General features: G+C 39.2%; 3 protein-coding genes across 3 annotated transcripts; 1 reads left to right on the forward strand and 2 right to left on the reverse strand.

Annotated features, from left to right (window-relative positions):
• Positions 1-2,257: 2,257 nt before the first annotated feature.
• On the reverse strand, positions 2,258-13,283 carry MAP3K19 (mitogen-activated protein kinase kinase kinase 19; the record flags this gene model as incomplete). The annotated part of the gene is given in 18 exon segments (XM_082284829.1): positions 2,258-2,324; positions 3,298-3,541; positions 3,544-3,685; positions 3,689-3,697; positions 3,701-3,970; positions 4,182-4,331; positions 6,463-6,515; positions 6,518-6,998; positions 7,000-7,074; positions 7,078-7,086; positions 7,090-7,224; positions 7,228-8,195; positions 8,198-8,534; positions 8,538-8,861; positions 10,968-11,011; positions 11,628-11,860; positions 12,668-12,752; positions 13,244-13,283. Coding segments are annotated over 18 exon segments (3,666 nt in total).
• A 2,062-nt stretch (positions 13,284-15,345) lies between these two features.
• Positions 15,346-37,955, forward strand: RAB3GAP1 (RAB3 GTPase activating protein catalytic subunit 1). The gene is made up of 24 exons (XM_082285448.1): positions 15,346-15,374; positions 15,475-15,530; positions 16,383-16,458; positions 17,676-17,808; positions 18,040-18,118; positions 18,776-18,895; positions 20,136-20,301; positions 20,402-20,501; positions 22,892-22,973; positions 23,456-23,524; positions 24,288-24,361; positions 25,069-25,161; positions 26,618-26,787; positions 27,111-27,209; positions 27,520-27,692; positions 28,617-28,671; positions 28,966-29,331; positions 30,366-30,503; positions 31,740-31,967; positions 32,431-32,527; positions 32,613-32,716; positions 32,826-32,941; positions 33,878-33,980; positions 36,810-37,955. Exons 1-24 carry the CDS (start codon positions 15,357-15,359, stop codon positions 37,044-37,046), a joined length of 2,952 nt encoding a protein of 983 aa, XP_082141574.1. The 5' UTR covers positions 15,346-15,356; the 3' UTR covers positions 37,047-37,955.
• Positions 37,956-39,533: 1,578 nt separating this feature from the next.
• ZRANB3 (zinc finger RANBP2-type containing 3) lies at positions 39,534-77,246 on the reverse strand (the record flags this gene model as incomplete). The annotated part of the gene is given in 22 exon segments (XM_082284798.1): positions 39,534-39,632; positions 39,954-40,085; positions 40,509-40,902; positions 41,724-41,858; positions 42,703-42,845; positions 43,698-43,799; positions 45,156-45,238; positions 45,717-45,920; positions 46,892-47,360; positions 47,977-48,129; positions 49,640-49,819; positions 50,333-50,452; positions 51,170-51,289; positions 52,129-52,257; positions 52,645-52,816; positions 54,781-54,866; positions 56,603-56,834; positions 59,231-59,409; positions 62,090-62,108; positions 75,538-75,690; positions 77,184-77,221; positions 77,223-77,246. Coding segments are annotated over 22 exon segments (3,366 nt in total).
• Positions 77,247-109,222: the final 31,976 nt, after the last annotated feature.

Here is a 109,222-nt window from a genome sequence, read left to right on the forward strand (position 1 = left end):
GCTCCCCAGACTAACACAAGGCTTGGTTTAGCTGGGCTGGGCCCTGGGCTGGGCTGCAGGCACAGCTCTGATTAAGCTGAAATACCTTTATTGCAAGTGCTGGCCTTAAGCTGCCACCTCATTCTTGAAGTCTGGTTGAACAAAAGCAAAAATGTGCTTTCACATTTTGATTAAAAACTCAGGTTCAACTTTTACAAACCTCTAATGACTACTTTCAGTGTAATTAACTGGATTAAATATGACAAATTGCAAATAACTGGTAACTTTAATATTGGAGAACTCTAACAAGAGGTGTTAGTTTTGCTTATAAGATGTGCATAAGAAGGGAGGTGTGTAATGCTGACCTTTCTTTAATTAATTATATATTCTAGAGCATTCCCATTATTTCCCTGCTTATGACTCTCATCTCAGTTTCATTTCATGCTAAATAAACCCTCATATTTACTTTGCAGCTTTGTTGAAGACTCTACCTTAATCTGGGAAGAATTAGTACACATCATGGAATTATGTACATCCCACTTGAGCTCACATGCCAGGGCTCCTGCCTTTATTCTGCAAGGTACTTTAACATGAAGATACTTTAACATGATGTTGCCATGGATGTCTGGCATGAGCACCAACTGGTATTCCTCAAAAAAGGACTGTTAACTGCTTGAACTTTGAATATTACTGTGATGTTAGGATTTCTCTTATTCTGGCATAATGTTCTGTCATTGTTATGTGACATTATACCTACAGAAACTATTAATAAAGGATTTTGCTAGAAGTACTGATTTCTCTTTGCTTTTATAAAGTTTAGACTTAACTCTGAAGTCAGGCTATGGGAATAAAATAAAGTTTGAAAGCTATTTAAGTAACTGTTTAGTACTCTGAGGAAAGTTGGTTTTATATAAAACTTAGAACTTCCTTCTTTCCTGTTTGTAAAACACTGATGTTCATGTTAATGCTGGCACTGAAGTCAGTGTCTTGAACTCTTGAGAGCTCAGCTCTAAACAGTTGTAGGGCTAAGTTTTACTGCCTCTCTTCCTGAAGCCTGGGTGCTCACAAAGGCTAAATGTTTACCCCATTCTGAGAGAAAGAAGCCTTATCAGAAAAAGGACATGCTAAATACTAATACCTGGGGCTTTTTGCTTTGTTTTATTAATACTTAATAATGCTTTTTAGATTTTATTTCACTTCGTGCAGTTAGTAGTAGCTAGTTCTACTCAGTCTAACAATGACTTCTGCAGTGCAGAGGGGCACTGTTCCGTATCACCCAATCACAGCTAGAGCTCACTCAAGTGATCTGAGAAACACTTCAGGTTTTCAATGAGTATCAGCACCCCATGGGGACAGTAAGGAAGACAGAGCCAGACAGGACAAGGGACAATAGGACAACTTCACCTATAAGACAGTCTTCAAACATAAAATCACTTTTACCATGAGGCAGGTTAAAGACTGGAGCATGTTGCCTGGAGTGGCTGTGGAGTCTCCATCCATAGTAATACTCAAAGCCAGTGGTACAATGGCCTGAGCAACCTGCTTCAGTCAGCTCTGCTCTGAGCAGTGGGGCTGGACCAGAGCATCTCCAGAGGCTCTGGTCCAGCCCCAACCTTCTGGGACCTGAAAGTGTCCCTAAAATGCACTGTTCCATTTAAAAGAGGCAGTCCCATGGTTTAGATTCGTTATGTCTTGTAATTATCACCACGGTATCTTGCAGAGATACAGGGCCTCAGGAACACAGGACTGATCTATGCATGTAAAAAATTTATTCACCAGCTAAAAACTGAAGTGCCCATCCAGCTAAATAAAAGAGCCCACCTGACTGAATAAAAGCTTCAGTACATTTTATGTTAGTAGATGGTCTGAGATTCCTGTGGGATCATCACATTCATTACTCATCACTCATCTCCAAGTTGGAGTTACCTGCAGAGCTCTCTGCCCATAGCTTGTTTTCCATAGGATTTTACAGACATTCCAGCTTACCTGGCCTGTTGCATGCCAGTGGTGGTGACTTTATTTTCCCTTTAAGACTCTCCAAATACAACACAACGTGGCCTTGTGCTCCCAGTGAAGGAGTGCCCACTCCAGTGAGCACAGACATTGCAGAACAGGGACTCTTTAATCATTGCTGCCTAATAACAGACTCCTTGTACACAACTGCTCTCCAGTGTTTCTCCTGTCACCTTAAAGTCCAGTTCCTTCTGGTCTGTTTTTTCACAAGGGAAAATCTTTTCCATGGAAAATGTATACTTATATGGCAAGAGTTTTGAAAAATTCACTGTCTTCCTTTCACAAAGGGATGGTCCAGCAACTGCAGAGCAGAAGGCCGTTCGTGTTGATCTCTGCATTGAAGGTTTCACAGATCAGTACATAAAACAAATATCTATGTCTGTGATGAAATTGCAAAATCTAATTGCAAAATTAGCCTTTCATTATTATCATTTGTCCATTCACTACTAATTTTTGGGGTTTTTTGGCAAAGCTGATCAAAAGGAAGGGAGGCTTGAAGGGAAAAGACTGTTGGAATTTATGAATTATAAAACTGAAATATTTTATTATTAAAGAAACCATGACTTACTCTCCTAAATTCCTTGCAAATCTTTGAATAATTTTGCTAATTTGGCTATTTCAGGTGCACCAAAAATGTATTTAAGAAGGGTGATAATTATCTGTTCAAGCCTCTGTCAATCAGGTTGTTCTGTCACCTCCAGACAATGTCATGCGTTTTAAGGAGCCCATGGCTTTGTTTAAAACAAAACAAAAACCACAAAAATCATTGTTATAATGGATGTATGCTAGTGGTTTGGGGTTTTATAGGGAGAACTTCATGTTTCTAATAAGTATTATGTTTCAAATAAATATGTATGTCCTGTATATCCTGGCAGTGATAATAGATTTTTCCACTGCAGAAGACAAGAACTAAGTGAAAGCTCTTCCATTTAGAATACTGTCCTTAACACTTGTCTGACATAGGCCAAACTCAAACAATACTGGAACAGCAAAGTACAGCAAAGAAATTTATCCAACATTATGTTCAAAACTCAATGGTACCATGTTTCTGCATGAAAATTACAGTGAAAGTAAATTATGAGCATAAGGCCTACAAAAAGAGAATCTGTGAGGGCTTTTTTATAGCTTTATAGAGAATAAAGCTCTTTTATATATACTTTTATCTCAAGGCTTTCCTGAAGTGCTGAAAAGCCTATGCATTTACAATAAAGTCATATGTACCATAAGCTAAGCTCCCATGGACCATCTCTAGAATACAGACTACCAGCATTTTTCCTTTCATTCTCCAGTTCAAAGCCTCCATACCTGGTTAAGCAGGCATGCACAAACTCCACTGCAGCACTGGAGAAGTGCTCGGGCAGGGCAGGCATCAGCCCCCTGTGGGCCCCGATGTAGAGCATGGCTGCCACCCTGTCCATGGAAGCCAGTGGTGGTTTGCCTGTTGCCGTCTCAAACACGGTGCAGCCAACACTCCAGATGTCTGATTTCCTGCCATAGCCAGACTCATTTATTACCTCTGGAGCCCTCCAGTAGGGAGTGCCATGCACAGCTCGCTGCGGGTGCCACTGAGGCGCCTGGCACAGCCAAAGTCAATCAGCTTTATCACCCCGTTGGGCATGAGCATCACGTTATTGCCTTTGAGGTCGCTGTGGACCACACAGCTGTCATGTAAATATGCAACCCCTTGTAGAATTTACTTGGTGTATTAACACAGGACAACTTCTGGGAACGGACCGAAGCGATTCAGAATACTGGAAATGGAGCCACCAGGAATAAACTCCATGAAAATGCTTAAAACGTTGTCTTCCAGGCAAGTTCCTACATAAGTTACAATATTGACATGCTTCAATGTCTTCAAAAGATCAACTTCCTCATGGAACTTCTGATACTCCTTTTCTGTAGTGAGTTGATCTGATGTATCCAAAACCACCTGTTTTACAGCTATTAACTGCCCCTGGCTTGTCAGACCACAGTACACCTACAGTGAAACCAGCACTTATTAAGCAGGACACGAGATAAAACTTGAGTATTTACTTATTTTAAATAGTGTCCTTGTGTTTGTATTGTTTCATGTCTCACTGTATAATGCAAAATATTTAACCATTTGTTAAGACAACAGTGATTTTTTAGATAAGGTGTAGCTCAATGACAACCAGCACATCTCTTAACACATTCAGACATTAACTTACGGCGCCATAGGCTCCCTTTCCAAAAACTTCTCCTCTTGTCAGCATAATAGGATCTTTGTTACCTAAACTGCTTCCTGGTAATTTAGTAGATTCATCAAAGTTTAGAAGACCACTTTCATCATTTGAAGCCAAAAAGGCTTTACTGAAACTCTGCTGGAAAAGATGATGGTCAGAGTAGCGAGAAAGTAGAGAGGAAAAGACAAACTTCATTAGGACCTTACATCTTCTCCTCGGTCTCCATTGAGATGCAGTTTCAGAGGAGCTCCGAGGAAATGGTGTTTTGGGGAGAGCAGAGTGGCTGGAACAGAGGACGAGGAGCAGTGTCCTGGAGCAAGCCCTTGTGTCTCAGGGAGCGGGATGGGCTCGCTCCTAACACACCTGGTGACTCGCAGAGCGGGGGATGGAAATGCAGCCCCGGTCCGAAAGAAGCCCTGCCCGGGAATGCGGGCTGGGATTGTGAGCTGGCGGGGGGAGCTCGCTGTTAAAGGCGATCTTTGGGCTGTAAAGGTGCGCCTTTGTCTCTCTGCCGGAGCAGCCGGCCGTAGCGGCCTTTTTGCTGCTGTGTCGTGATTTTCTTAAACTTTGATGAAACTGTCCCTTTTCTTTAACTTTCTTTCAAATTGTAGAGTGAAGCGCGTTTTGGCAGGTGCGCGTGCGCAGATGGGTGGGGGTGCGGCGCTGAGTGCGCATGCGGGGACGCATCACCGGTGATCCCTCCGCGGGCAGGACCGCATCACAAATAGTCCCGGCTGGCGGATCACTCCGCGGGCGGGCCGTATCACCGATAATCCCTCCGCGGGCAGGACCTCATCACAAATAGTCCCTCCTGGCGGATCACTCCGCCCGCGCATGGACCCCTCCGCGGGCGGGCCGCATCACCGCTGATCCGTCTGTTCTGAACGGTATCGTGATGTTGGCTTTTTGCATGTTCCATCATCGTTAGGAATGGATTGTGATGTTGGTTTTTTTTCATGTTCCTTAATGTTAGAAAAGCTTTGCCGAGGTTCTGTAATGTAATGGTGTAGAATGTCTGCAGTTCGGGTGACAGTTTGGGAAGGACGGGGGGTGGTTCTTCACATTCCTGGAAAAGGAGTGGACTAGAACATCTGAGCCTGGTGATACCAAGGTGACTCTTAAGAGGGAACTGGCGGTTAATGCGCTGAGAAAACCCAAATGATCCAAGAGTGCCGCTTCTCTGGAGTAATTTTTCCTGACATGGCTTTGCCTTATAGATTTATATATATATATATATATATTTCCCTGGTCATTGATACAACTGATACAGTAGGTAAAAATGTATAAATATTTTCAAGTATACATCACAACAGTGCATAACCAGAAGATTACAGCATGACATCTTCTTCCATAGACACCAGGACAGAAGGGGCACTTAAAAGAGCAGGATGTAATCATTTTTTTGGTCTCATAGGTACAGTTTGCTAAGCTGAAGTGTGAATAAGGCTATCATCATGCTCTAAGTAACACATGTAACACAGGTCTGATGAAAATAACAGGGCCATGACTTCCCAGGAAGAAGAGACTGCTTCAGAAAGATGGCAATAATTACCCCATCTTGCCGTGGATCTCCCTTGGGAAAGTGATAATGGAGCTGTAATTGGCACCTCTGTCTGCAGAAGCACAAGGGAGTGTATCAATACATAGTGAAAGAAATTTCATTATAGATTTGTAATTTAAATAGACACAGAGCTAACAGGACCAAGGAGAAGCAGTTCTGGTAGAGAAAGACCTTAGTATGTGAGGGCATTTAGCTGACTTGGGGGCCAAAATGTGAGCCTTCTGAGCTCCAAGTTTTGATTAAGCATTAATTAAACAGGGTAAGTCTGATAAACCAATACTTGTAGTTCATACCTATAAAAGTATCTGGTTGCACTCAGAGATTGAAAATAATTGCCCCTTTTAGATAGACAGGGACTAATTGTAGTGTCTTGTCATATCCCCTAGCTGTCCAGATCTCCAGCTCTTGCCTTACCTGAAACCTTTTTATACAAACTCTTCAATTAAAATAGCCTATTCCCTTTATTCACTACAATTTCTCAATTCATATAAGCTTTGACCGCTATTCTTGTCATGCCTTAGTACCTTCTGGCTTGCAGCCTCTAACACAGATATATTCAACAGAACACTGGAAGAATCAGTGGGCAGCTGGCCCAAGGGAAAGAGACTTGATAAATCTCTTTAATAAGCACGTATTTCCCATCTTTCATCCAAACTTGTGTGAAGCACAACTCAAAGGCAAGTTACAAGAAGAAATTACTTTTACCTTCTCTAGAGCACTATTTATTATTGCTCCATCTCCATTCCTCGTATTTTCCATTCTTCACTCTGTGTGTTTTGCATTTTAGGACACGTATGTTTTGGTCCTGAAGAGTCGATGTCTTTTTCTTCAAGCATTAGCAATTCTTTGGCCAGACAACAAAGCAACTCATCAGTCACATCCCTAGTATCTGACCAGGAGAAAATGTTTTGACTTGTCTGGAAACTGGGGCTTTTGGCACTTTTTGTCCAAATCACTAAAGATTGAGTCAATTCATTTACCAAACCACTGTTTAGAGGTGTGTTTGCCCAACTGTGATCTAGTATTTTTATGGGGGATTGGCATTCCAGTCTATCTGAAAAGGGCAATTCACATTTATTGACAGACTTGGAGTCCTGGTCTGATTCCAGGCGTTTGCCACCATCCATATCCCCCCTGCACTGGCACACACAGATGTTCTGTTCTGCTGGTACCAGACTGCCACTTGGAGCAACACATCCTCTGCAGTCTTTATCACTGAACTGAAGGAGATAATGGCTGCAAGGCAGCAGCTCTCTGATGGCTGGATTTATCCTGGTTGTCTAATGACTGCTCTGAAGAAACTTCTTTAATAGTTGATCAGTTTGAACTTTAAAAAATTTCGTTTTGCTTAGTTGTCTGCGAAAGCTCTTCTAAAAATGTGAGCTGATGATCCGTGTCTCCGTGAAACAATGTTGTGCTACTCAAGGCATTTGTTTGAAAATCCAAGCCAGAAGTTGTTACATTATCTCACTCTGTGTTGCTGTCACTCAACTTGGTCCTTCTGTCCATTGTGATTAAGCCTTTCTGCTTTTGTTTAGTGCCAGGTATGGTCTTCTTTGGCTTGGAATGTGTTTTCTTTTGTGTGTTTCTGACTCTGCTGCTCTCTCCCCCTTTACTGCAGGCAGATCTACAGGTGCATCTCCCTGACGGAGCAGAATAAACACCTTTATAAAACCTGCCCTCGTGTTGATCAAGGTCACACATGCGGGAATGGACAGGAGTTCCAAACATTTTGTAAATACCTGGGCCTTGGTCATCTGAATTTATTATTTTGAACATGTCAGTGTATTTCAGATCTACAAAATCTGAAGCAGAGGGTGCACGTGGCAGACAAAGTGGAGTAACATGTTTCTTTAAGACAGCTGAATTTTTGCAACTGCAGGAGCAACTTTGCTTTTTAATTTTCTGAGCACTCTGAGCAACATGGCCTTTGTCTCCTTGAGTGGTTTTTTTATGACACTTCATGGAAGTCTCAGCTTTCACTTTTGTCCGTTCCAAAGATGGAAAAATCTGACTCTTGGCATTATATTTTGTGGTAGCCTCATCAGAAGCAATTAAGTCTTCAGATACTTTAACCTTGTTATTAATTTTAGATTTTGATGAATATTTATTCCTATTCATCTTTATTTTATTTTTGTCATTTTCTTTGTGAGCAAGAACATTGAGGCTCTGAGTAATATGAGGAGGCAGGGTACAGACACCACCCTTTTTTGTGGCAGGTTGTTCAGCAGTGTGTGGTTCCCTGGCTGGCTCTTGTTCAGAAACTGTAACATGAACAACAGCTACAAGCTTGTTTTGGTCTTCTGAAGTTGCTTCTGACATTGCTTCTTTTTCTTTTTCAGATTCAGAGATACAGACTTGATTTTCTGACTGTTTTCCAGAGGGATCTTTAACTTCTACTCTGGGAATTACTGAATTATCTTCTAAGCCTTGGTATGATTGTAAAGCACAAAGTTGGCACTCTCAGCATCTTCATGTGGTTTATAATCCAGTATCCTCTCTGTAGCATTTCCTTTTTCCAGACCAGTGCTACAGCAATTCTCTGCTCTGTTTTGTTTTTTGCCAGCTCTTGAGGCATCGCTGTTGCTTGACACTGTAAATGTTGTCTGAGCTGTAAATATGCCACAGTTCACCAGCGCATTCCTTGAGCTCAGCTGGGGATGACTCTCATCACAGAACCTGGCTTGGGTCAGAAGATCGATGTTCTCACAAACCACTGACCACCAGAATTTCACCAGGTCCTTATTCTCAGTGTGGATTGCTACATCAGCTTCCCTCTATTTTAAATGGCTTTGGATTTCTTCCTTGTTCTTGTTGGGGTACTTACCACAGTTGCTCATGCTAAAGTAGTACAGGTCTTTCACTGGCATGAGTGTATCAGAAATTGTGGCCATGATCAATTTTGATGACTTTTCACCGTGCCTTTTTAATAGGTTGTCTAACTGATACTGATAAAATTTAGTAACTGGTTTTACAGGCTGAGGAATAGAGTTCATAATATTTAAAATATTTCTGATGTTGCTGCTTTCATTGACAATATCATCTTCTAGAGGAGCAAGATGAATTGTTCTTACAGGCTGACATGTCAGTGGTGGCAAATGAAACTGTAATTTCCATAAAAAAACAATAATGTGCTACACCACAGATACAGGTAAAATCGAATCAATAAGAACCAAGTAGACTAAGAAAAAAAAATAGAAAACTATTATTCTTTTATATATTCCTATATTAAATCTATTATGAAGTGTAATGTCAAACTCCTGAGAAAACACATGATTTTTCTCACAGTAATTACATTAATTTTCTCACATCCAGAACTATTTCTAAGTATTTTGTAGTACAGAAAGTGGGGCCTTTTGCTTTAAGGCACAAGTCATTCTCCATGATTTAAAACCAGTTTTGTCCACATATACAAATCCTCTTGTCAGTTATTAACTCTGTCTTATGGCACTTCACATGTTTGCTACAGGAATTCAAAGTCAGTGCCTTCATGTGCTGGAGATTCTCATTCACAATGCACGCTCTCCCTGAACAATAGCACCACTCTAATGCTGGCATTTAAAGTCTTTTTATGTAACCCTCAATGTGTGCTGACACCATTAATTATATTCCCAATGGAACTAGAACTCATGTAAGCAATTTTTCAAAAGGAAAACTAGACCATTATAACAAAATGCCACTGCATCCCTGGAGAAAACAATTCTAACAAATTATTTATAGACTTTAGGATACATTATATTAAATCTAAACATATAGATCTATAAACCATGCTAAATGACCACAGATTTAGCTCAGTTTTAGGTACATTGGAAGACAGCACAGTCTGCACTCGAGTTTCAGTGAAGTGAAATGGATAAAACCAAAGGCAGCTGACACAGAAATCTGTTGGGTCAGGGATGTGTTTTATTATTCCTCCCTTCTTCCTTCTCTTCCCATCACATTAGTTGAAAGGTACCACGTCCATATGAAGAAGTACAGATCAGAGAAAACTGAATACTTTGTTTTGACTATTCAGATGAACAGTGAGAATAATTTTCTGACAAAAGTATTTCTGTTCTTTATTTTACAGGAAATGAATATTTTTATGCAAATGAATGCAATAGAAATAGAAATGCAATAGAAATAATCACACAGTCTGAGTGCTCATTTGCATGTCTATATTCAACATCAGTTTGCAACCTGCAGGAAATTTTTGTTTGCATTCCAAGGGCAAATCGAGGTTTGAACATGCCAGGAAAAGCAATGTGTTGGTTTAAAATTCACAGTTCTGAAGGCTTTGTCTAGCCTCCATGGCATTAATATGAATGCTCAGTTTATCCCAAAGGATACACCTCCAGAAACCACCAGAGCCCAAGACATGAAAATGAAGCTGTATAAAAACCACACTGAGGTCAGCTAAATTATTTTTCTTAAATATTTTCCTCCATTTGAAATGTTTTTTTTCCATAACCCTTTTTGTAATCCTTTGTCAGAACTCTTGCTCCTACTTCTGTACTTCATTTTTTTCCTGTGAACAGTTGTATTCTGTGATGCGGTCACTAAAGTTTACATCTGATTCAATGAGTTGAGTCTTTTGTACAAAATGCTATTAATTAAAATACATAAAGGCCAAATTCTCTTTTTTCTAAATACAGTATATTTGAAATGCTGTGAAGCATTGAGATGTAAAATTGTGAGCTTGTTTCAAAGTACAAAAGTTTGGTCTAATCCTATTTACACTTTACACAAAATCTCGTGTCAAATATGTTTAATCCTAAGAGATTATTTTTTATTTGATAACACAGTAAATTTCATCAATCATCTAATATCAAAACTATTTTAGAATTCAGCTTCAATTTTAAATTACCATTTAAAAGAAGTGTTGGGGTTTTTGGCAAAACTAGACATCTAATTTGTTTAACATATAGGATGCACATTTTAATTAATTTATATATTTCTATTTTAAAGGGTTTTATACATTTTTGAACTTTTCTCTCCAAAAATCCCTGATGTAACATCTTAGTGGCAAATTGTAGATATACATCTGAAGATTTGCTGACACACAAATAAATGTAAAATATGAAATAAATGTAAAAATACTTCACATTCTTTAAAAAAACCCACCTGAGACTAAGCAAACTACCTCCACCACTTCTGTATTTCTATTTTTAAGATTTTGAAAGGATATAATACTTTTGTCAGTGATCATTTTATACATAATGTCCTCTTACCTCAGATCTCTTGTTCCTGGTTTTTAGCATTGTTACATTTAACCCTTAAAAATCAAAACAAATGAAATATTAATTTGATGTTCTTAAACAGACTACAATTCACATTTATAAATTAATTTCAAATTGTAGTGTTCAGGGGATCGAGGATCTGTCTGTGGTTGCATGACTGTACTATAGATCTGCAGAGCAGAAAAAAGTTGTAGGTTGAAATTTAATTATGATACTGAACTTCACGATTCCATTTTCTATAGAAAATTATAAAATACTGTCATTGTAAAATATTTTGACACTGATAATCTAAAGAAATACTTTTCAATTGTAGATGTTTGCTAACTACAGTATTGCCAGTATGAGGGAGAAAGTGCAAGAGATGTCATCACTCCAGGAACAGAGAATTACACTCCACATTTGTGGGCTCAGTTTCATAACACAGAGTACCAGGAATGGTTTGTCATTGCTTCTCTTTATCTCTTTCATTCTGCCAACACACATACAAACATATAATTAAAAAAGAGGATTGACATGGCTGAAGTCTCTGTGAAAAAGGCAAAAGACATAAAGGCAACTTTAAAGGAAAAGGACTTCTAAGACTTTGCCCTCTAACATGATAACCAATATATAACTTCATATAAAATTTGTGACTTTTAAATTTAAACTTACTTTGTGCTTTTATTATCTGGAAGGTATCTAACTCCATAAATGATGTTGAAATGTTAGACTCTGGGCATGAGGTCTGTAGCAGAAAGCTGAAGTCAAAGACACATCCCATGTTCTCTTTCTTTGAGAAGAAAGGTAAAGAAGTGTGATGTCTCCTGGGTAATGCTATCTGATTTTTACTTGGAAAACATGCCACTTGTTGGTCTGGCCATGCCCTGGATGTTGATGCTATTTGGCTAAAAGGCAAAACAAGAAAACCCAAAATAGAGAGCAAAAATAACTGGAAGGAGCCAGTGCAAACAATCATATGACTGGTGAATAATGTGACCAAGAGGTTTGTAAGATCCCAGAATGCCAAAGTATCTTTCCTTTATTTATCTGTGAAGTTGTGACTCCCTCACCCTCCCTGGAAATATCTGACTTCAATGCAGAGATTGACTACACGTGAGAACAAATGACAAAAAACGTTAACCAAGCAACAACAGGAATGGGAAAACAAATCGTTCACCTTCCCCTTTTTGACAAGAATTGATTGCTTCCAGTGTGTAGCTTTATGAATCATCAGGAGAGTGTGTCAGAAGAATTCTGAAGATCCGATGTGCCTTTGCTACTTACAGAATAAGCTATGGCCTGCCTGAAAAAACAGAGGCTGTGTGGACAAGCCTCAGATTTCTGCCACCTGTTTTCTGAAGAATGAGAAACATGGAAAAGATAAATACTGTGACAGAAAAGAGGTACAAAAGTACAGTCTAAGTCAATCTTAAAGGTGTATGCAAGATAATTGTCTGGGTTTAATAAGTCAAATAACCATATACCATATTTTTTTTATTGTACCAAATAATTTATTCACCTAATGAAGTATCCTGCCGCCAGCAGTGGCCAATAATTGACATTGGGAAGAGATAAACACTGCACAACACATAGAGCTGTATGTATTGTCTAGAACATATTGTCTAAGGAAATATTTTTCTTATTCAGACCACTACCTTCTTTGTTCCCATTTGTGCATATCCAAGTGCAAATTAAATACTGATACTTCTTACCTGGTTTTTCCTAGAGCTTTGTCTGACTGATGAATTTCTCCCATTATATTGTCTGCATTCTGAAAAGCAACAACACTTCCACAACCTGCAGCAATACATCAATATTTGCATAAAAGCAGTTTAATTCAGTGACCAGGAACACATTGCAAATGCAGTTATTTTGCGGCATTAAAATATTATTATAAAGAAGTACCGGGAATAACTATCAGGAAAAGAAACACGAGCAAGTTACACTTGACTAATTTTTAAAATTTCTTGAATTCTTTTTATTTCTTTGGTAAGTTTATTAATTCAATGCACTATAAAAACAAAGAATATCTAAAAACAAATCTCAGGGGAAGAGAAATAGAAGACAAATATTGACAGAAGCACTACAGAAGTAGAGCATTTAAAAATGTGAAACCAAAACAAATCTCAGGCCTTTACAAAGGTGGAAAGTAACTCTGAATTCGATTTCGTATTTTGTTATGGTTGCTAGGTTTTGACAAATAGCCAGATTTCAAGTTGTTACTGTAGTTTTTCCAGCTTCAGATCTGCATTTTACACTTTAAACACATAAGTTTTGGGTTAGACTGCCTTTTTTGTTTCTCCTCTTATTTTGTTGGTTGTCAGACATACTGTCCTTAAAAGTATTAAGGCCCAGAAACCTGAAAAGAATATTTTGTTAGTTGATTTCCAATTCATGTATACAACACATTAATTTATAGTTCATTATTTAAGACACAAAAGTAAGACAAAAACATTTTTGAAGTACTTAAAATTATTAAAAGTACTGTGATTTAGTATCTAATGTCCTTTCCTGTGAATGCACAGAACCAAAGAGTTCAGAACGTTTTTAGAGCTAAAACCACAACATATGCTATGTTGAATTTGACTTGAAAGGGTTTTACTCTTAATTAGAAGATTTAAACGTATCTTTCCCATGACTAATCAGCAATAACTATGGGAAAGGAGCTGGCTGTCACCCTCCTGGTCAGTACAGCTGTGTGTGGGTAATGCTGACCCTTGCTTACAGTCAGTCCTGTTCTCGGCTGTGGTGAGTGTGCTGGGAGCTGCTTCATAATTATAAAAAACATTAACCCTCTTTTCCAAGATTAAACTCCAACTCTAGCAATACCGTAAGATGACAGTGGCATAAAAAACACAGAACAATTCCAAAGTGCAGACTCATAAAGAAGAAACATGAGAGGGTTAAGTCAAAGGATTGCGAGTTTTGAAATTCCAGAAAGCTAATTCTTAAAAGAAAATTAATCCCAGTTAATAGTTTTGATCTATTTGGGAGTCCTCCTGAAAAACATAGTGAACTTCAATTTTTCAAGTGACAAGAATACAAATTAAGACAGTGGAATTAGCTATAGAAGTAGCTATAGCAGCCAGCTCTCTCGATGTCTCATGCTAAAGGCCAGATAATCCATTACAATGTTATCCCATTAGGTTCGCCTGTTAAGAGTCAGATGGTGAACTTCTACAAACTTTCCATTTTTTTTTGGATACACAAAAAACCCCTTCAAAATAGTAACAGGCGCTGCTCTGTAAAAAGGCATAAATAAATCTTAACCTGGTTCTTCAGCAGCGAAGAGTGAAAGAGGCACAGCAACCCAAAGGGAAGTTACAGAGCATTTACTGCTCGCAGCTACCTTCCTTTGCTGGGCAGCGAGGAATTCGACAGCAATTACACACACTTTGATTTTATTTTCGGCTGTTTCCCAGAGTGCGGAGCACACTGAAGTCATTCCAGAGGCAGTCGCCTCTGCAGGCAGCTCCGGGTACGCGGGGCTGTTGAGTTTACACGATGTCGCCCAGATAACTCCCTCACCCCGGGGGGAATTTGGTTTGCAGGAGTTTAATTCAAAGAGCAGCAGTGACCTTTGAAAACAAACACAGCCGAGCTAAACGGCAGCACTTTAAACTCCAATCGCAAGTTCTCTCAGCACACAAACCAAACCCTATTTCTATCTTCTGTTTGCCTCCATTTATACTTTTAGTAGCTAATATGTTTCCACGTCATTTTAACTTCGCACTCAGTTCCCTCATTTCAACGCTCTCACGAGTATTTGTAATCTCCTTTCTAGCCACAGATTTTAAGGCTATTTCCTCTTCTCTTTTAAGTAATAGAGTGTGCTAAAGGACGAGACGGGATAGAGGTAGAGTGGGACTCAAGCTGAGTTAAAAGGGTGTTTAAGGGAGCTGCTTTGCTGGATGCCAGAGGGATTTGTCGCCGTCCCCCGCGTGATACAAGCGAGGGGGAAGGCTTTGGATTAGGCGGGACACCAGTCCTGGGGGAGACCTCAGCCCCCGGCTGGCTGACAAGGGCTGTGTTACTCGTACATCTGAGGGAGCCCGTCTCGGCTGATCCTGATGGAGCCGGAGAATCTGTGGGAGCAGCCCGCGCCTCAGCTTCGCGCCGTTTTGAAGCGACTGCGCCCGTGAGCGTCTCCGTGAGGGGCTGCAGCCAGCCGGGAAGGAGGGATGCGGGGCAGGGAGCCCGGGGAGGAGGGAGCTGGGCTGTGCGTGAGCCCCGCCGGGACGGGCCATGAGGGGAACCCAAGCGGCGCGGAGGAGCCGGACTGTGAGGGAGCCGAGGAGGAACGGGCTGTGAGGGAGGTCCAGGCTTTGAGGAGGCACCGCCCTCCACCACGTTCCCGGCAGCCTCCGCCGCTGGGGGGGGGGGGGCCGGCAGGAGCGCAAGATGGCGGCGGACAGTGAAGTGAGTGCCCCGCTCCTCTCTTTCTTTCCCTGTTCCCCGACTGTCCCGCTCTCTCCTCCTGCTCTCTCCGCTCACCGCCTCTCCCCCTCTCTCCCCGTAGCCCGAGTCGGAGGTGTTTGAGATCACGGACTTCACCACCGCCTCCGAGTGGGAGAGGTAGGTGTTGGCGCGCCCCTCGCTGAGCGCGGGGTGACGCGGGGGCTCCGCCGAGCCCGGCCCGGCCGCTCCTGCCGGGGACAGCCGGACCGTGCGGCACGGCCGGTGCCTCCAGCCGGGAGCACCCGGAGCCTTTTCCCGGCTGCGCCGCCTTAGGCTCAGGCTGCGGCCGAGGAGCGGGTTAAGAGGCTCTAGTCGAGCTGTTCCTGAACTTAGTGAAAGGTCTGGTTTAATACCTGTTTGGAAGGGATTAGACTATACATTCAGAAGGCTTACGTGTTTTCTAAGTAGCTGTCTGATTATTAAGACAGCCATCTCGTAGCTGAAGCCTTTAAAAGTTGGCAGAACAATGTACAAAGGAATTTAAGGTGAAGAACGCTCTTGCATTGTGAATGTATTATTTTCTAAGTGCTTTTTCCAGTGGTGGTGTTTATGACAGGAGACAAGAAATTTAAAGTGCTGCGCTTTAAATCTGAACTTCGTGTATAATTTTGTCGCAAATGCTTATTTATCTGTGAACAGTGAAACAGGAGTTAAATGTTATATGCTGAAATACCAGAAAAATAAAAAGGTGAGATTCTTAAAACAGTCAAAAGATGCTCATAGTAGTTGCTAAAAGTTAACTGTCATATGAAGTTTCAGCATAGGAGGTCTGTTTTATTTGTACAAGGAAGCAATTGTTCTGGCTTTATTGTGATACTTGTTGTGGGGTTTTTTTGTTTGATTGTTCTTTAGGGTTTTTAAGGGATTCCACAGTGCAGTAGGAAAACATATTGCCTGCTTTTATGTAACTGAATTATAATACAAGTTTAATGTTTAGCAAATATTAATGCCTTTCTCCCTCCCTAACAGATTTATTTCAAAAATAGAAGAAGTATTGAATGACTGGAAACTTATTGGGGTTTCTTCAGGCAGGCCTCTAGAGAAGGTCAGTTACTGCTTCTGAATTTTCCTGTAGCATTATAATTTCTAATTAGTAATACAATAATGCTCACATGTATTTCATCTATTACTGTTTTCTTAGGTGTGGCAGATAATGACTTTATTGGGGAATTTCACCTGTCGAAGTGTCAATTTGACACAGTTGCTGTAAATTCTTTGGTGGCCCATCTGCCAAACAGGCTGTTTCCTTGACAAAGGTGCATCTTCACACAGGGCTGATGTTTTTTATTTTCAGTTTCAATCTGGAAACGTGCTTGAAGCTGCTCTAAATACTTAAGGAATCTTTTTGTCCTGTCTTGTGCCTTTGTTGCACCTCTCCTACAGGCTGAGGTTTGCACAGTGCTACTTGTGACTCAGAGTGTCTCATAGATGGGAGAGATTTTTTTCAGAGTCTAATTAGAGCCTTTGTGATGCTTTCTCAGTCCTGTGAAATGCAGAGGAAATTGCTGAGCTCTTCTGCATAGTAATGCAGATAAATTCAGCTGGTTTGTATGGAATGGCGGCTGTGTTTCCAGAGGAATTTTATTGCTTTTCATTCTAGTCAGGTAGAGAGTATTTAGAATAAAAACTCATGTTATCTAATGAACTGTAAGTTAGCTGTCCCTGTATTCCTACATGTTTTCTTTTCTAGACCAGAGCTCTCTTCTTAACACCCTTTAAGATCAAAGGGTTGACCAAGTTGCTTTGCTTTAGTAAGAGCAGTGATGCTGATTTTCTTAGATGTTCCCATGCTGTATTTTTGTTAAAACATTAATTATCCTTACAGATGTTTTGTAAGTTATAGATAAAAATAATCATTTGTTAGTGAAAGTAAATATCAAGGTAATATTTGCACAGAATGGTTTAGATACAGATGAAATCCTGGGTGGGAAACTGCTGTCTCTGGGCAAAGCTGAGGGTGCATATGCTTCAGATGTGTAGTTGCAAATGGGAGGATGCAAATCTTTACTACCATACAGTTCTGAAGACTGCAAGATGATATTTGCTCTTTGGAATGAACACGATTATTGGCAACATGGATTTTAGCATCCAGGTACCTTTATAATGAAGAGCTTTGAGAATTGCTTTTGAAATTAAATCATGCTTAGCTATTAGGCAGTAGAAATACATGAATAAACATTATTGATCATGTAGGCAATATACTTTTAAAGACTAATGAATGTTAACCTAAATTTATGGGATAATTTCTTTTTTCATATGCAGGGTGTATTCACCACAGGAACATGGGAAGAGAAATCGGATGAAATTTCATTTGCAGACTTCAAATTCTCGGTAACCCATCATTACCTTGTACAAGAACTCAGTGACAAAGATGGGAAAGAAGAGTTGGGAGAAGGTACCTGATATTTTCCTTCCACAGCTGTAAGGATAATGACAAAAGACAGTGTCAGAATGTGGAGTCCACAGAGTGCTGATTTGTGTCTGTGTGAGAGTTTCTGAGGTCTGATGAGTGTGATCTGACATTTCTGCTTTTAGCTTGCTTTGCATTCACACAGTGCTAATACAAGCCAGTTGTAAGTGAGCTGGATGTGGTGGTACATTGATTATGTATCAATTTTTGTCACAGATGCCCTTCCTCTGCCAATGCAGGACTTGCTGTGCATGAACAATGACTTTCCTCCTCGAGCCCACTGTCTGGTGAGATGGTATGTGTGTTCCTTTCATCTCTACTGCAAATGAGCATAACAATTGGAAAATCTGGCACAGTCAGTTACATATTTCTTTTTCAATTCGAAGTTAAAACTTAAGTAAAATGATTCTTTGTACTGGACACAAGAAAAGAGTGCAAAAAAAGCCTACCATAGCGGGCCTGTCCTTACTTGGGTAAACGACTTGTCTCAACTTCATATTTAAGCTTTTATATGTGTAATATTTAGGTGCATTCTTAAAAGGAAAAGCTGCACCACCTTAAGAAACAGCAACTACATTCTTAGTAATGCAAATTTTGAGCACATAATAGCATTGGTTCTAGAGAGATTGGTTTTGTGTATAAACATTTTCAGTCATTATTAATATAAACTGGAAAAACTCAGGACTGCTAGACCTGGAAGTCCTCCCAGTCAAACACATTACAGTGTTGGAATGCTGTTAAGCTCAGGTAGTTTGTGATTTCAGGATCTGCAGCGTTCCATGCCCACTCAGTTCTTGACCTCTCTAAAAAAAGGGGTACTCGGATCAAATTAACAGATTCCACAATCTGTTGGTGATGATAAGGTTCTCCAGGTCACAATATTTTTTAAAAATCGTATTTCAGCTGGCATGCCAGAGACTAGAAATGTGCTTTTTTCTCTTTGTCTCTCAAGGTATGGCTTACGTGAGTTTGTGGTTATTGCTCCGGCTGCAAATAACGATGCCGTTGTTAGTGAATCCAAGTGTAACCTTTTGCTGAGTTCCATTTCCATTGCACTGGGCAACACTGGCTGGTAGGTGAAAGCATAAACCTATTTACATGTCCCAGTAAAACTCTAGCATACTGCATTTGTGAGGAAAAAGTATTAAACTGTTAGCAAGACACATTGTGCCAGTTTGGGCAAATTTGGAAATACATCCTGTGAGAGAAGGCAGGTTACAACCACCCCTCCCCCCACCAGGTTAAGGAAAAAAGAAATTTTTCTCGAAGGAAAGTGAAAGAGAGAAAAACTATTTATTTAACAAACACACCAGAAGAGGATAATAATGCTAAATAATAAAACCTCTCACTCTGCTGAGAGAAACCTGGGGAAATTTCAGAGTCCTTCCATAGGCAGCCTCTCTCCTCCCTCCTCGGAGCTGGGACAGGGTGGGCCCACCTCCGGGCCTTGGTGGAGAACTCTCCAGATGTGTTCTGATGTTGAAACAGCCCAAAAAAAGAAGAAGGGAAAAAAACCCCAAAGTCCCAGGAAAGCAAAGTTCAACTCTGTCTCTCTCTGGAGAAAAAGGGCCCGAAAGCCAGCTGAGAAAGAAAGCAAGCCGGGTGCTTCCTCCCGCTCCCACCGCTGCTGTTAGAAGCAAGAGGAGTCTGTACCTCTGTGTCCTTGAAACATGAAAACAAACTGCAAACTGCTTTGAAGAGTTTGCTCGGTTTTTTCTCTCCCCCCTCTCAGGCTCAGTTTAAAGGCATAGAAAGGCACGAAATTAATTTCTGGGCATAGGGCAGCAATATGGGATACATATCATAAAGTCACCCCAAGACACACATTCAGAGTTTTTTTGAATTTGCACTGTAATACTGTTAGAGAAGGATTGAAAAAAATCCCCAGGTATAAAGATTGAATCAATGTTTTGTTTATTTTCATTATTGTTTAAAAACCTTACAGGCCTTTAAAGCTGCTAGAAGTTGTTGGAATAATTGGTAATTGATAAAACACCACTTTTGCAAGAGGGTTTTTTCCCTATGTGTAGTAACAATAGCTTCTTAATCTTCCTCAAAAATTATGTAGACTACAAATGAGGTAAGTGAAGTCTTGGATAGGGTTGTGACTGACTTGAAAATTTGTTAGGCATGCTGTTTAATGATGACATTAACAGTATTTTTCTTTGATACCTATTAAGTGTTCTAAAGTGTGTTCCTCTAAGAGAAAGTATGTTCTAAAGGGTGAAATTATGTTGAAATTATGCTAGGATGTTCAGCTAGTTTTAGAGACTACAAAACAGCAGGACATTTTAAGTACTCCTGTTTTATAGTCAGGTGCCACTGTTTGTGCAAATCCATCAGAAGTGGCGCCGGATGTACGTGGGGGAGTGCCAGGGCCCAGGCGTTCGCACCGACTTCGAGATGGTTCATCTGCGCAAGGTGCCGAGCCAGTACACCCATTTATCGGGGCTGCTGGACATCTTCAAAACCAAGATTGTAAGTGTAAAACTGGTGTTATATAGAATTTATGTTCGAGCCCTAGAGTGTTTGAGAGGATTTACTCTTTACACTGAATTTGTTCTCTGATATTTTGAAGGGCTGCCCTTTAACACCCCTGCCTCCGGTTAGCATGGCTATTCGCCTTACGTATGTGCTTCAGGACTGGCAGCAGTACTTCTGGCCACAGCAGCCACCAGGTAGGAGACTTGTGTCCTCAGAATAACTTGTTTTCAGATAAACAGTCAGTGCTAAAGAAAGTGTTTGTGTGTCTTGCCAGAAGAATTAAAATATCTTCTGCATTACTAGGGAAGTAATGTCAGTCCAATACCACTCTGTATGATGGGTGAGCCAGCTTAAAGCTGCTCTCAAGTTGTCTGTGGCTCATGGCTGGGACAGGTGTTTTGGGGAGGCGTGTGCCTGGAAACATGAGGGTTAGTCAACATTTAGAAATACAGTGATGTTTCTAAAATGGTGGTATCTATTTGGAGTGAGAAGGTTGACTGAGTATGAATCTGAGAACTCTGCCCTGAATTTCTTAGGGAAATGTTTGGATTCAGGTTCTAGTAGACGCTAATACTTTGTGGGAGTATTTGTCAATTATTTCCATGAACTACCTTATTTTGATACTTCACTATTTAAATGTATTAACAGTGGAAAAAGCAGAAAATATTATATGGACCTCACTTGAGGTAAAGGTTTGGATTTTTATTGTTGCTGACACAGTACTAAATTTAATGCAGGAAGAATTTCTGAACAAGTCTTTTGTTCTAGTAGCCTTGCATGAAAGAGAAAAGGGTGGGAAATAATATGTAGTCTTAAATTTAAAGTATTTAGAACAGACTTGATAAGTTTATGCCATAGCAATGCTGTTTAGGAAAAACGAGTAGTTACTCATTTGGTACTCTCAAAATGATCTCTCATATTGTTGCTTGATAGTGACACTGTCCTCCTTGAGGACAAATCAAAATCAAGGATTTGTTTTTAACAGACCTATTTCTATACAAGTAGTAGCAGAAAATAAATGATAAACTTATCAAAGGTAAACAAACCCATAGGAAAAAGGTAGATATTAGTTCCTCCTTAACATCCATTTTATTAATGATGTGATGTTTTAGGTGGAGGAACAGGTAAAATGCCCAAGTTATTTTCTTGACTTGGTAGTAGTTTTACATAACAAGCTTGAAGTATTTAGGGTACATTTGGAGACACAGAACTTATGTGGCCTTGGTCTGGTTATCTAATTGTTTGGCTTTCCTTTGCTTAAAAAAAAAAGTACACTAATCAAAATCCTACGTTTTGAAGAAGTGTGCAGTGAGGTTGAGTCTGTGTGCTCTGTAGCTAAGGAATGTATGTTGAACATATATTTAAAGAGAGTCCTGCTTTTTAGAGAAAGAAAATCAGTGCTGTTTTAAATGATAGTTCCTCTTTTACCTAAAGAACTTGGGAAATGAATTCCACAGATTTCACCTTTTTATTTTTTCTGCAGACACACAATCTGTTTTCTGTAGTCTCTCTCTGCCTTGCCGTAGTTATTCACTAAGTCAGGATCCCTGGTTTGTCATGGATGAATTATATCACTCTGGTCATATTTCTTGATTTGAGCAGTTTGAATAACTTCTACTCCTTTAGAGCATTCTGGTTAAGGGAGCCAGTGTCAAAGGGTGTTGCAGAAACTGTAAATGGACAGTATCAGTTTTACTGCTGTTGCTACATGCAATTGTGGATTTATGTTCCCTGGGAAGAACTAGGCCCGTAACTTATATACCATCACTCAATTAGCTCTTCTCAAAGAAAACCAAACAATTTAAATGTCTTTTTTCTTCTCTGAAGAAGCAATTGTGTAGTTAAGTTATCCAGATACTTTATCTGTGCTAATACCTCACTTGTTTTGTTTGTAAATGGTTTGCCAGATGCAGTTAAAATTGCAGATCAGATGCTATAACAGCATTATTATAATGGCATTACAATACATTATTATTATTATCCACTTCAATTTTTGTTCAGTGGAGGCTGTCTGGTTTTGATTTATGTATTTGAAGGATATGACATGGGAAGTTCCTCAGGATGCTGGGAGGCGTCTTTATAAGTATCTGGGATTACATGGAATCTCCAAGATCTTTTGATTAAGTCCTCTTTTGATAAAATTGTAAACCTTTTAAAAATAGTTATTTTTTCACTCTGCAGAGTTGCTCTGCCAGAGTCTTCCTTTTCTGCTTAGAACTGATTTCCCGCCAAAGTATTTTTGTGGCACTTTAGTGTCTGTTCTTGTATCAACCTTGAATCTTTAGGGCTGTCTTCATAGCTATCATCATTGCCTGTATGAAGGGAATAACCTTCCCTCAACATGAATTGCAATAATTTTATCTGTCCCTCTGAATGTCCTGTTTCATGATTACTTCCCAGTTTCTCTTGGAAGCAATTACTTTGACTTTATGTTAGGATTGTGTTTTCCTGGCTCAATTACCTAAACTGCTCAGCTATTGTCTGGTCATCCTACATGTTACAGTCTTTGCTGTGAAATGAAGATGATATGCTGCTTCAAATGTTCCATAAATTCTAGATGGAAAACATGTTGATTTTTCTCCAGATATAGATGCTCTAGTTGGGGGAGAAGTTGGGGGCCTGGAATTTGGGAAGTTACCATTTGGTGCCTGTGAAGATCCTATTAGGTAAGAGAAGAGTTCAGGAAACTGTTTTATAACTTCCTTAATGGAGGACTTAAAGGTGTGTTATTTCAATCTTAGCTTTGCCTACCTACTACTTAGCATGTCCAACAGATTTTTAATTATTCAAGTACAGCAGAAACATCTGTGAAGGGTAATGGTTTAATAGCAAATAAGACCATTTGCAAAATTGTCTAATGATATTCATAGTTCAAGCTCTTATGTCTTTTACTGTAAACTTCTGCAGTACCCCATTCATCTCTGAAATTATTATGTTTAAATATACCTCAAGATAAACCTTAAAAACAATGTGCTTTTGTTCGAGGGTTGGACTTGCTCTCATGTATGCAGTGAGAAAACTTACTGGAGAGCAAAATACATAGAGGGAATCAAATAGGAGCTATCACAAATACCTTTTAAAATATGAACTGTGATGGAGAGAACACTTTCTGCTAGCACTGAAAGACTGAAATCTTGTTTTGTTTCAGTGAGTTGCATTTAGCTACAACATGGCCTCACCTTGCAGAAGGGATAATTGTTGACAATGATGTTTATTCGTAAGTATCTTGTCTGAGTTGCAAATATCTACAAATGTGCTTTTTTTGTTCACTACTGCATTTTAGTGTCATCTCAAACACTGTGTGGCTTTGCATGTGAAAAAGAACCCATTCTGAGGAATGTTAATGTCAGCTGATAGAACATCTCATTTGGAAAAAACTTTCTGAAATGCATTTCTGTGTGAGAAAATATTACTGTGTTGTAATCTCAGCAGAACACGAACCCCTGTTTTTGAGCATATTCTCATGTCAGACTTGAAAATTTTGTGTATCTCATATTTCTTGGTAAAGATGATAGTGGAGGATGTAAGGTAAAAAGAATTCACTGCTTGACATCCCTCTCCCAAAAACTATCATCCAGGTTGTCTGCTAAAGAGGAGGAAGTGTGTACTGATACTTTAAACAATAAACCCCATTGTTTTTTTTCCTTCTTTCTTAATGCAGAAATGAGTTTTCAAGATTAATACACTTTAAAGGAAGACAGGTCTAACTGAATTCTCATGTGTTTCTTGTTCATGTCATGCACATACATGAGAACAGGGACTCTTACTTGCATTTCAGTGTTTGTCATGTTCACCTGTTTAATGTGGTGCCCATTGTGGCTTCCATGATCTCACTGGTTATGACATGACATTTATTGAGAGTTTGATACTCATCTTTTGAATACTTATACTGGCATTTGGTTTTCTTTTTTTTTTTTTCCCTTGTAATTTTTTCTTTTCTTTTTTTCTTTTTCTCTTTTTAAAATTTTTTTTCCCCCAAGTGACCTGGATCCTCTTCAAGCACCCCAGTGGTCTGTGAGAGTCAGAAAAGCAGATAACCCTCAGTGTCTGTTGGGTAAGAGATCAGAATTTCCTGTCTTCTCTTGCAGCTTTTAAACAAAAATTACTAAGTCACGAAATTCGAGTTTAATTGTTGATTACCTGATGGCCTCTGTTTCCTCACTCCCCTTATTTTTTTGAGTGGACAGTATTTTGGGCTTCTTTTTCAAGAACACAAGCTTTGCAAATACTTAAGTTTCTGTTGTAGTTTACTCTGTGTCTGTGTACCGTGAAATTCATTGCTGTTGTTATTTCACCAGGTTCCAGAGATGAAGAATTTTCTCTGTGTTCTAAGAAACTTTAGATTTACTAGAATCTTCCCATTTTATTGTGTTCTGCATGTATCCATCTCCTTAGTTCAATCAACCTGTCTGACAGGGAGGATTAGTACTTCTGGAGAGCTGTGCTCTCTTGTCTGTCCCTGCCTTTAAGCCTGTGGGGAAGAGGGCTTTAGAACTTTCCAAGTTTCATCTGCTTTGGGTGAAGAAGTGGATTAAACTGCAGACAGAGCTGTGCTCTGGAGAGATGGCCCAGAGCTGCCTGGGTGTGCATTCACCTGAACTTTAATTGTGTGGTTTAAGATATTTGTGCTTCAGAACAAATTACCAGATGTTCTTTCAGATGAAAAGATAAAAATTACTGTCCTTAGGGCATAATTTGGAGTGTTGGCTCATTGTTCAGTGAGATTTTTGGCTGAGTTCAGAAGCTTTGTTCCTCTTACAGGTGACTTCCTTACTGAATTCTTCAAGCTTTGCCGTCGGAAGGAGTCAACTGATGAGATACTTGGAAGGCCTGCATTTGAGGAGGAAGGAAGAGGTAAAACTAAAATCCAGTTGACTTTTGTTATTTGTATTTAATTGATTTGTGTTATTTTACCTTCCCTGTACCCTTATCTTGACTTCAGACTGGTGTTTATAACTCTTGCACATTCTCTGTAATACTCCTGGGAATTTTCTGGCCAGGGCTATGTGGTGAAATTTCTCGTGAAGTCTAGACAAGTTTAGCATCCAGAGGGGCAATTGCCTCTGTTATAGGTGGGGCTGTTTCTTTTTACAGGAATATAAAAGCTTAAAATTTTACTAGAATGTACAAGAGTTGGTTTTGAGGACGCATCAGATCTATCTGTATAGCTTTATGTGTTTTTGGTTTTTTCGATTTTTTTCTCCTTTTTGATGTACTCTCTAGTACATATTTAACAACCAGTTTAGAGAGCCTTTAATCTGTTTGAAAGGCTTTGCTCTTATCTTCTCCATTTTAAGGAAAAAAACAATGAAAACTCCCCAAATTATCTGGCCAACAAGTCAGACTTTATCCCAACCATATAAATACTGCCATCTTTTTGATGTCTCTGTCCCTCTCTTTTGCTTTTCTTGCTGTATATAGTGAACCTTCCCCTCCTTGCTGCTGCTTGTCACCTCTTCTTCCCTCCAAATATAGCCTGTATCAATGTATTTTCCTTGGTTATACTTGATCTTAGTTTTGAAGGAGCTTGCCAGAGAGCTTAAAAAGGTGTTAGACTGAGGAGTGTGTGTGTATTACTCATAGTGCTTGACATGCAGTTTCTTTAGCCATTCTTAGGTCTAATTTTCCTGAAGTGTTTGCCAGGATGAGCTTTTTCAGGCTGCTGCTAATTATTCACTTATATCTAATGATTCACTTATAGTTGTCTGCTCTCCTTATAACAGTATTAATTCAGTTTATTGTAAGAGACAATCTAAAGTTCACCAGCAGCAACTCTGAAAAAACCCCAGTCTTTTGATTTGAGAAATTTCCCTGAGGACTCTAAAACAGAATTGTGCTTACACTACATGAGGTCGGTGATTAATACAGGATTTATTTAAGATTTATCTAAAGCTTTAGCATATGCTTGAGCAGTCTTTGTTACCTGCAGTGTGTTTATTTATATGATGTAAGAACAAGGTTTAAACACTGAGTCTTCAGCAGGCTTTTGGGATACTCTGTTGATAATTCCATAGTAGCAGTGCTACTACAGCAGGTAGCAGGCACTGTCTGCAGCCAGCTCAGTCTACACTTTATTTGGTGAATTAAATCAAGGACAGTCTGTGACTCATTTGTGACCTCCTTTTGCTGCTTGTATTTGCCAAGAACCGTGAATGTCAGGAATGGTACCTGTCAGATGAGGTGTAGCTCTGGTTCACAAGGGTTAAAGTTCAATACAAGGTACATAGGCTGTGAATAAGACAGGTGAACTTTTAAAGAGACATGGTCTAGCGTTTGATTTTGTTCTGATTGCTTTTATTTCATTTGCTAGAGGTTGCTGATATCACCCACGCGCTGTCGAAGCTCACAGAGCCAGCACCAGTCCCAATCCCCAAATTATCAGTGACAAACATGGTTCACAGTGCCAAGAAAAAGATCCGCAAGCACAGAGGTGTGGATGAGTCTCCTTTGAACAATGACGTGCTGAACACCATTCTCCTGGTGAGTGAGCTGTCCATGCACATGGGGTTCTTCAGAGAGCACATGGACTTCATGCTGCCACTGATGCATTTGGTTTATAGCCTGTGGCAGATTTAAGGATATCTGATGTCAGTTCCAGTATTTGAACTGCATTTATCAGCTTCTTGAGACAGCCCAAGTTGTTACAAGTCTGTGTACTGTAAGTGAGCTAAAACTGATCTCTGAACTCTGCCAACAGTTTTAATTATAGGGACTGCTGGTATGAAGCCAGCAGTAGGTTTATGGAGAAAGTGGGAAAAGCAGGAAAACCATACTGATGGAAGGTTAATGTTTTTTTCTTCAAGTTCTTATTTCCTGATGCTGCTGACAAACTCGCAGATGGGTTTGAAAACAGAGCCAGCACTTCAGCAGGAAACAATCCTCCTCCAGAGAATGAAGATTATGTAAGTTTTGCTGAGTGACACAAGAGAAAGCAATTTTGAGAATGTGTTCATAAAGACTTTGCTATGCTTGCCCTACATCCTGTAATATGTAACTTTTTGAAAGAGGAATTTATCTTTGTGGAATCTCTAGGCAGAAATAGTGATGATTTTCATTTCCTTGTAATTCCTTTTTTCTTCCAAAGACTGTAGTTTTTGGTATCTTTTAAGCTTAAAATGTTGCTTCCACTGGCAAACAGGAAAGAGATCACATGATTTTGGAAAAAAATGCCATTGTTTCTGTATTTCTTGCTTTCTTTTATTTCTTCGCTAGAATCTCTTCAGTCAGTTTAAGTCTGCTCCATCTGACAGTCTGACATACAAATTAGCTTTATGCCTTTGTATGATAAACTTCTACCATGGAGGAGTCAAAGGAGTGGCACATCTTTGGCAAGAGTTTGTGCTGGAAATGCGTTACAGATGGGAGAACAACTACCTTATTCCAGGGTAAGATTTGTTGTTCTTGTTGCTCCTTTGTCAAAGAAAATGTTCTTTGTTCCAGGAACTGAGTGAGGTCACTGTGACTTTGAAACAGACAGTTTTGGAGGGTTTTTAATTGCAAATGCTGTCTCTGTTTTTATTAGCCTGCTTCCTTAAGGCAAAAAAGGGCAGGGAGTGGGGAAAAGCATCTGTGCCCTCCTTTGAAAACTACAAGATGCCTGGGGAAGCTCAGTTTGGAGATTCACTCCACTGTGTGAGTGAGGGTGGGGGAAAAAAGTTAGTGTGGTGTAGTTTCACCTTTCTTCTAAGGACGCTTTTCCAAGTTCCTGCTGGTGCAATGGCCTTTGCAGATATTCCAGCCCTTCCAGGTTATGACTGCTGCAGCAGAGTTTGTGGCAGACCAAACCAAGGGCTCTCTCAAGATGAGGTAGAGCAGTAAGATACCCTACTTTTAGGGTTGCAGTATTTTGGTTGGGGCTTGGGGTTTTCTGTTAATGTGACAGACTGGTCATTTAATCACTAGTTTGTACTTCAAAATGGTTACACTAGCAGATAAAATAGAAGCTGAAATATATAGCAGTCACTCCACTGTATCATTGCAGTTTTAAAAGTACAGTCAAAGATGCTTAATTCATGTTTGAAAGCAGTTACTTTTTCAACTTCCAGTTGGAAAACTGACCAGGAAATGCAGGGTGTTTCACACTAGTGTGAGTGATCTCTGAGCTCCTGAAATGACCCCTGGGAAATACATGTCATTTAAATTCTGGGCTTGTTTACTGAGACAATAGAAGAGCAGTATAGTTGAAATGGTGGGAGTGGGTTCAGTGTGGGTATTTGTCACTCTTTTAGATTTCATGTGATTTAAGACCACATGTGTGTGAAAGATTTAACTTTATAATTGATAATGGTTACACTTCTACCTTTTGTTAGATTAGCTAATGGCTCTCCAGATCTGAGATGTTGTTTACTGCATCAGAAACTTCAGGTAAATATCCCAAATTTAAGAATGATTTTTCTCCTAAGGAAACTGTCAAAATTACAGCAATTATTAGCTAAATATATTGTTGTTGTAGATTTATTTGTGCTTGTATTTTTTGGGTGTGGAATTAATTTTTGAGAAAATTTTTGTTATGGCAACAAGTTCAGTGGAATTGTTATCTTTTAGAATTGTAAGACCTTTTCTGTGACTCTGCAAGTTTTTCTGTATATTTCTATATGTATTTCTCCATAAGGGAAATAATTGCTAAACAATTTTTTTTCTGTTCCTTTAACTTGTTAGATGTTAAATTGTTGCATTGAAAGGAAGAAAGCAAGAGATGAGGGGAAAAGGGGGAGCATGTCTGATCGTTCACCTGGTGGTGCTTCTGGTGATGGTGCAAAAGGAGGAGACCACTCTGGAGATAACCCTGACAAGGAAAAAGAATTTGGCAAGTCTTGGGAATCGTGGAGTGACAGTGAAGAGGAATATTTTGAATGTCTCAGTGACACAGAAGATCTTAAAGGAAATGGACAGGAAAATGGCAAGAAAGGAGCAAAAGAAGGCAGCAAAGAGGCTGTAAACTTAAAACCAGAAGGTCGTCTACATCCACATGGAAAACTGATGCTGCTACATCCAGGAGAGCCTCTCTACGTTCCGATAACACAGGTGAGGGAGCAGGAGCCGAGCCAGATGTGCAATAGAATACACAGAATGTGGCTCATACCTAGGATTGTGAAACTGCCAATAGCTTGCAGGTTACAGCCTTGTCTGTTGCTAAAATTGCTGAGTGTCCTTGACCTAAGACCTCGTTTTTAATTTTTAAAACTTAACGAGGCTACTAATTTCACATGGTCTTTGTTTTACTTGAGAGTTTGTTTGAGTTTGGGGTTCCTTTTATTTCCAGTTCTTGAGGCATCTTCCATCCCCTCCTTACTTTCTTTCCTATAAAATAGGAACTGCTGTGGTCCTTCCACCACAGAGATTTCTGCCTGACTTTTCACAGTATTGGATCAGTTTTGCTGCTGTATTTGTTTTTTTATAATTTCTCAGCTTGCATCTAAAAGGCCATAGTAATCAGTTTTGGTGCCATTTTCTAAAGCAGGTTTATCATCAAACAACTAGAAATGTTACCTGACATCAACAGGCTTTCCTCCAGAGTGACTAGGGATGAAATAGGAAGTGGTGCTGTCACAGAAAGTAGTTTGAAATCAGCTATGCACAAAGAATGCAGTGGTTTTCATTCTCCTGAGAGAAATTATTTCTAATTAATGTTGCTTTGCTTGGGTAAAATATACGAGCAGAGAGTAGTCAGGCAAAGTGTTCTCAATTAATTGTGTGCTGATAGTATCAACAGCAAAAATTCTGCATTGCTTTGGGTAGATTTTCATCCATCTCAGCAAAATTGTACCAGTCAAACACCTCCTGTATTTTGCTTGGATTTTGGCATTTTAACAACATATCCTTATATTGTTACTTCATTCTCAGGTTATTTTCTGTTTAGTTTCTCTTTGTTAGTGTTCTCTTCAGATGCACAACTTGAGGCTGAACTGCTAAAGCAGTAAAAAGTTGAGATAATTTCCTTTGAGTACAAATGAAGCAGAATGAACTTGTGGTGAGAGGGAGCTTCCTGCTCCTTCTCCCTTGCTAAGGGCTGAGTCCAGGAGAGGCTGTTTGTAACCTTGTGTGTTCCCATGTCACAGGAGCCAGCCCCCATGACTGAGGACCTGCTGGAGGAGCAGTCGGAGGTGCTGGCAAAGCTGGGGACGTCCGCAGAGGGCGCTCACCTGCGGGCACGCATGCAGAGCGCCTGCCTGCTCTCAGACATGGAGTCCTTCAAGGTAGCACTGCTTGGACACTTCTGGGAGATTAGATTGCTTTCTTCTTAAGTAAACCATCTCTCTTGCTTGTGTTGGACACTTCTGAAGGTTTCTAAGTTGGTTTTTTTTTTTCCACAAAACAGCTTCCAATTAGTTTCAAGTTGAAAATAAAAATGTACTGGTAAAACTCTCAGCACATTTCAAAATCTATGACGATGTGGTCTGTTATGCTGTAACATCCCAGTAAGCTTACACAATGTCTGTGGGAAGGGAAAAAACACATCAAACATACAGTTGATCAGTTGTGAATTAAAGCAGCTCTTCCAGGTTGGGACTGGATTAGCTGTGGTTTTTGGTAATTTGTTCCATTTCTTGTCTGAGCTCTGCAGAGGGAGCTAAGAGCACATCCACTGCTGTCATCACAGGAGCTCAACACTAAAAAGATTGGAGATTCTGTAATAGCTATAAGTATCTTTTTGATTATTGCAGTGTTTATAGTAAAAGGATATAATGTGCTGTACAGTTAGAGTTATTTATAATGGTAATCAGTTTATTAACAGTGACTCATGGCATATGAGGTATATGTAGAAGTTTTATTTATATGGTGCAAGAAATCTAAAATCTCAAAGGAAAACTACAGAACCATAATTTGAAGCACAAGTATACTCTTCGTAGGTACCTCAGATGGAAAACTGGGATTCCTTTTATGTTCTGGACCTATGGATGTAGTTAATTGTGGTGATATTGCATCTACAAAAAATGAAGTTATTTTTGTTTGGGGAAGATTTTTAAAGTTCCTTTTTAAAAGAGGAAGAAAAGGGGAATTTTATCACTGGAGTGTTAAAAGATGGAAAGTCAGTGCTGAAAACATACTTAGGCAGCCCAGTGATTCTTTCAGTCTTTAATGGGATAAGCTTAGTGAAAATTCCTATTTATTGCATGTGTCAGGCGCCAGGTAGAATCTTAACAGCCTAATTTAGAGCTTGCCTGAAATAACTGGTGAATGTGTATTTTGTAGGTGATGAGAAGGTATTTTTTTTTTGTTGCTGATGATGTGGGTTTTACCCCTTGCCACTGTCTTGGTTTATGCGTTATTCCCTCTGTCCTGCTGTACAGTTTGGTGACTGTGGACAGAAGAATTCCCTGAGTTTTCTTATTCTGTGCTCTACCCACTAAACCATATTGCCCTCCTACCCAGGCTGTCATGTGTCCATAGGATTTTCCAGGAACAATTTTTCTGTCCTCTCCTCCCTGTAGGCAGCTAATCCTGGCTGTTGTCTGGAGGATTTTGTGAGGTGGTACTCGCCTCGGGACTACATCGAGGAGGAGGTGGTTGATGAGAAGGGGAATAAAGTCATTAAGGGCGAGCTGAGTGCCCGGATGAAGATTCCCAGCAACATGTGGGTGGAGGCCTGGGAGACGGCAAAGCCAGTCCCGGCACGGAGGCAGAAGAGGCTCTTCGATGACACCAGGGAGGCTGAGAAGGTGAAAGCTCTGGGCTGGTGCCAGTCTGGGCTGTGGTGCTCCCTGCAGCCCTTCCTTCTTCCCCTTGCAGCATTTAAACACTGACAGATCCTTGTGCTGCGTTTTTGGAGTTACTGAACTGTTTCGTGCATGGCTTAGGGTTGACTGGAAATTCTTGCTGCTGTACAGGAGGGTGTTTGAAGTACCTAAAAGTACCGAATGTTACTTAGGTATTTCTTCGAATTATTCAAATTATTCTTCGAATAAACCAGATTTTTACCTGCATATGTGCTAGGAACATTTTTGTTTCCTAATACAGTTATTTTTAGTTTCATTCTAACCTGTTGGGAGGATTAATGTAAAACTGCCTCTCAAGTCCTGTCTTACAGTGGTGTTCCATTCTTGTGAATTAATCTTTCCTAGTTAATCTTATCTTTGGGAAGTAGTTTTGATCACTAAAATACTAAATTTTCTAATGTTGCAGGTGCTTCATTACCTCGCAGTTCAGAAACCAGCTGACCTTGCAAGGCATCTTCTGCCTTGCATCATCCATGCAGCTGTACTCAAGGTAAAGGATGAAGGTAAATAATGTTTAATGAATTACTAAGATCTGTAAGGGGGAACAGTGCTGCAGTAATTACAACTTTGTTTCTTTCCTTACAATAGAAGCACTAGAAGATATATCTTCAGTTAAGAAGATTATAAAGCAGATAATATCCCATTCCAGCAAAGTGCTACGTTTCCCCAGTCCAGAGGACAAGAAGTTGGAAGTAAGGTTTTTGGAGTGGCTGTGGCTGAAAACCTGATAGACTTTGGCACTGTTCATGGGAATGTTAAAAGGACAACTTTTTAATTTTCTCTTTTATTAAACTCTTGCAGGAAATCATTGCTCAGATTATGAGTGTGGAAGCCATCATTGCCAGGGCAAGATCTCTCAAAGCAAAATTTGGGGTAGAGAAATGTGAAAATGAAGAGGAGAAAGAAGATCTACAAAGGTGACTGGTTTTTTTTCAGTTCTTATTTTTCACTGTGTGGTTTTGTTTTTCCTCTGATGCTCTTGTTTGTGCTTTCAAAACTTAGGACTGATAGAAATGGTGACAATAAAGAAAGTACTTAGGAATCATATTTGGGTATCCCTGTCACTGGACTATCTAGAGATGATGTGTGTGGGTACCCTCAGTGCTCCTCCAGTTAAGCATCTCTTTGGAAACATTTGATCCACGTTTTTTTTAATAGAATTTGGTTTTATCTTGACAGTACTGGGGACTTTTTTTTTTGTGTGTGTATATAAAAAGTATATTTGATGAACTCTGTTACCATAGCAGTAAAATCAGGACTAGAAATTTAGTATTTTCTATAAATATTATGGAATGAAATAGCCCCTTCCACGGTTGTTTTCTTGTCTCCTTACTGATGTGAAACATATCACTGAGGAGCTCTGAATGGGAAGTGACAAGGCATGCTCCCTTGCATCACTACCTGCTGTCAGATTATTTACTTGCTGCTCAAGGTGACTAATATGTTATAAAACCCAAGTTAACTTCTTGCTGCTGTGCTGGGAGGGAGAGATGACATTCGTGCAGTACATGTTGGGAGTTCAGAGATGTGGTGTCTGACCAAAGCAATGTCTTTGTGCTAAAGAAAATTGTCACATTGTGAATACTTCTGCATGGCCAACACCATGGAGGCTTTCATGCTGATTTTATGCATCTGCTTTAGGAGCCTGGGTTCCATTCTTAGGTAATTGAGAGGAGAATTTTTTCCGTAAACTTTCAGAATAGCGAACCAAGAGAATCTGCCAGTTCTCACCCCAAGCAAATGATCCTTGGTGAAGGCCTTGGCACAGGGAGCAGCTCTAGGTTTAGATCAGCACACTTGATCTGGCTGAGGTTTAAACATCCCTTTTCCTTTTCAATCATTTGTTCCATCAGATTTGTAAACAGTCTCCTGGAGCAGCCAGAAGTGTCAGTTGTTGGTGCAGGAAGAGGACCTGCTGGCAGCATCATTCACAAGCTCTTTGTGAATGCTCAGAGGGTAAGAGGGAGCTCTGGGTCGCTCTGCAGACACTTCTGATTTAACCAGAATGAGGCAATGAGTTATCATATGGTGCCAGTGTATTTTGTCTGCATATCTGCATGTATTGTCATAAGTGTGCTTGAGGTGTTTTCTGTGATGTTCAACATGATTTTGGCAATAACAGAACCTTGCAAGACCAAAGAAGAGTGAGTGAGCTGGGATGTTAAGCAGTTGAAGCCAGCTGGGTAGATGGAGGTGTCAGTAATGCTTGATGTACTTGAAATGGTAACGTCAGTAATGCTGTTATGGCACAAATTTCTGCCTTATCTCAGCAAGATCAAGTGTTGATTGTTTGACATAGAAATGTAGAGAAACTGGTCATAATATTACCTGTTATGGAGTAACTTCTTAAACTGAGGCTTATGCTTGGAATACTTGAGATTTCTACTGTGGAAACCAGCATGCTTAGGAAGTTTCAGTTCTTTTTCAGTGGGACTCTACATTCAGTTTACCTATTGCCAGTGTTGCATCTGTTTTCTGGAGACCCTTCCCTTCCTGATACTGATGTAAATGTTGCCTTTTTCTCTTAAGCACTTTTTGGAATAATTAGCCTGAAAGTACTGATTTCCAAACCTCATGGACTGCAGTCAGCCTTCAGTTTCTATCAGAATTACACCTGTTCATAGCATCAGATTTTCTAACTCAAATTTAACTACAGTGTTAATAATGAGGTAGCAGCCTGAAATCCCATTTGGAAATAATTACTGGAAAAATGTTGTGATTGGGTGTTAAACACTTTAAAGGGATCGATGCTTTTGTAATAATCTTTATTTTGCAACTCAGCATAAAAAGGACCATTCTGAAAACAGACCATGGTTATTCTGAGGAATGAAAATTGGGCCATTTCTTATATTCTTCCAGTCTCTAGGGAAAATGTGGTTGCAAATCTGAACCTGCCAACCAGCCACCCTCACAGACTCCCCTGTAAAGCCCAAGACTGTGCTGCATCTGCACATATATGCACTTGCCTCTTTAGACAGAGGCAGTGTTTCCAAAACTGAGTAAGTTTCTAGCCCTAGGGTATGTGCAAATTTCTAGGGTTTTGTTTGTTTGAAACACCAGTAACTAAAGCAGGATTACAGGTATTCCCCACTAGTAGATGGTCAGTGTTAATTAAGATTCTTAGTAGGACAGGAACCAACTTGCTACAAATCCCCCTTTCTGTTTAACCTGCCATGAGTTATTTCAGTAGAGATAACTCATGTTTGGTAAATAGAAGTGGAATGAATTCCTTGTTCATTACCTTGTCAACCTGGACTCCTCTGTGAGCTATGTATAATGTGTTCTGTTCTCGAGTTTTGTCAGGAAAATTCTGATAGCCAGTGCATGTTCTTGCAAGTTGAGTGCATGATGTCTCTTAAACCTACAGTCTCCTCCTAACCTCTTGTAAGTCACCTCTGACTTGCCTTTGTTTCTGTCTTTCATCACTGGTTCTTTTCTCATCCCTTTCCAAGCTGACTGAATCTCCTGATGAGGTAACCAACTTTGTCCCTCCTTTCCCTCTCATCTTCTCTGCATAGAGCTGAACCTTCTGGTAGATAGAGTGCAGCAGCCAGATTTAGTCTGTACTGGTGTTCACATGTTGAGCATAAAAATAACTTTGTGTTTCCAGAATGGTTTTTCTGCATTCACACTTTATTTTTAGAGCCTAATAACATGTAGTGAAAAGAGAGAGAAATGTTTAATTAAAAAAAAAAAACCAACAAACTAAAACAGCCCTCTCAAAACTAAAAAACCCAACCAAAAAAAAAAATTTCTTCAAAGGAGTATTGATGTTTTCTGATGCTGAAATATCTGGCCATGCCTTTATATTCTTCTCTGTTGCCACCACTTGTTTGTTTTTTGGGGGGAAAGTAGTGATGGACAATTAGCTGGATGCTGCATCCCCAACACTAGTACTTCCTGAAGATATGGAACTTTTTGGACACAGATATTTGGGAAAGAAGCAGGGTAACTGTGTAAAGTGTAGCACAGGGAACATTCTCTGTTGGTTTCCTCGAGCTGTTCTTGTGGGAACACGTGGCACTTGTCCCTGGTGGGTTCTGTGGCACAGCATGCAGATCCAAGCGGGGCTGGGTCCTCCTGCTCCTGGGAGAGGGTTGGGAGCAGAGGGGCAGCAGCGAGGGGCAGCCAGTGGCTTCTGCCACAGCTCAGTGACATTGCCAATGTGGAGTTGTACATGCTTGAATTAGGAAGGACCCTGTTAGGGTTTTGGTAGGGGTGTGTGTTTCCATAGGTATATGTAATTGAGGGAATGTTTATTTGGGCATGCCAACCCTTCTTCCAGTATCCAGGCATCAGCGTTGCTCCTGCCTAGCTCTGAGGCAATGAGCAGCCATGGGGCTTGTGCAGCGTCTCACTCGCTCTGCAGTGTGATTTCAGCAAGGCTCTCTGGCCATGAAAAGCCCATCCTGCAGCAGTGCTGGAGTCTGAAAAGGCAGGTGACTGTCAGGACTGCAGGAGTGGCACTGATGATTTTGAAAGGGAGGCTGCCTTGGCCTCCTGTAGCCAGAGGGAGCTGAGAAGGGGCCGTTCCCTTCAGTCACAACCCTTGCTTCACACTGCCAAAACATCTAGGCAGAGCTTCACCATCCACACGAGGGTTCTTCCATCTGGTTACGTTCGCTTTATTTCCTAGCATCCCATTAATGCTTTGCTTTGTGTACACATAAAGCCTCTTGATGTGTTCCCCATTTATAATCTTCCTCTGTGCCTCTTGAGAAGTTTTCTGAGTGCCAGTGTTAGGCAGCAGCCCGCCCTGTCACTGTCGCTGTGCTCTTGCCGCAGGTCCCCGCCGTGCCGCCGCTGGAGGAGGAGCTGCGGCGCTCGGGCTCGCAGGAGGAGCGCAGGCAGGGGGTGCAGTCGGAGTTCCCCCCGCCCACGGGCCGGGAGGTGATCCTGCGCACCTCCGTGCCCCGGCCCGCCCCCTACTCCAAGGCGCTGCCGCAGCGCATGTACAGCGTGCTGACCCGCGAGGATTTCCGGCTGGCGGGAGCCTTCTCGGCGGACACCACCTTCTTCTGACACGGCCCGCTCCTGCCGGGCCCTCCCGAGCGGCGGGGGACTCATCATTGCCGCGGGCAGGGAGCGCTGCAGAGGGACTGGCGTGCACTGCAGAGGGAGCGCTGCTGCCCCAGGACTTGGATTGGCCGCCGTGAGGGGTGGCTGTAGCAGCTCATCTCGGAGGTTTGGAATGGCTTCAGGAATGGTTTCAAACTCTCTGTCCAAAGGGAGCATATTTTCCTTTTTTTGCATTAGCTTAATTATGGACCTGAATGGGCTGTGTGCAAATATTCATGTTTCTGAAATTCATGCAGAATGTGCTGCTTTACACTTCAGGATCAGACTTTATCGAGTGACATTAGTCTACTTAAATTGCTATATATAAACATTAAGTAATTTATATTTATTACTAATCATAATCACAGAGCCCAGTATTTTTTGGTTAATCACTGTTTCAAGTACTTCTAAAATATCCTTATTTTTATTTAAAGTGTACAGTTGACTCTCTAGTTCATGCTAAGCTCTCCTGGCATTGGTTGTCCAAACAGATCTCATCACTTCTCCCAGACAGAACTAAGTGGACAGTGAGCCTGAGTGACAGCTGGCAGTGGATCACTGAGGGGTGGGGATACTTTATACCCTTCCCTGTGTGCAAGGGCCAAAGCTGTATGGAAATGACACCTGGGGCTGTTTCACTGTGAGCAACTCAGTGGTGTTCACAGAGGCCATTTGCCTGCACTCCCTGTCAGCGATGGGAGAGGAGGGGACAGCTCTGTCACCTCTGGCCCCTCACCCCACATGTGCCAATGTTGCTTTACAGTGACCTTCACCTGTTTGAATGAGAATCAGCAGAAGATCAGCGTTACTTTACAAATGTACAAACAGCTACAGTATTGTGGACATTACTCAATAAATATGAACTTGCTGTTGGCTCTCAGTATTCCTGTGCTTTTCCACACCCTCCTTGCATGCTTTGAACCAGGAAGGACATTGTGACTACAGTGTGACTACAGTGAGTACAGAGTTGAGTTTTACTATTAGTAGTAGGAGCCCAGGTGTTACTCTAAAACTTCTTTGAGGGGACAGGGATCAGACTCTTTTCCTCACATAAAGTTCTATGAAGTAGAAACACGTTTTTCAGGATGAAGAAGAGTTAACTTTCTTCAGGGAAAATCTTGTCATTTGATTTCCAGGCTTTTTGTGTGTTACCTCACACAAATCTCTCTGGCAATGGGTAAGTAAGATAAAGACGCATGTAGCTGCTGTTTAACTGTGTGGCTTCTTTAAAAGGAATTATACCAGGCAATTCCTGATGAAGTAAAATTTAGGTTAAGCTTCTTCCCCAATACTCTTGGTTTCCTCCTCTAATGAAATCTTACACTGCAGTGTGGACTCCTGTAAAGGCTGTATAAATTTGAAAGTCCCTCTCACTTGATTATCAGGCTATTCCTACCTGGTCATTTAAACTGCTGGAGAGATAATTCCTTTATCCTACTCAGACACCACAAACATCATTAACACAGCTAAAGTCCTCTTAGTCTGACTGTAGAAAATGGTGCACTTATGCAACAACCTTGTCTTAAACAGTCTTTTTCTCTGTTCAAGAGTTGTAACTTTAAGATTTTTCTCAGAAGGATAACTCAGAAAGCTTTTCACCTTATTTTAACTAGCTGTAGTTGAAACTGCAGCCCTGCACTGTGATGGTGACGTGCTGTGTACAGCTCTGCTTTATGAGCTTACAACTGCCTTGCAGCATTCAAGGGGTGAGGAGAGACAGAGCATTAAAAAGAAATCACCAGGAGAAAGAACTGTATTTATTTAACTGTAAAGCAAGCCAGGTAAGCAGTACAAAATTACCAGCATCTCTGCAATCTCGTTAAGGAGAATTTGACTGTAGCATTTCCCAGGAACTGCCTTTGAGGACATAATTGCTAATATTTAATGTTTCCTATTCTGAGTAACATTTTAATACAAGCTGATTTAAGTAAAAACAGAATTCAACTGACATCAGTTCTAAATGCCAAAGTCCTGTAAGTCAGGTCCATGGCAAGAGTCCGCCTTCAGTGGGTGAGCAGAATTAGAGGAGACAAATCACTCACTCCTGCTAGTTTTTTTCATAATTGCTGTATTTTATTCTGTGGTTTTGGTGTGTAAACAACAAAAAGAATTAAAACTAAGACATCATCTTGGTCCATGATGTTCCCAATACAATTGAACCCTGTAACACCACCAGCAGTTTCAACAGAACTTCCTTAAATTCTTGCAGGCCTATCTACCCTGCAAGAGAAACCATAATTCTTCAAAATGGCATTAAAGTTATGCACAGAAATTCAGCTTTAAAGCAGGGCCATAAAAAAACATGATGATAAGTACTTTGGATGCACTCTGACAATCACTGTTGCAAATGGTTTCTTCGGTTTAATTCCTTGATAGATTTCTGTTAAATCAGTGCAAAACTGTAACTATATTGGTTTCAGAGTTACAATGTACCTGAATGTATTGTGCATTTTACTTCTTCACCAAAAATTTGGTGATATCACAGCCATACTTTGTAGCTAAAGACTTTCTCTTCAGCTGGCTTCTTTCCTTGGCCTGTTTTGCAGTTCTCTGCAAAAGAGAGAGACAGGTCTGTTAATATTGATACTTGGCAACAGAAAGCATTAGCTCACAGTTAAGCTCCAGTCTAACTTTACAGTAGATAGCGTAATAATAAACATTTGCATTTTAAGGCAACATTTTCCCAAATCTAAAGGAAACTGTCATATCAATAGTTTAATGCTGCCTTTCCACCTTGGCTGTATGGGAGGGAGAGGCTGTGAGCACCAGGGTTCTGCAGCAGGAGGGAACAGGGCTGAGGAGGAGCCTAAGTGCAGCTTCCCTCTGGTGTTGCCTGCGAGAGGCCTGGGATTCCCAGCTCCACACACTGACCTCCCTGTGGCAGGCTGTGCACAGGGTCTGAAGGTTCTCCAGGGAGCACTGTCCTCCTCCACTGTACACGGGCTGGATGTGGTCCACCTGCCAGAACTGCCCTTCCGCCGGGCTCCGGATCATCTCATTCAGCTGCAGCACACAAAGGACACGGCAGGGGTGAGACACTCCTCAACTACGTGGACATCCTACTGGAGGAACAAGGAAATTCTGGGAAGTAGCTAGCTATAGTTTTCATCAAGATAAAGAAAGCCAGCCTTGGCATTTTTTAGTTACTCCCACTGCACAAAGTAACAGCTGTAAGTAGCTGACATACTTTCACCCAGCCCTGGCTGTACATGTACCCCTGCAGAATCAGAGCTCTCATGCCTGTGCCCATTAGTTAGAAGACAATGGGATTTAGTTAATTTGATTGTTCTTAGGGACTTGTTTTGTCTTGTTCTGTTGTTGGTGCTAGGTTACCTTTCTATCTTAAATCTGTAAGAACATTTTTGGCTGTCTTTGAACTCTCTGTACACAGACCAGATGTTACTGCTGAAACTCCAGAACCATCACCTGCCCAAGGGGAAGGTGAGACATCCAAGAAGTCTCCAGAAGCTGCTTCCTCTGGCTCCTGGGTGCATCCCTGATGCTGAGATAAAGCTCCTGGGCGTTGTGCTGGCAGCACTGGCACACCCCGTGCTCGATCTGGAACACCTTGGAGCGGAGGTAGCTCTGGCTGGAGCGGATGGAGAAGTCCTCCTGGCAGGCGTGGCAGCAGAAGCGCGTGTCCCAGGCGTGGGCCGGGCAGCCGGGCTGGGGCTGCGCTGTTGGCTGCTGGCAGCTGAGACACAGCGGGGTCCCCTGGCTGTCCAGGGCCTGCAGATACCCTTTGGACAGGGAGGAGCCTCCGGGGTCAGTCTGCCCTGGAGGAAGGGCTGAGGGATCATTTCTAGTTTCTGAAAGCAACCTGTTGGCAGAATGAAGTACAGCTGTGGGTAAAGTAGGTATTCAGCAGCCCAGTTCAAGAGGGGGCTTATGCACTGTGTATTTCCATTAGATATCTTTTATGTTCTGAAAAATCACTGTAGTTGTAATAATACCTTGCTCAGATTGACACCTGCATAGTGCAAATCCTTTACTTGGTTTACATTTCCATTTAAACAAAATTTGACAATATTACAAGGCAGATTTTTCTTCTGCACGTATTACTACACTCAATTATTAGCTGAAATAATGCTGTATTCATAAAGAAATGGCCACAGGCATGTACACATACAAAACTAAAATGTTTCAGCCCCCTCTTTAACAGAAGTAATAAAGGAAAGATCCTGGTTTCTCTACAATTTCCATGGCTGCCTGTCAATTTCCTACCCCAAACAAAGTAGGATACACAGTGCTTGTTTAAGAAAAATTTTTCAAAGGGCAATTTCTGTTTGGAATTTTCACTTCATTGCTCCCTTTTTTAAAATTCTGAGGCAAAATAGAAGCAAATTTTGTGTCCCCAATTTGATGTTGACCTCACAGGAGGGCTGAGCTAACATTCTTTTCTCTGAATCATGTAACTATTCTCTTGTTTTGCTTTAGCCAGACTCAGTTAATTAGCAGCTCTGTCAGCAGACAACAGATGAAATCTAAATTGTTGTAAGAATAAAACAGAGCTCATTAGCACTACAGCAAGTTTCTTATCTAACTACTGTACTTCAGCAAAGCAGACACAGCAAGTAATTTTAGTACCATAAAAAAAAGTGGCAAAAGAACTTAATGCAGTAGGATGATTAATAAACCTACTTCGTGGATGGTTCAGGAGCAGCACCTCCTTTGTCCAGAGAAGCCCCCATCTCTTTGGAGATGAGGCGAACGCTGCCCCCGCTGCTGCTGGCCTTGGAGAGCGAGGCTGCTGCCACATCCTCCCTGGTCACATACCTGAGAGTGACAAATCCTGTCAGCAAAGGGAACAATCTCCCTCCAACAACATCCACTCTGCGGTACAGCAAGATTGGGACAGCATATTCTCTTCAAACATTCCTCATTTTCTGGATGAGAAGTGAATAAAATTTGGGAAAATGTACTTTCATATACTTTCATACTAAATGAAGTGTCTTTCTAAAACCAAATTCTTAACCAGCAAACACGTAACTTGGTTTGTGTTTAACAATTAAAAAATGACAGCAATTTGAAACTGCCTGACAGTGAAACCTGAAAGGCATTTTGTTTCAGTTAGGTGAAGTCTCAGTGACACTCTGGATAATCCAGGAAACTTTACAAGCTCTGGAGGACTCCTTGCTCCATTAGTTATGTTTGATCTCCCTTCTTTATTTTCATGTGAAACCCTGTAAAACACAACTGCTTTTAGGTAAAAAACTTAAAATTGGTTCATAGAAACCACTATTCAGACAACTTCTCCTGAGTACATCTCTCTGTACTGAACACCTGCCAAACCCTACACACAACCTTACCTACCTGCTGTAAGTCCTGGTAGGTTTTCTATACACTTTATGGTAGGACACAATCAGGCAAGAGGTTAACAAACACTTATTACCCTTCTGCTTATATTACTGGACTTGCAAACTATTTATTTACTTAATTCTTACCTACAGCCAAAATAGTCACCCTCAGGAACTTAACAGTAGGGACTGAGGGGAATAAGAAGGTTTTAGAAGGTTTGAATGACGTGTTTTGTGCACAGCAGTGACAACACTAAGGAATGATGCAAAATTGAACTTTCTGCAGTAATTAGTAGGAGGAATTAAAACCAAACCCCACATACCTCTTTGTGCTGCTGCCCACTGACTGCTTTTTAGACAACTCCTCTGCAGCATGAATGGGACTACAGAATATTTGACCACTTTTTCTGACTATCTTCTGTTTCATTGCTGTGAGGTGAGTCCATTCTTTCACAAACCTCAGGATCTGGCAGAGAACATGACTGTCAGCACCAGGACAGACTTTGCACAGAGCTAATTACAGCAGAACAGTGCCATGGATTAGTGCATTCTACACTGGCTGGAAACAGCTCCTACAATCAGAGATGTGCCTTCAGGTAACTCTTCAAACCCTCACCCCTCCATCTGTGGAACCCATTCAGTAGCTGCTTCACACAACAGCTGGTTGAATCAGTCAGGCATCTCTCCTACAAATTTAAGTTCCAGCCTTCTTGAATCAGTTTTGTTCCCACCTGATGGATTTTAGTTTGGAAAATCAGATTTTAACTTAAGCAGATAATATTTCCCATCCAGTTTAAATCTGGATTTCCTTACTTGAGTACTTGGGTTTGCAGTGTTCTTCTCAAACCCCATTATGAATGGGATCTTTATTCCTAAATTAACTGAATGTCTGCGTAGAGCTGTGCCTGACACTACTTTGAAAACTCTTAGTAGACCAAAGGGAGAGTGAGAGTGGAGGCCTGCTCAGACCTGCAGCTCTGACACGACCTAGAACATTCTTATTTAGAGTGTGCACCATTTAATTCATAACCTTTAAGAAGTTATTTTGTTGACTTATGAAAGTTAGGAACTAATTCTGTAAATGAGAAATGAAATGATGCCTGGTTGATTCCTTCTACTGCAATGTGAAGAGGAGGCACAATAATTTGCCAGAGTAACAGACAGCATAATTCATGTTCACATCAACATCTATAAGATTGCTCTGATGAAACTGTGCCTATATCCCAAGGCCTGGAAGTATTCTGCATTTATTTTTTTTAAAAGACAATTTCCTCTGCACTTAATATTATATTGCTGTGCCAGTAGAACTTGTTCTTACCAGTGCACGATTTTTTTTATTCTGGAAAGTCTCTGGTAAGTCTTCCCAGTTATCCAGCTGTATGTCCAATGGAATGAAATTATGATTCAGTGGTTCACCATCCTAGATGAAACAAGCAAAGTTTTGTTTACAGATGCAGTGTAGCACAATGTAGAAAAAGTAATCTGTTTCAAGTGAATTCTCCTCCCTTCCTACTAAATTTAGTCCCTCAAGGTCAAATTTTTCCAGAACCAACAATAAGGCACAGAGATAACAGCACGAATGCAAGAAAGATGATTCATATTAATCTACCTAAAAGTAACAAGGCAGAACATTTTACCTTTTAATAGATCAGATATTTTTCTTTGCAAATAGTTCAGACACACCTTATATTAAACTGAAATTACAATCCTCTTGACTGAATTCTAAGGGAAATGAATGATTGTAGGTAGGAGAATGTCACTTCATTACAATATAAAGTAAGAATTCTTGAACATTATTTATCATACTTCTTTTTAATGTCTGAAGAAGTTCTCCACTTAATTTTTAAAGGAATAAGTTGTCCCAGTGGGTACATCTGGTCAAGGAACTTATTGATGATTCACAAACATTTGAGAGAAGGAGTCAAAGCAGAATTCTCCAATGTCTCACCATTCAGCAGATCTTGTGCAGTATCTGGCAAAATGAAACTAATCCCATAGTACAATGTACATACATTGTAAGTACATTTAACAAGTTTTCAGATACAAGAGGACTTTTTGACTCTTTCTGACTTTTTCCCAGCTGCATCAGCCTAATAAAAATGTCTCATCCCAAAGACTTAACCTTCAGTTATCCGTGCTGCTTTAGTGGCACCTGAATACACTGATTCACTCAGTAATTTGAAGAAATCTTCCCAGTGAACTTTCCTATCACTTGAAAGAGGAAACTGGCAAGTCCTGACATCCTCTTGAATGACTGGGAAAATTCCCAACTACTGCTTTCTGTACCCCATCACCACTGCAGATTAACAACAATGTGCTTTATTCAGGCTGTTACTGACTTACACACAGCACTAATGTTGATCTTTCTGAAAATGTGGTGGCAATAGTTTATTTACTTAGTGTGTCAGGATTTACTGTCATTTTTTATTTGAATTTTGAATGTTATTCTATTCAAGTTATTTTGTGATAAGACACTGTAATAATAAAAAGGAATTTTAAACGACTGTTACTGGCATTTGTAACAGATGATTTCATGTATTAGCCCAATTTTGTAAGCCAAGAGAAGTGCTGAAAGTTATGTATCTAAGGAATTACTACTTAATTTCATTGAGAGAAAACTAGAGTGATAAACTACCTAATTTTTGTATTTCAGCTAATACAAAAATATTGATGCTTTTACATAAAGCATAACAAATGAAAACATACAGAAACATTTCAGAGGGCATTTTCCTTTCTTATTTTAAAATGACAATAACCATGCATACTTCAGGTTTACCTTTGTATAGAGGTGGATTCTATCAGTATTCCTGCTTGCACAAAACATAAGCCCATCATATATTTGGAATGTGTCTGATTTATCTACAACAGAAAAAATGGTAGCATTAAAGATTTTTCTTCATTCATTCTACTCTGACATTAGAAATAATATTAAACATGTATCTAATTCCAGAACGACCTAAGATGCAGAGCTCAAGCAGCAAACTATTAAGGTATTTGTGTATTTCATTTTTCTGTTTCTCCTGAATGACCCATCAACTGTTTTGCCTGTGTCTGTCCTCAGTTCCAGTAAAACCATCCAGATTCCCAGCTGCTGGTTTGACACAGTCCTGAAGTCAGTCAGCTCTGGTTTGCACCAGGACCTGTGTGGAAAGGCTGGGCTTATCCAGCATCAAAACTCAACAAATGGCTCAGGCTAGAATGATAAAGTCCCGTGCTGGTGCTTGTACTTCTGTGTTTCAAAGATGTAGGTTTTTATTTAAAAGCTGTTTTTCATGCCAGAGGCATTTAATTCAGTTTCACAATGGGATAGAACTGTTCTTTCAGAGTCCCACTTTACCTTCTCCACACTCTTTTTCGCTTTCTTCCTTTTCAGTCCCCAGAGTTTCCTGTTCTCTGATTTCAAAAGATTGCTGTGCCCCCATTTCCCCCAAATGTCCTCTTCTGTCTTCAGCACTGCCCTCTGCTCTGTCTTCATCTCTCCTGGGCTCCTCTGACACTCCTTCCTCACTCTGGCTCCTGAGAGCTTCACCATTTCTCTCACCTACATACAGAGAAACAAGTAAAGCGATGATTTGTGTTACCTGGCAGGTACCTAATAACACATCTGAGACAGGACCATGGCACTGAAATACAAAGAAATGGCATTTTGTTCTCTAATATTATTATGGTGCAACCACTTAGGAAGCTAGAGCTAACTTTAATATTAAGAGAACAAACACATGGAACAAAGCTTTTCATTTACGTAATCCTGTGCACCCGGATTAATGTCAAAATATTTATGTAATAAATAATGCAGCTAGCAATTCTATATTATATACAGTTATTGTATACCATAAACACACAAAGTAGCTTTCCAGGCATTGATTTATAGCTGTGAAACTCAGAAGTTGTCCTTACTTGAGCATGCATAGAGATTTAAATAAATAAATAAATAAGCAAGTAAAAAGAGCCTTTGCAACTGAAATGACAAATATGGGCATAGATTTATAAAAATGTTTCATTAATTTTCCAGATAGCTTAAATAAATTTAGTAAAAGAAATCTATTGTGAACTGTTGGAGCAAGAAAAGCCATATTTTCCAGATAATGTCTCTCATGACAAATATGCAATGCTCAAGTTAATAAAACACCAATACCACATTGATTAGTTTTGAAAGGTAAAGAAAAATTTTGCTGTTTAATTGTATTCAGAATAACCATAAACCTCAAGGAAGAGGAGAGGAAAATTTGCTGCAAAGCAAACAGAGGATATATTCATCCTTACGGAATTTATATCCTGTTAACTTTTTATGGGAATTTTTCACTTGTTTCAAGTTAGATTCATGTAAAAGATCCTTGGGGAAAGCAAGACTAAGGAGGATCACTTGAGGGGTATTTGTTCATGTAAAGACACAATTCTTCATATTTTCCTGGACCTCTGTGTAGTCATAGGTTCAAAAAGATTGTATTTTCTGAGCCTGATCACAACTGAAATGAAAAATGCATCTTTTTCTCTGCAGCACCCCTTACTCACCATCCCTGCTCTGGGGGCAATGGCACATTTCACAGTAAGGCAGCAGATCATTGTTAATGTAAGTGCAAGCACTGCAGTGCCAAACTTTATTTAAAGCTGTACTTTCACTTGAATTATTTAAGCCACAAGGATGGAGTTCATTGTTTTTTTCTGAAAACAAAGAGGGCTTTTTTCCAGTCAAAGATGTTTTCTTTTTATTGCTGGAGTTGACTGGGGTAGATCCACTTATGCTCCTTGCTCTTTTGGCTTCATGTTCACAAGTATCTTCATGACAAATTGTATCCACCTCACTTATCCTTATGGAATCCAGGTTTTCATCACTCTTCTCTGCATCCTCTTCTTTTGTGACAGCAGAAGATTCTGAATCATTATGTAACAATTCATCACCAGAAAATCTTTTGCGTTTCTTCTCCGTGGAGGATTTGGGGGAAAAAAAGGAACGTATGTCATGCTGTTTGTCCTTTTCAAACTAGGGAAGAGGAAAGGAACACAGAATCACAGAAACATTTAGGCTGGAAAAGGCCTCTAAACCCCACTTATGACTGCATCAGAAACTGTTAACAAAAGATATCTTTAACAAAAGATAACTTTAAGAACAAACAGTGAACAGAAAAAGCAATTCAACATTGCTCTCCTGATTTTAGAAAAGTATTTTCAATATTCTCCTGAAAATTCTGAAATGGCACTACCAGAAGGCAGAGACATAGAACTGGTAAGCTATGTGCCTTTTTTGAAGATGCCCATTACAAGGAAAGGCTTTCAAACACTGTTTTAAATATTAGTCAAATTAATTCAGCACAGTTAATGAAGACATCATTTGAACAGAAATTACTTGGTCTTATCTGACTCTGAGGATGGCTCAGTCATCTGAACATGAGGACCCAGCAGAAGATGTAGATGACATTTATACCCAGCAGATCACTTTTCCCAGCTTCACATAAGTTTTAAAATGGAATTTAGTTTTTCCTACTTGTTTGGTGTTTCTCTGTTAGTAAACTCTGAACTGCACAAAAAGCTGAAGCAAATGACTGTTACAATTTTTTTTAAATGAAAGAAAACAGAAAAGACAAAGGTTCAAGTCTTACATGTGTAAATAAAAGTTCATTTTGGGGACCTTCTAGAATTTCATTTGGGGTCCAGGTCTCAGCAAAACTGAGAAAGTCCCATTTGTCCTTATCACCTTCTTCAGCCTGCATTTTCTCTTTCTTGCCATTCAAAGTGCTGCCTGTGACTTTGGCCTGCAGGAAGACAATAATGGTGAGTGCTGTATTTAGCACACTACAACCAGTGAACCAGTGACACAAAATGTCAGTATTTATTGAAGATAAAAGAGAATATATACACTGTGTACATCTCTAGCAGTCTTAACATGTTTTGCTTGGCATGTGGAGACAAACAAAGGCAGAACTCTTTAGTGACCTGTAAGGTAAACTGTTGTTGAATTACTAAGCCCCATCCATGCCATGTTTAAGGAGATTTATAATGCACCAGACTGACAGATTCTTTCAGAGGTGCCTACAGGACGTTGAATACAGAATTTCCTTCCCCAACTGAACGTCAAACACAGTTTGCAGTTCCCAGATTATTTAAGCAGTGACTATTTTTCAGCAGGAGAGTAAATATACTGGCAAACAAATGGTCACCAGTTCGTCACTACAGTAACTTATGGACCCCGCCCAACTGAACCACGACAATACAGGACCAGCCAAATGCAAGAACTACAGCTATTAGGCTGGCACTGGCATCAGGATAAACCCTGTGTAATCACAGTCTCAAATGGCTCTGGCACCTGGTGTTTGAAAGGCAGTTCCTTCTGCATTGACACTGCTGGCAACACCAGAAAGCAAGAGCTGCCAGAACACCAACACACCTCAGTTATCAACACACGACACTAATGAATGGGCACAAAGGCTACAAAGGGGTCACTGAAGCAAAACAGCCAAATGATTTTTCTCAGTTCTGTGAACTCTCAAAGATTCTCCAAGTAAGGAAAAAAAGCAGACTGGAACTACTCCTAGCTTTAAAGTGACAGAGAGCAGGTTTAGATTTGATATTAGGAAGAAATTCTACCCTGTGAAAGTGGTGAGGCTTTGGCACAGGTTGCCCTAAGAAGCTGTGGTTACCCCAACACTAGAAGTGTCCAAGGCCAGGTTGCACAGGGCTTGAAGCAACGTGGGATAGTGGAAGGTGTCCCTGCCCATGCCAGGATGAGCTTTAAGGACCCTTCCAACCTAAACCATTCTATGATTCAATGACTGCTAACAACAGTTGGGTGATACTTGTGGAAAATGGCAACAAAAGAAAAGATTTGTATAATCTTGGATCTACCAAAAAAGAATGCCTCTGCCTCTCAAAAAGGAAGCTTAGTTTAGGCACAACATTCATTCAATTAAGAAAAAACAACCCACAACAAATTCTAGCTGTTATGAGTGAGCAGAATGCCTGAATGCCTTAAAATTGAACCACAACAGCAATAAAAAGCCAGAAGATAAAACAACCGTCTCCTGTGGGTATGAACCATCCCATGCACCTTGGCAAAGACTCATTATCGTTGCATCTTGAATGAAGAGCAAAAACCTAGAAAAGACTAAGTCAGAACAAACATGGACATTTTGATGATTAGTAATTGTAGGTGTATCAATTTGTCTTAGAGTAGGAGTATGTTTTAGATAAACAAGACTTTTGTGGCACTGAAGTGCAACCTGAACCCCAGAGAACTCTGACCCCTCGGCCCCACTGCGCACCCACCTTGCGGTTCAGCATTGCCCACATGAGGGTATCCATGGTTCCTTTGGCAATCAGGAAGTGAACGTTCACAGAGCTGCACTGCCCAATGCGGTGTGCTCTGTCTTCTGCTTGTTTAATATGGCCTGGATCCCAATATAATTCAGCAAACACAACGTGAGTGGCAGCAGTGAATGTTAAACCCTAAGCAGAGTAAGGGGATGCATTTTAAAAAAAAAGATTCCACACACAAACAACAGATTATCTGAAGCAAAAGAAAGCTAAAGGTTGTACAGGACATTTCAATATGGAAATAAGAGGGTGGTCAGGGTGGTCCTCGACAGCAGATGGCCATATTATATCAATTTCTTCCTTGGGCTTCAGGTTCAAAAAATACTTCAGTATTGTGCAAAGACTGCACACTGCTTTTCATCATGGAATAACATCTATTTCTTATTAATCTAGTGCTTTTAAAGAAATTAAGTTTTTCTAATTATTCAAGAATGAGATGCTGCTGCTTATCATCATTTTGCTCAAGTAAATTCAATAGAGGCTTAGAACAGTTAACATGATTAGTGCAAAGAAATGAACACAAGGTCTACAAAGGACAAACTGCACGAAGATAAATTACCTTCAGTAAATCACTTCAGTCATCAATGATTTCAGTAGCTATATTCTTTAAGTATATTATTTCACATGCTTTCTTTTTTGCCCTACCTGACCAGCTGCCTGAATACTCAAAATAGCAACCCGGGTTTCAGGGTCCTTCTGAAACTGATTGACGAGGTGAATCCTCTCTGCAGAGGGAACACTCCCATCTATTCGGATGTAGCGAGCCTGTAACATCCAAACAGAGACTAAATGACATCATCAGCATCTGTTTTCAGACCCAATCCCTCCCTGTCCCCCAATAAAATTATGTAAAGGACTGTTCTATTCCTGTCATGGGGATCAGAATACATCTTTTGCCCTTTGACTTAAAATTAAGTCTCTGTCTAGAGAGGTGTAGATTTGTTTCCCTGTTTGCAAAAGTAGAAGATAGAATGAACATGGGATCTTGAAATGAAATATTAAACAGAAGAATCTAGCATTTCCCTGACACCATTTTTTGAAATGTTAAAAAAAGAATAACAATATAAAATAGCAAAGTTAGCCACCATTCACTAGCAATAATTAAGAGTCCATGATCAAAATAAGGTGAAAGCTGTTTGCAAGTATTTTTACTGCTTTGAATTAAACATTTAGGTGAAATGATAGCGTGCTGTTAAATGTCCCAAAAAACAGACTGGTAGAAAAATTTGGAAAACAACTTCCTACAATATTGATTTAATAATAATAATAAAGTCATACCAGATACAAGTGTGTTTACATCATCCTTAACCACAAACCAGTTTTCAGAACCACATGATCCCTTTTAATGCAGTGGCACTGATCCATATGTACATAAAATCCTTCCATTCCTGTACTCGTGTGCAGTTGGCTGAATTCAAACAGAGCTGATAGCCATTTGTTTAAGTGAGGTTAGATTTGTGTGCACATTTATTCAGGCTTTACCTTGCTCTCTATAACTGCCTCTGTGCAGGCTTGCAACATGCTCAGGTGATGGGCAAAGACGAGAAACTTCAGTTTGTCATTGTCAAGCATCATTTTGATGTAGTCCTTGACTGCTCCTGCCTGCCGTAAGAGAGTGTTTTCATTACTGAGACACACAAAATGTTCAAAAAGACAGTTTTTATTTTCATGTCTTTCAATTCCTTGTAACATGAAAAGGTAAATTTCTGTATCTTTTGTTATCCATGTAAGGCTTTATCAAACACTGACATTGCTAAGAATCAAATGATTCAGATTAATTTTGTTTAAAAAAATACCACAACTTGACGTCTTTGAGAAACCTAACTCACTACTTCAGAGAGAGAAAAAAACCCCACATTTATCCTCACAATACCATATAATTACATGGCACTTCTTCCAGATTAAGATGTAGATAAACCCCTTTTGATTCAGACGTTATTATCTGATGTTTTAATCCATATTTGAGAAAAACAAACATATTTCAAACAGACAAGGTAATAGTTAATCAGAACTTCTGCATCCACACACAAATAAAGCCATATATCAAAACTGAAAGAGTAATTCTGATATGTTCATGATATCATAATCATAAAATATTGCTCCATTTAAGCATTCATAGAATTCTTTTGTGTCAAATGTAATTTTCAGTATCTTTTACAAAAGCTATTAAAGCAATGATGGCAGTTAATAACAAAATCTATCAGTGATCAACAGTTAATGCAATACACTCTGCAGCAGTTTTCAGACTTCTTTTTTCATTGTAATGGGGTTCTGCCTATTCCATAAACATACAGGGGAAAAAGAGAGTGCTTCTCCATGCCATGATTATAAAACAAACTGAATAACCTCATCTCGTGTTCTGGCCAATAAAACCAATTTTATGAGGTTAAAAACACACACTGGGTAGTTTAAGGATATTAAGGGAAGACTTGCAGGCTCACCTTGGCAATGGCTGTTTCCTTATACATGCGTGTGATCAGATTCATGACTTGAGAAAAGTGGCTTTCAGTGGCATCTGAACTCAGACTTCTCATTAATTTCTCCCACTCTGCAAAAGTGGCATTCAGATTCTAATTGGCAGAAGAGATCAGTAGTTAGACACAGAGTACAAAGCATGTTCTACCTCAACAGCTACGCTTCAAGTGTAAAATGTCTAGGAACTTCGGAGAACTCTATCAAATTTGGCTAAAAGCAACTGTAGGATTCAAAACCTACAGTAAAAGAAGAGAGAAAAGAAGATTGTACTAGAAATAGAACAAATTTTATCATTGATGCAAAAAAAATTGCTGTATGAGTGTTGTATTATATTTTAAAAACAGTAACAGAGATACTCTGCTTTATACTCACACAATCTTTGTAACTACACATAATACACATGCATACATAAAAATACATATCCATATGAAGATACTTCCATTTACTAACAAATGTGTTTTCATCAAAAACGGAAAATTTACCTTTGCTGCAGTTTGAGGGAGATCAAATGGAATGCGTTGCCTGACTTTGGGAGGCAACTGAGTTAGGACATCATTCTTCAGTCTTCTGATCATTATTTCACTTAAAAGCTGATGTAGTTCCTCTAAGTTTGAAGCTCCTCTACAGTCCCATTGCCTTCTTTTACCAAAAAACCTGAAAATGATAGATCAATACAGAATGTAAACATGAGATCTTCCAAATTCAATAGAATCAGCATATAATTAATTTTAAATCACACTACTGGATATGAAAGTGTGCTTCAACTTCCCAGCAGCCACCACTGTCTGCAGGAGTTACTGCCCATCACCTGCACACAATCCTCTGTCTATTCCCAACTTCCCACACTTCACTGTCCACAGGAAGCAAAAGTTTCAGGTTTAATTTTGGAACTCCTGTTTCGATGGACTAATGAGAAGAATATACCACCTTGAGAATATTCTTTATTATATTACAGACAGGAAAGCCATCATGAAAAAGGCAAATATCACTATCAATATTCCTTTCTTCCCTCCCTAAGAATTCCTTCTCAGTTACTGCCAGAGACAGGATTTAAAGCTTAAGCTATCATCTCTAAAAGTAATACTATTTAATGAGCATGGTTAAATAGAGGAAGAAGGTTTCACATTAAGAAGCTAAAGGCTGAAAAGAGAAAGAATTTATTAACTCAGTCTTCCTTGTTCTTTCCTTGCTTTGCTGTTTTTGAGGAAGTGTTCCAGCAGGAACAGCAGCTTTTCTCTGTCAGAATTACCAGGAGACAATAAAATAAAGAACATGACAGTCTTGGAGAAAAGCCCAGGTAGCATTTTCCAGGGCCAGAAAAGTGTGTTACAAGCATGTAATTTTTATTAAAAGACCAAACAGCCACAAAAACCCCCACAATCATTTAGAGATTTTTAAGCCTTACTGACTTTACCAACAGTGTTCTAATTAGCTGAATTAGCTGACTGTAATAATTTGGGAATGGGGCTGAGAGAGTTACTTCTGCACTGGTGAAGTGGGAATGGCACTGATGGAAGACAGCAAAATCTTTTGCTCATATCCCTTCCTTAGTCTATTTATATGTCTGTCCTTAGAAAAGCCTCCTTCCTCCACCTTCAGCATTGGGGATATGACAGAAATGGCAGGCTAAACCTCACAGAAATAGTTTGGATCTCATCTTTAAAACAGGTGTCCATGGACACCTAAGGAAATACCACCCATATTTTCACGGAAAGTGCTGGATAAAATAATCCTATCAAATTTATTACCACAGGATGTTTTGTTCCAGCCAAGTCATGAAGAAAAAGTTATTCATTGAAAGCTTGCCAAACCCTGAACTTGATTTTTATTACATTTATGGTATTCCAAAAATAAGATAATCATCTATGATTGAGTAGCTAACCATGCTGTACCCACGCGCACTTGTGGTGTGAAAATTACAGATGCATTCAGTCAAAACAGCATGGAAAAAATAGCATTTCTCTGTCTGAAAATTAGACAGTGCTCTTCCATGTTATTTGAAGTTCAATACTGATAAAGTGCATATGATGGAGGGAGAAAAACAAGTTTTATGAAAATGAAACCATGTAATTATTACTGTAAAAATTAAGTCTAAATGCTAGACAATTTAGCTGACAAAGATCTGTTATTTTGAATACATGCAAAGTTGTATATATGAAATTTTTAGCTAAGACAGACAGCCTGTGAAATACAGAAACAAGTACTGGACTTTGTTTCCCACCCAAGTGTGGTGAGGCAGCAAAAAGACAGGGACCCCATAATAAAGAGAGGTATAAATTATTACATGACCATGAGCTTAAGACTCAGAGTCAAAAACTCCAGTTCTGAAGGTAAAACCTCCACAACTCATACTAACAACAGTAAATGTATAAATAATTTTACTTAACAGAATGCTGGCACTTCAACTTTATTTCAGACTTTAATAGCTTTAATTAATTTATTTAATCAGTGTCATCCTTTTCCCAATCCTCTTTGATGGAGATGGTACCTGACCCTGGTTTTCCAAGCATGATGGTGTGATATAGCAGTAGAGGTACTGCCTACTGATTGTCTCACTTGGCATGACAAGAAAAATCAAAGACACTCATAAGAATGTAAATAAGCAAGTGCAGTAATACCTGACACGAGCATCACAGTATTTTTTAGCATATTCATTCCAAGTCCCAAACCTTCTTGGAAACAGTGCCTCAATCTGCATGAAGAGCTGTATAAAAAATAAAATAGCAACAGTGAAAAATTAAAAGTTGCATGCAAATGTAAGACTATTCAGAAACAATTAACACATGATTTTTGTGTTAAGTTTACATTTAATATTTGCACAAAAACCACACAGCTTGGCCCACATACAAAAGGAATTCCATAGGATACAGGAGTCTTCAGAGAGGAGAGTTATAGGAAGCCCTCAAAGAATAGAGCACTGTAACAGCACTGACAGCTTGGAAAAGATTCACATTGAACAAGAAGACATGGATGAGATTAAGTTATTCCCCAAAATAACAATTTTTATCATTTGCCAGGCACATGGGCTTCTGCAAAGCTTCAATGCAGGTATTGCATGAGTGGTCTGCTTCTTAAAATACATGAAAAACCTACTCAATTTTTAAGTTTTACTTCAAAAGATGGACAATATCAATACAAACCAGAAATTTCACAGCTTTTTTCCCTGCTGAATAGCAGGAGGTAAATACCAGTTTAGATGACCTTAAGCAGGAAGAATCCTACTTTACAAGCTGTTATACTGTCAAAGCTTCCTGGCTTCTGGGACCATTTTCCATACATTCAAAGACTTTATACAAGGATTCTGCTTATGACACAAAACTGATTAAAGACATTTAATGGTTTTTATATGCTGTCTTATAAGCCACAGCAGAACCTCAGTATCACTAAAAAAAAAGTCTCAAATTATATTCCATTCGTTCATGAATTTTGATCTCATGCTGTAATCAAGGACAGCCTGTATGGAATTCCCTTTAAAGACCTTTAACAATGATACTGGTCTTAGTATCAATGTACTATATAAAGGTATTACACTTTGTAACTTTGTCCAGGGTTGGTTGCAGTGTCTTTGTACAGGAAGTTTAAATAATTATCCCCACCCATAAACATAAATATTTGTTTTAAAGTTTTAAGTAAGTACTCATGATATACCAAGCCCTTTTCCATACCATGGATATCTTTCTCAAGTTATGACCTCTCTTAACAAATTAAATTCATAAAGGGTCTTGGCATAAATTCTATTTACACAGTGAAGAATTCTGAAGCATAAAAGCAATTTTCTGAAGCATTATTTATCTAGCTCTTTTAATTTCCCTGAATACAGATCAGCTCTTATATTCCATTTTCCCCTAAGTTTGATAAATAAAGACAGTTGTCTTGGGTTCAGTATAAAACCCAAGAGGGGTTTTTGTTACCTCTCTGCTCCTCCCTAATTCCATAAGCTGAACTTCCTTCAAAGGAAAATTTGTCATTCTGGATGTGCAACAAGCACAGACTATATTTTGTTCCACTTAAGTGAATATTCAAAAGACCAGTGATAAACTAAGGGCTTTCTTTATCAGATGATGAAGTAGAAGATTTAATACAAGACCTTGTCTCCCAAAGACTCCCCTAGCCAGGAGAAACAAGCAGTTCTCTCCTTAAGCTCTATTTTCCATTTCACCCAGCAATCAGTCTGTAACACACAAGATTAATTTCTTACAAGAAACACTGTCTCAAGTCACCTGTGCACAAGCTTGAAACAAGTTTGTAAAGTCAACTAAAACAAAAAGACATTGGTTTAGTTTTTTATAGTTGTCCTCCCTGATGCAGCTAGTGCACCTTTTGATGTCATAATGCATGCAATTGAATATATTCAAGAAAACTAAAAGACTCTTCATCTGTTACTGATACCATCCTCAAAACCAAAACCAAAACCAAAACCAAGCACAACACATCAAATACCTCTTCAGGTCTTCCTAGAGCAGGAGTTCCAGTAAGGAGAACAGCTCTGAGAGCTTTCTGCACAATTGGCAATAAAATCTTGCTGCGGGTAGCATTTCTGGATTTCATGTAGTGTGATTCATCAATCACAACCACCTTAAAGTTCTGCCTGTACAAAGTGTCTACCAAAGTCTGTGCATCAGATGTCAACAGCCCATACCCCAGAATGGTTACTCTGCTTGTTGATATTCTCCTGAAAAACAAAATCCACAAGTTTTCTCAGCAAGTTTTCATTGTAGGACAATTAATATAAGAGAGAGATTATAAAAACTAATCTCAGAAGGCATGTATGTCTCCTTTTGGATTGATTGACAAGTGGGCTGTGAGGCTAACAACAACAGCTTTTGGTGTTTAAAATATCTCACACTTATCAAACACATAATTCATAATCGTTTTCAGAAGACACACATTGCATTTCAAAGGAATTTTATTATCTGGCTGCATTGCTTCACCCTGTGCTCCTTACAGAGTACGTCATAGGACAAACCCACTTCCTGCACAAAAAGTTACACACAAGCCAAGGTCTTTATCAGCACCCAAACACCTGAAGTAATGATGTCTCTGTGCAAGCTTTCTACTGCTCTGGGTACGAAGAGTCCCCTCACCAGCAGCCTGAGAGGATTAACTAGACTGTCCCTGAGTATTTGGGCACTGTGAAAGTACAGTCTGGGCTGAACCTCACAGCTTCCTGTCAGAGCTGTTATCCAGCTTTTTTGCTTAAAACAGAACATGAAGAAAACAAAAACACTGGAAGCAGGGAGTCAACATGGCACAAGATGAAAAATTGGTATGTAATTGAAAATGAAGTATTTATAACAAATTTAAAGACATATACAGGTCCAAGGCATTAATTGATTTTAAAATCACTAGAGAGCACTGTGGCCCTTCAGAAGCCTTTGAGCAGCACAGAAACTCTTACAGCTGTTAGACACACAAGTCATCAGAATGAGGGTCATAGCTGGTATGCCCATCTGTCAGACACCACTGCTCTGCTGGCATCATTTCTGCTTGTTCTTCAGCAGCAAGAGATCAAGAAACCAAGCAAGCTGAAGCTGAAGCTTCCTTGATGATTTAACAGGAAAAATGGTAAATGCACCTACACATTCATGCTCCTGGATATGGAAAGGGCAGTGGTTTGAGCACTGGCACTGTGGGCACTGCAGATTCTGGCTGTCACTGTACAGATAAATGGAGCAACCAGGAAAGCACGATTTTCCCTTACCCTTTCTGAAGGGTACATTTAAAAAATCACAAATAAACTTATTTCTTTTAGTGGAACTAATTTATTCAAGAAACTTCCATTTTCAAATTTGGCCAGAAATTATGAACCTAAATTGATGTCTAAGTATATTTTAACCTGGTTTAATCAAGAAGTTAAACAACACTCAAGCAGTAAACTTAATTCTTGAAGTTTTGAAGAAAAGCAAAGTATTAAACTGAGAGAAATCAAAGCTTAACATATGGAAGCAGAATTTAACGAAATGCTAATTTGGCAGCTGTATTTTTGCATTTTCTTACAAATGCATAAAACACTTTTTAATGTTAAAATATCAATTAGTTCAACAGCAACCTCAGAGCTAGGCAGCCTCCTGGGAGTTAAATAAGCAGAAACCCAAGTTTTCATCTTTCCTTTTTTTTTGAATAAAAGTAAATAATAATGGTTAAGGTTTACTCCTTTAAAAAAAATCTTAAAAGAACAGAATTTCATTTGCCATTTAATTTTCCCATAATTTTCCCCAGTCCACATTTCCCCTTCCCGCATCCAGCCTATAAGCTCTGAGTGCCTTTTAGATAAATACCTTAAAAGGTGCTAATTTTAGTTTCCATATTCCTGTGATCAACTTAAATTTTGACTATCAGTAGGAATTACCCTTCAATGAAGCTTTCAAAATGCATTTTCAGTTGGATTTCTGTGGTTACCAGGAAGGTTCCAAGCAGCACATCTTGGCAGTCAAGTCACTCTCTGATACTCCCAGAAAACATGAAGATCAGTCTCCCTCACACCCAAGTTTTAGAACAACATCTAAACATTACCATAAAATCAACCAAGTCATTTACAGCAAAGCAGACTAAAAACACCCTTGCAATTCAGAGTAATAGGAGAGTTATTCTAATAACACCCAAGACATAGGCTCTCTGATGAATTCATGCTATTAAGTCTAAAGATAGAAAGTGTAGGTCATGATGACCTTTTCAGTTATTTAGGGATTACTTATTCGAACTTACAAATTTTCTCAGCGTGCTAAATGGAATTCTAACAGTAATTACTTCCTTATTTTGTAATGTACACCAGAAGTTCTCAAAAAATGTTTTACAGAAGCTAATGAATTCATTAGAGTTGAGAAATAACTTGTTCTATCTGAGACACACTGAAGTAATCTAATTTTCAGCAGAAAGGCATTTGCTACTTTGCAAAAAGCAGATCTCTCAACTTCAAAGAAAATGAGTAACTGCTATAATACAATAACACAAAACTGGGAGGAGTGGCTGATATCCCAGAGGGTGTATCTGATACCCCAGAGGGTGGCTCTGCTTGAGCCAGGAGTAGTGAGCAAGCCTTACTGCAGAAGAATAACAAACTTTACTCACCCAATATCAGTTTTGTTCTGAATGATGCTAATGTCGTCTGGAGAGAGTTCTGGAATCCACTTCTCCATCTCATCCACCCAAGGGTATCTCAGAGAGGAAGGCACCACAATTAAGAGAGGCCATTCATTTTTATAGTAATACGAAATGGCAATTGCTTGAATTGTTTTGCCTAGCCCCATCTGAGAAAAGAAAAGAGAAAAGAACAACATCAAAACCAGAAGTCTCTGCTCAGAAAGCATATTCCATTCAGAAAAGCCCAAAAGAATTTGCAAAGATGGAACCAAATAAAGGAAACCCAGTCAAAGAGCTAGTTATATAGTATGTATTTAATTATCACTTTGTTACCACAGATCATCTTTTATGAAACAAGATGTTTCTAGCTAAACAGATTAACACATGTGTTATATCTGGTTAGCTCATCAAAGTCAGAAGCAGCACTTCCATTCATTTCAGAAGATTTTCAGTTCAGGGTCTTAATAGGGTATACTAAAAAGATCAAACTCTTTAATTTGTGAAGCTACCAAAACCATTTTTTAAAGACTATGCAAAGGAAAGAAATATATAGGATGCCTTCTTACAATAAAAACAACTTTGTCCTCAATTTCATAGGCAAGTGAAGAACAAGGACCTGCGGGAAGAGCTCTGGATTTGACCCAGAGGGTCAACAAAAAGAAACTAATGCTCTGATTCACCAGAGCTGATCGTTTCCCTTTGGCCTGTAACACAGATGAGAAAGCCCAGACAGTGAGAATTCAGATGTACAGGCAAGGGGAAGATTCAACAAACAGATTTATATGTAACAGCAAAGTACTTGCTTCATACCGTCAAGGTGGGAATGCTCCCATCTGTGAATAATCATGGCAACAGATGATTATAAGATTCAGAACTTAGGGTTTTGTTTAAGAAATACCAACCCACCTTCAAGATTTTATCAAAGAATGCAGCTATTTTCTCTACTTGTTCACATGGCAAGAGATAGTTCCCAACTCCTGTTAAACATCAAAGCAGACATGGGCCTTAAAATACTCTGTGCAGGTTTTTCATGGAGTCCAGTGGATATTTTAGTGGATCTGCTGCTGTCTAACTACTCACAGTAGTGAGACATAAAACAACAATTTACATCTCCAGTGTTGTGTCTAAATGGACTGATGTAATGATATAATGAAGAGATTTCCCAAGTACAAAAGAAAACAGTGGATTTTCCTACTATTACTAGAAAGAAAATAATAGGAAAGCTACTGTGATACTCAGTTTTCATTCAAAATTGCCAAGTTTTCCTTAAAATTTTCCTGCAATCTCCCCTTGTGTCACCAGTAGTTCTTAGTTAATCTGAAAACAAATCCAAATGAAAAAAAAAAAACCAACAAAATAACATTCATTTCTCGTTTGCTGCCATGGCTGTCTCCCTCACTCAGGCTGTGCAGTCCCTGGTGATAATGCAGGCACTGAGTTGAAATGAATATGGAATAAAAGCAGCACTCTTGGCATCAGCACACCCATGGCTGGATGTAGATCCCACAGAGCTGATCACCAGGCTAGGTCACAAGAATGTGAGACCCTAGAAAAACTGTAGAAAATATGATAGTCTTGGGTTTTGATTTAAACCCATCTTTCTCCAGTATTGAAATGGATGACAGTAAAGCTGTAATTCTGGGGAAGAACTTCGTCTGTCCCCACTCTGAGAAAAAATGGGAACATTATTTGTAGAACACCTTACAAAAAATACTCTTATTATCTTACTTTAATCCTTACATAGTTACACACTCCAGGGATACATACAGTAATTCTCTGATCTTGAGTTTTCGTTGATAATTTCTTTTTGCATACAAGCTCACAATACTGATATTTAATTTTACCAACATTTTCTTATTTTAGAGATAGGTCAAAAAGCACAGGATACATACTAGTGCACAATACTTCCTCCAGTGCCACACCTCTTGTCATTATAAAATATACATTATTTCTTTTGAATAAATGTATATTCCAGGACTTTTTATTGCTAACATAATTATACACAGTTCATTGTCTAGTTCAAAGACGGAAACAAACTGTTTTAATAAAAAAATAGCTACTGCTGATATTTTGATTTTTCCCAAGCTCCCCTTTCCTCTTCCCCTGAATACTTCTGTATTCTCCACAGTTCTCAGATATTTCACATTCTGTGCCAGTATAGTTTATCTCCAGATGTAATGAGATTTTTATAGTATGAGGAGATGCTTAAATACCAATAATCCATCTCCCTCTCCTTCCTAGTATGTCAAGAAAACCCAGATTAGAATTGGGAGACTATAGCAATTCTCTTTTTCAGAAAGGTTTTATACTGACAACACATCAAGAACGTTATTACAAAAATGTTTTCTCTCTGGGAAGAAATGCTGGACTCAGATTTCCCTTAAATGGAACATAATATATATTTTCCAGTGCATGGACACAATGAATTTTACTATTGCTACTTGACTAGTGCACTTTAAAAAATCCACCTTTGGAAACCGTATCTGTTAAAAGTCTCCCTGGGCCAGGAATGTCTAATAATCCATTAAAAATAGCTAGCTATGCAATTATAAGGGACTCTAAAAAAACCCAACAGAGTCAGTGTTTTTAAAATGTAACAATACCAGAGATTTAACCTACAATTAAAATCAACCTTTTAAGTTTTCTCAAGGATTCTTCTAAACTTCTGTCAGGTTTCAATTTTTTCCTCAGGCATTTTCAGGATATCTGCTGACTATCACAGGAATTAGGATTCCTTCATTACCAGCCTTTCTGCCCACAACTCTCAAACAAAAAAAGTCACATCTGCACAAAGTGCATTAACAACACAAAAAAAAAAGATGTTAGAGGAACAGGAACATCACTTACCTCATCAGCAATCATACACCTAAATAAGAAACAAAAATGGGGGGGGGGGAAGCAGAAATTAATACTAAATATAATACATAAACCAATACTTATAAATTGTTTACTATAAATTTAAATTCTGGATTTACTGAACCAATGAAAGGAAAAAAGGTGACTTCATTCCTCCAGATATCACCTACAGAAAGTGAATTTGGTATGAACTGAAAATAAGTATGACAATTATTTTAAAAATATTTATTGAATTTGCTGGCATTACTGCAGAACTTGCAATTGCAAAACTGAATTTCTGCTTAGGTCCAGGGATAGATTAATTGTAATCATAAGAGACACTTCCAAGGCAAGAAGCACATCTTCAATTTTCTTTTGTCTTTCAGAAACAGCAATGTTTTTGCTGCTTCATGATTAAGGATTATCTATATGTCAGATTGATTTTAAAAATGTGCTTTCCAGACCTGTCACATTTGTTTTTAAATAGAAGCAGATACTCCCTCTCCCCCAACAATTGTACTAGCTAAAGTATTAGAAAATGAATTTGATTTTTTGCCCATTTTGGAGTCACTTGGCAATGCCACTCTGTGTAAAGACAATGACAACTCCAAGTCCCCAGTCATAAATAGTAAATTCTGTTCAGCACATTTACATTTTGTAAACATTAAATACCATCTTTGACATGCATTTCTTAAAGGCATTTTATCCATTTGTGATTCCATATTCCATATTGCACCAGGTAACTCAAACATAATGTTCCTTCCATGAAAAAATGGGAAAGATCTTCCAGGTCTTAGTGTCTTTAACAAAATTTAACAAACCAAGATACAAGCATTCTGTATTTTGATCCGGAAAATTCTTTCCAAGTAATACAGAAGTGCTTTTTTAGTGGTGGCTACTCTGAAGTTAGTGTAGCTGGCCAAAAAAAGATAAAATGTTTGATATTTTCAGAAACAGAGTATACTGCTGTTTGCTCACTCTGCCTGCTAGCATAAATAGCAATGTCTACTAATTTCAGCAGTTTCTTCCAACTGAGGTAAAAAACTAATTAACATTAATTCTTACACAACTTCATTTTTTACAAGCAACAAACTATCTATTTGCAATTGCTTTGCAACTTACGCCCCACCCCCAGATGTTAGGGATGGAGCAATGAAAACAAAGGAAGAAAATGTAACAAAACAAAGACCCCAAGTCTTCACAGATTTACAAAACAAAAAAAAAAAAGCAGGAAGAGAATTATTTTTAGTGGCAACCCATGATTGTGGGGCCTTAATGTCTGTGATTTGCAGCTGGGCAAAGACATTTATTTGCAGATGACTAACACACAATTCTAATTTAAAAATAATGTCAGTTTTTGCTCAAAGACTGATTTTTTTTCCCATTCAATACTCATTGTTAATTGCTTGAACTGAAGTTTACAAAACAAGTCTTTCTTTTTTGCAGATTCTTTGAGGCCAACTGCTTTCAGTACATTAATCATGTTTTTAAAAAACAGTTTGAGGCCTGAAATCAATTGGAATGCACAATAACCTACTGTTGCAGTAGTACTCCTTACACAAACGCAGCAAATGAGTAAGACTACAGCTAACAGCTACAGAGCAGAGACAGCTCAAGAATAAGCCACAGATCTTCCTCAACAATAAAGATTATTTATTATAAGGATATCAGAGCAGAAGTACAAATATAGCAATAACCAAGCTGCATCTGGTAGCAAGAAAATGTGGTAAAGAGGACAGGAATAAAAGTGTTTCTTGCCAACATCTGCTGATAAATACAGTATTTCTCAGTAAATCAACTTAAATTTTAGTAGAATTGCATAAATAGTGAAATGTTAATTATGTCAGTTCAGACACACAGAAAACAAAGTGAGAATAGGTAAGATCCTATTGCACTGTTCTTTGACATAGGCGAACTGATTGGACGCTCCTTCTTCCTTTCACAATAACAAGCAAAAATGAAGAAATCCAGAGTGATTTACAAATGGCTCTGACAATTAGAAGCTGAATAGCAAATAAAAACCCACTAACTTTAAGTGTGTCAACCACAGGAACACTTCTTCCATAAAGCTAATTTCTTCATTAGAGTGAACTGTAGCCACTTAAACATTGATGACTTTATCTGCTGACGAATAAGAAATTGGTTTTTTTTCTTTTTGCACTCATTTTCAGACTGTACTCATAAAATCCTTGATGTTATAGAGTATCTTCTGTTTTCATGTCTATTAACTTCCATTGAATATGTCCTAAGTTAAACTTCTTATGCAGCAGCAACAAGTTGATGATTTTTATAGAAACTCATCATTTTGTTGCTGGTAAATGAAGTGAAGTACAAAGTAGCTGCCATCACTTTACCCACAATAACTCTGCAAACAGAGATTACATTAAGTGATCGAGAGTTTTTCTTCCTCATTTCTGCAGTACCTATAGAAACAGAGACACAGAAACACCCCTATGCTTAAAGCTGGTTATGTCTAGTGATATTTTGCTAGTAAGTATTCGCTCTCTTCTCCTGCCCAATGATGAAGTTGCTTTGTTCTAAGTAGTTGGGATTTTCTTTCTGTACTTGCAATCCATCCATTTTCCAGCATTTAAAATTCGACCAGACACATCACAGATTGAGATCAATCAAGTGCACTAAATTGGTTTTAAAGCTCCAGTTAAGAGTTATCTGAATGTGTAAAGTCCTCTGTGATTATACAGTTAGTGACATGAATCACTGCTTGGATCCACACTGCTCAGACTCAAATTCCTGAAAAGCTACAGTTTTTAAATTGCTAATTTATGCCAATTAATTAACATTATTGACACTCACATGTGACAAAATTTTGACATGGCACACAAGATTGAGTTTATGATACAGGTAGTAGTGAAATAAAACTAATATAAGTGGAAATGGAGGATATTCCATTTATTACATATATATATATATATATATAAATAATGCATTTTAAAGCATTCTTCTGTGTAACTTTCACAGTTTTAAAATAAGAATCCTAAAGATGCCTGCTTAATGTAGTTACAAAAGATAAGAAGTCCAAATTTTTTTCATTGGATTCTAGGGCAATGAAAAACAGCTTATATTACTGATAGGAAAATCATGAAATCTTCCCAGTTCATAATCACAACAATTAGAACTTTAAAGAACTTCCCCATCTTTATAGCTCACATCACACAGAACTTAACAAGATACCTAATAGTTAGTTGCACTAAGCTGCTAAAAAGCAATACTTTATATAATCTTAAAAATATGCTGCCTCTATTTAAAACAAACTTCAGTATGCTCTATATTATTGCAGTTAGACAAGCTGCCAACATGGACATAAAGGTTCCATGCTGTCAAAGCAGAAGAAACAGATCTTCAGCTACATTGAAGGGACAAATATGTATTTTTGTTTCACATATTTTGACTGCAAGAAGACAGACTTCTTGTTCTCTGAAGTTCAATTAGTCATTTCCTCTCAACTGGTAGTTACCCAATCTGAGCTTCATCATTCATATCCCATCTGTTCATATGACACCTTAATAATAGTTCTATCCAAGAATATAAATCAGAGCTATGATACGCAGATTCATATCCTGTTATAAGCTCAGCCCACATGGTCAAAAGTTTCAGAAAAGCACGGAAAAAAAAATCATTTGAGATGTCTCAGTTGCACTTACTCTCAGCAGCAAAGTCCAACCGTGCAAAAAAGCACCAGTCAATGGCAAATTCTTTTAGATTCTCTCCCATCTAATCTTTAAATGTTTCCCTTCTTCAGAGCGAATCCTGTGGCTTGTGTTTGAATCTCTGTCCATTCATGAAGGAAATCTCCTATTTTTTCCTAGCAGAAAGCAGTAGAACCTCATTGGGATGCACTGCACATGCTGCTACAACCTTCCTACTATTCATAACCCTTTTACAGTGTAGGGTTAGCAATGGCCTTTGGACACAGTAGGATCTTTCATAAATAGAAGGGAACCATAGTTTGGGCCCCCACTAGATTATAACAGCCCCAGCATTTTGAGGTGTATTAGCTTGAAAATAAAACTACATTTTTCTTTTTTCAAGCAAACACAAAGAGCTTTGAGTGAGGATGTACCCTGGTGAGCGACCACGCCTGCAGAGAGCAAGGTCTGCTGTGCTGGTGCACCTCAGGTGCACACAGGTCCAAAACCCTACTGCTGTTCACTAAAGAGAACAAACACAAGCACCTGAGGTTGTACACAAACCCTAGCTTTCTTCTGGATGTAGAGGATCCCATAGTTGAAGGGACCACCCAAAGCTGGATGAGTCAGAATCCCAGAACCAGACTTCCAGCACTATCGGAATAGGCTAGGTGCTTGATACGTTGTAAAGGTATCATCATCAAGCACGAAGCAAAGGTGCATTTACACATTCTTACTACAGCAAACCTTGGAGAGAAACCTGAAGTAAGCAAAAAAACAGGTGAAAGAACTAAGAAAGAAACCCAAAACTCCTGAAAGAGTCCTCTGAAAGCTCTATCAGGAAAGCTCTGCCTCTAAAAGGACAGAAAGAATAATTTATCAAACTTCAAAAAACACAGAAAGTTCCTGGCTGTGTTGATGTCAAGAAGATTGGAACCAACTTTGCAAAGCAGAAGGACAAGCAGATCTTTTAAAATTTCATGCAGATGAGTTCATTGGAGAAACAGAAGGAAACTGAGGCTAAACTCATGAGGAATATGTCATAGAGCCACAAAAAAAATAGTCTGTATCAGAAGGAGGTTAATGCTAACACAGTTTTATAGAATGAGTTTCAGGGAAGACCAAACATTTAAATGAAAATCATTTCTATTTCTGTATGTCTGGGTTACATTCAGGTCACCCTTTTCGAAATGTCAGCACTATTAACCACGCAAACAATACAGCTGAAGTTTCTTATATTAATTATGGCTACTGCAGCAAGGTATTTTTGTGAAGAAAAAGAATCTCATTTTGAACTTTACTCTTGGAGGAATATTGATTAACAACACACTGGGATTAAGGTCTGTACAACCAAGGATCCTACCAAGTCAAACAGCCGGTGTTAGAGGTTTCTTGTAATGATAGAAATATTTGCAATAATACCCTCTCTAGGGAGCTGTGCTTCCTTACATGGCAGATTAAAAACTAAAGGGGTACAGCAATCCAATACATCTGTTGCTTGCTTGTAGGGATAATTTAACTTCTTGATTGATTTTCAGCAGCTATTTATCCAGGAAAAACCACTGAGAACTACAGGTAGCTTTTCAGAACAAACTCCTTCCCTTTCAAATGCGTTTTCCAAGGCAAACAGTCAAAGCAGTAGCACTTCATTTTTTAAAACACTGAAAATTTTTGTTACTACTCAAGCAAATTAAAGCTGTTTCTTGTTAATGCAGGCTTTGGAACATGTTGTTCAGAGGAAGCTCGAGTCTTTCTTTCACTGGTGTGGGTGTCCTGATATTCTTGGGATTCTCACCTACTCATGTGAGTCAGTTTTATATAACACTACAACATATAATTTACCTCCTACTCACAAGCCAACACTTCAGCACTAACAACTTAACCAAGGGTTATTTAAGGAATCTGAACTTAGAACATTTTTATATAAAACTGCGCAAGCAACCATTACATTTGTGTGTCAGTAATCACAGCACGCAGTCCTAAAACTAGAACAAAGAGAGCTGACTCCCTTGCAGAAATAATCAAGGGTGTTTCACCAAAAATAGTGCTCCAGAAGATGTAAGATAGATCTTACCCTTGCTCCTGAACTATACTAGGTATCTAAAAAATCCCAAAGTAATAAAACCCCAGCCTTTGATTTAACGTAAGATGCACCAAATTGCCACATCTGCATTGTTAATGATTCTGAAAAGGAGCCTAGAGGAGAATGGTTGTGGTGTCTTAGGCTTTTCTCTAACACTCTTCGACATGTGACTGAAAAATCCACCTAAAATGTTTTATTAATATTTGAAAGCTCTCAGACCACATGTTCTGGTATTCTAGCTTTGGCAAAGTTGTGTGGAATAACACATAACACAAAGCGGTCGAGTTGAAGGTTAAGCTCAGACACATCAATATGTTTTTAGAACACATTAATGGAACTGTTAAGTGGAAAAACCTCCAGCCAAGAAGACACTCAATAGTGATAGTGAAAACTGTTTACCTATTCAGTCACTGGCTTCACAGACAAATGGGTTCAGCAGCTGACTCAATGCAAGAGAACAGAACAGTGTCAACTAATTTCAGCTACTGATAATCTAGGCTGCAAACGTTAACCTGGCTGTTAACTGGCATGACTGAAATATGTGTGAGCAGCAGAATCCTTCCTTAGCATGCAGTCTAATGGCTTTCAATGAAATTTACTTATCAGTACTTTCCCAATAAACTCTGCATTCCCTGGTGATCTGGGGCAGTTTTCCCCTCTGCCTGTCTCTTCCAACTTGCATTAAGTCAGTCAGAATGTGACTCATACTCGTTTAAGATCTTACTTCTATTCATTCTCATTAAAGTCACTTGTCTCACACTCAGAACTGCTCCCTCCCATTTGTCCTCTCCCTCGTGCTTGTGGTTAAACACACCAACTTTTCATCATGGACTCCTGCAAACTTTCCCTGCACACAACACCAACTCATTTCCTCTTTCCCCTCCCTCTATCACTGTTGACAACATACTAAACTACACTTGTAGCCTTTATCTCTTTCACTCCTCCTCTTCCATTCTAACAAATTGTGCCCTGCATTTCTAAAATCTGCATTTTCTTCTCTATTCCTGCTGCTACAAGCCCACATTTAAACCCAGGTAAATTCTCATATGTCTACCATTGGGTTTTTTCTTCTAAGTCTTTTTTTTTTTTTTTTACCCCACATCGCTCGTCTCCTGAATTATATCCTACATTCACTTACTGACAATGCATTTTTTGTTCTATTTGAACTGCTTCCCAGTCCCTCCAGCATCACTTCCAAACAAGCTTCCCTGGCTATGAAAGCTCTGCAGAATTTGGCTCAGTCTCTCATTCATACTTCCTGCATCTGAATCTCATTCTGTGAGCTAGCATCTTCATTTATTCATCCCTCTCTTCCTTGGCACTTCTCAAATGTGAAATGTACTCTGAATCACTACAAACCAATGTCTTTAAAAAAATGAAACCTTTCTCCAACTCCCAGAGCTGAAATGTATTAACTGTTTGATGCTGTCCATATTCATTAAATAGCCATCCCATTCTTTTTCCCCAGAGATTATTTCTGTGCTCACCTGTTACAATGCAGGTTTAAGGACCCCCATTCATCACAAAATTATAGTAATTTTAGACATCTGAGTTGCCGAATATATTGGAATAAAAGATTATTTCTTTCTTGGTCTAGCAAGAGATTTATGCCTTGTTTCAAACAGCCCTCTCAGGCTAACTACAAACTACTGAGACTAGAGACAGAAACCACAAAAAAAGCTACAATTATTTTTGTTCCAATCTGATCTCTGACCTCAAGTTCTACAAATAATGGAAACACTTGTTGATGGCACTTGATGCTGTGTGCCACCAAGCACAGATTAACATAAAAATGAAACATTTAAAGAAATATTCCTAGACATGACCTAAAAAAAAAATTAACAATAAATATGAAGGTAATTTCTTTTTCTAACGTGCAAATTTAAGTAATCTGGCTTTTATTGAAATCAGTGTGACAAAACCAGACAGAATAAGTAGAATTCCCAAAAGAGAGCACAATTAACTTCATCTTGCCTGTTTGTGATGATCTTCATGTTTAACTCTGAACTCCATGAGTGTAATAACAAGAATTCAAACTAACTGCAGACTCTCAGCAATGATACTACAAAACCTGGAGTCATTACAGGATATTCTGTTTGGGGCTTACACAAGTTCTACATCCTTACCTGCAGCATCTAAGAATGACAGTCACTGTTCTGTGCTTACAAGGAAATAGCCAGAATGCTCATTAAACTTTTCAGCAACTTATCAAGCACAAAATGGCCCAACATGAATAAAACTTGAAGAAAAATTCTTACAGATGTTCCCCATAAATATGGATAATTATCAGTATAAATATTGATAATACACTGATAATTATCAAACAGCTATAGCTCCACAATATATGAACTCTTCATGTCAAGTATTTCTGTCACATTTTTCTTCCTTTAGAAATTAATGGCCAGTGTTTTCACTGTGTAAATGAAATTATGTGCTTCTTGTTTAGGTTAAACTAAGATATCCAGTAAACTAAGACTGTGGTGTTGTGAGAATTTATAACAGAAATGAAAACAGTAAAGTAAAACTCAGCTGAAAATAACTATGCCTTATCTCCCAGAAGAGAAATACTAAGAACTGATACTTGGGGAAAATTCAACATTAGCCTGCAAAGTGTTTTGTAAATGTTCTTTTAAACCATGCAGCTGATTCTGAAAAAAACCAAATTAGACAATGGTAAAAAGCAGTTGGTCCTGCATTTAATCACAACATCAACTTGCAGAAACCTATGACCTTTTAAACAAAGGACAGAAAAATTATATATATACAGTAAGAGATATGTAGACATGGAACTAGGCTTAGTGCTTCAAAATGGGATTGAAAGACAAATCTATTTTCTTATTCTTAACTACTATCAGAGATAAAAACCTGAAGAATAGAAATACACTGAAAGAGCAAATCAATCAGTAATCATGGATCAAAAATAGTAAAGATAAAAGCAAAAGTGAAACAAAAGCTCTGGTAACTTAGAAAGGCAATACAAGGCAGAAAGCACCAATTGCATTGTACAGAAGGAGAAAGAAAGATTAATAGATAACATAAAACCCAGAAGCAACCTCAGTAATAATGGTAACAATGAGAGTGGAAGTGAAAAATAGTAACAGAAAAGTGTAAGACAAAAGGGCCTACTGCTGTAGCACAAACTAAAATATGCATAGGAGTCCATGGACTGAACAGATTTTCACTTATTCTATCAGCTTCCAAAATGTAAAACTATCATTCCCTTGGACAACCAACTCAAATGGAAATTATATCTTTCATACTCCTCAATGGATAATACATCCCAGAAAGTTAAAGAAATTTGTGTAGAAATTTGCGTAAGAATTTAAATAGGACTTCTATCAGAAATTCCTCATCCTACAAAGGGCTGTGCATGGGAATTCTAAACATCTCTTTTGGCTTCCTGCACATTTCTGTGGCCCAACTACTAAAACCTCAGCAGATTGTATATACTATGCCTTTCCAGAGAAGAATCTTTCAACTGTGTTTATAAACTTTGATGAAATTATGATTTGAATCTTTGGTTTTTTGGTCTACTTTGGGGATGGGAGAGGGGAATAATTTCTACAAAGACTGATAATCTTTGAGGTAAAAGTCTGTTTTAATTAAAAAAGAATTAACTATGTGCTCCTCCTGTGTAACTTGCTAGAAATCAGAGACATAGCCAATGGGAAAAAGTACTATTTTGAAGTGTAGGCAACTGATTCAATACTATAACAGAGGACATTTACATTCCATTCTCTAATAATTTCACTGCCATAACGGTTCTCTGTAGACTATTATCCAAAAAAATATTAAACACTATACAACTTTTTCTTACTCTAGATAGGGACTGCCTAACAAAACAATTGCCTTTTCATTAAAAGTGATAGCTCTTAATGGCAGATGTGAACTCTGCATATCCTGATATTGCCATCCATGGTCATTTACTTTTTTTACTGTGTCTAACAACATTAAGCCAGCATGTATAGGAAATTAAAAATCACATGCTCCTGAATATATAAGTTAATGTATTACCTCTCAAGCTTATACAGGAAACAAGATCACCCCAAGTTACAATAGTTTGAACACACAATTATAATGTGTATAATATTACAACGGAAAAGCTTGTTTTATGAGTAGTAAATATCTCCAAGTCCTCTTTTGCATCCAGCTTAAATAAACTGTTCTGCCAACACGCCTAGAAAGAAATATATCTGTGTCCGAAAGCATCTTTTACAGATACCATCTACAAGACAAGCAGTGCTAAATAATGATGCTTGCAAATCACATACTGACAGTTTTTATTACAAAACTTGATAAAGCATTTAGTGATATCCAGTAGTACAAGAGCTAAATTTCAAACAACAGCATGCCTCTTTTACAGAGTATTCAGGTGAACAAATTGTTTGCATTACTAGACAGACATCACACACTTTCATCAAGAGAGGATATAAAACAAGAACACAGGTAAAAAGAATTGTGACTTTCCAAGTATGACATTAAGGAACAGAAGCAGTAAAAATCAGTAATATTCAAAGAGACATGAGCTCAAATGAGACTGAATACAATCCTTATCAGTACTATTGAGTAATTTGCCCATATATCACTGAATCTTGGATATTTTATCCAAACTGCTACCACTTCTTCCAGAATATTGTGCTTCAACACTGCCACCTCTTCACTAACAGCTGGTGACCCCTCAGTTCTACCCTGAGTTCTGAGGAAATGGAGATTTGTCCACATCTGCCCAAACCATGACTAATAAGCAGCAAACAGAGAATTGCTCATTTCCACCTCCCAACAGCACACGTACATCTGACCCCAACAGCCCTCAGTATTTCCTAAGCCTGTTGCTAACAGTTCACACTCCTGGAAGGGACAAGTCGGTTAGTTTTTATTTAAGAGGCAGTTTAAAGCACACACAAATAAATAAATACATATTATTGCTGGTTTTAAAAGTAGCTTACACCTTCACTGGAAGAAAATCATAAAAATAAAATAGTCTTCATGGACATAAGTTGTGTGCACCCACTTTTTGTGCACATTAATGTTTGAGGCTACAAATAAAGACTATATATTGTATCCATCCCTAGGCAGCCATTCCAAAGTGCATTTCTGAAGAATAATCTCTAGTAAGGAATAAGCAGCCAGTCAGTTATTTACCTCTAAGGCATGTTTGTGAGACAAAAGGTATCTTATGTTGAACCACACACTGTCTTGTTGGCTCTAGAATTGTCATTTCCTAGTAAAGTGTTAGGCAGTCTCCATTAAATGAGGTAATGCCTTTGGAGCATCTACTGGAAAAGCCTTTGATTCATTTACCAACGAACTGAAAGTATAAACCACAACAGCATATTTATTTTATGCTTTGGGAACAGACAAGGGAATTAATAGCTCACTCCCAGCCCCTTCCATGCAAAAAATAAGAGTTTGTTCTAATAATAAGTTCCTTTTCATGCTGGGTGCTTGTCTAATCTAAGATGATATTAATTGAATCTCTTCAGCCAACACTTGCTCTACACCAGTTTCCTATCACTCCAGCAAAGCATGGATTAAGTGATGACTGTGAAGGGAGTGCATAGCCTGGGGGAAGAAAAAAGATGAGCAGAGATGCATATATTGCTCACTTCAAGTCCTATGCTTATATATTTTTAAAACTAGAAAAGACACTTCTACAGAAAAGGTACCACTAGGAATACTGAAAGAAGGTTTAAATCATTATGGAGTACACAAAAGGGAAAGACTTGTGTGAGGCAAGGGTTGACAAACTAATAAGAAAATTCAGCTACAAGCACCAGAGGCTCTTGTTCTCTGTTTTGGGACAGGAAGAGAAATAGATCCACATGAGCAAGGGACAGATTTAAAAAATACTCCTTGGGAAAGTTTGACTTAACACTTTTTACTTCAGATAGAAGCTGGCTGAGAGTGTGCACACAATCCCTCAGTTTGACCCAGCTTACACACAGAATTTGCTGTGCCAAGGAATGAGATTTCTTGCAATCATGATGAACATTTTTCCATATCCATGCCACATGAAAACCATCAGTGCTGGGTTATGCAAAACTCTTGTTAGTGAAAGACTTAGAGAAAAAACCCAACATAAACCCATAACCTTAATGAAAAAAAATAAAATTCCCTCCTTGACAGAGTCATTAGACTAGGTATGCCAAACCTTTTTGAATACTTATTGCAGGCAGTTGTTACTACTTCAGCAAAAAGAAGAAAGAAACATCTGATAAAAATTTATCCAGTCCTGTAGCTAAGCTGCTTCCCAAGGAACCTCTATATTATATAACAGCCTGTAAAAGATTATGCCACTTTCAAATACATCCATTAGCCTACACTAATTAAACGTGCAGTTTCTTTAATTTTAATGGCTTCTGTTATTTCACTGTTTTATATATAAATATACACCTCAATTGCATATTCAATGGCAGCCAAGGGCTTTGGATTTATTAAATTCTAACATAGGCTTTGCTGTCTGTTCTACCAAAACCTTAGCTATCCATTAAAATCATATCCATTCATTCTCAGTCTGTGCAGCAAGAAAGTGCCTGATATGGCTGGTGGTCACAGAGAAGTTAATGCCAATTCAGCATAAAGCATATCAAATCTCAGGCTCTCATGTGAATGGCTGGAGTCATCTTTCTCTTCTGCCACTGAAACTGGCAGTATAAAACAGATGGTTTGTTCTTTCCCTGAGACAGCAGTGCTAAAGGGTTTTGGCCAAAGGAATAGAATCAAAGCGAAAGAACTCACAGGAAATTTTAATTGATTGAAATTTCCATATAATTGCAAGAACTGATGATAAATATTTCCTTTCCAATTTTTCACCTTTGGAGGAAAAGACGCACATTTCTTTTCCCCTGAAAATAATCACAAACATTGGCAAGCAACCCCCTTAGGCCCCAAGCCTCTCCTTCTCAGCAAGATGCTGAAATAATCAGGAACTAATTTCATCCATCTTTTCCACACAGGCTACAGTAATTCCATTTGTGCCAGACCTCCCCAACATCATTCCTTTCCAAAAGAACAGCATACAGTAGTTTCACAGCTTTAGGCTGCAATTGCCCACATTTCCTAAAATTTATAAATGTGGAAATAGCATTTCCCCCCTCCTTTTTGACCCTGTAACTCAGTAACAGGCTCTTACTCAGCAAAATATTTCTGGGCTCTGCGGTATAAACTGTGATTTTGATTTACCAGGTACTTAATTGTTGAATGTCTACTCCATCAGCTGCTGCATTGGCTAACTGAGCACTCTGCAAGGCTGCTTCTGCTCTGCTGCTGCAGCTCAGTGAGCTCCAGAACACCCTGATTACACACCAGAATTGTACCAAGTTTAAAATAGAAAACCACACAGATGCATCAGGATCTGTTAGTCATTCCCTTAACAGCTCTACCATGCCATTAAGAACTAAAGAATCAAATGTGAATTAACTTATTTTAAGAATTCTTTATTAACATAACAAAAATGATGGTCCTACTGATATCAACCTCCTTTCACACAAGAACTTTGATACTACAATTCTCTTTTGCATAATGTATTAATAAACATTTCTTCATCCTCTGCAGAAAAAAACCCCATAACTCATTTTAAACCATGTTACCTTATAGCTTATAAAAGATTTCTCTAACATAACTCACCTAAGACTGCTGCTATAGAATAACCTCTGTAAAAATTAATTGATCTTTACCTAAAGTAATTATTTTTGGCATGTGATACAGTAAGTTGAATACAATAATTTTACCTGCCACTTCTCTGAAGCGCAAATATGATGCCTTTTTCCTGAAAAGGAAGCAGCTTCTTTCTCAGTCTTTCAGGTAGGAAGGACAGCTTAGCATTAACATCCTTTAACTGAGAAGCTTCAAGTGAAGGTGTTTCCTGAAGAGCATTGGCCATGCTGAACCCGAGGGAAACAAAAGAGAAAGATGTCGTCTTACTTACGAGAACAATACTTCACGGAACAATACTCATCACTTCATCTTGAAATAATCAATATCTACACAACTTCTCTTGAGTTTTGAGAATTCTCTCTGGAAAGTATAAAATTGTGCAGATGATGGAGGAAGAGTCCCTCACCTCAGTCTCAATAAAATATTCTAACTATTCCAGGATGATGAGGTCAGCATTTGTCTCTTCCTCTACACTATAAAATAATTATTTAAGCAAATACCCTATTCATGAATGAAAGTTATTTGCCATTCAAATCAAGCTTACTCATGGACATCGAAATATAATTCTTTTAGTAAATATTTTTCAGAAGAGTTCTAGGAAAAAGATAGGTTATTTAACCTTCTGATGATGGAACTAACAGTCCTTTAAACTTTTTAATTCTAAAAATTAAGTCAGAAAAAAAGGGGTAAATAAGCCCACTTTGGGGGAAGTAAAAAAAAAAAAAAGAAGAAAAAATAAAAGAAAAACCAGTAAGGAAATTGTTTTTTTCTCAGGGAAATTAAATTCAAACCAAAGAACTAATCAATACAAATTTTCATAGTGTGCTTAAGATTAAAAATGGGGATTCCTCATTCATTTTTGTTCAAGGGACAGGGTCAGAGCAGAAATACTCACTTTTGTTCTCTTTTAACTTCAATAGAGTTTAAACAAGCAAACAAAAGTTTATAAAGCTCAGTTGCAGTGCACTAACTGAACGCAAAGAAAGACTAAAACCTTTACATCAAAACATTACCTAATTATTTTGGATTCACAGCCTGTGTAAGGAGCAGGATTACCACAGGAACAAAGAATGTCAGCCAAAATAGGCTTCCTGGACTCAGCAGTACCACCAGGTTTGACAGCAAAATTCTGAATTGGGTGCAGATTTTTTGATAGTGATAGGAGAGGGAAAAGGACAGGGAACAGGACCTGAATGTTCTGGGAACAGGACCTGAATGTTCTGGAAATCCACTAAACTGTTGTAGAATTCCAGAAAAATGAGGATTTTGGCGGATCTGTCACTGGCATTGGCAGTCAGGCTAATGACATTCAGGCAGACAGAAAATGAATAAGTGCTTTTCTTGGTTACAGGATGAATTACAGGCACGTCTATCAGGATACACATCAGGCATTTCAGGGGAATGTAAAGAAAATGCTGTGGATGAGCCTCCAGGCAAGTTCCATGACATTCTCATCGTGGAAGAATTGAACAGGGTAACACTGGAACTTCCAGGCATTCCTTCTTGGGCCTCTATTACCACTTCTACAAAGAGGGGGTGTTTAACCACAACCATTCTGACATACCATTCTGCTGGGCAATGAGGGAAGAATAGTGATTTTAAAATACTGATCAACACACGTAAGTTGGGACATAAGCATTGTATTGACCATGGCAATTTTGTCCCCTATTTTCGTAAGTGGAATCTTTGATATATCTTCACAGAAACAGTATTCCTGTACCTTGGGCCTCTGGAACATTCAGCAGCAGATACAAGTACTGTGATGAGTACCAGGCTCTTTCATGCATGTCCACCACAGAGCTTTGCTTAACAGAAGATGGAAAGCCCCTGTGTGCCCAAGAGAAGCATTTCACAGCAGAAGATTCATAAGGCTCCAGTAAATACCTGCTTCAGCTCTCAGCTGAGCAAACAAAATGTTTCAACTCTATGTGTTGGGAAAACAATCATAACCACTCCAGTTCCATCACAATATTTTCCACTGAGTATTTTTTTTTTAATTTTAAAAGTTGATTAAGGTACTTCAAGACTGCTGGCAAACAAACAAACAAACACTAAACATTTCTGTAGAGCTGAGCTTCAACAAGAACACTGCAGGATTGGTGGGCCCAACAAAACCTGTTCAACACTCAGTTCTGAGATTCACCTCTAAAGAAAATTCGTGACTCATTTTCTGTGATAATTTTCCTTTCTATAAATGCAGAGATAATGATGTACTCCTGCTCAGCTCTCTACATAGCTTGTTGTGAGTGACAATATGAGAATGAAATGTTAACATAATTAACTTTCTGTTGAACGAGATCATGACAAGATCCTTTCAATGAAACACTGAATAGGAACCATGCAGTTTCAGGAGCATAAATCTGAATTAGAGGAGGCACACGAATCACCAGTACATAGCAATACTACCATGAAAAATATTTCTGCATCAGTCATTATCAAGGTTAGAACTGACTTTTGAGATCTTAGCAGCAAAACAGAAAACACTAACTACCAGATACGTACAAGTTTTGTTTAGTTTTTTTCTCTAGGTGAATAATTCTATAAATGAATGGTAAATAATTATAGACTAGGTGAATAATTAAAGAACTCCACACGTGGTGAACAATAACTATTAAAACAACATATACAGTGACTGTGGCAGTGGTGGTCATTCATGTTTTGAGACAGAGCATTTATATACACACTGTAGTAATGTCAAGAAATAAAAATAGTCTGTTTTAAAAAAGAATTTAGTCAGTGTAGCAGAAGACCAGTTTGTATCTGTTGTTCCACTCACTGCAGATTTAGAAGATGTAAGGAGAGAGAGTAAGACTAGCGCCTGTATTCTCTAACTACAAGTTTTCATTTTTTTTTCCTGTGTCCCTAATGAGCTGTAATACAGATCACATTGACCTTCCCACATCTCCACATCACAAGTTCTGGATGTTCATTTTTTTCAGACAAAATAGACCTGAAAGGTTTTGTGTGGAGACCTAGCTTTTCATTGAGAGACTTCATTCAGCTGCACAAGTTTCATGAGTTAAAAACCCCAAATTCTGGAGTATTTACTCAAGTGTTTTAAAAGAGATGAAGGATAAAACAACTGAGTTACTAAACCCAGTAACTATTGCTTAAGTATCTCAGGACTAGACAGTGGTAAATGATCCCAGCTTTTAAAAGCAGGGATGAGGAAGATTCATGGACCTACTTCATTATTCATTCATAAGGCATAAAAAAATCAGTAAAAAATTACGAAGTGCAGAACCTGTGAACACCAGGATAAATGCATTTATTTGGTGGGAGTCACCATGTGCTTTGTAAAGGTGATTCCCATTTTTCCAGTCTGATGAAGTTTTTTTGAAAGGGCTCTACAACAATGTACATATTAACTACTTGATGCAGTGCAATTCCCACTGTTTTTCAAAACTGAATTGAAACAGAATGAATCTCATAACATATTTGTACAGTAACTATAATTTCCTAATTTCCAGGAAAACTTTTGAGAAAGTCTCTCAAACTTTCAAGAAAATTGAGCTGCCACACAAAAAAATTGCACTGAAACTTTTTTTTTTAATTCAAGCAATCAGACAGTTCAAACATGAGAGCAACAACATCAGCAGTATTTCCAAGTAATCTGCTCCAACTTCTATCATGTTCAATCAATCATAAATGATCTAGAAAAGTAAGTAGCTACTGAGGGATAAGGGCAGTGCAAATAATAGTAAAACAAATTACAATTTGAAAAAACCCAACCTTGAATTTCTTTCTAATCACTGCTCCCGCTATACTGCATTTCACTACAGGCCCTTATCCTTCCAGAGGCAGCAACTGAGACCCAGCTTGTTGAGGATCTTACCCCTGGGGCTGTTTCTTTATTGGAAAGTTGGGTGCAAGACTGATGATAAGTTCAAGGACTACTTTAAGTTTTCCAATAGCTGTTTGTCAACACAAGCTGATTACATAATATAAACCCACTGCTTATTTTTAACGGCCACTAAGTATAGCCTTTTAACGCAGCACAGCAGCAGATGCCTAAAACAAATTAGTCTTTCCACTAAGAGTTTTGCTTCATAAATTTCCTCTTGATGGCCTTAACTGCTCCATGACTGTGTGTTCAATAAAACTTAATAGGGAATTCAAAGCTCTAAGAACATCTTGGTTGATTGATTAATCAACTATTTCACAGAATCACAGAAGTTTTGGCATTAGAAGGGACCTCTGGAGATCATCCCATCCAACTCCCCTACCCAGGCAGGCTCACCTGGAGCAGGTGATACAGGAATGCATCCAGGTGGCTTCGGAATGTCTCCAGACAGGGAGAATCCACGACCTTTCTGGGCAGCTATTCCAGTACTCTGACATCTTTGTAAAGAAGTTCTCCCTCATGCTGAGGTGGAACTTGTGTTTTATTTTATGGCCATTACTCCTCATCCTGTCACTGGGCACTACTGAAAACAGTCTGGCACCATCCTCTTGGCACCTGCCTTGGAAATATTAATGTGCATTAATGAGATCCCCTCTCAGTCTTCTCTTCTCCAGACTAAACAGGCCCAGCTCCCGCAGTCTTTCCTCATAATAGATGCTCCAGATTCCTCATCACCTTTGTGGCCTCTGCTGGACCCTCTCCAGTAACTCCTTGCCTTTCTTGTACTGAGGAGCCACCAGTGGGATAATAAAGAATTGAAAATCTACCCATCAGAACACAGCGTTTTAAAGAATACTACAAGAGAAAGCAATCAGACGGAGCAAAGGACATCACACAGTTCTTCAGCACAGAACAGTTTTTCCACAGGCCGCTGGACCGCGCTGGAGGGAAGCGCACGCCTCAATACCTGCCTGGGGGCAAGTTTTTTATTCTACTTACGCAAGTCCCTGCAGCTGCAATCGCAGAAGTACCTGAGCGCACGATGCGATGAGCCAGCAGCAGCAACAGCAAGAAGTGAAACTTGTCACAAACACGGCCTGGGGACGAACAGGAGGCACCTGGCAGCTCGTTCCCGGCTGGCGACCGACCCCGAGCGCGTCCCACCCCGGGGACCCCCTCACGGCCGCGGGCTCCGCGCTCAAACGGCCGCCGGGAAGTGACGCATGACCAGGGGTCACGGAAGGGAAGCGCTTTCGGGCCCGGGGACCGCTTTTTCCTTATTTTTTCTGTCCTCGCCGCCCTTCTACCCCCCGCCCCGCTTCCCCAGGAGCGAGTTAAAAAATCATCTTCTCTCTCGGCCGTGCCTCGTATCGGCCCCTACTCCGCTGGAGCGAGCAGACTGAGAAGGGGCGGGAAGGGCGAAGCAGGCTGGGAACGGAGGGAGCCGAGGATGGCGCTAAGGGCCGGGCTGGAAGGGGCAGTGCCGCCGGCTCTCCGGCTTAGGAAGAGGGCTGAAAGCCGGGACAAGGGGCCGGGAGGCCGAGAGGTTGCGCGGGCAAGCCCCGACTACAGCTCCCAGCCTGCCCCGCCAGGATGCGGGCGCCGTGAGGCTCCGGGAGCGCTGGCGCGGGAACCCAGTGGAGCCGGGGCACTGCTGCTCGGGATACACCACACGCTCGGGAGCAAGAGAGCGGCTCAGGCGCGGATGAAGGGAGAGCGGCCAGGATAGGGATCGGAGGCCGCTGGAACCCCGCACTGCCACTGCCGCGGGCTCATTCCGTGTGCCCGCGGCCATGGGCTGCACGCAGCGGGCGGGCCTTGCGGTGCCGGGGCGCCGCTCTCACTGGTGCTCACGGCTGTCTGTCAATGCGGCCGCGCCCTCCAATTGGCCGCCGCCTTCCGGGCGGGCTCGTCCTCGCGTAAGCGCCGAGCGGCACCACTCCGCGGCAGCGCCGGGGGGGAGGGCGCCGCAACGCTTATTGGCCCAAACTGCCGTCCATCATTAGCGTTCCGCGCAACCATTGGTGGCGGCTGTCCAGGGGGTGGGGCCTCTCTCCCCGCCGCGGCAGCAGCAGGAGGAACCCGGGCGGCGCTCAGCGCTGGGTTCGGCGCCCCTCGTGTGTGAGGAGCCGCCGCCCGCCGGGCGCGGTGTCCTGAGAAGGAGTCCGGGTACGAGCCCGGGAAGGAGCGCTCCGCCGCGGTGAGGAGCCCGGGACGCCGCTGGGGAAGGCGCTCCCGCGGGCGGGGGTCGTAGTGCGCTGAGGGAGGAGGGGGGGCCGCGCCCGCAGTGCGCAGAGCGGGGGCAGCGCTGAGGGAGGGGGGGCGCGGCCGCGGGGCCGGTGGGTCCAGCCCGGCCGGGGGTCGCGGTCCGGCGGGGTGAGCCCGGCCCTTCCCCTTCCCTAATATAGGCAGGGCTGGCCGGAGCGGGACACAGGGCTGTTCATCTATTATGTATTAATTTTTTAAAAATTTCTGCCGCATGTTGGATAATTCTGCATGTGGGTCTATCTACGATATTATAATATAAAGTGTAAGTAGACTCGAGAGCAAACTACGTCACAGCCTGGTTTTTACCATCTCTTTTAAAAACGTTTTTAAATGAGTTTTCAGCACCGAAGAAGGGTTTCACGTTATGAGGAAGACGGAACGAGACAGAAAAAGAAGTGAGGAATAGCTGTTTCTTACATGGGGGTCTAAGAATTATTCAGGTTATTCACGTGGAGAGATTTGCACACATCCTACGTGTTGGTGGATTTGTGTGATGTCCATAGAAAGCTGGATTAGGAAGGTGATGGAAAAAAACCAAAAACAGTGGTGCACACTTTGCCTAGGGTGCATTGGCAGATAGTACAATCTACCATAGTGTTTGCTATCTTGGAGTGGTTTTGCTAATAGTTTTTATTTTAAATTTTGATGGCCCTTTCTTATTAACCTGAAACCGAAGAGATCTTGTGTGCCTAAAGCAGAATAGGGAGTGTGTTGGGATTTTTCTCTTGCACTGGCCTTTTTGCATTGAGGCATTAACCTGCAGTTTTTAATGGGGTTGCTTTCTCATGTCTTGTCTTCCACAGGGAGTAATGTATTTGAGACATGCTTTTTGCCAGAATATTAAGCAGCAATCTTACAGGGCAGTATGTCTTGTGAATGTTAGATTAGAAATATGTATTTGCTGTTGAAGTGAAAGGTAAAATGAAGTTCTGATTATTTTTCAAAATATTTTGTCCAAAGAATTTGCTATTCAAGAGAAAGAAATGGCAATGGAAACACATTTTCTTTGACAGTCTTCCATTGGCTTGGCATGTAGCTAATATTAAGCCTTTGTTTTACAGTAAGTACTGTGATGTCAAGGGTTTGAGTATTTTGTGGAAATTAAGTAACTTACTGCTTGTACTCCTCAATTTACAGGAGTCCCCATGACAAAGGTAATGTTTAGACTTGTGTCCTTTTAAATCTTGGAAGTTTAAAAACGTAGTACTTGTAACTGCACTGCCTGGCCACTCTTTATTTTACAAAGCTGTAAATTGCTATCAACTAGTACTTTTCTTGTCAGTAAAAATAGATTTGACTAAATACCAGTAATACTGAGGGGTGTGAAGTGTACTGGATTAGGTTTGTTAGCAGTGTTGCAGAAACTATTTGTTAAAGATTTGGGAAGGGTCAGTCACTAAATCTGCTGCAGTGGTTGTCTGTTTCTATTTTACTTTTTTATGTTAAGAGGAATAAAGGAAAAGTTGAGGAGACTGGTACTACTACTTTGCTCTTCCTCATCTTAAACATAATTCTGCCTATGCCTTTTTTCTTCTTTTAACTTAGGTTAAGTTTTTGGCTTTCATTTCTTCTCATATTTCAGTATATTTGCCTTACACCATAGTCTTTATTTTGTATTACTTTCTTAAAGTCTGTCCGTGCTTCAAACCAGCTGAATGGTTTAGGTCAAGTGCTCTAGGCTCAGCTCTGGGTACAACCCAAATGCCATGGTTTGGGGGTTTATTCAGTTAAAAGGTGCTGTCAGTTTGCTACAGTGGCCTCTGTTAATTCAATTTCATGTCTTTGTATCGCCACTTTCACATTACTACTTCCTCCCAGGGTTAATTTGACTAAGACATGTAGCACCACATCTTTTTAAAGACCTTTATGTGTTTAAGGTTTCAAGGTGCTGCATTCCAGGCTTTTAAAAGTAGCTGATACAGTTGCATTTTTTGGACACTGGGGAAAATCGGCCTTTTGACACCGTGTTCTCTAAGAGTGAGTTGTCATGTAACGGAGCAATGTAAACTTTGAATTGGCTATAAGGTGGCATACAGTCCATCTTATAAAAATCTTTTAGTATATATTGACTGCATGGTTCAGTTTTGGTGAGCTAGACAACTCTATGCTCTAACTTTTACTACCTGGATAAAAATATGAACCACCTTGGATGTCCTGATCAGTTGAAGTGATTTGGATCTGAAATTTTTCAGCATACTCGGATTCTCATTGCAAAGATACGAAGAGAGTTAAGCAGCAGCCAGTAAATACGAAGTGCTGTAATTCATGGGTGTGACAACTAATGAGCTTTCAATAGGAGTGGGAGAATATCCTGTAATCCTGGCATCACTGGGCTGAAGGACTGCAGAGGTGTTGAGCCCAGTCGGGCTTTTAGTGGCAGTTTTCCCGTGCCCATCCCGCCTAGGAATGGCCAGCTAGAAAGGCTTTCCTTAAACGCTGCATTCCACATTGAGCCTTTTAGTGATGGAAAGAGGAGTCGTTGGGCAGTGAAGACCTGAATAATAAGGTCATTCACACCGTATTCTTTAGGCAAGAAGAATCAATGCGAGTGCCTTAATGTGGTGCTTACTCTGGCTGATAGGTAGCATCTATGGGAGCCCGTTAAAGTTGGGGTTATGTGGTTCTTTGTGTATCCTCCTTGACTTTTCTTTGAGGTGATGGACCAATGTGCTGCATAACAATGTCAGGAGATTTTGTAAAGCGTGTTGGAAAGCTCTGTTTCTGTGAGATGGTAAGTCAGCAACAGATTGTGATTAAATATTGATGGTGAAACGGCACTTTGGGCCTGCCTATAATCTTATTTCGATTTCATAACTTGTTGAAGGAGTGTTTTAGAGGAAATAATGTCTGGAAACAGATTTATGAAGGGCAGCAGCCTTAATTACAGAACAGCCTGCACTGCTACTCTTGTGCATAAGTTAGTCTCCTGCAGTTTAATGTATGTATTATGAGAATCCTGTCAACGTGTCATTTTATGATATGCACTTTTCTCCAATATATAGAATTAAGTTTCCAAGAATACTTGGTTATTGTATGTTCAGATCCAGACTGCTGAAGCAAAGTGTAGATTTGAGATGGCTGTGGGGTGCTTATTCCAGGGTTTCTTTTCTACTCTTTATCTTGGATCTCTGTAAGGAAATGGGGCATTACCTCTTAGCTGTCATTGGTTTCTGCATAAACAATTATATACTACATTGTCCACCTGTCTTTTTTCATCTGCTGCCGAATTTTTGTTCTTTACTCTCCTTCCCAACAATTCTTATTATTTTTTAATCTGTAACTTGAATTTGTGTATAAAATGGAATTCTGTCCTGTGTTTATTTTATACTCTTAACTTCTCTGCCCCCTCCTCAGGTTTGTTAGCAAGTTTGTACTGCCATGAATGAAAGGTCTTTGTCCAACTATGTATAGAATTGTCTGAAGGCTGAAGCTTGTCAGGACAAATGTCGTAAATACCTTAAAAGCTGTGACTAAATAGTTGCTCCTTCATTTTGAAAGCACAGTTTTGGATAACTTGCATCTCTGGGTCAAAAAATAACCTCTAAAAGGCATAAATATAAAAGATGTCATCTCTGGATCTGGTTTAGCAAAAATCCAGGACCGAATTTTGTATTTTTCTAGAAAATGTTCTGTGTAATTGGTTAGCAGTTAACCTACCACAGTTGTCCTAAGAATTGTTCCCAGCCAAGTGAGGTGTGATAGGTTGCTGTAGGTATCCAACTAAAGCATTTTAATTTATGTTAAGTGAAGCAAGACATAAATAGATGCAGTCCTTGCAATACCTGCTGCTGTGAAAGAGACCATCGTGGTGCCATATCCTTGGCTTTTTGTTCCTGCCCTCTGCCACCTCCTCTGCTCTGTTTAATGAGCTGTTACTGGGAGCACTTTCCGAACTTTTAGCTATGTAAGATGTAGGTCTCTTATTTTATCAAATTGAAACATCTATTGGGAGACTTGGAGGAGCAGTTTAACTGGCAGATGGAGGAAATGGTGACTGGAAGTGAGATCAGTGACTTCTTTAGTGCAGCTGAATCTGGAAAAGGCTGTTGGTGTGCAGCTGGTGAGTGAAGTTCGTACTACTTCGAGTGCTTCTGCCAACAGCAGATTGAGGAGTGTTCTCACAGTCCTTTCTCCTGTCAGAGCTCGGGGCATCAAAACCTCCTGCTGGTGCTGAGAAGCTGGGAGCAGTTGCATCATTGACCAATGCTGGATCCACAGGCAGATTTCCATCTGTTTTTATGTTCTAAGTGAACTCAGAAGAATTTGGTTTGCTCTTGTGGAGATACAGCAGGAGTTTTGAGAGGCATTGGAAAATTGCTGGAATGGATCAAATGTTCAGTTTTTTGTACCCAAATGAGGCAGTAGCAAAATGAATAAATCAGTTTGTGAGGAATTCTTGTCCATGTTATCACAGCAAGATTTGAAGCATTTCAACAGAAGGTACAGGAAAAAAAGCCTTTTTCCTTTAAAGCATTGTGAATCCCTCGATCTTTTGGATGAAGAGCTCCATTTCAGTTCAATGTGCTCTGCACGTGTTCAAAAAGAGTACAGCTTGCTGCTCCGATTAGAATAATTTTCTCCCTTTCTTTTGTAATCCATTAAATCTATTCCATAACTTAAAGCAAGAGCTGAGCCCTCACCTGTTTCTGTCTTCCCTCAGAAGCAGCTGGATTGGTTAGCAAAGCTACACACGCTGGCCGTACTTAGACTAAAAATAAAACCTGGTTTGCCTTTTTCAGTTGATGGGTCCTTATCCTTCTTCCACTTGGGAAGTCAGACTATTCCTGAACAAGAACTTTTTCCTAATGGCTTTCCAAGGGAAAACCAAGGGAAACGGAATAATTTCCTTGTGTTAGTGAGTGTTGCATATACTTTAGTGGCAGAAACTGGTAAAATGACAATTAGATACTCAGAGTATCTGCTGATAGTATTTCTACTGTTAGAATTGACTGTAATGAGCCCTTAATTTTCACTCCTAATGAAGATTACAAATAATTAGTCTCTTAGTTTAGGTGTTGTGGCTTCTTCTTTGTTTTAAGCACATCAAAGTGATCTTTAATGTATTTTCATTGCACTTAATCTCTATAAAGGCTGCTAGCTGCGTCTTTGGTTGCACATTGCATTATTGTCATGGAAAAATAAACTGCTCTTTCAAAGGTTTAAAGTTGTACCACAAAGCAGTGCCAGTATTGCTCTGAGATGTCATCCTTGTGGTATGGATTAGAGGAGGAAAAGGACTCCCAGTACTCGGAAAGCTGTTAAGTGACTTCATGGAAGCTGGTGTAGGAATGCTACTGCAGTCTGGTTAGACTTGTGGTCTAACAAAAAGATATGAATCTTTCACACAAACCGTTGTGTTAACTTATAAAAATGTTATGATTTTCATCCTATTACTTCATGTGGGAATGTTTTGTTTCCGTCTAGTTTCAAATATTGGCTTCTGGAGAGGAACACCTGTTTTTATGTGGACATTCTTGTTTCTGGGAGAAGCAACTGAGTCCAGACTGACCTTACCTAGTAATGAATTAAATACAGAAGAATAAATAATACCATGTTTTGAGGAAGATTTCTGAGCTTCAAATGGTACCATTAGACTAAATTCTTAAAACAGTAATATGAAAAGAATAAATGATGGTACTGGGCTAGCTCAGTTAATGCAATGTATGATATTCCAACAGTTGGCTGTTCGTCATTCACCAGGATGCCATCCCATTAGTTGGTACATAATCTTGTATTTCCTGACACTGCAAAGTTTCATTTGAAAAGCACAAAGAGCAGTAGTCCTTATTAAGACCTGCATATCAAAATAGTAGTGGAAGCTGTCCCAACTTGGAACACAATCAGCTTTTTATCTGTCCTTTTCTGCTGAAATATTGGACAGTGTTAGAAACTGGGTTTGTGTCTCTCTTCATTGGTCCATAGCAGTGTGAAGGCTAAAAATTGTAATGTTCCATAAAAATCAAGAAAAATAGATGTGTAGGTATTCTTTCAGTAACTCTTTTTCTTGTCCTGTTTTCCAGTATGCAATCAAATATAGACTACTTCTAAGCAAGAAACAGTTTAGCCCATTTTTAACATGTGGAATAATTGGGGATGGGAGACCTTGAGAAGATTTTTCAGCTCTGGTCAGACAATGTGTGAATTCAGGCATGGTTTAGATCAGTGGTGACAATTCTAAAGCCTGTTGCTTGACTGAGATCACAGGGATCTGATGGGGTTCTTAGTTGTCCATCTAAATACTTTGTGTCTGCATGCTCCAGAAAGGCAGCAGAGTGTCCTGCAGGTCTGTGTCACGCCTGCCCAGGCTGGGGGTGTGTATCTGATGGACTGACTGCTCTTGATATGAGCAGTAAGAAAGTCCTTGTGCATGACGTGAACAGGCTCAGCTTTAATCCTGCTCATAACTTATTAACCTTAGGACTCTGCTGTTTGCAGTAGCAGGAGTTGTTTTCTATATCCTTATTTTATTCATGTCTGCATATGCTGCAGTTACCTGTTTATAATGACAGTGACTAAAACTTTTGAACTGTCTTTGAGATATATAGGCTAGATGTAGGCATGACTTCTATAAGAAAGATGGATTCTCACATATATTTGATGTTATAAGACAGATTCCCATATAAAACGTGGGAGGACATAAAGTTGATTTTAAATTATTATTTGAAATCTTTAGACATAAAGTACAAGTAAGTGGGCTTTTTCCAGTTTCTTTCAATTTTAAGGAAAAATTCTTGACCCTAAGGCTTTTGAAAGTAAAGTCTGATGAACAAAAAGATTCCAGTTGGTTCCCACTGAATCTAGGCCACCCAGGTACCTTGGTATTAAATAGCAGTAATATAATAGAATGTTTGTGGAAAGGATGCAACTCAATGCACTGTACACTGCCTGAATGTGCCTGAAGACTGAAAGGAGAGATTCTGGGTCATTTAGTCCAGTCCTTCTTCTTACAGAAGAAGGACTTATGCTTTCATAACTGTGTCAAACTTTATCTTAATGTTAATTAAATTGCTAGTTATCTTCTTGCATGCTGAACAGCACTTGTAAAATCTGGTTCTGATATCTACTGGCCTCCAGCCTGGCTGACTGTGGAAAACTTATAGACACATGGGTTTGTGGCAAAGTTTTCCTCTAGATTAAGTAGCTCTTCTACCCATCTGTTATCTACTGCAGCCACATGAAATTAAGTTTTCCATACAAGTTTTTATCAGTGCAAATACCATTTTCCATATAAGGTCTTACCAGGGCTTTATTGGAATGGCACTTCTGTAGCTTTTCTGAGAATAAATTGAATGGTAGTTACATCTTTAAAATTTGTATTTTGTTAAGCTTCGTTGTCTCTGCTTTATCAGTTTTCTCTATAATACTACATGTAATTCAAATAGATTAGGCCTACTCCATTTATTTTTCCTAGGAACTATTACTTTATTAAATAGACCTATTTGGCACAATCTCTGCTGCAATGTTTTTCTGTCAACTCATTTTCCATTGACTTTGATACCTTTAATTTATTCTTTCGTTTTAAATTTGTATTGAAATCAGGCATACAGTTATTTTTCCTTATATTTAGTTCTGTGCTTTTTATTGCAACATCAAATAATACCAGCATGTATTTTGTACTGTTGAAAAAAAATCCTCGTCTTTGGGAGTTGTGATCTGATGGGAGGCTTCTAATTTTCTGTAGTTAGTGGGTATGGTGTCTTCAGCACTTACTTTCTGAATCTTATTTTTCCTTTGAATGTACTCTTTCAAATTCAGTTTCAGATGTGCTGTAGTGGTTTTCTGTTGTACTTGTTCTTTTTCTGTTTATATGGATAATGAACCTTTTGTTAGAAAGTTCTGACTCAGATTGTTAACTTCTGTTTCTGACTTCCAAGGCTTACCTTTTGGTTGGTCAGTGTATTTGGGAGTGGATTTTATTTTTGGTTTTGTCTGTTTCTGAGTTGTTGTTTGGTTGTTGTGGGTTTTTTTCCCTTCCTCTGCATTTATTCTTCCAGCTTAATTTGTGGTTATTCATATTAAAGGGCTTTCTTCTCTTCCCAGTTTATTTTCCCTGTGCCTTAGGGAGACCAAGTTCCATAGGTATTTTACAGATGATTCCTTACACGCATAACCTTGTTAAAAGCTACATAATATGTATTAAAACATGTCAATAAACTATAATATAACTGTGTGTTGTATATCTTTATAAGGAAATGATATGTCAAGGACAGCCTGATTATCCTCAATCCCTGGATTGTTGTAGCCTAAGACTATGTCAAAGTTCCTGTCCTGAATTGCCTATAAAGTAAAGCCTTTTGGTCAGAGAAATGCAGGATTCTAATAATTATTAATATATATTCTATTAATAATCCTTTGCTTAAATATTCTGACTACATTAATAAGATTCTTGTTCAGTAGTAGAGCAGTGTTAAAATTTGCTGTCTCTTTAAACCATCTTCTTTCCTTACCCCATCTTTGGTCCCACAGAGAAAGGCTGTAGCCCTGACCTTCCGGTCTGCTCACACTTCCAGAAGATGTTAGGCAAACCATAATACAGGTTGTAAATGAACACCCTTCAAATGTGAAAAATCTGATTTCCAGAAAGATTTTCTTTCCTGTTCTTTTAAGCTTTCAAAGCCTCTCTGCCACCAGAATTGGGTGTTAGTGCCTGTGTTCAGCTCGGGAACAGTGCATCTGGAATTAGCATTTTTTCTCCTGTCACATTTGCACTTGCTCAGACCTGTAGCCTTTGAAGTATTTTTGAAGGAAACAATGGTGCTTATTTTTTAATTTTCTCATGCCTTTATACTTGTCCAAAAACCAGTTTTCCAGAAAGCTTCTCAAATTTACTAAGCTCTAATGTACTGCATTAGTTTCTCATCTAAACTTTGAGATACAAAAATCCTCAAGAATATAAACTTAGTGATGGCAGTATTTGTCCTACGTTTATACTTTTCTTAAATTAAAAAAAAAAAATCCATCATACTGTAAAACAAATCTTCATTAAGTTTGTTTCTTCCCCCCCTTCCCCCCCCCCCCCCCCCCAAGGAGAGATACAGTGTTTGGTTCAGGTAAGTTTCTTGTTTCAGTGATCACACCATGAGAAAGGAGCCTGTGCCATCACAGCAATTGGTACTTAGAGGAAGTGTTAGCATTGCTTGCTTGACTGACGATCCTGCTGCTGAAGAAGATGAAATATCTTTGCAAGGCATGAGTTCCGTGGTAGCAGAATGTGATGCTGCCTGAGGAGGAATCAGTTCTCTGTCTCCCATTTGCCTGGGTCCCAGCAATTAAGCTGCTGATCTGATGATGATGATGATGTGCCTTCAGAAGTGTTCATAAGGAAGTAGCAAGATGCTCATTTTACTCTACTTTGCCTTGTTGCCAGGATCCTCAGTTTTGAGATCTAAAATCATGCTTAAGCAGCTGTTCCATGAGGCATCATATTAGTGAGGCAATTGTGTTCTTACGTCCCTCTGACCAGAAAGTGGAACAAAGGAATTTACAGAATTCAACTGCAATGCAGGGAACTGCTCAGCCCTGGTTGTTAAATCTGTGTAGACTGAAGCTGCTGGGGAGGACAGAAGCTCATTTATAAACAATGCAGGAAGACCAGCTGTAAGAATCTAATACTTTAATCTTCTGTGAGTTAGGCTGTCTCCACTGGACATTCTTCTGGAATCACTTTAGCTATAACCTCACTCAAGAAGCTTTGCTGACATGGAAGACTTTGCTGGTAAAACTTGACCAGGTGTAAACCTGTGAAATCTCACTGGATGAACTTCAGTTTAAAACCTCATTCTAGATGTCTGTGGGGTGTTCAGGCCTGTACAGCTGTCAAACATGATGACAACACAATTTAATGTGTGGCTTGTTCACGTCTTGTCCTCAAATTAATGCACATTAGTTTGAAATCAGATAAACTGAAACAATTGCATACAGTAAATAACAATAATGGAATCATTTAGGTTGGAAAAGACCTCTAAGATCGTAAAGTTCCCTCAGCACTGCCAAGCCCACCACTAAACCATGGCTCCAAGTGCCACATCTGCACATCTTTTAAATATTTCCAGAGGTGGTGTCTCTATCACTTCCACAGGAAGGCTGTTCCAGTTCTTGACACTTTCCATGAAGAAGTTTTTCCTGGTATCTGTCCTAAACCTCCCCAGCAGCTTGAGGCCATTTCCTCTTGTCCTGGGTCTTGTTACTTGGGAGAAGAGACTGACCCCTACCATACCACAGCTTTCTGTTAGGGATTTATAGGGTGATGAGGCCTCTCCTGAGCCTCCTCCAGGCTGAACACCCCCAGCTCCCTCAGCCACTGCTCACAGGACTTGTGCTCCAGACCCTGCCCAGCTCTGTTCCTTCTCTGGGCGCACACCAACACCTTGATGTCTTTCTTGTGAGTGGCTTAATGGAGAATTAGGAGTATTTATCAATCAAATGTAATAAAGTAATTAGATTATCCATCTTCTACTGTGTTTTGGAAAGTTTTTCTGATAATGTCAGCTACTTGTAAAAGAGCTCTGTAGTTTATTAATGAACATCCATTTACAGTTATCTTGTGGCATGTGAATTTATATCTCAATACATGGACTCTGGTAATCTCTGAAAACTGGGAACTTTGGTGAAAATAACTACAGATTGTACTATTTTTTGGTATTTAAAACAGAGACCTTCAACAAAAAGCCTTAAAGGTAGACCAGGTTTGTGATTTTTGCATATATTACAGTGTCTTAGTGAACTCACAGGGAGAAACAGTTCGGTCTTAGAATAAGTTAAAATAGTTATTTTCTGTCATATTCAGCAAAACAATAATGTTACAGCTGGCCTTGTCCAGATAGCCAGGCCTTTGCTGACCAGCTAATCAGAAACTTGGAAAGCCACATGATGGAATTTGTTAGTAGTATAATGACTTAGCAGAGTTGAAAGTTATAAATTACCAAAAATTTTGCCAAATCTTGCTGCCATTGCTTTTCAAGTGTAGACTCTAGACTGCCCATAAAGCTTCCTCCCATAACATTTTACATCTGGCAAAATTCCTGCTATGGATGTGCATGATGGATAAAGCATGTCCGGTTCTCTTTTGTTAGTCTGGTCTTTACTTCATAATTGCCAGGATTTGTTCCTGTCCCTCTGGAATTATTGAATCTGTACAAGGAGAATCTTGGGTAGAAAGTTAGATTTGGCTTTGGCTTAGAAAAACTATTTTTTTACATTGTGTATTTTATGCAAAATAACTGGTTTTGCTTCTTTATGCTGGAGGTGTGAGACTAGTGATCTTGCCTTACATATCATGGTAAAAGCAAAAACAAGATACATGTCTAGAATTCTAATAAATGTTCTAGACAGGGTATTTCCATTTGTGGTGGTGGAATAAGGCTATTGCTTTTCAAAATCTCACTGTTCCGGATTGCATATAAATAATTTAGTCAGGAATCTAAGATCTTTGTATATTGCCACCTGCTCGTTATTCAGAAATTCTTGTTACGGTCTGCTGTTGCCCTAGCAACATTCTGAAAATTAGTGTTGCATCTATGAAAAAGCTTTTGTTTATCTAGCAAAGCCCACTAGCCAACCTGTATTGTTGCAGGCTGCATCTCAAGTGACAACTCCAGGTCCCAGCCCTAACTGTTTAAAAAATAATGATTTCCTTTTATGTGACATTAATTGAAAATTATTATCTTCTCTTTTTTTTTTCCCCTAACTAGTCATAGATAATTAAATATGATGCTGATTTTGTTTAAAGTCCCTTTAGGGTCTGATGATGCCATTATATCATCTGAGTAGAGATGCTTGGCTGTACAGATATGCAAGAAAGTGAAAAATCTCATGTTGACTTGTAGTGTTCTTAGGAGCTCCTCTCTCTCTTTCCTCCCACCTCTCTCCTCCCCTCTCCCCTCTCCCTCCTCTCTCCTTTCTCCTTCCCCCTGCTGAATTCTACATTAAAAGTCAGATCTTGTTTAACCTTAAGCACTTTGGGATTTAAAAAGATGGTGCTTATGAAGTTGCCATTAGCCGAATTTGGGGCAGGACTAAGGGTGTAAGGGTGGTGTTAACAAAGTCCTTGAAAGTGCTAATGCCACAGCTAACACAAGTCTCAACTGCGGCACTTACTGCTTTAGGTTGATCATATTTATCTCAGAAGATTTACTTTTAGAACAAAATTGAGGAGGAAAACTGATAAGCTGGGTTTTATTTTTCCCAGAGACAAAAATTAATTGAAAAACAACATTAAAAATACCCTTCTTTCCAAATCCCTTCTCTGGTCATGAAGCAAGGGAAAAGCTTCCCTCTGTTCCATGCATTCAGATCCTGCTTCCCTGCTGCACTGCCACTTGTTTGGTTCAACCCTGCAGTTACGCTCATTCCCTCCCATGTGGGTGGAAGATAAGACATACCTGCTCTGAGAAAATCTGCCTTATCTCTTATCTCTTGACCTGTTGTAATTTTCAGATTCAGAGTTCCAGAGAATAATGAAGATTTCTGGTAAATTGGCAAGCTGTAGTCCAACTTCATTTGAAAAATACAGATTTGTTAAGACTGTCACATCTCCCTTGGTTTAAACCAGTGTGTTCTTTAGTCTTTTGCCTCTGAGGTGCTTGAGGATTGGAATTGAAATGTGGGATTACAACTGAATTAATTGCTCACCATGATTTAAATTGAAGTCTCCTCTCTTCTTGCTTTTAAGCACCTGGCACTGAAGCCCTGTTCCCATGCTCTAATTGTTTAGAATTTTTGGGATGATAACACAATTTGTTGTGCTACCCAAACGTGGAATTTTGTAAACGTGAGTTTGAGTTTTTTGTTATTTCAGGGGTAGACTTTATTATTTGGGAACTTGTATTTCAGCTGTCCCTTTGCAAAAAATAACCCTGGTTTAGTATAAACAGGTTCTTACAGTTCTCTGTTCTCATTTTTGTGTTCACAAAACTACTGGTCATTTTTTCCTGGGATAGACAAACCTTTTGCTTTTTTTGGTTGCTTGATAGTGTCTGTACCAGAAACGGAGTTGATTTCACACCCCCTCAACTTTCCCATCCCCTGCCAAGTGTGACAGATCCATAGGAATTGCTCATGGGTTTTGGACAACATGGCTTCAAAATCAGTATATTCCAAAGGAGTATTTGCATATCACAAACCTTATGAAGATCAGGTTTTGTTATGGGGGAAAAAATATTGGAAGGAAAATGAAAAAAATACATCCAGTGAGACAACACAAGTTTGTTTTAAAGAATTCCTGTTCAGCATGTGGAACCTACATATGCCTGGCCCACTATGTCAGTCCACTTATGGGATCACTTATGGAGGAGCTCAGAGGAAATTTTTCAGGGATATTATTTTGTGTTCAAACAGTTGCTTTTTCGTTAAAAAACCAAAACACAATGAACCTCATGTGGGTGAGAGTATATTACAGCTTTTGCTTTCAGACAGTGAGGATGACCTTAAACTCCAACCTGTGAGTAGCTTAATACTCTGCTTATCTAATGCCTGGCATTTAGATGAGACTGTATAAAACAGAAGGTCTAGAACAGTTTGAATTTAAACTGCAGTTCAGGAAAAAGTTAGTATCAAGATATGAATGCAAAACCAGACATGGTGTGTTCGTTAGGTGTGCATGAATTTATCATCTTGAGACTAAACTTATAATCCCTTCATTTTCTTTTACTTTTGTTAACAACAAAGTAAGTTAGATTGTAGAGAAAATGTGAAGGTTCTTGAAAGGGTTATACACCTGGTTTTTAGAAGGAAGAGTGAATGAGAATAGTTAGTAATAGGAACAAGTGAAGGTGGAAGGACAGAAATTACAGTGATAAAACACCTGACAAAACCAAGTAACTGATCTTTAGTCTTGCTCTGTAATATACTCACTCCTTGGTTTAGCATGAGCCATTACTCAGTTGTTTGCTTAAACTGCAGAAGCAATACTTTGGTTTTCATTTATTAAGCAGCAATGTTTTCTGAAGATGTCAAAAATCAGTCTGTGGTTTAATATAATCTGAATGGTTCTTATTTCAAATTATGGAGATAGGCCAGAGCGTCTACTGGTAACATTTCCTTTTCTTGTGGAAAGAAATTGTATGAACACAATTATCTAGCACACAGAAAATTAGAAATATAGTTTTTTTAAATGTGTTCTAATGTGCTTTCTAGAGGAAAAGGTTTGGTGGTGTGGGCGTTGTTTTTTGCTTCACTAAGCATGACTTTAAAGACCATAGCTAATGGAATCAATGGCTACCTCAATACTCTAGGTTCATTTTCTACTAGAATTTGCTTTTTCTTAAGTCGTTCTCACTGCTTGAGTAAGAAGGGGAGTAGAGTTGCCTTGTTCAAGAGGTGAAGAATTGGACAGAATATATCTTTTGGTTTCTTTAACTGATCCCAAATTTTTTATGAACTTTGAGAGATGCCAGATTTGATTGGTCATTTTATCCTTTTTAAAGTGTGGTTATGTGAATGTTACTCCTATTTAATTATTTAGAATTTTTTACTCCAGCTAACACCAAAAGTTTACTTACACTCAGAGATACATTTGGTATTTTTCAATAGATTGCCATAATGAGTACTCGTAGAGCAATCTTTAATACTGAATTCTGTGAATCCTAGAAATATTTTTTTCATCTTGCTTTTGTACTGTTACTCTAGACTTTTAAATTAACAGTAAGTTAATCTTTGATCAGCAATCAGCCCTACAAACAGATCCACCAGACAGATACTCACCCATTTGGTATCCATTGTCCACAACATATTTGAAAAGTAATTGCATTTAGTCTTTAAGACTGGCTTTGCACAGTCAGTGTTTGGGGATTGTTTATATTTCAGGATTTAGCTTGAAGTCTCCTGTATTTAGAACTTGGACAACACTTTATCATCATCCAGTAACCATGGCTAAATGGTGACTAGTATCTAAACAGCAGTAAAATTGTTTCATTTATACTAGTAAGAGTGAGGATGTATTTTATTTCCTAGAAGAAAAATAAAACCACCAGAGAAAGATGTTTATTTCAGCTTCATCACTATGCTGTCTAAGCTGTGTTTATGGTGCAAAGGAATGAAAATGCAGTGCGTGTTTCTGCTTTCTTGGAAGTGAGAGGTTTTTACAGGGAGATGATATGAACTAAATACAGAATAGGCATTCATGACCAATCTGGAGTTAGACAATTTCTCTAAGGGTAGAGATGAATATATTTCTGTTCAATCAAATGTTAGAGTTACTAGCAGTTCAGAAGAGACAAACTCAAAATCAGTCAAGTGGATGGAACTTGGAATAGTCAGGATATGGTTTCACATGATGCTTCTGTTAAGTTCGTATAAATTGGACAAACTCTGTAAATGTCTCCCTTTCTCACATAACCAAGAAAAGCTGTTCTATTTCCTTTAGGTTTATAGATAAACTTCATTTTGGAATTGGGATAAGAAGTTGAAATACCCATTCTAGCATTTTTTAAGCTTTTAATGTCTCAAACTTTTAAAAATGTCTTCTGGTTGGTTCCAGAGGCTTGCTTTTTATCTTGTTCTTTATGAATCTTCAAAGAACTAATTTTCTTTCTCACCTCTTTTTTTTTTCTTCTAAAAGGAAAGGCTGTTGTTAGTTAGAACATTTCAGTGTGTGTGTCCTTCTCCAGGAGTTTGTGTCCTGCCTTTTCAGTCCTGTAAGTCTTGCTGGGAGTTGTTTTGGGGGAATAGGGCCCTTGTGCCTCAAGTGTCTGGATATTGCAGAGCTGGGAACATCTGCTTCCCAAGTATATCCTATGTAGCAGAGCCCTTTTAACAGTTTGGATTTCTGTCTCTGTGTCAATACTCCTTTTCAAGTTTTAAAGAAAATTTCTTTCAGGACAGTCCAGTCTTTCCTACTCTGAGTCAGACGCTGGTTTGCAGACACTTGATGGTGCCCTTTTGCCTCTTACTGAGTTGTGTAAGTTTGTTAGGAGTTTAAAAAAATAAAGATTAATTTCCATCACTTATTCATACTGCAGTTTTAAGTACAACTATGACAGAGGGTATTGTCAGGAAAATGGTTTTGAAGAGGTGGTGTTGCGTATCTTCACTTTTTTTCTTGGGTCTAGTATCCTTTCTCCTTTGCCAAGAGCCTGATTGCTTTCTAGACTGTTTCTCATTTATCTCTTGAATACCTGTCTTGTATGTTTGATCTGTGGTGTGGCTTTGAAATTTAAATTTAATTGAAACTTTTTATTTGCTTATCTGTTTCTGAGCTTATGATGCCTATTCTTAGATGGTATTTCAGCAAATGTAATTGTGTGTGTTTGGTAATAGAGATACAATTTACATGTTTTTAGTTAACTTAGTCAGCTAAGTCAGGGTTGCAATTGTAAACTAGCCTTGAGTGCTTCAACTCCTGTTTCCAGGATATAAGTTTTTACTGCTCTTAAGCATATTGATGATGTATCATGACTAATTTAAGGGGGAAATTACAGCATTATTTTTATGATATTTCATTCAAATGATTATCCTGTTTCACATATGTTAACATGTTATGCCTATGTTCATTTGCACATGGCATGATCTTTGTATAAAGGCAGTCATAGAGCTGAATGCACAACATCATATGAGCATTTATAAAGTACATTTCTCATACAGGAACATTTCAGGTAATGAATGCTATTCCAATTTTTAATCCATCACATAGAGCAGACCAATACATGTGTGTAGGGGATAAAAAGGTTTTGCTTATGAGAAAGTAAACCCAGACCCATATTTCCTCTCCTGTAGGATGTGTCTCCAGGATAGGACTTAGAGAAGGCCCAACTCTTTATAATGTGTGGGTGTGTGAGTTCTAAAAAAATTAGCAAAAATGTTCCAAGGAGCAGTGCAGAGTATAACAATAGTTCATTGCTCAGTTCTTTCTCCATTGGGTACTACTTTGTTTCCTGTTTGGGGCTAACTTCATCTTGTTGGTGATCTTATTGATTATAAAAACAGTCTTAGGTGCTCTGCCATGGTGTATGTGAATACCAAATCTGATTATAACAGTGTAGCTAGACATGCACACAGACACATTTTTCTAGTGTGGTGTGAGGAGACTGCTTAGAAGATTATTCTGACATTAATGTAATCTGTATAATGTGTTCAGAAACTGAAAACTATTCTCTTTGGCAGCATTCAGAGTATGGACCCTGCAATGAATGGCTTGTGCACATAGGTGATCACCTCTTTGGAAGTCATTATACAATTAGGAAAATAAAAGTAATTTTCTTGTCTAGCATCCTGCTGAGGAAGCCTTTTCCGTGAGAAATAATGCTCCCATTGCAGACCAGCTGGAACCTCTGCAAAAATAGCAAGGGCCCCCCGTAATTATGCCTTTTGTGTGTATTTTCTTTGAGTTTGGGATGGTGGGGGTGTGTGCTGAGGTGGGAACTGGTGTGTAGAGGAGGGGCATAGCCAGGAGTTACACTGAACTCAGTGCACAAGAGAAAAACAGGAATTCCAAGAGCTGCTGTCTTCAGCTAGATCAAAAAGATTGACTTTTTTTTCCCCCCCCATATGATCTTGCTGGTCAAGGATGACAGCCAAGATGTGTGGAGTGTGTGACACTGCCATGTGTGGGCAGAAGGAGTGAAGTATGGAGTACAGAGGTGGCAGAAGAAGAGAATAGCAAGCATAGAAAGATTGGGATCTGTTACAAACTGCAGCAGACTTGATATCAAAAGAAGTTTTTATATACTTACATATGATACATATTTATATTTTATATTTATAAAAATCTATTTTAATACTGAGACTGCTGCAGTCTGTGACAGGTCTAAGTCTTCCCATGGTTGTTACAGATTTTTTATTTCCTATGTTTGTTACATTGTAGAAATTAGTGTGTCTATATATATGTTTTTTACTTGTCACTTTAAATATATGGGATACTGATCTCCTGTTTGTCAGGAATTGCAACCTCCCAAGATTGTAATTCCCCTCTCTGGAGCCTGCAGATTAAAAATACTGCCCCATTCTCCTTGCAGCCTAACTTGGTGTGCAGGATCCCTCAGAGAGGTCTCAGGAGAGTCCAGAAAGGGGATTATGATTATCAGCGTGCAGCAGTGCTGCTGAGCACGGGGGTGATGCTGCAGCTGGGTAGGGATAGAGGTTTCTCACAAGCAACAGAACTGCAGACTCCTTGTCTGGGCACTGCTTTTGGAAGTACGACAATTATCATATAACTGGCTTTGTTTTACCCCTCTGTTTAGAAGACGTTTTTCTTCCATATTTGGTTTCTGATAGTGGTTATGTGCCAGTCCAGAAAATTATCATAGCATTCATACTGCCAGTGACAAGTGTGTTTATCTGCTGGCACTGTGGACTAACTTACTGATGACTTTTTGTGTTGTGTTCACAATGCCAAAGTGAAGAAATAAAACTGTCTCGAGAGGAAATTAATATCTTTACAGTACGAAGGGTTTTGTCCTGCTTCTTTGTCACATCAAAATTCTCGCAGTGTAGTGTAAAAAACTTTCATTTTAGAGTAGTCTGACTATTAATGGAGAAAGTGATTAAAATCTGTCCAGCCATTTTCTAGCACCCGGGGAGCTTCGGGAGGTTGTGAATTGCCGAGGAGGAGCTCCCTGGGTGGCGGTGCTGGGTGACAGTGCCAGTGCCAGCGCGGCTCCCAGCTGTGGCTTCCCATTGTCTCCGAGCTTCGGGCAGCGCCGCCGCAGCCGCCGGCGGCCGCTCCACGGGCGCACGCTGAGCCCTGGCCGGGGGGGATGGAGAGCACGGCCCCGGGGGCTGAATAATGGAGCAAAATGCCGATAGCATGCAGGTATGTGAATCCTGGAATAGGGCATCGAAACGCTGTCGGAGAGGAGAAGAATGAAAGGCCTCGAGACAAATTGTAGTTTTCGTTTAGTTTCCCTTTTTCCACAAAAGCCGTCCTAGGCCTAATCAATTATCAGAGATCATTAGCATCCCTAAATCTCTTCCTTCTTTAAACACTGACTTGAAAAATATTTTTTTTCTTATATCCCCTCATTTGATAATAGCATTCTTGTTAATTTTTGTTTAGTGGGTATTTTATTTGTGCTGTGATTGGAAAACCGTTATAAATATCTCTGCTAAAACAATTTCCCAAGGTAGCAGAAATGGGGGAGATGCCTGAATTTTTTTATAGTGCATTTTTTAAAGTGTTACTGTTATCTCCATTCCAACGAGGAACTACAAGTAAGCTTAATTTTTTTATATAAAGATAAGTTTTGAACTGAAAAATAGGTTTCAAACCAAAACAGCAACAGTATTTATAGTAGGCTGTGTGAAAATGTTTCTTTTCTTCCCGTGCAGGATGTTGATGACTGTCTTGCATTGTGGACCAAATGTATTTTTGTTGAGATAACAAGTAATTTTGGATGGCTGTTAAATTGATTACATTTGATTCCATGAAGATCAGTCATTTAATTTTTATCAAGTTTCTGCATTATCAGAACTGCTGACATCAGACCTGCTGTGGCTTTGTTAGAATCTAAGCAAAAATACACTGCTAGAGGATTAAAGCTTGTAAGGAAGACAGTTTTGATATTCTGATGTTTTTACATGATGTTTGTCATCACCAGATTTTGAAGCAGCCAAAAGATGTTTGTGTGTATGGTGGTGATTGGTGTGGTGTTTGTGAAGCTATGGCAACAGGACATAGGTGAGAGTATTGATAGTGCTCCAGGGAAAGTTTTGTCATGTTTCTCTTGCTTTGGTGATTTTTGTCTTTATTTTATGCAGGGAAAGACCATAATGGTACAGTAATTTACCAAGTTAGTGAATTTTGTTGTAAGATGGAAAGAAAGGGTTAAAGAGTTGAAGCTTTTGCTTCTTAACTTTTTTGAAAACTAAATCCTTTGCATAATCTTGAGTATTTTAGGGCCCTAAGCAGAATCTTTAACCTGGCCTGGTAACTGCAGGAGTCTGTTCCTACCACCCTCTGTGGAAATTTGTTTCAGTTTTAGAGACACTTTTTCATGTTACTGATGGAAATATGATGGACAAATGTTAACTAAGATATTCTAAGAATGAAACCTGATTTATGTACAGGAAATTGTTAGCTGCTGTGTGCAGTTCTGGATGGCTGTTTTCTAAATGAAATGGAGATTTATATCTTTTAAGAAAGCTGCTGTTTGGAGGATCTCTACTGGAAATAGTCACAGGCAATGCTTCAGTTCATTTGCCTAAAATAACTGGGGGGAAAAAAATCAATCTGACTATTTTGAGGTTTTAGTTTGCTACTCTATCATCTGGGGACTTGTAGATGGCATGACTTTATTTGATCTCACATGTTTTCTATGAAGTGTTTTGAGTAGCAAGGTAATTTTTTTACAATGAACTTAAAATATTTATGTTCTCTTACTTCTGTCCTGTTTCTAATATACCAAAATTAATCAATGCCGAGCTTAAAAGATTATTGAAGATACCTTTGGTTAGTTTGCAGTTGGGTAATACAAAACAAGTTTCTGATTTTTTTTTTATTTAAAGTTCTTTTAAGGCAACTGTAAACAGCTCAGGCTGTACTTATACTTTATTGTGCTATAAAATCTCTGACCTTTAGCAAGCATCGACAGCCTTATAAAGAGAGAACCAATTATTTTTTCCCAAACTATTGATTTCCAATTGACACAAAAAAAGCATATTGTTACTCTTCTTATTCCATTTTAAGACCTTAACACTAGAAATGAGGCTTCAGAGAATGATGTAATAACAGATGATTCTTCTTCAGTTTTTAAGGATTGTTTTGAATAAGGCAACTGTTGTTTTTTGATAGTTGAAAACAGGTAGATACTTTGGGTCTGGGCCTGTGATCTGGCTGACTTTGTGACTTAAAGGTATTACATAGGTGCATACAGATAAATATTAAACAGATTATATGGTGATGCAGACTTCCGTGCTATGTGGTAGTACAGTGTGCATCTCCTGGAACTGCTGGAAGCTTTCTAAAGGTATAGTTAAAAGTGAGCAAAAAATTTGTGGGGAAAAAATATGCAAGATGTCAAAAGGAGCTGATAAAGAATGATGGGTGACCATGCAATATGAGCAACATGAGGATAGGAAGGGCAGATTCGGGGATTGCTTGTGGGATAAAATGGCTGGAAGTTGTGGGTGGGTGCTGGTGTGGGCACATGGACACAATTTTCTGAATGTCAGCCCTAGACACAGCTCAAGAGCCAGGAGGAGTTTTTCTGCTGTCAGTTGGGTTTTCCTGAATGATGAAAGCTAAGCCACCAAAATCTTCGTCAGCATAGTTGTTTCTACAGAGCTTTTGCTGGTACAGCAATGTCATGTGAGAAGGGCATTCATTTTTCCCCTCCCAAGCCAACAGAACTATGCTAGCAAAAGCTAAAGATATGTCATGCTGTATTTCATAAGCATTTCTAAATAGTTCTTTTCTCATGCCTTTGGACAGGCGTGTTCTTTTGGGGGAGGAGAGGCTTAGCCATTCAACAGATGGATTTTCCACTAACCTAATGCTTTGCTCTCTCTGAGGTATGGCATTTTGGAAAGGTTAATGCTCTAATAGTTTTCAAGCTGAAATGGCTTTTGTCTGCCAACGTATGTTGCCCTGTGCAGATGCTTGCCAGGAGACAATTATATAAAAATAGAGTTTAGTGAACTGTTTTGAAGTCTGTCTGGGAATTTTTTCTTTTTTTCCTTCTCTCTCTAAAGCTGTGAAAAAAAGAGTGAGAATAGATCCTAATGGAGCTACAACTTTAAATAGTATATGAACCATTTAAGACTATTTTGGCTCCCTTAATGAGGGTGGCCTAGCCACAGAGCTGTGTTTTATAATAACACTGTGTGAATGTTAGCCAGGTTGGTTTTCATCCACTACAGATTGTTCAATGCTAGAACTGTCATTTCATCAGAAACCCGGCAACTTGGACTTTCATTGTGCTTCATGTTGGGTAGCTCCTCTAGTCAAAACGAGGAATGTAGCGGGATTTTTTTTTCCTTAGGTAGTATCCTAGTATGCCCAACCTTTTCCTTTTCTAAATGGTTAAAAGAACAGTGCCTGTAGTCTGCCAGATTTAATAGCAAGCGGGAAACACCTTACAAGACCCCTTTGTCATGTTGCACTGTAGCAAGAGCTACATCCAGAGAACTGTTTCATTTTCCGGGAGGAAACCAAAGGTGTTTACTTCCTTTGATGTACTTGGCTCTGATGGTTTGCATCCTAAAAGTCCAAAGTGAAGTGCAAGAAGGAAACTGACAGGAGAATGCTTTGTGCAGAATGGAACAGCTGACCCTCCTGGGGACTAGAGTACTCTGAAGAAGCATTGTGTAGTGGCAGAGTTTTTTCAGGGTACATTTCAAGTTTTATTTTTTGAGTTTATGGATAATAAATGACAACAAACTCCTGATCTCCACAAGTATTTGAATACTGTAGTTTCCTATCAATATGTAGAATAAAAGACTGCTCTAGACTTGCTTGTTGTTAATATCTTATTCTCATTTATGCAACTACGTTCCTGAAGGAATTATCTTGTTATTCTTTGTCACTGTCAGCTCAGTGTTTCTATTGCATTCAAGAGTGAACTCACAGGAGAAGGTGAGGCAGGGTTAAAGAGCCTTAGAGTATTGCTCAGAATTTAAAATATAAAAGGAGGGGGAAGGATAGTTGCTAATAATACACCTTGGCTTCTCACATGCCTATTCCTGTGAAAGGTGTCCTCTTTAGAAGCCTGTCAACTGTCTTATGAGCAGTGGAAGTGTCCTATCTTAGACCCTGAGTGTGAAAAAGAAGGGCACTATATTGCTCTTTAAAAGTGCTTGAGAGGTTATAGCATGCAAAATGTCCCAGTAAAGAAGAGGAGGTGTATAAGAAGACTGGGAGCAAGTTTCAGTTTTTGTTTCTGATGTTCAGCATTACTGTTGTCCAAATAACACCCTGTGTGCTGAGGTGTGTGTAGGTCTGGAATGGATGTCTGGCAGGTATATTCTGGTGCTTTAAGGCTGTCTTTGCCTTTCCTTCCTCTCTGCAGGCTGTTAGCTGTGCAGCAGCCAGCGAGGGGAGGCAGGGTGGTGGTGCCTTGGTCCCAGGGGTGCCACCAGTGACGGTCCCTGGCAGCTCAGGGCCCAGCTGGAGGGAGGGAGTGTGAACCTGTGCTCTGCTGCTGGAGCAGCACCTCTGACAGAGGGGCAGGACAATAAATAGGAGAGCAGATCACTTTTGTAAAATTGCAGCAAGATGAACCAGAGCAAACCTGGGAGAGCCTTTTATTTGGTTCACAGTTGTGGGATTTTCCTCCCAAATTGGAGGAAACTTTATTGAGAAAGACATTTGTCTGCAAATGTCTTCTGGTGCATTTGGTGCTATTTCTGTTCAGTTAATGTTTCAATGATGTCTACACTTGGTAGTAGGACATAACTTGCACAGACAGTGAGATGCATTCAGTCCCTAATTAATTTTGGAAGAGGTAGAATAACTGCATGTTATGCTTCTGTATTGTGATTTATCATACTCTTTCCTTGATAATCTGATTACTAAGTAGCTTGGTAAATTGAATCAAATAAGAAGTATCTTCTAGTGCTAATGGAGTAAATAGCATTTAGTTGTTAACTGATTAATACAGAACTTTAAAATCTGTGTAAATAGCATCATCAAGAAAAGCATAAATCTTTTATTTAAGTGTATTTAAATCACTGCAGCATGGATTCACTTGTGTAGAATTAACCAGTAAACAAGACTAGGAAATCATATTGATTCGTGCTTCAAAAGTGGACCAATTTCTCATTTGTTTGTTTCTAATAGTTGTTATAATTAAGATCAGACCTGCACAATATCATAGTTCAGTAGGCAGGCCAGGACTCTTTGCTCCCTAGTTGGTTATTTTATGGGTCTCAAACTTTAGACATAAGATAACACGCAGAAAGCAGGTGTGTGTTGGCTTTTCTGGAAAAAGGGAACAGCTGCCTCTGCGTAATTTCAGTTTATATTTCTGATAATTGTACAAAGCTGCTTTGAATTTTCTGTTAAATTAATGGGAATCTTAATATCAGCTGCTATATTTTTACAGATGCTGTGTGGTACATTTTAACAGCCTGGGCCACTGAGGCTCTAGTTATGAGGGAGAGCAAAATTTTCGTTGCAGCCCCTGGCTTATGGCTCGTGGATCATCCATGAGCACAGCTTGGATCATCTGTGAGCACAGCCTGGTCTGTTTGTGGGCAGGAGAATTGTTGCTCCCTCTGGAATCCTCCTTTGCTCTCCAAGTCAGGATTTTCAAGGTTGCGTGGGGTTGCTTTTATTTGTTTTTTCTCCTTTCCTGTCCTTTATCACCTCAGGCACTTTCCTTCAGTCCTTTTCCCACCTCTGTCTCAACAAAAGTTTCCCAGGAAGGACTAATTTGTTCCAAATATACATGTTGGTCAGGTTGTCCACCTTTTGTCTCAGGATTCATCTACAGGCTCTGTTACTAGATAATATCATGAATCTGCACCTTCTCATAGCTTTAGTTGAGTTGGGCTGGTGCTGTTTAAGTGTCTTTATTGGAACTACTGGGGCAGAGCTGTAAGTGACCCCTGCAGAAAGAGCTGTACAGCTGCTGCTGTTCCTCCTGGGGCTCTGTTCCTGCTGCCCAGTGCTCACATAAATGTCCTGTGCACCCCCATAGCTCCTCAGCCCAACAGAACCTGCCCCAGCCAAAGAGCTTCATGGCTCCGGGTCACTTCTCAAGGAAACACACCATGGAAAAGTTTGGCAAACACCAGAGCTGGTGGAGAGGTGGAGGTGGGACCACACCTGGAGACCTTGGGGCAGAGACTGTAGGGAGCAGAAGGAAGAAGCAAGAGCTCCACTTTATGGCAGCAGTGAGTTCTCCCTTGATTTGGGTGTCTGAGACATCAGTCTGATTTGCCAAAATTAATTGTTACCAAGAGCTGTGTGTAGGTAGTGGTCCTCAGGGATTAAGCAGTAGATGGATGCAGTAATTTTTTTAGTTATACCCATAGTTTTTATTAAGATCATTTTGATTGGTACCTTTCTGCTTTAAGGCATAAACATCTTCCTCTTTCATCCTAACAAAGAAACATTTATAACTTTAGGTGTTTTCAGTTGGTGGGGACAGTTGGTGTTTGTTATAGTCACAGGAACTCTGAGGTTATGATGTTCATATATATTTGTTTATACAATTGAGGTGAAAAACAGCTGGAAAAAGCTCTTGTTGTGGCAAGTCTCTTGTATGAGTCTTTAAATATCCAGTTTTTCTAGGAAAAGTCCTGACTTTTCTCAAAAAAAAAATAAAGCAATTTTGCATCCAAGAAAGATTTGTACCACTGTTATGCCAGGGGCAAGGCAAAACTTTTCCCACAGACTTTGTTGGATTCATCCATTGGTTCTTCTACTTGAGCTGTGGAGGGAGTTGCTGCACAAAGCTGCTGTGGAAGTTGTGAGAAGAGGCCAGTGTTTGTTGGTTGCAGGAATTCTGTTGACATATCAGTCAACAGAAGCTTGTTTAAGAAATAAATTTTCATTTTACCTTTCAGCTGACAGTGTGTCCACTTCGTGTGTTGAACGTAGATTTTTTCACCCCCACCCTTCTAATCCAATTTCCTGCCCTGAATTGGATTGATACAAGTTATTTTGACAGCCATTCCTGGAGTCTTCTGACAACAATGATATCATTAATTAAGAAAAAAACCCCACATTCTGTCTTTTACCTTCTTTTTAAAAGAAAAAAATTGATTTCCTCTGTCATGGGCAGAGTAAAGCCTCCTATCTCCATCTACACTGCCAGCAAGAAGGAGCTGGAACTCTTGATGCCTATTAGAGAAATTGGATTAAGTTGAGTAGATCCTATTCCCAGAAATATCTCTACTCATTACAAGTCAATTTAGTGGATTTACATATGGTGATTTTCAAGTCAGAACCCAAAACGAGGCACCCAGTGGTTTTTCATGTATCAAGATTCAGGAGGCTGCTGTCATAAAACTCAGGAATGACTTTGTTTAATAAGTTGGGGGTTTTTATGACTTATCCTTTAGGCTGTGCAAAAAAAGCAGTAAGAGCACAGCATTGACTAGTTTTATGATCTGCTGACTGAAAAGCTCATGCCTGTGTGGTACTGGACATCCATCTCACAGCTGATAATAACACTTTTCCCTCTGAAAAGGGAGAATAGTTGCATAGACAAAGTGGTGACCACTTGTCAGAATGAGGATTACTGGACTTGAGGATGATTATTGGGGTATAATGTTGCTAATATGATGGAGAAGAACATACATGTCAATACTGAGTGTTTAGATAGGGACAGCAGTCCTGAGGGTGAAGAACGTAGGTATGACATTTTGTCCTCCACTCTTACATGCAAATCCTTTTGCTTCCTGTCTACTAAAAGTAGGTGTTTGTTTTTTTCACCTATAAAAGATACTAAAGTTGGTAAGTTTTCTTATGAGATGTTTTGTGAGCTGTTTGAACTTTTAATTACAAAACCAGCTAATGCTCTGCCCCTAATATTCAGTCCTTTCAACTGTGGATAATTTTAGGGCAGAACCTCATTGTGTCCCTCCTTTTAAAATCTGCAAACACTATGTTGGTCTATATTGCAATCTAGTCTATAGGCAGTGTTGGGATTTGGTGTCAATTAATCAGTTTGCATACCAGACCCTATTTTCTCTCCAAAGAACAGAGCAGCTCCTAAGGACTGCCTTCCTGCTTTTTTTTTTTTTTCTTCTCCTTTTCCCTGTCCTACATGGGACACAAGAAATTAACATCCAGCTATATGGCGAGGTGAAAGAGGTGGGATTCATAAGGATGGGCTGTGATTTGCTCCCCCACATAAAATTCTTTATACCTTTTTAAATCCAATCTGTGCAAGTTTAGAAACTAGAACCAGATTATCTCAGCTATGAAAATTTGCTGAATTAGAGGAAACTTCAGGGACAGAATGTTATCCAAGTACTTGAACTCACAGCTGTGGATCACAAACACAAGGTTGCATTACCAATCTCAATGATATGGCTGCTGTTATTAAAAAATAATCAGGTAAGCAAAGATTCAATTTTCTATTCTGTGTGTTTTGCTGCTAATGTGAAGCACAGAGTTTGGCATTTACTCATGGATGCACATATGGTGATTCCAGTTGACTCAAAATAGCTCCATTCTATGAACCCAAAATTGAGATATTTTTCATGTGAATTGGAACTCCACAGCTTTTCCTCAGTTCTGTCTCTCTGACTGTAGGATACATAGCACCAAATCTGCAGGCTTTAAATCTATCTGCAGGGGAAAATCTGTTCAGAACAAGTTATAAACTAATTTTTTTTTCTTAGTTTGTCAGAGGAAATATAAGAACTTTTCTTAGTGCATCAGTTTCCTGGATTGACCTAGGCAAGCAAGTATGTTTGCAGAAGGAGTTTTAGTAACTGAGGATGCCAATACTTGTTTTTTAAAATGGTGTTGCAAAGGGACAGGAGCTGTTGATGTATTTGATAGAATTAAAGAAAAACTTGGAGATGCTGATTACAATTACTATGTTTGTGCCTTGTGTAGGGAGTAGCAATTAAATTACACTTACTTTGCAGTATTATATTACCAACTGGACATAAATGTTTTGGGTTTTGTTTTTTGCTGGTTTCAGCCTGTAATATTTTTTAACATTTATCTAAATACTGTACACATCACATGTCAGTCAACAAAGTGAAACAGCATCTCTGTTCAAGTTTTGTTTACAATAAAGGTTCTGAACTTCTTA

The sequence above is a fragment of the Coloeus monedula genome, assembly GCF_965178545.1.
Source record: "Coloeus monedula genome assembly, chromosome: 7".
NCBI classification, from domain to species: Eukaryota; Metazoa; Chordata; class Aves; order Passeriformes; family Corvidae; genus Coloeus; species Coloeus monedula.

Bases quoted from the DNA above. Each gene is read 5' to 3' on its own strand.
- RAB3GAP1 (XM_082285448.1), top strand. The intron at 22,974-23,455 runs GTAAGAGAAGAG...GTTTTGTTTCAG, and splicing joins GCCTGTGAAGATCCTATTAG to TGAGTTGCATTTAGCTACAA. The intron at 26,788-27,110 runs GTGAGTGAGCTG...TTTTTCTTCAAG, and splicing joins TGCTGAACACCATTCTCCTG to TTCTTATTTCCTGATGCTGC.